This window comes from Somniosus microcephalus, chromosome 21 (assembly GCF_052327205.1).
Source record: "Somniosus microcephalus isolate GS21.2 chromosome 21, FLI_Smic_1.0, whole genome shotgun sequence".
Lineage (NCBI taxonomy): Eukaryota > Metazoa > Chordata > Chondrichthyes > Squaliformes > Somniosidae > Somniosus > Somniosus microcephalus.
In genome coordinates this window covers 56,341,837-56,486,015 of record NC_141007.1, presented here as the reverse complement: position 1 = coordinate 56,486,015, position 144,179 = coordinate 56,341,837, and the positions used below count along the sequence as shown (strand labels likewise).

Sequence of the window (144,179 nt, the reverse complement as noted above, 5' to 3'; positions counted from 1 at the left end):
AAATCGCCCCCTTCGCCTCTATTTTTGAAGCTCAGGATCCCGTATGCTTTTTTAACCGCTTTCTCAACCTGCCCTGCCACCTTCAACGATTTGTGCACATATATCTCCAGGTCTCTCTGTTCATGCACCCGCTTTAGAATTGTACCCTTTAGTTTATATTGCCGCTCCTCATTCTTCCTACCAAAATGTATCACTTCGCACTTTCCTGCGTTAAATTTCATCTGCCACATGTCCACCCAATTTCATCTGCCATGTGTCAGCATAGCAAGCTCCCACAAACAGCAATGTGATAATGACCAGATAATCTGTTTTTGTTATGTTGATTGAGGGATCGTGCAGCACTCCCTCAGCACTACACTGGAGTGTCAGCCTAGACTTTTGTGCTCAAGTTTCTGGAGTGGGACTTGAACCCACAACCTACTGACTCAGGGGCGAGAGTGCTAGCTACTGAGCAACGGCTGACATGTAAACTTTGAAACAACTAGATTCAGTGCTCTCAATGAGTCATTGCCTGCTACTCTAATTAATCGTCTTATTGAGTTATTTATTATCGTGCGGTTCTTTTAATCAAATCAAATCAACTTTTATTGTCATTGTTAGTGCACAAGTGCAGTACAACGAAATGTAGGCTTGCGGCTCCCGAGAGTGTACATTTGGATTAAGACATTTAAACATTCAACATACATTTGGCTTGTAGTATATTAACATAAATATGACCATAATAAAGTGCATTGGCAGATGTGCAGGCTTTAGAGTTTATTTGTGGAGTTCAGTAGGATGACAGCCCTGGGAAAGAAGCTGTTCCTAAATCTGGTCGTACGGGTGCGAATGCATCTGTAGCGTCTCCCAGATGGAAGGAGGGCGAACAGACTGTGGCTGGGGTGGGTAGGGTCTTTGATGATGGACCGTAATAGTACTCTTACAAATTGGAAAGTATGAAATTAAAATATTTTCCTGCAGATCTGTCTGCCATGGCTCAACGGGCAGCACTCTCGCCTCTGAGTCAGAAGGTTGTGGGTTCAAGCCCCACTCTAGAGACTTGAGCCCCAAAATCTAGGCTGACACTCCAGTGCAGTGCTGAGGGAGTGCAGCACTGACAGAGGTGCCGTCTTTTGGATGAGATGTGAAGCCGAGGCCCCGCCTGCTCTCTCAGGTGGACGTAAAAGATCCCAGGGCTCTATTTCGAAGAAGAGCAGGGGAGTTCTCCCCGGTGTCCTGGCCAATATTTATCCCTCAATCAACATCATTAAGACAGATTATCTGGTCATTATCACAGTGCTGTTTGTGGGAGCTTGCTGTTCCCAAATTGGCTGCCACATTTCCAACATTACAACAGTGAATCCCTTCAAAAGTACTTCATTGGCTGTAAAGCGCTTTGGGATGTCCTGAGGTTGTGAAAGGCGCTATGTAAATGCAAGTCTTCCTTTCTTCCTATTTTTTTCCAAACGAGCGGACTCCAGGAGTGACAATCACTCATATAATACAACCTGGTTCGATCTCTATCATTATTAAAAATAAATACTGCTCTATATATTTAAATAGGTTTGTAATGTGTATAATTCCTGCTGATCATAACTGTCAATTGTAACATTTTCCAAATTTTGCAAGCTCTGAGTAAGGATGATGAAACTACCTTTCGATTGCACGTGTAATATTTATAGATACTAGTGGTTTCTCTTAGCATTGCTAATGGTGAGTCAGAAGATGCAATATTTCATAATGTTAGTATATGAACTAAGCCTCAACAGCAATTATCTATCCTACTCCCAGCAGAGCTAGCGATGCACCCAACAAAACGGTTTATTTCCCTCTCCATACATCCCATCTGTCCCTCTCTTCAATAGGATTTACCTTGTCTGCAATTGTGTCTATCTCTTTCTCACTTATTCCCTGGACTACAGCTTTGTTGAAATAATTAAATAAATTCAGGACTTCATCCTTTGGAGATAGATCTCTGCACTTGTTTATATTGTTTTCCTCATCCTCTCCTTCATTTCCCTTTTATTGCCTCTGCTCTTTTACTTCTTTCCTCTCATTTAATTTCCATTTGTTTTCTTAGTTATTGCTTTTCTGTTTTTTCCTCCCAATCATTTCTGTGACGCACTGTCCCACAGGGGACTGGATGAGGGGACAGACTATGGAAAAGCATTGTGAGATCAGGAGAGTATGGGCCATGGAAGATGTGCTGAGAAATCAGGACGGAATGAGTACAGTAGTTTCAATCGGAGATGTTCTTGGAAATTGTAAGGTTGGACATTGGGGTCAGAGGCAGACAAACAAATACCCTGTGCATGTTTGGGGTTTGGGCTAGCCGCTTGATGGGACCTAGAAATTCTTTTGCTGAAGAAAGTTAGTGGTGGCCCTGATAATTATAGTCCTAAGTATGCAGATGGATAAATTTAATATAAATTTTGCATGGTTGTTCACTGGGGAATGTCTATAACTATTGTCCATGATGTACTGAGGCTTGGCAGAATGTATCGTGATGTTTGTGGAATGGGGAAAATAAACTGTTGGTGCCAAGTTTATGGGTGAATTTGTGATTTTTTTAAATATGTGATATGATACATTTTATTTTTAGTGCTTTATAGTGGAGCAGGCAGGGAACTGTCACAGCAACTGTATCATGTAAAATTTTTGTTCTTTTTTGTAATGTGATTGGACCAAAAATTTAGAGGGGAAAGGTTTTATGCAATGTAATCGGTTATTTCCAATTAGAAAAGAAAAAAACACAAAGGCTTAACCAATGAGGAAGCAGAAAATTGACAGATATTCACAAAACGCAACAGTCATGATGTTCACTACAGACATAAAACTACTATTATAATAAACTAAAGGGTCTGACATGAATCTTGTCATTCATGTGGAAATGACTTATGAAGTAATACTGGGCGGCCTGCTGGTGGCGCTGTCCAGGGAGAGTATAAATACTCGGGCATGGGCCCAGCTTGCTCAGGACATTCTTTAACAGGAACTAGTGAAGGACACAACTAGATCTCCATGTTGAAAACCAGTTGATTAAAGCCTTGTTTAATACTTTGACCAAGTGCCTAGTAGTTTTCTTACGTCAGGGTCTACTGTGATGTTGCTGTCAGAGAGCAAAGCCAGAGAGAGGTGGTATGGGGCAAGCAGATCCGAATGGATTGAGAGCAGAGCCAGAGAAATTCAAGTGGTTACAACTGGGATGGGAGTTGAGCCAGAGCAATCAGTGTGGGGCCTCTTTGATATATAAGTAAAGGGACTTGTAATGGGCCTATAGAATTGAGCTGGGCTGACATATTACTATAGGTTCTGACGAAGGTCATTGTTACATTGTTATAGTATCACATCGTTAACTGGAACTACTTTGGTATGGAACTACTTTGGTATGGTGTAGTTATATTGCTATGTGGCACACTGTGCACGGGCAGTGCACAGTGCAGCGTCGGACATCTTGTATTACTCCGCACCATGCGGCAGCACAGAAACAAAGCAGAAATACAGCTGGTAAAAGCAGTAACTAAAATGAACTAAAGTGTTTGTATTATTTATAATAAAAGAACACAAGGAGACACAACATGGTGGCAGCGGTATAAGTGAGTACAAAATTGTGCTATACGAACTACGAATAAGACGAAAAGTGATTTTATGAGGTGATTGAGAGTGAATCGTACGGGAAACTAAAATGACTGCACTGACTGTGCAAATGCAACCCCTCATGAACTGGGAAGCCGTTGATATAGTAGAAGCATTCCGCAAGTTCAAACAGAAATGTGAGCTTACATTCAAAAGCTTTCTGAAGGGCACTACCAACGAGGAAAAGGTTAGTTACATTCTGTTGTGGACAGGAGAAAAAGGTCTAGATTTGTATAATAGCTGGAGTTTGACTGAAGAGGAAAAGGAAAACCCTGTGACAATTTTTGATAAATTCAGCAACCATCTAGAGCCTAAATCCAATCACCGTATACACAGATACAAATTCCAGAGTCTAAGACAGGAACCCGGTGAAACAGCTGACAATTTCCTGACAAGGCTGAGAAATGAAGCCAGCAAGTGTAAATTTAAGGAAATGGAGGAAAGGCTTGTGGACCAGCTAATATGGGGGTCAGCGCATGTAGAGGTACAAAAAGCCCTGATAGGAAAAGAAAAGCTCGGAATAACAGAGGCTATAGATACTGCGAGAGCTCATGAAGCCATGAAGCAGCAAATGAAAACGCTGATTTCTCAAATGGCTGACATGCAGACGGCTTCTGAGATCCGCGGACAACAGAGTGGATACAGTGAAAGAAAAGTACAACACACAAAGACATGCACATGACAACGGGGGAAACATGTGCAGAAATTGTGGAAGACCGCACGATTACACAGACAAGAGGAAATGTCCAGCATATGGAACAAGCTGCAATGCATGTGGCAAACTAAACCACTGGGAAAAGAGGTGTAGAATGAAGAAAGAAGGAACATACATCAAAAACAAAGGCAGACAGCAGAACCAGAGAAAGAAACACAATATCCATGCCATGGATGAGCAGGATGATGATGATGATCACGACAATGCACTAAACATCGAAACCATAAAGATACAGCTTCACGAGATGTCCAGAGCAGAAAATACTCCGAGGAGAGAATTGCACACCATCATCCAAATCAAAAAAAAGGTCAAAGGTCGGCCCACAACCATCAACTTAAAGTTGAAGCTGGACACAGGGGCTCAGAGCAACATTCTCCCATTGAGACTGTACCAGCAGATTTTTCCCAAAAACCTGAGAGAAGATGGCTACCCGAAAATGGTTGTTTAAAGGCAAGTAATGTCACACTGACAGCATACAGGGGGAGTGAGATTAAACAACTCGGAATAACCTTTATCAAAGGGTCACATAAAAGAAAGAACGTCAACTGCATGTTCTATGTCACCGACACTGAGGGGCCAGTGATCCTGGGATTAAACAGCTGAGAGAAGTTGAGATTGATCTCAGTGCATCACGAGCTGACGGAAACGCCACTGAAGATAGACAGCAACACCCCACTGGAGAACCGCCCACAAATCAAGAGTAAAAAAGACTTGATAGACATGTATCTGGAATGTTTCGATGATACAGTGGGATGTTTCGGAGATTTCCAATACCACATCACCATCGATCCAGAGGTAAAGCCTGTTATCCATGCTCCACGAAAAGTACCCATCGAGCTGAAGACAAAGCTTGAAAGAGAGCTAAAGGAGATGGAAGAAAAGGGAGTGATCGTAAAGGTCACTGAACCCACAGACTGGGTAAACTCAATTGTGGTACGAGAAAAGCCAAACGGGCGTCTCAGAATATGTTTGGACCCCAAAGATCTAAACCAGGCGATAAAGAGGGACCACTATCCCACCCCAACGCTAGAGGAGATTATGCCATCACTGGCAGGAGCTAAGGTTTTCTCAAAACTAGATGCCAGAAATGAATATTGGAACGTGAAGTTGGATGAGGAATCAATAACACTGACAACATTCAACACACCATTTGGGTGTTACAAATTCCTGCGGCTACCATTCGGGCTAAAGGTCAGTCAAGATATCTTTCAACAGATAATAGACGAGACATACAGAGGCTGTGAAGGAGCTATAGGAATAGCTGATGATATTCAGATCTATGGAGCAGATGAAAGAGACCATGACATGCACCTACATGAGGCCATGGAGAGTACCAGGAAGGCTGGCATCAAGTTAAATGAGATAAGTGCATAGTTAAAGTCAAGGAATGCCAATTCTTCGGTATGATTTATACACCAGAGGGAGTCAAGCCAAATCCAGAGAAGATTGCGGCGATTGCTGAAATGAAACCACCCAAAGACAAGAAAGAGCTGAGGAGTTACCTCGGCTTGGTCCAATACATGAGTTCTTTCATCCCACACATGTCGGAACATACAACAAATCTCAGAGAGCTATTGAAAGAAGATGCCGAATACCAGTGGTCTGAATCACACGAAAGGAATTTCAAACAACTTAAAGAACTGTTGTGCAAAGAAACAAGTCTGTCATATTATGACAGAAGAAAACCAGTCACTCTGCAAGTAGACACTTCTACCAGAGGACTAGGGGCAGCTCTGATGCAGGAAGGAAAGCCGATAGCTTTCGCATCAAAGGCCTTGACGTCAGCCGAGACGAGATACGCCAACATAAAAAGAGAACTATTAGCAGTAGTGTACGGATGCGAGAAATTCCATACATACCTATATGGCAGGCGATTTACAATAGAGAGTGACCATCGTCCACTAGAACAGATCTATAAGAAGAATCTGTGCAAAGCGCCTGCAAGACTGCAAAGACTACTTCTAAGGATCCAAAGCTATGACTTCATGCTTAAATATAAGCCAGGAAAGGAAATGGTGCTAGCAGATGCGTTGTCTCGATTATCACCATATGAGAAACACGAGGTGGAGGGCCTAACAGTAAAAATCCACCACCTAGTGAATGTTACCCCTACAAAGCTCAGTCAAATCAGAGATGAGACTAGCAAAGATGAGGAGTTGCAACTACTCACACAACAAGTAATACAGGGGTGGCCGGAGAGAATCCAGCAGGTACAGGCGACAATTCGTCAATACTGGACGATTAAAGACGATATTGCAGTAGAAGACGGTATTCTCCTTGCTGGATCGAGGATCATCGTGCCAAAGACGATGCAGACACAACTTCTCCATCTCATACATGAAGGCCACATGGGAATGGTGAAATGCAAGCTGAGAGCCAGATCAGCTGTATACTGGATAGGTATGTACAAAAATATCGAACAGATGGTCTCTGCATGTGGTATATGCCAGAAATACAGAAATGCACAACAGAAAGAGGAGATGATACCTAGTGAAATACCGTCAAGACCATGGCACACTGTTGGGGCAGATCTCTTCATGTGCAATCAAGAATGGTATCTCATAATGGCAGATTACTATTCCAAGTTTCCTTTTGTGAGAAGAATGAAAGACTTGAGAGCCACAACTACCACCAGGATTGCAAAAAGCTTGTTTGCTGAACAAGGAATCCCGGAAAAGGTAATCTGTGACAATGGAACCCAGTTCACATCGAGTGAATTCAGAGCTCTGGCAGAAAAGTATGGGTTCAAAATAGTAACCTCATCCCCACATTTCCCAAGGGGACACGGGTTCATCGAAAGACAGATCTAGACTATCAAGAGAACTCTCATCAAAAGTAGTGAGATGGGGGAAGACCAAGACCTTGCCCTCCTATCACTCAGATCAACACCACTGAAAGCAGACATGAAATCACCTGCGGAATTGCTGAATGGGAGGAAGCTTAAGACTACACTACCAGCAAAAATACACCCTCCCCAGGACCAGGAGGACTTCAGACAAAAGCTGGCAGAAGCACAAATCGTAGGAAGCAAACATTACGATAAACATGCAAAGACGCTACCAGAATTGCTGAATGGACAATCAGTGCATGTGCAAGACCCAGTGTTGAAAACCTGGAATCCAGCCAAGGTCATAGGAAAAGCTGATACTCCAAGATCCTACTTCGTAGAGACTGAACCTGGTAACCAATACAGATGGAACAGACTCCACATCAGACCTTCACCTGAACTGGATAAGCAGCAGACAACACCAGCAACATTGACAACACCAGCTACCACAAGCAGTACAACACCAGAAACAAGCGCTACAAATCAAACAACCACGAGCATGCACACTCCAACTCCAAAGGCGACAGCAACAACAACAACGAGTGCGGAACACACCAAAACACCGCAGAGAGGAATGGTCACCACCAATTCCACAAGATGGAGGGACAACATCCAACCACCTGAGCGATATCGCGAATAAAAAAAAACTCACGATTCTTTGTAGTTGATAATAATAGTTTAGATATAATATTTGTTAATTTAAATTGTTAAATTTCATGTTTTAGTTTTTTGAGAAAGAGGGATGTTACATTGTTATAGTATCACATCGTTAAATGGAACTACTTTGGTATGGAACTACTTTGGTATGGTGTAGTTATATTGCTATGTGGCACACTGTGCACGGGCAGTGCACAGTGCAGCGTCGGACATCTTGTATCACTCCGCACCATGCGGCAGCACAGAAACAAAGCAGAAATACAGCTAGTAAAAGCAGTAACTAAAATGAACTAAAGTGTCTGTATTATTTATAGTAAAAGAACACAAGGAGACACAACAGTCATCAACCTGAAACGTTAACTCTGTTTCTCTCTCCACAGATGCTGCCTGACCTGCTGTGTATTTCCAGCATTTTCTGTTTTTATGATGTATTGAGGTGCCTTTATCAATACAGGGGGTATGTTGCTGCTGTGGAATTACAATATCGAGAGGTTTGCAAAAAGAAACGTGCAAGAAATGATAAGCAGGAAGTTGAATTTTTTCCTGCTTTTTATACAGGTTAAGCCATTCTGAATTAACAGTGACATTTGGGATTGAGATTTTGTGTTGCTGAAGGAGACATATCTCTTTATTTGTGCAATTTATGTTTATTCAAATAACCATGTGGTTATTTACTGTTAAAAATATAGAGCCCCTCTTTACTGCAACACTCCAGGGTCTCCCCAATGCTGTCAAGCCCCAGGACTGGGACTGCAAGTCCTCCCCTCCCCTCCCCGCCTCACCCCCTACACCTGCCCCATGCTTCTAAAACTTAGGGTTCCTCCAATACTTTAAAACCCCAAAACCTCCACCATACTGATAGGGTTATATGAAGCATGGTGGGAGGAGGCTCGTGTGGAGCATAAACACAGGCATAGACCAATTGGGCCAAATGGCCTGTTTCTGTGCTGTAAATTCTACATATGTCTGCTAAATTCCAGAGCTCCACTCAGCACTGCTAAAACCAGGACCTCTCCCCCACCACGTGCTGCCAAATGATAAGTACCTACCTCGAATCTGGTATATGCTGCTGTGTATCTTAGGTTTTAAAAAAGGGTACAAGACAACAATTGAGTGCATAGAAAATTCATGGTTCATGCAGAAAAATGGACAGAATCACACAATTCAATTCCAAAAATGCTGTTAAAATGCAGAATACCATGTAATAAAATTGACTTGGTTATTGTAAATCAATGGCCTTGATAATAACACATTGTGTTATATGGCAGAATCCTCTTATTAAAAAAACAACATATTATTCACATAATGCCACAGGAGCTCCACTAGTAATAATAAATTAAAAAATGGAACATCAGTGCAGACATCATACTCACATGAACATACAAACATGTGGAAGAAGACGACAGGAACAAACTAGCTGTTCTGTCAGGTCTGTCCCATCCCAACATACCATCAATCCCATCCACCCCTACCACTCTGCCGCCCCCCACCCCACACACCCGCACAGTAATGCGGTCTCCTGAGAGAGGGAAAAATAACAGCAACAACAACTTGTATTTATATAGCACCTTTAACATAGTAAAACGTCCCAAGGTGCTTCACAGGAGTATTATGAGACAAAAATTTTGACACTGAGCCACATAAGGAGAAATTAGAGCAGGTGACCAAAAGCTTGGTCAAAGAGGTAGGTTTTAAGGAGCGTCTTAAAGGAGGAAAGAGAGGTAGCGAGGCGGAGAGGTTTAGGCAGGGAATTCCAGAGGTCAGGCCTAGGCAACAGAAGGCACGGCCACCAATGGTTGAGCGATTATAATCAGGGACGCTCAAGAGGGCAGAATTAGCGGAGTGCAGATATCTCTGGGTGGGGGGGGGGGTGGGTGGGTGTTGTGGGGCTGAAGGAAATTACAGAGATAGGGAGGGGCAAGGCCATGGAGGGATTTGAAAACAAGGATGACAATTTTGAAATCGAGGCATTGCTTAATTGGGAGCTAATGTAGGTCAGTGAGCACAGGGGTGATGGGTGAGCGGGACTTGGTGCGAGTTAGGACACGGGCAGCCGAGTTTTGGATCACGTCAAGTTTACATAGGGTAGAACGTGGGAGGCCAGCCAGGAGTGTGTTGGATTAGTCAAGTCTAGAGGTAACAAAGGCATGGATGAGGGTTTCAGCAGCAGATGAGCTGAGGCAAGGGCGGAGCCAGGCGATGTTACATAGGTGGAAATAGGCAGTCTTTGTTATGCTACGGATATGTGGTCGAAAGCTCATTTCACGGTCAAGTATGACACCAAGGTTGCAAACAGTGTGGTTCAGCATCAGACAGATGTTAGGGAGAGGGATGGAATCAGCGGCTAGGGAACAGAGTTTGTGGCGGGGACCGAAAACAATGGCTTCGGTCTTCCCAATATTTAATTGGAGAAAATTTCTGTTCATCCAGAATTGGATGTCGAACAAGCAGTTTGACAATTTAGAGATCGTGGAGGGGTTGAGAGAAGAGGTAGTGAGGTAGAGCTGGGTGTCATCAGCGTACATGTGGAAACTGACGCTGTATTTTCGGATGATGTCGCCAAGGGGCAACATGGAGATGAGAAATAGGAGGGGGCCAAGGATAAATCCTTAGGGGACACCAGAGGTAACGATGCGGGAGTGGGAAGAGAAGCCATTACAGGTGATTCTCTGGCAACGATTAGAGAGATAAGAATGGAACCAGGCGAGTGCAGTCCCACCCAGCTGGATGACGATGGAGAGGCGTTGGAGAAGGATGGAGTGTTCAACCGTGTCAAAGGCTGCAGACAAGTCAAGAAGGACGAGGAGGGATAGTTTGCCTTTGTCACAGTCACAAAGGATGTAATTTGTGACTTCGATGAGAGCCGTTTCTGTATTGTGGCAGGGGTGGAAACCTGATTGGAGGGATTCAAACATGGAGTTGCGGGAAAGATGGGCACGGATTTGGGAGGCGACAACACATTCAAGGATTTTGGAGAGGAAAGGGAGGTTGGAGATGGGGTGGTAGTTTGCAAGGACGGAGGGGTCAAGGGTTGGTTTTTTGAGGAGAGGGGCGATGACGGCACATTTGAGGTAGAGGGGGACAGTACCCGAGGAGAGAGATCCGTTAACAATGTCAGCTAATATGGGAGCCAGGAAAGGAAGTTTGGTGGTCAGCAGTTTGGTTGAAATAGGGTCGAGGGAGCAGGAAGTGGGTCTCATGGACAAGATGAGCTTAGAGAGGTCATGAGGGGAGATCAGAGAGAAACTAGAGAAAGATGTGAGGTCAGGGCTAGGGCAGGGGGGATCCTTAGTGGTAGTTTGGCCCGGTGGGCATGGGGAAGGAAGGGAAGTGGCAGAGGCAGCTGAATGGATGGTCTCAATCTTAGATACAAAGAAATCCATGAGATCCTCACACTTATTGTCGGAGGTGAAGGTGGAGACAGGGGAGAGAGCTTTAAGAAGATGGTTAGCAATGGAGAATGGAAGCCAGAGTTTGTCTTTGCATTCCAGAATCGTTCTGGAATAGTGAGCAATTTTGGCAGACGAGAGCAAGACCCAATAATGCTTTATGTGGTCCAGCCAGATCTGGCAGTGAATGGCTAAACCAGTTGTCCGCCATATCCGTTCAAGTCTGCGTCCCTTGGACTTAAGGGAATGAAGATGAGGGCCATAACAGGGGGAACAGCCAGGGTGAGAGAGAGTAATTATTTTAATAGGGACTAGAGCATCAAAGGTGGTGGTGAGGGTGTGGTTGAGCAGATCGGTAGCTGCAGAAATGTCATGGTGAATGGAGGGCCAAAGACTGGACAGTTGGGATTTCATAAGTGCAGTTGTAAGAGAGCTGGGAGAGAACTTTTTCCAGGGGCGGATACAGAAGGAAGTAGGGTTGGGTGGGCTGGGGGGGGGGGGGGTATGGAAGGGGGATGTGGGTGGGGAGCGAAACGAGCAAGTAGTCAGAGATGGCCTTATCTGCGATTAACGCAATGGGAGTAGCGAGGCCATGAGAGACGGCAAAGTCGAGGTGGTGGCCATTACTATGGGTTGGGGAGTTTACATGGAGGGAGAGATTAAGGGAGGATAGGAAGCTAGTGAACTCAGAGCAGAGAGAGACATGATGAATTGAGATGGAGGTTGAAATCACCAACGATGAGAAGTTGTTCGGTGCAGAGGCTGAGGGAGGAAAGCAGTGAAGATATCTCGGTAATAACATTTTTATGGTACTTGGGTGGGCAGTAGAGAACAAGAATTTTAAATGAGAGGTGAGAGGGGTGGAATAAGGTGAGATGCTCAAAGGAGGAGAAAGTGCCGGAGGAGTAGAGGAATAGAAGAAAAAATCTTTAAGCAATTTAGGAAAACACTGGGAATTTCATCTCCAACCTCCGAAGACAATCACGCAAGCTCCAAGAGACCATGGTATCACTGAGATCACTAGATCCTCCCAACGCACATGTGTTCTATAATTCAAAATGCCTTCCACCCTCAGGAACTTGTACAGCTCCCTCTTGAATGTCTCCAGCAAGTCCATACTCACCACATGTACTAGTAACCTATTCCGGCAATCGACAACTCTTTGTGTAAGGCAGTACTTCCTAGAAGTAACCTAAATTTATGCTTTTGTAACTTGTATTAATGCCCCTAGTCCTCTCCTATCTAGCTCAAATAACCTGTCCAGTTGGACAGAATCTAATCCTTTAATCGTTTTAAAGACTTCAATCATATTCCCTGAAAGTTTCCAAAGTAAAAGGCCCCAGTTCTCTAAACCTAGCCCTTAAACTAAGTATCAATTGTGGCCCTACTCTTAACCTTTTCCATGGCCTTAATATTCCCCACCACATAAGGATACTAAAACTGGATGCAGTATTCTAGACATAGCCAGACAAAAGTCTTGTACAAAACAAGATAGTTCTAGTTTTATATTTAATTGTTCAATACATCATAACATCCTAGTAATTTTCCCAACAGCTTCACAACATTAGTCATAGAATTTCAATGATTCATGAAGTGCAACCCCCCAGGACCAATTGGTCCCAGCTTCAATCCCTGGCCTAAGCTGTGTTAGCTAAGCGAGGACCAGCGGTTGGAGTACTAAATCTGGTCCCACCACTCCTAGGCTAGTCTTCCTTCTCTTGATTGCTATGCAGTGACTGCTGCTGGAGAGTACCAGCATTTAGACATCAACTGTAAAGTCTCCTAAACTGAAATGTCTGCCTACATGAAGAATGACCACTTAGGCAACATTCTGAGGGTTGTTGGCGCCCATGGAACCATACCCCAGTATGAGTTATCATTTTCAGGCAAAGAGGGGAGAAAATGTGCAGAACATTAAAAGATTAAGTCAGATTGTCATTCAAGTTTTAAGTAAATCATTCCTTTCCTCCTTTCTTAAGGCACACTGAACCATGGGCAGGCTTGAGTTGATAGTTAGGTACCCTGGCTTGGAAATTGCACAGTGCCACATTGAATGAGGCCAGCCGCAGGACCACAGCAGTCGCAGATTAATTTCACAAAGGGGCCTGAAACAGAAGTTAGACACTCAATTTGCATAAACAATGGGCCTAACACCAGTTTCAGGTGGGTGCCCTGGACAACGTCAGCACCTTCTAACCAATATGGTGGGCAGCGCACTTTTGGCGCGGAACAAGCGTGTGCCTACCATGTCGGGTCCTGCAGCATCTGTTTTTCACCCAAAAAAACGTGCCACGCAATTGAATTTCTAGGTTCCTGTTTCCAGAAATTTGTATCTGGTCATTAGGAGGTGCCTGACATGGGGTTGGTTTTACTCATCTTATATCTTTCTTCACGGGCTATGGGAACTAATGAGATAAATCTATATCTGCTACTCAGTGTCATCTGATGCAAAGGTATAAAGTTATGAGAAGAAAGTGGCTCAAATGGAAGTTGAGAAGTTCTTTTGGAGCAACATAAAGCGCCAAGGGACATGTATACAGGTTAGGAAATTGTACAGTGGGGAATGAGTGGTGCAGTGGGTTAGCACATTTCCTATTCATCTCCAGACTTTTGAGTTTGAATCCTGCTCAGACTAATAGTTTAAAAGCTTGCTCTCTCTATCAGCTCTAAGTGTCCTATATTGAGTGAAATTCAGCAGAATGAATTCAATTCTTGCCGGAACAGGTCCACAGCACAAAACTGCTTACTGCCTGGCACAAGTGTTTTCTTTTATTTTTGCAGATGACACTAAGTTAGGAGGCACAGGATGTTGTCGAGTTGGGAGCAGGAAGCTACGAAAGGACATAGACAGATTAAGTGAGACTGTGGCAGATGAAGTTCAATGTGGGGAAACGTGAGGTAATCACTTTGGATCCAAGAAAGATAAATCGGAATATTTCCTTAATGGCGAGAGACTGGGAACTTTGGAGGAGCAAAGTAACTTAGGTGTCCAGATACACAGAACCCTAAAAGCGAATGCACAGGTACAAAAATGGAATGTTGCCTTTATCTCAAAGGGGTTAGAATACATAGAAACATAGAAGATAGGAGCAGGCCATTCGGCCCTTCGAGCCTGCTCCGCCATTCAACGAGATCATGGCTGATCATCCAAACCCTAGCACCCGGTCCCTACACCGACAGCCATCCCACCCAAGCCCTATCCCCGTAACACCGTAACCCCACGTATTTAATCCCCCCTAACACTAAGGGCCAATTTTTTATCATGCCAATCAACCTAACCCGCACATCTTTGGACTGTGGGAGGAAACCGGAGCACCCGGAGGAAACCCACGCAAACACGGGGAGAATGTGCAAACTCCACACAGTCACCCGAGGCCGGATTTGAACCCGGGTCCCTGGCGCTGTGAGGCAACAGTGCTAACCACTATGCCACCGTGCCTAGGGTGGACAGGGGTGGAAGTCATGCTTCAGTTGTACAGAGCCTTGGTCAGACCTCAACTGGAGTATTTTATTCAGTTTTGGGCACTGCACCTCAGGAAGGATATAATGGCCTTTGAGGGGGTACGAAGCAGATTCACCAAAATGATACCACGACTTAAAGGGTTAAATTATGAGGCCAGGTTGCATAAACTTGGCTCGTATTCCCTTCAGTTTAGAGGGTTGAGGGATGATCTAATTGAGGGGTCTAAAATGATAAAAAGGATTCGAAAGAGTAGATGCGGAGAAGCTATATCATCTGGTGGGGGGAATCTAGAACAAGGGGACACAATCTCAAAACTAGAGCTGGGCCATTCAGGAGTGAAATCAGGAAACAATTTTTCACTCAATTGGTAATCTAGTTCAAAGACCATAAGAATCGTTGATGTGAGAAATGCCATGGGGTTCTTTTTGTGGATTATAATTAAAGCATATGTGAAGGAGAGGAGGAATTTCCTCCATTTATGACTTGATTACATATAGCACACAGAGGAAACCTCCCCCCATTGTTAAACCACAGTAGAGAGAGCTTTACTCCATATACTTGGCTGTTTTAGGAGTGCTCGGCGCCGAAAATAGAAAAGTATCTCATTCTAACACTAACACCCTTTACCTTGATATGTGCAGAAAAAAATCAAAAAGTATATATAAATAAAGGGAATCACAAGCTAAGGTGCAAGATAATTTGCATGCCAAATTATGCATAATCTACCACAATCCATACTGACTACAAAATGCATTAGACGTATAACCCACAATTTATAAACAAGCTGGAATTGGCATCTTGATTTTTTTTTAACACTTCATTATTTTATGAAGATGATGATCCCTCCTTAGCCAAGCACTTGTACACTGGGCAGGAAAACTTTCATTACAATGAACCCCTGGTTTGTTATAAGAAGGATTGAAGTTCACACACTTCAAAAGGAATATCAGTTTGGACCATTTGGACAATAGATTCGTAATAATTATTATTTATAATACAATAATGATTAGTTATGGTAAATGGCTATTTTTCAGACTGGAGGATGGTAGACGGTGGTGTTCCCCAAGGGTCAGTGCTGGGGCCACTGCTTTTTTTGATATATATAAATGACCTGGATATTGAAATACCGAGTATAATTTCTAAATTTGCCGATGACACCAAACTTGGGGGGTATGGCAAACAGTGAGGATGATACCAATCGACTGCAACAGGACATAGAAAGGCTAGCAGAATGGGCAGACAAGTGGTAGATGGAATTTAATACAGAGAAGTGTGAGGTGATGCATTTTGGCAGAAGGAACAGGGAGAGGCAACATACACTTAATGGCACAGTTTTAAAGAGTGTGCAGGGACAGAGGGACCTGGGAGTTAATGTGCATAGGTCCCTGAAGGTGGCGGGGCATATTGAGAGAGTGGTTAGCAAATCATATGGGATCTTGGGCTTCATAAATAGAGGTATTGAGTACAAAAGTAGAGAAGTTATGCTGATCCTTTATAAAGCGTTGGTTAGGCCACAACTGGAGTATTGTGTCCAGTTCTGGTCACCACACTTTAGGAAGGATGTGAAGGCACTTGAGAGGGTGCAGAGAAGATTTACCAAAATGGTTCGGGGGATGGGGGATCTTAGCTACAAGTAAGGTTGGAGAAGCTGGATTTGTTTTCATTAGAGCAAAGGAGGTTGAGGGGTGATTTGATAGAGGTGTACAAGATTATGACAGGTTTGGATAGGCTAGGCGGGGAAAGGCTGTTCCCACTAGTTGATGGTACAAGGACTAGGGGACACAGATTTAAGGTTTTGGGCAAGAGATACAGGGGGATGTGAGGAAAAACTTGTTTACGCAGCGAGTGGTGAGGGCCTGGAACTTGTTGCTGACGGAATTGGAAGCGGAGACATTCAATGCTTTCAAGGGGAGACTGGATAGGCACTTGAGGGAAATAAACTTGCAGGGCTACGGGGATAGAGCGGGGGAATGGGACTGACTGGATTGCTCTACAGAGAGCCGGCACGGAATCGATGGGCTGAATGGCCTCCTTCTGTGCCGTTATGACTTTATGACTATATGACCAGAGTCAAAAGATTTACATATTTTGTTAAGCTGACCAGTTACAGAATTTAAAAAAAATACCATGTATTTTAAAAAGCCTCCTTGCTTTATTTTCCTATTAAGGCCTCTTTAGACTGAAGGGGGAGCTACAGAGTGTACCGAGTGTTCCAGAATTTTGCTGATGTCATGTGTTCAACTGAACTAAAAACTTAAAAGTATGCAAAGTTAGACAATAACAGTTTTTTTTCTTCCTCATACTCGATTCCCTTTCCCTGCCAAACAAAAAAAAGGTTGGTAGCCAAGACTGTTGAAACTCATCACTAAATAGCTGATGTTTACAAAGTCTTATTTCAACAGACTTGCAGATAGCACTATTTCTATAACAACTGTATCTTTAATAATAGATCCTAAACTATTTTTCTAAGAGATTGTAAATACATGGGAGGAGAAATTCAGTTGTCTGCGCCTCCCGTTAGCGCCTTAAGAGGGCGCTAATGGGGCGCAAAGCAACTAGTGTTCGGGCGCGGCGATGTTTGCGCTGCTCACGAAATTAACTAGACATTTTGCGGTGGCGCTAAACACTGCCACTACGATCTCCTGCAGATCGTGGCGTCAGTCGAGTGCGCAACGCCCCGGTAGCGCCCCGGACTGGGTATTGAGTGGCGCCCCCTGCCTTACCGCCTGCCGCTAGCAATGACAGGTTAAGGGGAGCGTTTTGCAGTCAGGAAGGGACTGGGGGAGTGCTATTTAAAGGCGACCACTTCCTGCCTTTTTTTGTTGGTGACATTTTTGCACCACGCAGTCTGAGAGAGAGAGAGAGACTTCTGGAGAGATTCAACGCTGTGTGAAGGAGTTTTGGGTACTGAGCAGCACTTTGCAGGTTGATTTTGATTTGCCCTTCCTTGTATCGATTTAAAAGAGACTGTGGGGACTGCACTCCGAGCTCTTTCCCTGGATCTCTCCATTGTTCTTTCCAGCAGATTTGATGTACAGGTCTCTCCAGGCTGAGATTCAGGCCGAGATTCAAGGCTGCAATGAGCAGGATGTGGATGGAGAGCAAGATCAACCCTCCCCTTTAAGATAAAAACAGAAAATGCAGGAGAAACTCAGCAGGTCAAGCAGCATCTGTGAAGAGAGAAACAGAGTTAACGTTTCAGGTTGATGACCATTCGTCAGAACTCCCCTTTAAGAATTGGCCGGTGCCAGTGTGTCTGTGTTCCATTGCTGACTGACATCACATGAGCTTCGCCAGCGCTGTGAGGTAGCGCCTCGCTCTTTGGCCTTTGTGCCTTAAGACAGGCGTGAAGCACCTGATTTAGCGCTCCAATCACCTCCAGGGTCGATAAAAGCCAAGTTTGCCGTCGGAGGCGATAATTAGCGCCAGGCGCTAAACTTTGCGCACGGCCGATAATGGCGCCTCAAACGGGGCGATACTGAATTTTTCCCCCATGGCTTACAATTTTCTTGTTTGTGTTGTTGTGAGGTTTTATTATCCCTCCACTCACCCCCATCTTACAGTTCTGTGGACTCCTCATCCCATTACCAAGAGAGGACTTATGGCTAGAAATTCGTTTGCCCCCAAAAATGGGCACAGGGGTTGCAGTGCGGGATCAACCCTCGCCCGTTCAAAGTAATGCAGGCAGCATGATAACTTTGCGCTGCTGAGTGGCTGAACACTCAGCAGGGGGCCCAAGTTCGTGTTAGGCTAACACCAATTAAAGATAGCCTGTATTTCTTAAAGGCCAGCTGCACCTGTTAAAGGGGAGGTGTATTCTGCCTGCAGCAAGTGACTCAACTGGCTGGGGAAGAGTCAGAACAGCAAAAGTACTACTGATGTCACAACAGGGGAGAGAGCGTGCTCCAAGGTTCTCCGATGCAGCACTGGAGGCCTTGGTGCAGGAGGTGAACACAGGGAGAGAGGTCCTGTTTCCACCGGGGGCCAGGAAGCCCTTCAGGCAAATGCGGAAAAGGCAATGGGAACAGATAGCCGTTGCGGTCAATGCCAGCAGTGTAGTCCCGAGGACCTGGACGCAGTGCAGAAAGAAGTTTAATGTCCTCACACGAGTGGTCAAGGCCACTGAAATCTTCTTCAAATGCCATACCCCACCATCTGCACCACTAGCCTCACACACTGCTCAACGCACCACTCCCCCATCACTCACCTGCATAACAATCTCTACCAATCATGACATACCTCACATCCAGAGCTTCACCTCACCCTCACACACTTACCCCTGCTGCAAGCCTCACACCCACATCTCACAGCTTGTACGCACTGTCAGCTATTCAATCATGACAGGCATATCACCCAAACACATTTCACCACACTCACTGCCACACTTCCCTCTCTCTTGCAGGACAAGGTGGCTCACAACCGGAGACAGCAGGACCTAACCGGCGGGGGGACAGGTGTACCTGCGTAATCTGACCCCGATAGAGGAGACGGGGCTGGCCATTATTGGGAGGGCCATCGCCGAGCCCGTGGCCAGCAGCAGGGCCGAAACAATACACCCCTCACCACAACCTCACCCTTGTGCCTTTCTCCTTTCAGATACCCAAGAACTGCCACCTGGCCAGGCACTGGTAGAGGAGCAGGAAATTGAACAGCACCAAGACACTGATGATGAAGACACAGCACTGTCATTCAATTTCACACTTAAAGCCACCAGCTCAGATACTGACACTCCGCGTACTTTAGAGGATAGGTTAGAGGTGGGAGCTGCATGTGGTGAGACACCGGGCATGAATGGCCTGCAGCCAGGGCAGGGGGAAAGGGTAGGACAGGTGTCAGCTCCCAGAGGGCAAGGTCACACACGAGTTCTGCTACAGAGGATTCAGATGAAGACTTCAATGGGTTGGCCTACAGAATGCTGATGGGTATCCACAATGAAATGCGTGGTGCATTGGTAGGCCTGTCAGAAAGCCTGAGTGCAATGTCAAGGAGCATAGAGGGGTCCGGCACCATCCTTGCACAGGGCTTTGCGCAGAGTTTGGAGCCCATGATTTCCAGTATGGTAGTGATGAGCAACTCCATTAGCGCACTTGTGGACCCAACCATCATGCAGCGTCTGATGTCCGATGTCTCAGCTTCCACTGCAGCACAAGCAGAAGCTGCCCAATGTCTGAGTGCTGCAGTGGAAGCTCAGACTTCTGTCATGCAAGCTCAGACTGCTACCATCGTGGCTGCATTTACCAGTGTGGAAAGGTGCTTGCAGGGTGTCACAGTAGTCCAGCAATCTGTCCTCACTTACCATGGGATGGTGCACGAACCTACTGTCATCTCTCAGGATGACAGCATTCGTCCTCTCACCATTGCCACTCCACCAGTGCCTTTGCTGTTGCCTCTCAGCCAGCCAGCCCAGACTGCTGCCGCCTATGCAGAGGCGGTGCAGTCTAAAGCCGAGCTTTCTAGGCCCAGAGCTGCTCGAGGTCAACCTACAAGGCCTTCTGCAGTGTCCCCCACTGAAAGTCAGCAGCCTTCCACCAGCCATGCTGCAGCCACTGGGGTAGCACTTCGTAGGAGCACAAGGACAGGCAAAGGCACATGGAGACAGGCACTAAGGGAATGCACAAGGGTGATTAGTTGACTTTGTTATGTAACATTGGATGGACTGACATATAAAGTTGGTTTGGAATGTTTCTTTTGTAGTGGCTTTTATTTCAGCATTATGGCCAAGAGGACGTCGTGATGGTAAGGTATTGTACAATGGGGATTTGGGGTTGCATTCAGCGAAACCGTAGTCGAATGAAGTGATCACGGACTGCCGGGCCGGAGACAGGATGATTTGGTTGCCTCCTCCCTTCCTCCTGCTCCTCCTCTTTCTCCTTCTCCACCTCCTCCCTCTGCGAGCAGCTTGTCCTCTTCTTTGCTGCCTCTGCTCCATCACCCTGTCATGCTGCAGGCCAAGGGGGATGACAACTACAGCACCCATGACTGGAAGCAAGTGGTCTGACCAGAACTCTTGAAGTCAGAACCAAGGCCTTCTCCACTTGCATCACCATTCCCTGTCACCTCAACAACTTTAAACAACTCTGAAAAGCACCAAACAGTTCTACAAACTTACACAGAGCCAGTAGAAATTAATCAGCAACTAACCTGAGAGTGGTTGCTGAACCCTTTAAATATTGCTGGTGGGTGGGCCTTGCTGCTTCTGAATGCTTGTTCACTGTGTGAGGTTAAGACAGGGCATTAGCTCAAGCGTTGAGGATGAAAATGGCAGCCCTGGCATCAACTCAGCTTTGCAAGTTGATTGACGTCATGATCTGCCCACGCCTAACGCCCGCCCCACCGCCCACACCAAAATGGCACCTGGCGCGGCCCATACCAGAAGTATGCGTGCGTGGTGCAGACGCTATTTTCGACACAAAACGGCACCCGTAGCACCAAAAATTCAGGTGCTATGGAGCCACATTTCTAGCCCGTAGTTTCCTGCATTCAGTCACTGTACAACTGGCCATCAGAAAGAGGATGACTCTCTAATGGTTTTCTCCCCTTCCATATTTATGGCTTTCAGACTTGGCAACTCCCCATCATGGTACAGCTGAAATCAATAACTAACTATATAGGGAATAAGAGCCATGAGCTCATCTTATCAGTCTCTAGTACAGAATATTGGCAGTCCAATCCAATACACTGAACCCTTTTATCATCCTTAAACATTTACAGAACTTTACATTTACTCTTACAGATGATGTCCTTACCAATGAGGTCAAAATATAGAACTATTACAATTAAACTATTTTAATGCCACTGTTACATACTTCATGGATCTGCACTAGATATTCTCACAAGTTCAACATCACCAGTTGAAGGGATAATTACTAGTCCTAGCCCTTTTCGGGCTACCCCAGATCAAGCGTATTCCCCAGACGTTCACCTTCAACTAAAGTTAAAGATAGCCGAATTCTATAAGACACTTAATTGGGTCTAAAGGTTCAGACTATCTTTCCCTAAAGGAAAGGAACGGCGTGAAGATGTTACTGTCCTCCGGATAGCACTTTTAATAAGTTTAATTAGACTGTAACCTTCTGGATATTATGAAGGTCCAGAAAACCCCCCCAGAATTCTGCAACTCCTTACAAAAGAGTACAGAAATTGAGTTCGCGAGTTTGATACAGAAATACTACTTGAGACAATTCTAAAAATATATAGATTTATTTAAGAGCCGACATACATTTAACAGCTTGTGAGTCAATCGCAACTTTAACAGTTCAAAAACAAATAGCTTACATTTCTCATCCTGAGATTCTTATTCTCAAATCTTAACTTCGTACATTTTTACATTTCTTATTCTTAATTCTAATCCAGAATATCCACCAAAATCTAATTAAAAGTACCTTGATCCCCGAGACTCAGAGTTAAAAACTTACAGAGCGTGCCTCTGAAGTTGAGAGAATCGCTTTGCCCCTTTCCAGCGACTTCTGACTGTCTATCTGAAAAGCTCTATCTTTATACCTTTTTTTAGTGGTTTATCCTTTGAAGTTTTCTGCTGATGTAAGCTAATTATCTCTAGTCATCTTCCTGTTGACTTTTCTCTATACTTACTGCCAATTCAACTGTTAGCTTGCAGACTTCTGTCTGTTGTTTAGGTGTTCCAAAAACTTATTATAAAATGGCTATAACAGATTTATCTCTTTGATGTCATTCTTATCGAAGGTCTTCTATTCAATTCTTAATATTGGCTTAACTGTTTGAAAGCAGACATCGTGTCTACTAACTATTCCATTTTCAATACAAAAACCATGTGATTGCTGGTGTCATCTATTGAAGTCATATCTTCAAAGTGTTCTGTTGGTATCATATTTACAACATGTAAATTAAAGACATTTCAACTAGGGTGTTTGTTTTCCTAGCCATCTTAGTTGGTTATATTATAATCATGTTTCCTGTTTCATTTGATGTTACTTTTACAAAGGCACATGGTTTTTTAAATATTCTGTGTTCCTGTTCGAAGTATTAGTTTTTAACACTTTACTTGGGTCATTCCATTGTGTTTCTCCCAAACTCCAGACTTTCTAGGACCATTGTTTTAGTATTTTTAACCAATTCCCATTTCAAAACCTTGTGGTGTTTACAACTTTTGTGTTATCAAACCATCCCATCTCAGAAGCCTGTTTGCACAGCTTGTGTCATTGAGGCTTTAGATTTTTAAACCCAGTATATCATGTATTAATAAAATCAGAATTCTGTTCATATGATGGTGTATTTTTCTGAAATATGGCTTGTTCCTTCACACAGTCACCCCAGTAAATAAACCTTGCATCCTCTACAATCTGGAGTGCACAATTACCGTTCAATATCAATGTTCTGAGCTAACTGGCATTGGCCGCCTTCTGTTATAGGCTGTATTTAATCATACCCAAGCCTGGAGTCTTTCCCTCTGATTGATCTGACTGCCTCCCTAGAGGGAGAGGAAGAAACAAAGATTGACTTCTCTTTTGGGTGTTGAAGATTGTGCCACCAAGCTGCCAATCAAAGTTCCCACCTAAAATGGCAGACCGCTACCTTGGTGTGGAGGCTTGTAGCACTAGTTCAGCTATGTCCCTGCTGAGTATATTGAATGAAAATCATTCTAGAGTGCAAACAAGTTGTTGGGGTGCCTTCAACAACTTCCCATTGTTTTTCCATTAGCATCCTAAATGACTCTAAATGATAAATTAATCATTTGTAAGCCAAACTTGACATTATATCAATGACAAAGATAAATTACAACAAAATCCCTTCCAGGCTAAATTGGTGAATGCCCAAAAAATTTAGTCACCTTTAACATTTGTTAAGTATCAAAAAGTTAATTTGAAATTTTACATCTTAAATCCTGTTCTATTGCAGTTTTGTTCACTTCATTAAGTTTTTTTTTTGGTTAAATATGCTGGTATGTAGTTTTTAAAATCTGATCTGAAGAATAATTCTAAATGGCTGACCAGTAGCTTAAAGTGTAGATGCATTTGACTCTCAAACTTAGAAGTCATTAGTTCAAATTCCCAGGCCACATATCACTTGACTCGGCTGGGTTCCGTTAGCTCTTAGCCAAGCTACTGGTGAAACACTGCATAGAAATGAGAAACACCCACAAAATATAATACGAGGAGACTGGAAGCCTGTGTCCAGTGGGGTACCGCAGGGATCAGTGCTAGGTCCCTTGCTGTTTGTGGTCTACATTAATGATTTGGATGTGAATGTAAAAGGTATGATCAGTAAGTTCGCAGATGACACGAAAATTGGTGGGGTGGTAAATAGCGAGGCGGGAAGCCTCAGGCTACAGGACGATATAGATGGGTTGGTCAGATGGGCGGAACAGTGGCAAATGGAATTTAACCCTGAAAAGTGTGAGGTGATGCATTTTGGATGGACTAACAAGGCAAGGGAATACACAATGAATGGTAAGACCCTAGGAAAGACAAAGGATCAGAGGGACCTTGGTGTGTATGTACATAGATCCCTGAAGGCAGCAGAACAGGTGGATAAGGTGGTTAAAAAGGCATATGGGATACTTGCCTTCATTAGCCGAGGCATAGAATATAAGAGCAGGGAGGTTATGATGGAGCTGTACAAAACGCTGGTAAGGCCACAGCTGGAATACTGTGTGCAGTTCTGGTCGCCACACTATAGGAAGGATGTGATTGCTTTGGAGAGGGTGCAGAGGAGATTTACCAGGATGTTACCTGGGCTGGAGCGCTTCAGCTATGAAGAAAGACTGGACAGGCTGGGGTTGTTTTCCTTGGAGCAGAGAAGGCTGAGGGGGGACCTGATTGAGGTATACAAAATTATGAGGGGCATAGATAGGGTGGATAGAAAGGAACTTTTCCCCTTACTAGAGGGGTCAATAACAAGGGGGCATAGATTCAAGGTAAGGGGCAGGAGGTTTAGAGGGGATTTGAGGAAAAAAATTTTCACCCAGAGGGTGGTTGGAATCTGGAACTCACTGCCTGAAAGGGTGGTAGAGGCAGGAACCCTCACAACATTCAAGAAGCATTTGGATGAGCACTTGAAATGCCATAGCATACAAGGCTACGGACCAAATGCTGGAAAATGGGATTAGATTAGACAGGGCTTGATGGCCGGCGCGGACGCGATGGGCCGAAGGGCCTCTTTCTGTGCTGTATAACTCTATGACTCTAAAAAACGAAAATAATTGACCTAAATCTCCGCTTGGCTTTCTGGTTATTGTCTCCCAACACCCGCCGCGCCCCCCACCCCACCAATTTCCTCCCCTCTTCATGTCTGAGTCTAGACAATGAACATTGCAGATTATTAAATTGTGTGGGCAAATCACAGCCAAGCCCAATATTCGCCCTCACCAACATCCGCACATGCACACTTTCTAGCAGGGGGATATGATAAGGAGAGGAAACCCTGGTTGATTTTCCCTCTCCTAGCCGAGGAGCATTAGGCCAATTGCAGTCCTCCTACTGCCATTTAGGTGAGATTACCTAATTTGGGACTGAACTGAGGATCTTCCTGGTCTGCATTGTTCAGCTCCATATCGGAATTCCATTTACCATCAGGGAACAACCACAATGCGTTTGATTTTAACTTGTCATTTATTAATTGGCATTGAAAGGATAAATGCTGCACGAGTGGTGTTTATAGCATAGTTTTTACCACTGCAATGCTGCATTACAATTGTGAATGAGTTTAAGTTCATAATGGGTGGTCCTCTGAAATATTAGTCATCCCTAGAATGTTTCAAACTTTTTTTTAATATGGAAATTTACATGTTCTTAGAACATGATTTCATACAGAGTACATGCAATACTACTTACTTCATATACTTGCAGGTAAATATAGTTCTCTACATTTGGGTGAGGGAGGCTAGCTGACAAGGGCAGCTTCATCCCCAGTCAGAGAGTGCTGGAAGCTTGTGAAAGAGAGGATGAAATGCTGGTAATTAGATAACATACATGCATCAGCTCTTCATTCTCAAGTGAAGTGGTCTCTCAACCCCTTCCAATTAACCTGTAATGCATTTTCTACCCTAAAAAGTACAAACTGAATTAGAAAATATATTTCCCACCAAGCTATATGTAAGGCAGGAATGTGTTATTGAACTTTTGGTTCAAAGCTTCCCAGAGGGCAAACATACTTTTTAACTTCTTTAATATTTAAAGGCTATTGTAAAGAATTAGATGCAAACAGTATAATAACAATGTCTCAATCACTAAAAATCTCAAGCACAACACAAAATTGAGCAAATGTATGTGTGTACAAGCAAGCACATTTAAAAGAAGTCAAACAATTGGCATGTCAGTGTATTGCAAAGAATTGCTCCTTTCATACAACTCCGATCTTTTTACCTTGATAAGAAGAAACTGCATTCTCGAGTGGCTCCATTGATATAGTCGGTGTGTGACTGAGCCAGAAAAATATATTTTGCTCCATGTGCAAAGGTAAAGTAAAATCCTTTCACCAAACTGGAGATTTTAATGGCTATTTAGCATTTTCAGCTTTTCACACTGAAGTCTCAGGTTCAATACCCGGTTTGTGTTGTGTTAGTTGACTTCAACTGAGGGACAGCTGGGGTGCTGCAATCGGCTTTGTTGTCCCTGGAATTGCACGTGGACATTGAGTGAGCTCAGTTATGATGACTCTCATGGCCAAGTAGCTAATCAATATATATTCTTCCTCCTCCTGAGGTCCCCACCAGCACAGAAGCCAGTCTTCAGCCAATTCGATTCACTCCACGTGATATCAAGAAATGGCTCAGCACATTGGATACAGCAAAGGCTATTGGCTCCGACAATATCCCAGCTGTCGCGCTGAAGACTTGTGTTCCAGAACTAGCCGTGCCTCTAGCCAAGCTGTTCCAGTACAGTTACAAGACTGGCATCTACCCAACAATGTGGAAAACTGCCCAGATATGTCCTGTCCACAAAAAGCAGGACAAATCCAATCCGGCCAATTACCACCTCATTAATCTACTGTCAATCATCAGCAAAGTTGTCGACAGTGCTATCAAGTGGCACTTATTCACCAATAACCTGCTCACCGATGCTCAGTTTGGGTTCCGCCAGGACCAGTCAGCTCTAGATCTCATTACAGCCTTGGTCCAAACATGGACAAAAGAGCTGAATTCCAGAGGTGAGGTGAGAGCGACTGCCCTTGATATCAAGGCAGCATTTGACCGAGTGTGGCATCAAGGAGCCCTAGTAAAATTGAAGTCAATGGGAAAACTCCACTGGCTGGAGTCATACCTAGCACAAAGGAAGATGGTTATGGTTGTTGGAGGTCAATCATCACAGCCCCAGGACATTGCTGCAAGTATTCCTCAGGGCAGTGTCCTCGGCCCAACCATCTTCAGCTGCTTCATCAATGACCTTCCCTCCATCATAAGGTCAGAAGTGGGGATGTTTGCTGATGATTGCACAGTGTTCAGTGCCATTCGCAACTCCTCAGATAATGAAGCAGTCCGTGCCCGCATGCAGCAAGACCTGGACGACATTCAGGCTTGGGCTGATAATTGGCAAGTAACATTCACGCCACGCAAGTGCCAGGCAATGACTATCTCCAACGAGAGTCTAACCACTGCCCCTTGACATTCAATGGCATTACCATCACCGAATCCCCCACCATCAACATCCTGGGTGTCACCATTGGCCAGAAACTTAACTGGACCAGCCACATAAATACTGTGGCCACAAGAGCAGGTCAGAGGTTAGGTATTCTGTGGCGAGTGTCTCACCTCCTGACTCCCAAAGCCTTTCCACCATCTACAAGGCACAAGTCAGGAGTGTGATGGAATACTCTCCACCTGCCTGGATGAGTGCAACTCCAACAACACTCAAGAAGCTCAACACCATCCAAGACAAAGCAGCCTGTTTGATCGGCACCCCATCCACCACCTTAAATATTCACTCCCTCTGCCACTGGCGCACCGTCTACAAGATGCACTGCAGCAACTCACCAAGGCTGCTTCGATAGCACCTCCCAAACCCACGACCTCTACCACCTAGAAGGACAAGGGCAACAGGCTCATGGGAACACCATCAGCTGCAAGTTCCCCTCCAAGTTACATGCCATCCTGACTTGGAAGTATATCGTCATTCCTTCATCATCGCTGGGTCAAAATCCTGGAACTCCCTCCCTAACAGCACTGTGGGAGTACCTTCACCACGTGGACTGTGGCAGTTCAAGAAGGTGGCTCATCACCACCTTCTCAAGGGCAATTAGGGATGGGCAATAAATGGTGGCCTTGCCAGCAACACTCACCTCCCAGGAACGAATAATTTAAAAAAAATGCCCTGTCTAGGCGAACACTTGAAGGATAGCCATTTGGACGCAGTACCAGAGACATCCAATGCCCATGTAACTGTACTCCAGCCAGGTTCTATGTCATCAAGAGAAAAGCAAGAGAAAATTTGTAGCTGGTTTCTTTATACTGTAGTTTATATGTGTTACGAATTTCAGATCTGCACCAGATATTCTCTAGGGTTCAACATCAGTGGTCTCTGCTGTAAACAGGCTGCACGTCTCCTACAATCTGGAATTTACATTACCATTGAAACCCCTCATTCTATGTATTTGATACTATAATCTCACAACTGCCGCCATTTACATTTCTCCTATCTTCAGAGAGCGCATTGATAAACACTCTAGTGAATTGAGGCCAAATATAAACCAACAAGCTGGTTTATCTTGCATGTAATATAAGACTGAACAGAATACAGTTATCAGTAAAATTCAATCTATTCCCTCGTAACATCAAAAATAATACATTACACAAACTTCACTCCAATACAAGCCTAACTTCACTCTTACAAGTCAGTTTTCTCTAAACTGAGTGTGTCTAACCTTTAGGGAGAATTCTCACTGTGTCTGTTTCCAAATCAACTTTCCTTCATATTCTGCTTGTTTCAACTCAACTGGAAGCCAAAGACCCTGACTCAGCTCTCTTTGTAAGGGACTGGCCAACTGAGCTGTCAATCAAACCTGCTATTGCCCTCCTAGATTGGGTTCTTTGTCAGATACCTCCAGATGGGCTCACAGAATGAGACATGTGATTGTCACTAAAATGTATTAAGGACCCCATTGTCTCAAACTGATAATGGCATGTGAGAAACACAATTCTGTCAGACATTTTGGGGGATAAATTGGTCCTCGTTGCGCTCGTTTTCTGTGCAGAAAACAGTGACAAAAAGGACCAATTTTGGGGCGCAATGTCCCACACCGGATCTGCGCCTTCGTTCAGGGTATGCCATTTTGGTAAAGGTGGCGTTCCAGGCCTGCCTGCCGCTCATCCTTGCATATGCAAATTAGGAGCTTATCGCCTGTTTAAGGACCCCTACCGGAAATTAATCTGCGCAGAGCGGAGCAAGCACTGGGTCTACTCCACTCAGGATTACCGGTCCACGTGTGGTCTAATGAGCGGTCCTTAAAGGGACCACTGGAGGCCCCAACAAATATGTTTAAGTATTCATTTAAAAAAAAAATACTTACCTTCATTTGAAGCCGGGAGGAGCACAGCACTATGGCGGGCCACTACCAGCCCGTGCTAGCTCCCATCCCATTTACCCAAGGGCTACTGCCAGCAAGGCAGGTAGCCCAAATTGTTACCATGGCAACTGGCGAGCTGCAACTGGAGGTGTGACAGGCGCTGGCATCTCACCACAATTATTAAAATGAGGCCCTCCAGCTTTTGATGCGTGCTCGGTGAGACCGATTCTTACCCCTTTTTGGTCGCACCCATTGGCTAGAAAATGCTTGCATGTGGATTTGACTCTTTGTATTCTGAATTTAACTTAATTGTAACATCAGGATATAAATGAACCTGAAATTTGACCTAGTCTAAATAGTCAAAAATCTTGAAAGGTTAACAACTTACATTTATAGAGCACATTTAACATAGAAAAATGTTCCAAAGTGCATCACAGAGACATAATCAAAATAAAATGTCACAGCATTTAATGGTAAAAATGTAAAAGTGGGAATATCCTGATCCCAAACACTATGGCTAGAACTTTGCCGGTGCTCAGGGGGCAGGTTTGGAGGTGGGATATCTGGCAAAATTGCTAAGATTGACAGCGGGTCGGAAACCCGCTGTCAACCCGCCTCCAATCAATCTTCCCAAGTGTCGGGTCCCCAATTTGCACATGGACCCGACACCTAGCGGCGGGAAGATGATTATAGCCACTTAACTGCTTGTTAACAGGTTGCTAACAGGCAGTTAACAGGCTTTTTCCAATTTTGAAACTTCTACTGTGGGCTTCCCAATGTCTGGACACCACGCCAGGTAAGCGTGGCGTATTGTGAGTCTGCTGTAATGTTCATGCATTGGTGACAGCTGCAGAAGTGGTGTGAAGGATCCAATGGTGCACTGGTGAGTTTCAGAGGTAAGGAAATGTTGGGAAATTCATTTTTAATGAATTTAGACTTTTCCGTAGGTAACAGGTTTTGAATTGTATGTGTAGTCCCACCTCATTGGGAGAACCTCTCTCACCAGTGACAGATCGCTTCTGTAACCTCACCTGCAGTTGCCATCTGTTCTAGCCTAAGGAGGGAGTCACTGGAGAGCCTGGGTGCAAGAGCTCACCTTTGTACAGTGATTGACAGTGTTTGCAGCACCTCAATGCTGTCAAACACTGAAAAATCAACTGTTAAAAAAAATTGTGCGTAGTCCCTTTAAGAAAAATGGCAGATGACGCGTCATCAAATGACGTCATCTGACACCGGCTTCCTCTTAATTAGCCGGCAAGCCCGCAGGGCAGGCTTAACAAGGCCAATTGACGTAAAATTACATCTGTGGTCCGGATGTCATTGGGGGTGGGACTGGATCCCGGAAGGCAGCTGGCCCGTTCCCAAGCTGCCTCGAAGCATAAAATCGCAGACTTAGTATTTTCGTTTCACTTAGTCTTTTAAAATTATGTTTGCACTTACTGTAGGTTTAAAAAAACTAAAGCTTAAAAAGAGAGAAAAAAGGAAGCTCAATTGGAGCTCTTGCAAACATTTCTGATTTTTATCCCTGATATTTTTCTGTGTGTTAATTTAAACAAATTTGTAAAAAAAAGTTTACAAACAACATATTTCAATGGATAGCTCAACCAACGCCACCACAAACTGTTTAACTGGCCATTTATCTCATTGCTGTTTATGAGACCTCGCTGTGTGCAAATTCTGTACTTTGTTTGCTATAAAACACCAGCGACTACACTTCAAAAGTAATTCATTGGCTAGGAAGTGCTTTGGAATGTCTTGAGAATGAACAAAACACTAAATAAATGCAAGTTATTTCTATTCTTCTCAAGTTACAAACTCACCATTAAAGCCAATAAATCTCCATCATTTGCTTGAGTTGCTATGTAGGCACAAAATAATGGTACACATTTTTATTTGGGTCATAACCACATTAGCTTACCACCCACCTGCAGAAATAAACCAAAGGAACTTTACCTATACAAGCTAAACAGTGAACAGACTGAGATCCATAACAAGTTGAATGCTTTATTATTGGAGGTTGCAAACTAAATACACACTTACTGAGTACATTTCCCTGTGATATGCCAGAAATACATGTTGACTTTTATGATTTTTGCTTTTATTACTTCTAAAATACTCTTAGTCAAAATGAAATTCACATTCATGTGTATATTTATTAAATGGGATTTGGTGGTTGGCCTCCTTGTCCTATTTCCCTCTATTTTATACTCTGGGACTGCCCAAAAGTGGGCAGAACCCCAGAGGAAAATCTCGCCCCATATGCTAGCAGACTATTCCATTATGGCAGACATCGCAGCCAAGCACAATCTTGTGTGCGCACACTCACACACACACAAACATATTAGATATATTTCTTAAGGCTAAAGGGGTCAAGGGATATGGGGAGAAAGCAGGGACAGGGTACTGAATTTGGATGATGAGCCATGATCTCATTAAATGGCGGAACAGGCTCGAGGGGCCGAATGGCCTACTCCTGCTCCTATCTTCTGTGTTTCTATATTTCCAGCAGGGGACTCAAGATAACAAACAGGAGTAGCAACCATGGCCGATTTTCCCCTCCCTTAACCAAGGGAAACGGAAGCCAACTGCAGCATGCCGACTGCTGCTCTGCCTGGATTCAGCCAACTCAGCACAGACTGAGGATCAAACCTCGGGCTTTCCTGGTCTGTATGGTTCACAAATTAACAGATAAACTCGCTGAGCCATGTTGCTGTAAAATGCTAAGTAACTTTTGTTTTAAACTGTTTTGAAATTCAGACTCTGCAAATTGTTAGAAACTGAACTGGGAAACTACAGGAAAGGCAGGCTGGTTTGAGGTTTCGAAGATGTGTGCTCATTATCAATCCATGTTCACAACGTTTGCTGGTCCAATGTCCTTCCATTTATTCCCATCATTGTGAAGTTGTTTCATTTTGCGTCTGTTAATTGATTGAGTCCTGTAATGCTTTATTGAATTACAGTTGATTCATTAACACATTCTGTAAAATCACAACAAGAAAGTCAACAAAAAAGGATAACAAGTCAATGCATCCCAACTTAAAAAAAAAGTTAATCTTAAATAGAGTGCTGAATTTCATAACAGATCAATGTCCGAGTTTGGATTTCAGCCTCTATTGTTATATGAATTTGGCTGGTCTCCAAAAGGAACTTTCACTTTCTCTTCCATTAGCACTTTATGTCACAAGGACGAATAATTTGGAAGGAGATTTAATCACCCTATAAAAAGGTATCTCATATTGGCTAATACAGAGAGGCTTTGAAGATGATTGTAATGAGTTCTACAATTCAGACTGTCCAATTCTCAACCCTGAAGGAAAACAGAATTAAGGTAGGAAGGCAGTGAAAGGGGGAAATTACAATGATAAAGGAATCATCATTACAACAGCACAATGGCTGGAATATACAGCTGCTTTAACACAATGGTGTGGCACAGATTACAGTTGCTATTTTCAAATGACGTTGAATTACAACTAATTGGTCACATTTCCCCCCTCATCCTTTTTCTCCCTATCTTTTCTGAAGGTAATGACTCATGCTGAGGTAAAATTCCATAGGCACCTGCAATCTTTGGTAACTCATTCCAAACATGGATCAAAGTCAGGTCCTCCTTCGCCTCAAGAATTATGATGTTTACATTTATTTTTCAAATTGTTTTATTTTGCATCTTTCAACAATAGAGTTGTATGCAAGTAGGTGCATATGCAAATGCAATGTTTGGAAAAGAACAGAAGAATTTTTCTGTATCATAGTTATTATATATTATATAGATATAAAAAGAGAGATGTTTCAATAATCATCAACAGTTCTGACATAATTCTTTTTGTACGAGAGAAGCAGCAGGCAGCAGGCTTGTGAAAGGCAGTAAGATACAGACAGAAACAGTGGTGAGAGCTGGAAGCGCAGAGACAGCATTAAACAAAATGGTAGCTTGCCAAAAGTAGTGACATTTTTGGGGGATGTAGAGGTGGGGATAGAACTGAATGCGCCAGAAGATACCACTGATTATTCCAATATAGAGCAACATTTCCTAGTTTACTTTCACAAAACAGTATCTTCTCAAAAGTAAAGTATGAAGGATAATTACTTTAAGAACATAAGAAGTAAGAGCAGGGGTAGGCCATACGGCCCCTCGAGTCTGCTCCGCCATTCAATAAGATCGTGGCTGATCATCGACCTCAACTCCACTTTCCCGCCCGATCTCCATATCCCTTGATTCCCCTAGAGTCCAAAGATCTATCTATCTCAGCCTTGAATATACTCAAAGACTCGCATTGACAGCCCTCTGGGGCAGAGAATTCCAAAGATTCACAACCCTCTGAGTGAAGAAATTCCTCATCTCGGTCTTAAATGGCCTACCCCTTATCCTGAGACTATGCCCCCTAGTTCTAGACACGCCAGCCAGGGGAAACAACCTCTCAGCATCTACCCTGTCAATCCCCTTCAGAATCTTGTGTTTAATAAGATCACCTCTCATTCTTCTAAACTCCAGAGAGTATAGGCCCATTCTACACAATCTCTCATCATAGGACAGCCCTCTCATCCCAGGAATCCATCTAGTGAACCTTCGTTGCACTGCTTCCAAGGCAAGTATATCCTTCCCTAGATAAGGAGATCAAAACTGTGCACAGTACTCCAGGTGTGGTCTCACCAAGGCCCTATAAAATAGTAGCAAGACTTCCTTACTTTTATACTCCAACCCCCTTGCAATAAAGGCCAACATGCCATTTGCCTTCCTTATTGCTTGCTGTACCTGCTTGCTAGCTTTGTGTTTCTTGCACGAGGACACCCAAATCTCTCTGGGCACCAACATTTGAAAGTTTCTCACCATTTAAAAAATATTGTTTTTCTATTCTTCCTACCAAAGTGAATAACCTCACATTTTCCTACATTATACTCCATGTCACCTTACTGCCCACTCACTTAGTCTATCTATATCCCTTTGCAGTCTTTGTGTTCTCACAGCTTACTGTCCCACCTAGCTTTGTATCATCAGCAAACTTGGATACATTACACTCGGTTCCTTCATCTAGGTCATTAATATAGATTGTAAATAGCTGAGGCCCCAACACTGATCCTTGCGGCACCCCACTAGTTACAGCCTGCCAACTTGAAAAAGATCCGTTTATCCCTACTCTCTTTTCTGTCCATTAACCAATCCTCTATCCATGCTACTATATTACCCCCACCCCATGAGCTCTAATCTTGTGTAATAACCTTTTATGGGCACCTTATCGAATGCCTTTTGGAAATCCAAATATACTATATCCACTGGTTCCCCTTTATCTACCCTGCTAGTTACATCCTCAAAAAACTCTAATAAATTTGTCAAACCCGATTTCCCTTTCATAAAACCATGTTGACTCTGCCTAATCATGTTATGACTTTCGAAGTGCCCTGATACCACTTCCTGAACAATGGATTACAGCATTTTCCCAGCAACTGATGTCAGACTAATTGGCCTGTAGTTCCCTGTGTTTTCTCTCCCTCCCTTAATGTTCTGTTTACAAAAAAAGCTGGGATCTGTGACAGCCTGTAGCTACTGCTGAGGAAATTAAAGGAGATGCTCAGTAGCTATCAGGCCCTAAATGTAAATGAGAATCCCTCATTCAACTGTCTTCCATACTTCAGTCCATTCCCTCTGCCCGTGTCAGTTGCTCAGACTCAGCACGTGCTTCCTTGCTTCTATCAAGAGAAAGTAAAGGATCATTTTCTGGAGGTAAGGCTATCCCAACAACTTATATCAAACTTTATCCTATCTCTCAAAAACATCCCAAAGTATATCATATAGTGAATAATATATTAGAAATCTTATGTCTGCACACACTTCCTGTCAACCTTTCCCATTACAAGTTCCTAGGTCCACACTTATAATGGAAACTGTCTATGCAAACTTGTCACACTGTAATTACATCCTCGTGCCACCACTGGCACCATCTTCTGAGAACTGAAACTGATACAATTATTTGGAAACAAGTAGATTAAATGTTTATAATAAAAGTCTTTCAATTGAAAAACGTATATTAGGACTTATTACATTGTCTGGATAACAATATAAGGGATGGGAACAAGCTATTTGATCCAGCAATGCTTATTTTTCCACACCCGTCACAGTATCCAGCTGGCTTTTGAACAACTCAAATGAATGAGCAATCAATTACTTGTAAAGTGTAGTCAATATTGTAGAGCAGGCAAAAGTGCCAGCCAATTTGCACATCGCAAGATTCCACAAGCAATGAGATAAATTGCAATATATTGGCCCAGAAATTCGGGTCAGGGCTTCCCGCGGGTACAAGCCCCCGACCTACACTTACCGCGCCGGCAGTTGAGCTCTGGGCCTGCGTAGAATTCCTCTCCGGGGCCTGGCCCAGAGGCCGGCGCGCTGTGCTGCCGTGTTCCAGGGGCATAGTTAGTGCGATGCGTCCCCTGGGATCACGTGAGCCATGGGCAGCCAATCGGAGGAGGGAAAAGCCCATTCATAAGATTGACAGAAAGACCTGTCAAAACGTATGAATGCTGAGGGCCCAAAACAGTAGTTAACCTTCAAATAATTTTTTTTTTTTTAAATCACACTTTTTAAATAAACTATAAATTACATTAAATAACTATTTTAAACAATAATTAAAATTTTTGAAAAAAATAATTTTATAAAAAAACGGGGCTAAAAATAAACTTAGCTTGCTTTAAAGTATTTAAAAATAATAAACCTGTGGAAAAAATGTTTTAATTTTAATTAGTTGACCACTTACCTTTTAAAATGCAGTCCTTACACCTGGTTTTTACATTTCTAAAATCTAAAGACTTACCCTCACGGAAAAATCTGTAAAAAAAACGTAAGTTCAAAGCGCACGCGCAGACTCCCGCGCGCACGCGTTAGACCTCTGAACCCCTTCGTTCGGAGGATCGGAAGTGCCGGTTTCCCGCGCATGCAAGAAACCGGCACTTCCATCGGGTCCACGCGTGAGTACCCCGTGCATTGGGACCCGAATTTCTGGGCCAATCTGTTTTAGTGGTGTTGGTTGAGGGTCAAATATTGGTTAGAACATGAGAGAACTCCCCAACTCATTTGAACAGTACCATACAATCTTTTACATCCACCTGAGTGGGGAGATAGGGCCTTGGTTAACGTCTCATCCAAAAGATGACAACTCCAACAATGTAGCACTCCCTCAGTACTGCACTGAATTATCAGCTTAGATTGTGTTCAAGTCTCTGGGCTGGAGCTTGACCTCACAACTTTCTGAAGTGAGAGTAATACTACTGAGACAAGGCTGATAACATCACCCTTTGAGTAAAGTTTTTTTTTCTTATTTTTCAAAATGTTTTCACCAATTTCTATTTTTATCCTCTGGTCTTATTTTCCTACGTTACTTTGAAATAATAATGTAGTTGTACTATATTATTTAAAACTTTATATGCTTCTAAACTGTAGACACAAATTCAACTTGTCTTAAATTATAACAGTCTTGTCTTGGGGCCAGAAGGTTATGAATTCAAGCACATAATCTAAACTGACAGAACAGTGCAGTACTGAGGGAGTTCTGCATTGTCAGAGATGTTGTCCTTCAGACAAAATGTTACGCTGAGGTCCCATTTTCTGGTTCACATAGATGCCATCAACAAAAAGCAAGAAGGTCTCTTGGTGGCTTGTCGAACATTGCTCTCTCAACCAACGTCATTAAAAACAGATTCACTGGTCATTGATCTCACTGTTGTTTGTGGAGTCTTGCAGTGTGCAAAATGGCTGCTGCATTCATCTGCATAGCAACAGTGACTGCACTTCAGACTAATTAATTGTATGTGATACTTTGGAATTTGATGATATTGGGATTGATTTATAGTACTGGTTAATAAGCAAGTACTTAACTAACTGGCGCTGTTTTTAAATACAAGTATAGTCTGAAAATATGCCAATATTCTACATATTTCCACCCTTTTCAGATCATGATTATTGTGATGTGGGGATTGGGATTTTTTTAGTCCCTCAGGCTCCACGACTAAAATCCAGCTTTGTCCAAAGTCTCCTGGCAGCAAAATAGTTAAAGCCACCTCAGCCTTAAATGTAAATTGTTTCATTAAAATACAAAAACAAAAATTAAAATGTATATCTTCAACTTTACCAATTATATGGACATAAAACTTGTGCTTACCTTTCTGTCCATGCATTTGTCTGCCCTCTCCATTTTCCCTCCCTCTCCTTCCCCCCCGCTTGGTGTCCACTTTTGTCCTCCATTTTGTAAAGTACTCTGAGAAGTTTTTCTGTACGCAAGGAGCGCAATACAAATATAAATTGTTGCTGCACACAACAGACCATTCACTTGGTACTACTAACGTATAAGCCAAATAGGTCAGTAGTGGCTCACTTATGTCCCTCTGTAAAGCCAACAATGTCAGCGCAGGTCTTATTTGTATAAAGCGATTGACAGTAAATTGGAAAATATTCATGAATTTTCCACACTATTTACACGTCATTGAGTAAAATATTCAAGCTAGCTCCACGATGTATCATGTTGTCTACAGGGTTGAGGTGGCCACAAGAATTTAATGGCCCGGATTTTGTGGTGGTAATGATGGCAAACTGTCAGCATTCGCAGTCAGTACCCCTCTGAAACCAACCGTAACTTCAGGATTTAGCACATGCACAGCTAAAAGCGGAAATCCTGGAGTTGCTGGCAGTCATTTCTTGCTCCACCACAGGCTACGCTGTGGAACTCCCCAGAGTTGGCAATCAGTGAAATCAATTGAACTGATGAAAACTTAAGCTTTTCTGCTGTAATATCGCTGTTAAACACCCCATAAAAAGTTAAGCCTTGTTGGAATAGGCATAACTGGAGTTTTAACAGCGTATTGACTGTTGATCAACCGTTCTGGCCCTGAAAAATTAATTTTATATTTGTGGAATGTCAAATTTCTCTGTTATGATAGAAAATGACTAGATTTTTAAAATATTTAAAAATATTTTTAAAAATTTGTTTATATTTCAGCTTCTACTTTAACCCAGTGCGTATGTCCCAATCTTTATTTTGCTCCCTGTAAAATTTTTAAAAAGTGAACTAAATCAGTGCTTTTTATTTCCTGGTTTGCTGTGTGTGCGAATTCTTCAATGTGATTGGCTGCTTAGACAGCCTGGTGACATCACTGTTGCTCTCCCCTGGGGATCCCCTTTTGACAGTGCTAATTAACATTGAGAAAGCTCAAATTTTCGCCAGAGAGATCGCGACATCTTTTTGGGCAGCTTTCTTCAAGTTCCGCTGACTGCAAATTCCGGCCCAATATGTCACGTTTAGGGGTTTCCAAGAACATGGGTGGTCACCTGCAAAAGAAGTACATAAAGCATATACAAGAATATTAAAACGTTGCTGTTTTGTACTTGGACTCACCATTAAAAGGGATTGCACGTGTATTTAAAATTCAAATGAGAGAGCGGATTAGGCAGTGGTCTGTCCAGTAGTCGTCAGCTCCTGTCATGGCGCAGGTGATGTGGACGTCCTTGTCGTCCCTCACTCGGATGATGACGTAGTCCAGCAGATGCCAGTGCTTGGAGCGAGGGTGTTGCCATGAAGCCTTGTACTTGTCTCTCTGATGGAACAAGGTGTTGGTTATGACAAGGCTATGTTCTAAGCATTTAGTCAGGAGGAGGGTACCGTTGGAGTTGGCTTTCCCCACCCCATCTCCGCCGATCACACCTCCCCAGAGGTCTGTGTCCTTTCCAACTCTGGAGGATCAGCTTGTCGCCCGTTGGGACTCGGGACTGGGATTGTTCGAGGCTGGAGTAGAATTCCTCTTTGGTCTCGTCTGTGGCTTCCAGTGTTGGGGCATACGCACTGATGACCGTAGCGCACTGGTTCTGGGCTAGGGTGAGCTGTAGAGTCATGAGGCGTTTGTTTATTCCACAAGGGGAGTCTCTGAGACGTTCAACTAGCTAATTTTTTATGGCAAAGCCTACCCCATTGAGGCGGCATTCTTCTTCAGGTTTGCCTTTCCATAAGGTGTAACCACCGCCTTGCTCCTTGAGCTGGCCTTCCCCTGCCTGCCGGGTCTCACTTAGGGCAGCGATGTCTATGTTGAAACATCTGAGCTCCCAGGCAACGATATCAGTATGGCGTTCCGGTCTGTTGCTGTTGGGGTTGTCCATGAGAGTCCTGACGTTCCAGGTCCCAAACTTCATTTAAAAAGGGTGGAAGATGCCTGTGCATGAATTCTTTTAACGTGGGGTGGCCGTTGCACACCAGCTACCACATGGGCTTGACAAAGCAATGGTAAGGGGATCCAAGACGATTGGAGACCAGGCTCTACTACATCGGCTTAGCACACACACACACGAACATACTCCTACTGTCCTCCTCCCTCCTTCCCGCAGGTCCTCTCTGCCTGGGTTTCATAGGCGGCAGTGTGGTCCTCCTCTCCATCAACATAGCCCCAAAACAACGGCAGCAACAGAAGCAATGCCACAGGAAAATCAACGTTAGAGCAGTCAAAGACCCCGCTAAGAAAGCCCTATTCAGCCTGTGTCTCATAACCAACCTGACAACTCCCAGTGATTCAGAGACACAGAGTGTCCACAGCACCTGGTCTGTACTCAAGGCCCCCATAATCAGCACCTGTGAAGAGACGCTCGGTCACTCGATCAGGAAACACCAAGACTGGTTCGACGAGAACGACCAGGAGATCCAGGAGCTAATAAGCCGCAAGCGCAAGGCATTCCTGATCTGGAAACAGCAACAGAACTCAAGAGCAAGAAAGCAGCTCTACAGATGCCTGAAGGCCGAGGTCCAACAAAAAACTCATGACCTAAAGAACAGATGGTGGGTGGAGAAAGCGCAGGCGATCCAGCAGCGAGCCGACAACCATGACGTGCGTGGATTCGTTAGCGCAGTCAAGACCATCTACGGCCTAAGCACCCAAGGTCCTACCCCACTGCGGGCCAAGAACGGAGAGGTATTCATCAAGGACAGAGAGGCAGTCAGTACCCGCTGGAAGGAGCACTTTGAAGATCTCCTTAACCGAGATTCTGTCTTCGACGTGAGTGTCCTCAACTCCATCCCGCAGCATGCTACCTGCCACCACCTCAGCACAACCCCAGCCCGGCATGAGGTTGAAAAGGCCATCCGACAACTGAAGAACAACAAGGCCTCAAGAGCAGATGGAATCCCTGCTGAGGCACGAAAGCATGGCGGAGAAGCACTACTGGTGCGAATACATGAACTCATTTCTCTTATTTGGAAGGAGGAGAGCATGCCAGGGGATCTCAGAGACACAGTAATTGTGACCATCTTCAAGAAAGGTGACAAGTCCGATTGTGGTAATTACAAAGGAGTCTCCCTGCTGTCTGCCACAGGGAAAGTCATCGCAAGAATCCACCTCAATCGCCTTCTCCCAGTGGCTGAAGAGCTCCTCCCAGAGTCGCAATGCGGATTCCGTCCACTAAGGGGCACAATGGACATGATCACCATGCGTCAACTACAAGAGAAATGCAGGGAACAACACCAAATGCCGTACATGGCCTTCTTTGACCTCACAAAGGCCTTCAACACCGTCAACCGTGAGGGATAATGGAGTGTCCTCCTCAAATTCGGCTGCCCTCAAAAGTTTGTCACCATCCTCTGCCTGCTTCATGACGACATGCAAGCCATGATCCTGACCAACGGATCCACCACGGACCCAATTCATATACGGACCAGGGTCAGGCAAAGCAATGTCATCGCACCAACGCTCTTCTCGATCTTCCTGGCTGCAATGCTCCATCTCACCCTCAGTAAGCTCCCCGCTGGAGTGGAGCTAATCTACAGAACAAACGGGAAACTGTTCAACCTCTGTCGCCTCCAGTCCAGATCCAAGGTCGTCCCATCCTCTGTCATCGAATTACAGTATGCAGACGAAGCTTGCATCTGCGCACACTCTGAGATTGAACTCCAAACCATCGTCAACACCTTCACCGAAGCGTACGAGAGCATGGGTCTTACACTAAACATCCGTAAGACAAAGGTCCTCTACCAACCTGCCACCGCCACACAGTACTGCTCCCCGATGATCAAAATCCATGACGAGGCCTTGAACAATGTGGACTACTTTCCATACCTCGGGAGCCTACTGTCAACAAGGGCAGACATCGATGCCGAAGTCCAACACCACCTTCAGTGTGCCAGTGCAGCATTCGGTTGCCTGAGGAAGAGAGCGTTTGAAGACCAGGACCTCAAACCCGACACCAAGCTCATGGTCAACAGAGCAGCAGTGATAACCGCCCTCCTGTATGCTTCAGAGACATGGACCATGTACAGCAGGCACCTCAAAGCACTGGAGAGATATCACCAACGCTGCCTCCGCAAGATCCTGCAAACCCATTGGCAGGATAGGCGCATCAACGTCAGTGTTCTTGCTCAGGCCAACTTCCCAAGTGTCAAAGCTTTGACCACGCTCGATCAGCTCCGATGGACGGGCCACATCGTCCACATGCCCGATACGAGACTCCCAAAACAAGTGCTCTACTCGGGCCTCCGACACGGCAAGAGAGCCCTAGGTGGGCAGAGGAAACGCTTCAAGGACACCCTCAAAGCCTCCTTGAAAAAGTGCAACATCCCCACCGACACCTGGGAATCCCTGGCCCAAGACCGCACAAAGTGCAGGAGAAGCATCCGGGAAGGCGCCAAACACCTTGAGTCTCTTCGGTTCCGAGGGACTGCCGAAAAGAAGGATATTCAAATTTAACAAAGTAAGTGCTGCAAGAACAAACAGACCAATACATCAATGGTTTGCAGTGATGCTGGTCCAGCACTGTAATTTCAGGATGCAGTAATTGTCAACCCACTCACTGCTCCTCCAGCGCATGACTGAGCCACAGGCGGCCCGGCCGAGGGAGCAAACCAATCAGAAAGAGGCGCTGACCGAGCCAATCAGAGCGCTCGGAAGGGATGCGCAGACACTGCGAATCGAGCGGCGAAAAAAAAACCAGGTGATCGAAAAATCTCGCCAACTACGAAATTAATTTTTTTTTTATTTTTTCATCGCATATTATTTTTAAAAAACGTTTTTAAAAAATGGCTTTATAAGGATTAATAAAGTCACCATTCGGTGCAGCGCTTGTGCTGCCGGCGAGCCCGGTGCAGACCTCAATAATGGATTGGTGAGCGGCGGTCGGTGCCGGTTTGAGGCCCGCGGTCTCCGCCCGCCTGCTGTGATGCGCGTCAAGGTGAAGCGCTGGAACGCCATCGCTACGTGGTTTTGGGTGGCGAACGACGAGAATTGTGGCATCTGCCGGACGGCGTTTAATGGCTGCTGCCCGGACTGTGAGTGTGGGGCGTGGTCTGGGGTTGGGTAGGAGGAGAGGAGAGGAGAGGTGCGATGAGATGAGATATGATATGGGAGAGATGAGGGGGGAAGGGGAAGCAGAGCCTCAACTCCGCACTGCAAATTTGGGGGGGTTCTGCGGACACCAGCATTGGCACCAGGCCGCGGCCCACACTGTGAGGGCACGGGTGGCTCAACACTAACCTCCCCACTGACCTTGGAGTCACGCAGGCAGCAGCCCAGTTAAGCAACACCTCAATTTTAAAATTCTCTTTTGTTTTCAAATCTCTCCATGGCCTCGCTCCTCCCTACCTCTGTAATCTCCTCCAGCCCCAGAGCCCCCTGAGATATCTGTGCTGCTCCAATTCTGCCCTCTTGAGCATCCCTGATTTTAATCGCTCAACCATTGGTGGCCTTTAGTTGCCTAGGCCCTAAGCTCTGGAATTCCCTCCCTAAACCTCTCCACCTCTCCTCCTTTTAAGACATTCCTTAAAACCTACCTCATTGACCAAGCTTTTGGTCATCTGCCCTAATATCCCCTTATGTGGCTCGGTGTCAACTTTTGTTTGATGATCACTCTTATGAAGCGCCTTGGCACATTTTACTATGTTAAAGGTACTCTATAAGTACAAGTTGATGTTGCTGACTGCAGCCGGATCCAGTTTTGGAAGCTCCTCTGAGACTGAGACCTCGCTGAGTGGGGCAGTTATGGTGAACAAACAATGCTGAGTTTAGCGGTTGTTGCCAGCCTTCCTCTTGCCAGTTTCTCTTCTTGTGAAAGTGTCGATTCCCTCATTGGAGGGTTCGCTTCCACCCTCTAAATATGAGCCTGGTTGGAGGGAGGAAGTCCTGTGATTAAATCTCCAGGAGTTGGCATCACTACTGTATTGGTCCCATTGCCTGGTGTGGTGAAAAATTCTGTTGTAGATCTTGCTGAAGGTTACATAGGATATAAACAACAACAAGGGCAGACGTCGATGACGAAGTCCAACACCGCCTTCAGTGTGCCAGTGCAGCCTTCGGTCGCCTGAGGAAGAGAGTGTTTGAAGACCTAGGACCTCAGACCCAGCACCAAGCTCATGGTCTACAGAGCAGTAGTGATACCCGCCCTCCTGTATGCTTCAGAGACATGGACCGTGTACAGCAGGCACCTCAAAGCACTGGCGAGGTACCACCAACGCTGCCTCCGCAAGATCCTGTAAAATCCATTGGCAGGATAGGCGCACCAACGCCAGTGTTTTCGCTCAGGCCAGCATCGAAGCTCTGACCACGCTCGATTAGCTCCGATGGATGGGCCACGTCGTCCGCATGCCTGATACAAGACTCCCAAAACAAGCGCTCTACTCCGAGCTCCAACACGGCAAGAGAGCCCCAGGTGGGCAGAGGAAATGCTTCAAGGACACCCGCAAAGCCTCCTTGAAAAATTGCAACATCCCCACCATCACCTGGAAATCCCTGGCCCAAGACCACACAAAGTGGAGGAGAAGCATCCAGGAAGGCGCCGACCACCTCGAGTCTCTTTGCCAGGAGCAAGCGGAAGCCAAGCGCAAACAGCGGAAGGCGCGCGTGTCAACCCAAGCACACCACCCACCTGCCCCTTCAACCACCGTCTGCCCCACCTGTGAGAGAGACTGTAGGTCCCACATTGAACTCATCAGTCACCTGAGAACTCGTTTTTAGTGTGGAAGCAAGTCATCCTCGGTTCCGAAGGGACTGCCTAAGAAGAAAAGACAAAAAATTTGACACCGAACCACATAAGGAGGAATTGGGGCAGGTGACCAAAAGCTTGGTCAAAGAGGTATGTTTTAAGGAGCATCTTAAAGGAGGAAAGAGAGGTAGTGAGGTGGAGAGGTTTAGGCAGGGAATTCCAGAGCTTAGGGCCTAGGCAACAGAAAGCACGGCCAACAATGGTTGAGTGATTATAATCAGGGATGCTCAATTGGGCAGAACTAGAGTGCAGATATCTCGGTGGGGTGGAGGGGGCGGCGGTTGTTGGGCTGGAGGAGATTACAGAATATGGGAGGGGCAAGGCCATGGAGGGATTTGAAAACAAGGATGAGAATTTTGAAATCAAGGCATTGCTTAACTGAAAGCCAATGTAGGTCAGCGAGCACAGGGGTGACGGGTGAACAGGACTTGGTGCGAGCACAGAAACAGGCCATTCGGCCTAACCAGTCCATGCCGGCGTTTATGCTCCACACAAGCCTCCTCCCATCCTTCCTCATCTAACTCTATCAGCATAACCCTCTATTCCCTTCTCCTTCATATGCTTGTCTAGCCTCCCCTTAAATGCATCTATACTATTTGCCTCAACCACTCCCTGTGGTAGCAAGTTTCACATTCTCACCACTGTCTAGGTAAAGAGGTTTCTTCTGAATTCCCTATTTGACTTCTTGGTGGCCTCTAGCTTTGCTCTTCCCCACAAGTGGAGTTGGATATATTTCTTAAGGCTAAAGGGATCAAGGGATATGGGGAGAAGGCAGGAACGGGGTACTGAATTTGGATGATCAACCATGATCTCATTGAATGGCGGAGCAGGCTCGAGGGGCCGAATGGCCTACTCCTGCTCCTATCTTCTGTGTTTACCCTTTTTTCCCGCCAATCTCCTTTCTTCAATTGCTTAAGATACCCTGCCTCTGAGACTGAAGGCATTTCAGCCCAAAATACAAGTTTAAAGCTACCCCTGCAGAGTCTACTGCCCATCCCCTGGCATCTTTGTTCTCACTGAGCTCCTTCAACTGCTGGAACTCTGCTGAAACCTGACCGCTTATCACTGGATTCCTCACGGACAGGACTTCGTTGACTACACGGTTTGACTTAGTGGCTGTGGCACTGTTCTGCTTTTCAGTCACTTAAGCTGCGGAACCACAAGTTTCAGCTTGGCAGATCGTATGAATGTGCAGGAAATGGCATTCGCTGACACAGAGTTGGGCTATTTGCAAAACTACTGGCCAACGAATGCCCACAAAACTCTTAATGCCCGGTACAAGCAGGTGTAAGGCTGCCTTTTACCAGCATAAGGGTTTAAATAAATATTAAAATAAAATTAAAAAAATCATTTAAACATTCAAAAACCTTTAAAATTAGTTTAGGTTATTTTTGGCCCCTTTAAAAATGTTTTAAATTTATTTTTCAAAAAAATTACATTTGTTTTAAATGTTTAATTAAATTGTATTTTAATTCATTTTTAACGTCATGATTTATTTTTTATCGTGTTGTGAAAGTGTGTTTTTTAGTCGATTCCTATTATGCTTATGGGGATTCCGTACGTAAATGGAATCCCCATAAGCATAATGGAATCCCCTTTGTGATTGGTTGGGCCTGCCCACGTGATTCCAGGGACGCTTGCAAACCGCCTGCACGCCAGGATACGTGGGCCTTTACACAGGCGTATGTCTACAGGCCCAGGACTGCAAGAATCCGAAGGTACTTTTCTTGCGGATCGGAGGCATTCGCCCACGGGACGCCTCCGACCACAAGTTCCAGCCCAAAGTTTATTTAATGTGCATGTACGTGAACACTGGCTGATTAAGTTTTATTTCTGAACAATCTTTCAACATTTAACGTTTTCTTGGATTTAAATAAGAGGAGTGACGAAGTCCTTTCTGTTGCGTTATGAAGTAGGAGGACCCACACTAGAGGTACTTCTTGGTCGGCACTTTCTCCTTGGTGTAACGGCCCATAGTATAAATATGGTAATTTTATAAACGGAATTAAACTGCAACTGTGTAGTTTTGCTTTAAGTGACTTATTTTTTAAGAAGTGTAGTAAGGAAAGTTTAATTGGACTGACTTTCTTGCCCTGTAATCATTTTTTCTGTTAGTACATATTGAACCTTTTGTGTTGGATCTGCTACTGTACCCCAATTAGGGTTGCAAAATTCTGGGAAATTTTAAAAGAGGGAACTTTCCATGGGAATTTTTGGGAATTTATGGGAATTTAGAGTTTTTTTGCACACTGATGGTTTTTGTCTCTGACCCTTATATTATCTTTGTCGTCAAAATAGACATACTGTTCCATACAAATAAAAACAGGCTTTCAAAACTTTATTTAGGTTATAATTTTGAACTTTATTGAACCCCCACAAAAAAGACCCATCTAAAATAAAATAAAAAGAGCGTCAGCTTATTTAGCCTGTAATTTGTCCTTATTTTGTCCCTTTGAGTCTTCTACTCGTGAGTCTTCTGAGTCTTCTACTCCTCATTGCTCCTCCTGATTCTCTGACTCTGACGTGTCCATTTCCTCCTCTGTGTCAGTGTCTAGCTGTGTGGTGGACACTTCTGTATCTGGCTCAATAAGTTGTAGGTTCGCCCGGATAGCCACCAGTTTCTCCACTCTCTTGTTAGTCAGCCTGTTGCGCACCTTTGTATGCGTATTCCCAAAAAGTGACCAGTTTCGTTCAGAGGCCGCTGATGAAGGTGGGATTTGGAGTATCACCGATGCAATAGGTGACAGGGCCTCAGATGCACAAAGTCCCTTCCACCAGGTATGTGCACTGATATGCTTGCATAATTCCCATATCCCATCCCCATTCCAAAGACCTTGCTTGGTAGAGAACTTTGCCAGACTTCCCAGAACTTTGCCCACATCCAGATTGAGATGGTGTGAGAGGGTAGAAATCACACTGTAAGCGCTGTTGATCTGTTCTCCAGAAAGTATTCGTCTCCCAACATGCTTTGGGTCCAGCATGTATGCTGCAGCATGAATCGGCTTGACACAAAATTCTTGACGCGTCTGTATGAATTGAACAATTGCCTTCTCCTCTGCTTTGAGCAGCAGGGATGTGGGTAGGGCAATGCTGATTTGTTCTTTTAAATCAGTAAAAAGCCTGAGAACATCTGACAAGACAGCGTCATCTCCTTCAATCTGAGCAATTGCAGATGCTACTGGTGAGAGTAGTTTAAGGCTGCTAACCACTCTCTCCCAAAACACATCATCCAGCAGTATTTTCTTGATGGTGGTTTCCATATCCCCAGACTGGGATATTGCCATTTCTTGCAGCGACTCCTTACCCTCCAGAAGGCTGTTGTACATTATGACAACACCACCCCATCTAGTGTTGTTGGGCAGCTTCAGTGTGGTGTTCTTGTTCTTTGTCATTTGCTTGGAGTTGTAGGTTGCTGCAACTACCTGTTTTCCCCTGACATACTTAACAACTTGCTTGGCTCTCTTGTACAGTGCTTCCATGGTTCTCAAACCCATGATGTCCTTGAGGAGCAGGTTAAGCCCATGAGCTGTGCACCCAATAGATGTAATATGAGGGTAGGCCTCCTCCATTTGAGCCCAAGCAGCCTTCATATTTGCAGCATTGTCAGTAACTACTGCAAAGACCTTTTGTGATCCAAGATCGTTGGATAAATGCTGCTGCATCTTTGTGGCATTCTTTACATATGGCTTTCTACAGTGTTTGCACATGTACACAGTCTTTCCATCTTTAATGCCTGGGGTAAAATGCTTCCACACATCCGACGGTAAACGTGGCATTGTTCTATGCAGAGAAATAAAGGGCATTCATCTCTGTGTCGAACTGCGGTCGATCAGCACGATTGCAACAGGGCGAGTACATTTTTGCTGATGCTCCATGTGATGGAAGCATGACCTGTACACACACGACGCTACATCACCAATAGTGTATTATTTTGTATATTTTAAATTGAAGGACAACAGAGTTCAACAAGTAACTGGTTTATTTGGTATAAAGTCTGATTTACTTACTGCATCATCACAACATCAGCAGAAAACAAAATGACTTCCCTCAGGACCCCTAACCTGGATCTTAAAAAAAACTATAGCAGTCTTACAGATGCCTGCAGGCCAATCTCAATTCGGTATGCAAATATTACAAATAGAGGGAGCTAATCGCTCATCCACTCATCCAACCAATCCGGACACACTTGTTCACAGTCACACACAAAACTTGTAATTATTAAAACAAGCCAAGTAAGAAGATAAACATATATTGATTAAGAAATTCCTTAATAATTAAGATTCCATCTCTGTTAGTAATTTTAAGAGAGGACATGTGGAAAAAATAAGAAAGAAATACAAAAAAAAAATATTAAGCTAGCATGTGCTTTTTTGGGCAAAATTCCCAAGCTAAACTTCCCATGGAAAATTTCCGGAAATTTACCGGAAACTTTCCACCCCTTTGCAACCCTAACCCCAATCAATATCTCTCTCATGGAATATGTTAAATGATGCATCATACAGATATCACACTCTTAAAATGCTATATCCTGCAGCCTGAAAATTGAATCTGATAAAGTTTCCTAATTAATGGCATTTACACTTTTACCCAAGTCTGTGTTGACTTAACAGAAATTAGACTGTGGGTTTAAATACATAGCTCCACTAGAGCAGAATAATACATTGTGCATTATGTGGTACTGTATGACATTTCTGACCAATAAACAGTACATTATCCAACTTGTCATGAGCAGTGCTATGTTGGACAAGTCTAAAGTACTGCACAAAGGAAGGAAGGATGGGTGACGTGTACTCCATGAATGTTAATCAAATAGTTAAACAAGAAGGGTTAAAACTAGTAAAGGTAAATGTAGCCCTGATATCAGGATGTTCTTCAGAGTTAACTGCATGGAATTGACTTTGGATAGAGTAGTGGAAGCAAAAACCTGGAATTATTGAAGAAACGGCGAGAGTTATACGGTCTTTCTGGATGCCTGAAGTAATGGCCAAAGAGCCTTTGTGTTGTACACCAATCCCGAGCTACCAGAGCTCTGCTAATCTAGCTCTCCATTTGCCTGGAAATGCATGTGTGGTTAATAGTGAGTGATTTGGGAAAATGCATAATTAGTAAGTGAATCAAGTCCAATTGCTTACATCTTTGTACAAATGTTAGCTTGTAAAACACTGTCTGAATAGGCTTGCTACAGAATTTGGTTGGGCTTGATGTAGAAATTGGGCTTGAGGTGCCACAGAATTCTAGCGGCCCTATTTTTACCTGCGAGACTCGAGTGTTTGCAAAAAAAAAAGAAAAAAGATTCTCATTTATATATGGTAACTGATTTTTGTGCTCAGAGTGTACCACCTTTCCTAAAACTTGCAAGTTTGTAATTGAACAGTGCACAATTTAAACTTAAAAGCAAAAACGCTATGAATGCTGGTACTAGGAATGAACTACATATGCACAGTCAAGGAGAACATAAAATAGCTGGGATTTTTTTCCTACACATTTCATGAGAGTCTTCTGGTGGGTGATCAAGAGGAGATATTTAAATTCACTAAAATCCAATAATAACCTCCAATTCAGTCATATGAAAGCAGATTTCAGTTTATTTCTTGAAAAGCTGAAGTTAGACTCGGACTAGAAACAAGTCTGCGTGGCACCAATTTTAACTTTTGAGTATAAAACTTTTTTTTAATAGACTTTTTGGGCTGAAGAAGCCAAACTGAAAAGCCTATTAACCCCCCCCCCCACCCCCCCGTTTGATCTAAATGTTGCTTTTCTGATGTGTTCAGCTCATTTAAATTTTGTGCAAAAAAAAAAGTAGCATGAGGCAAACAGCAGCTGGGAAAAGTTCCACAGAATCCCTTACAGAGATGTTTGTGTTTCAGGTAAAGTGCCAGGAGATGACTGTCCATTGGTGTGGGGTCAGTGCTCTCATTGTTTCCACATGCACTGTATCCTGAAATGGCTGAACTCCCAGCAGGTACAGCAGCATTGTCCCATGTGTCGACAGGAGTGGAAGTTCAAGGAGTGATGAGCAACTGGAGAAATTGAGCGAGGAATCCTGCAGGCTCAGAATCAGACTTTGTACAGACTTTTTCTTTGGTTTCTCAACAATAATGCAACAAAAAAAACAAAATCTTAAGCATGTTATCAAGGAGATTAAGGCCAGTCTAACATATTGCTTTTGTAAATATTACATAAAAAGTGATGTAAAGCTATCTCCATAAAATAGTTGCAATGTCAAGTGAGCAGCCAGATGCTGTACATGAAACAAGGTCAATGTGACATCTTTAGCTCCATGGGCAATTGGTAAATTAAAACTCTTTTTCATAAACATTGCTATGTATTCTTTGTTATTCTCAAACCATTAAAGAGACTGATGCAGTTCAACCAAAGGTGGTCTGTGGCTGTAATTTTGAATGTATTCAATTCCTAGGTGTTCTGCTAGAAAGGAAGAAAACTGTTACAGTACAGCTTTGGCTAAATATTGTGTTGTGGGGAGGGAGAATTTTTTTTGGGATATGTTAAATGCTAAAATAAAGGACTGACTTTTAAAAGCTGTAAAGTTACTGAATTGCCACTGAACTTTATATTTGAATTTATGAGAGATTAATTTTCCTAGTCAGAAAGTAGCCCCATGCATGCCTGCTATGCCAATTCTTGGGATAGGAACAAGACCCATTTCAATGTCATTCAATGGAATTGTCTTTAGTTAACGGGCATTAAGTTGAATACCAAAAAGCACAGTACTGGCCATGGCTTGAGTTGCTGGTCAGTCAACTTTATTGGGCTCAATTGGCTGTGCTTTCTTACTTCCTCTATTAGATGGAACACTTCAGAAACAAGGTCTTTGGTGATTTGAGGAAATTCTGGTCTTTATTTCCTTACTTTGAATGGTACCCTCTGCCAGCAAGCTGATCAAGGAGAATAATTTTCTGTGGCCTTCAGACTCAAACAGAATGAGTATGTAATTTTGAAAGATCTACAAAGCAATGAAAACTGAAAAGTTCACAAAATTCTTATGCTATCAGTGATCTTCCGGGCTTTACAGCAACATCTTTGACGCTAATTTGTGCCAAGCCAAGTCTGTGATTATGATGTGGGAAGAACTGAAGAGTTTTCAGTAAGTGTGATGAGAATGTGGTTATAGCAAACACTTCAACTGATTGGGTGGGGTGATGTTCAGAAGGATTTGAACACAAAACGTATTTATCTCGTAGCATGATAGTAAATCTCTCACTTTTTCGAATGCATTATTTGCCACTAGGTTTGACCTCAGTATGTGTTTTTATATTTCCCCATAAGGCGTTGATCATACTTGATTTTTATCTCATTTCATTTGAACTTCCTTTGGTGAGTTTTGTTTTTGATCCAAAGGAAAATAGGTAAACATTTTTACTAGCTTCAAAGTGACAACCTGGACCTTTTAATTACTACTTGTGGGTATAGTTTATAGCTGTAATCAGTTCCTTTTCGGTGAGTGGAGGCTGGAGCTCCGGATCTAAATTCTAGGTTGACATTCAGCAGGGTATTTGCATCTTTTAACCTGCACCTAAATATCCGGAAATCTCTCTTAACCGGCAAAATTCAGGAGTAGGTTCAGGTAAGTTTTACTGTATATTAGTGGACGTGCAACAGGGACTCCTGCACCTGTGGCCGTGTATGGGGCTCTTGTACCTTGGTGAGTATACCTCTCTGTAATCCGGACTTTTTGATCAACCGGCACCACGTCGGAGCCGGATAAAAGAGTTTCCTGTATAGCAGACCACTCAATTGGCTGGTAAAAACTGGTAGCATCTGTTGTGTATGTACCTTTAAGGGAAGAACTGGTTTTAGACTGCAGTACCGGCAGTGACCACCCCTGTATAAAAGGCCCTAGCAGGCTTCTGTATTTCAGTCTGACGTTACCCTCCTGTTCAGTAAAGTACCTGTTAAACTGTTCTCCCGAAGTCCGTGTATTATTGAGGCGCGGACTTTACAGTGGCGACGAGTAAGTTCGAACTCTCCTGCAGTGTTGCATCAGCTCATGGGGATCTCACCCTGAGAGGAGGTTTCTTGGAGGTCGTAGTCTGAGCAACGGGCGTCGACCGCGGGCAACCGCCCAAAGGATTCATCGGTGTTCGGAGAATTGCGGGAGAGGCTGTGGAGAGCTGTGCTTGGCTCCCCAGTTAAGGTGTTCCAGCAAATCGTGCTGGTAGCAGGTAGTGCGCTGACCCTTCCGGACTGCGGCGGGCTCAAGCTCGATCGAGCGGCTCTACAAAATGGGCCGCGCAGTGTCGCCAGGAAAAGAAAACGAGAGAGGGTGGAGCGCACAGGGCGCGGTCGGTGCTCAAGAACCGGGCAGCGGAGAGAAAATAAATGGGAAGGAAAGCGAGACGCACCGTCGCCGCAATTACCCTGTAGAACGCTAGGAGCAGCGTGGCAGCAAGGGGAAGAAGGAAAAGCACGGGAGGCGCCATTTTATTCCATTGGGGAAGAAGAAAAAGCGCGGGAGGCGCCATTTTAAATCACCCAAGATGCCGAAAAGTGGCAGTATCACTGCTTTCGACAACGAGGTAGAAGACTGGACCACGTATGTGGAAAGAATTGAAGTGTACTGCAAGGCAAATGAGGTGGCTGATGGAAAGAGGGCGTCGGTATTATTGAATTTGATGGGCGCGAGTACGTACGGCCTATTGCGGAATTTAATTACCCCAGCTAAACCAATGGAGAAAAGTTTTGAGGAGATTGTTAATATCTTACAGGAACACTTAAACCCTACACCGCTGCTGATAGCAGAAAGATTCAAGTTCCATAAAAGAAACCAGCACAAAGATGAGAGCAATGCTGACTATCTTACGGAACTACACAAGTTATCGAAGCACTGCAAGTTCGGAGCCGGACTGGCAGACACCTTACGGGATAAGTTTGTTTGCGGGCTCCAGAGTGAAGGAACCCAGAAACGACTACTTTCGAAAAAGGACCTGACTCTAGAACAGGCTTTCAGCGTGGCAGTATCCTACGAAGCAGCAGCACGGGGAGCTGCAGAAATACAACAGAAACCACAAGAATACAGCGCTAACGAAATGGCGTATGGAGCAGAAAAGTGCTATTGCTGCGGCAGAACAACCCATGAGCAGAAGGACTGCTGGTTTAAGGACAAAGTATGCAGGCAATGCGGAAAAATGGGACATCTAGCAAGAGTCTGCAGGTCTGGAAAGAAAACCAACATGACAAGAACTACTAAGGAACAGTACAAGAAAGTAAAGAAACTGACAGACAGTAGTTCAGAAGATCAGGAGAGTGATAAGGACTCCGGGAGCAGGAGACTAAGTTGTCTAAAGTTACACAACGTGATCGCAAAGGAGGATCACCGAACCATTTGGGTCACCCTCATGATAGCAGGGTCCCCAGTAAAGGTGGAATTGGACACAGGATCAGCCCTAACTGTCATGAATCGACGAGACTATAAGCGGCTATTCTCACACATACCCTTAAAGGACACGTCCATTGTATTGAAGACATACACGGGGCAAAAGGTCTACCCCAGAGGAAAAATAAGGGTGCCAGTTAAATATAACAGCAAGGAAACACAAACTATATATGTATACACTACGAGATGGAGGACCACCATTATTTGGACGTGAATGGATCCGAAAAATACAATTGGATTGGCATTCCATTCAGGTGCTAACTATGACTGACAAAAAGGATGATGACGTCGCACCTGGACGTCTGTCACAAATTCTATCTGACGCGGAAGAGGTGTTCCAACAAGGACTTGGGACTCTAAAAGGAGTAAAGGCAACCATAAAGATTGAAGATAACGCAAACCCAAAATTTTTTACGGCCATACGCGATCCGCCCAGCTGTTGAAGCTGAACTGGAGAGTCTGGAGCGTTCGGGTGTGCTGTCCAAGGTGGACTGGAGCAAGTGGGCCACACCCATCGTTCCTGTAATGAAGAAAGCATTGAGCAGCACGCCTGGGAAGCCGAAGAAGGTTCGCATCTGTGGGGACTTCAAGGTGACTGTGAACCCAGTCCTGCACACAGTACAATATCCACTTCCGCGGATAGAAGATATTTTCGCCTCACTATCTGGAGGGAAACATTTGACCAAGATTGATCTGGCCCAAGCATATCTACAAATGGAGGTGGAAGAAGCATCTAGGAAATACCTCACGATAAACACTCACAAAGGCCTTTACCAGTACAATCGACTGGTATTCGGGGTAGCATCAGCCCCGGCTATTTGGCAGAGGGCGATGGAACAAGTCCTGCAAGGGATCCCGGGGACCCAGTGTTATTTGGACGACATCCTGGTTACGGGCGAAAATGACAGTGAACACCTTGCCAACCTGGAGCAGGTGCTCACGAGATTACAGGAATATGGGCTACGAGCCAACCGCCCCAAATGCGAGTTCTTCAGGAGACAAATCTCGTATTGTGGCCACATGATTGATGAGGAAGGGTTGCATAAGTCGCCGGACAAGATTGAGGCTGTAGTCAAGGCTCCAGCACCGGAAAATGTGTCGCAACTGAGGTCGTTTCTCAGGTTGGTGAACTACTACCATAAGTTTTTGCCGAATTTATCTATAATTCTGCACCCACTGAACGCCCTGCTGCAAACTAGAGTAACATGGAAATGGAGTGATGAGTGTAAGCGTGCCTTTCAGGAATGTAAATGCCTAATCACTTCAAAAGAAGTATTGGCCCACTACAACCCAACACTACCGATTCGGTTGGCATGTGATGTGTCACCTTGCGGCATTGGAGCGGTGCTGTCACACAAATTCCTTGACGGTTCAGAGAGGCCAATAGCCCTTGCGTCACGCTTGCTAACCTCAGCCGAGCGTAACTACGCCCAGATTGACAGGGAGGCCCTCAGCCTGGTGTGGGGGGTGAAGAAGTTCAATCACTATCTGCACGGGCAGAAATTCACCCTACTGACTGATCATCAGCCCCTGGTCTCCATTTTTAACCCAAAGAAGGGCGTTCCGGTGATGACGGCGCAACGGCTGCAAAGATGGTCACTTTTTCTAGGGGCACATCAGTACGACATAGAGTACAAGGGTATGAAACAGCATGGAAACGCTGATGGGCTGTCGCGCCTACCGTTGCCTACGGTAGAAGAAGCACCTGCAGTGGACCCTGTTGAGATATTCCATGCGACCATAGTCGAATGTTTGCCTGTTACAAACTCAAGTATAGAGAAGGAAACCCGAAATGACCCGACACACTCTCGGGTCTATGATTTAACGGTGAAGGGATGGCCAGCATATGGCGACTCACTGTTGCCAGCATTCTCGCCAAGGAGAGAACAGCTGTCAGTGTGCCGGGGAACCTTGATGTATGGATCCCGAGTGGTAATTCCACCCAAGTTGAGAGATAGAGTGCTCAATGAGCTTCATGAGGGTCATCTGGGAGGGGTAAAAATGAAGAGCCTAGCCAGGGCATTTGTGTGGTGGCCGGGAATCGATAAAGAAATCGAGGATATGACCGAGATGCACAGGATGCCAGAAGGTCCAAAACGCTCCACCACAGGCCCCGCTACGTCCATGGGAGTGGCCCTCATCTCCATGGCAACGGCCCTCATCTCCATGGCAACGGGTACATATTGATTTTGCTGGTCCATTTATGGACTCAATGTTTCTAATCGCTGTGGACGCCCATTCGAAATGGCCAGAGGTCATTAAAATGTCGTCCACCACCATGGAGAAAACTATTGCAGTCCTAAGGACCATCTTCGCCAGGAATGGGTTGCCAGAACAGATTTGCTCCGACAATGGGCCACAATTTGTGTTTGAGGATTTCTGGAGGTTCCTGAGCAATAATGGGGTGAAACATTACACATCTGCCCCATATCATCCAGCCACAAATGGATTGGCTGAGAGGTTTGTTCAGACCTTTAAAAAGGCCATAAAGGCAATGTATAATGACGACATACCACTACAACACAAGGTGGATAATTTCTTGTTTGCTTACCGGAATGCGACACATGCAGTCACCAACCAAGCTCCAGCCGTACTGTTCTTCAACCGAAGGCTAAGATGTCGCCTGGATTTGCTCAAACCAAACATAAGACGAGATGTTGAGGATAAGCAATTCCAGCACATAAGTGAGAAGCCAACCAGGAGCTTCAAGATAGGGCAACCAGTCTTGGCCCGCGACTACCGAACAGAAAAATGGCAGCCAGGAACGATATGCACACAGCAGGGACCACTAATGTACACAGTGGACGTTGGAGAGAGCATCGTGAGGCGCCATGCTGACCAGATTCTAGAGTCACAGGAACAAGCCAAACCCATACCACGAGAAGGTGCACCTGGTAATCAACCTGAAGTACAGATTGCGTCTACCTCAGAAGCAGTGGTATTGGAAGCTGACGAACCAACCAATGACAATGAACCAGAATCAACTCCGCCGCAAGAACAGGATACTCGAGAAAGGCGCTATCCAGTCAGGATCAGGAAGCATCCTCAAAGACTTAACTTATAAATGATTATTTCAGTTGATGTATATAGTATCCAGAAAATTGTAATTAGTTATTATTTAGTTGTTAAATGAATGTTATGTACTGTTTATCTAAAAAGGGAGGAATTGTTGTGTATGTACCTTTTAAGGGAAGAGCTGGTTTTAGACTGCAGTACCGGCAGTGACCACCCTTGTATAAAAGGCCCTAGCAGGCTTCTGTATTTCAGTCTGACGTTACCCTCCTGTTCCGTAACGTACCTGTACAAAAAGAGTACCCTCCTGTTCAGTAGCGTACCTGTTAAACTGTGCTCCCGAAGTCCTTGTATTATTGAGGCGTGGACTTTACAGCATCAATACATTCTCTAAACAGGATATGCCTCTCCCCTCCCCTCCCTCCCTCCCCCCCTCCTCCCCCTCCCTCCCTCCCCCTCCCCCCCCCCCGAAAGAGTTTTGTTTATCCTTGGGGGGAAACAAAGTTAGCAGCATTTACTGCCAAAATTTTGAAACTTGCACAGTTTAACTCAAGTTTAGTGTTACTTAACAAATCCTTACTCTAATTCAGCAGCAGTATTAGGACACCTGAGATTTGAGATATTAAATGGTGTCTGTACACGGTTGAGGCATTTATTGTTGCACAAGACCTGATCCGTCCACAGTTTGTTAATTAATGTATATGTTTTAGATTATGAAATTTCTGCCTGTAGGTTAAGGCCTTTGCATTCTGTACATATGGGTATTATACTTTCAAGGGTGAAAATTATGACGAGGAATATTTCCTGTTTAAATTAAGATAACATTTTAAGATGCTACAAGATGTTAACTAAACACTAACTGCTGGGAGTGTTCAATGATGTATTTTCACAAGCTTTACCTTGTTATTTTGGATTTTAAGGAATAGGAGTAAGTGAAACATCTATCAAGTGCAGCACGTAGCAAACTCCATAACACTCGTTATTTTTTTTAATACTATATAGAGATATATATCTCTATATATATATATATATAATAATTGCTCTTCTGTCTCTGTCTGTCTGTCCTCTATACACTCAAAAAAGTTATAGAGCGTACCTTCTCTCTCTCTCTCTCTTTCTCCTCTCTTCCCCCCCCCCAGTCTCCCTCTCCCCCCCCCCCCCCAGTCTCCCTCTCCCCCCCCCCCCCCCAGGTCTCCCTCTCCCCCCAAGTCTCTCTCTCTCTCTCTCTCCCCCGCCACCCCCCCCCCCTGCCCCCGGTCTCTCTATCTCCCCAGTCTCTCTCTCCCTTCCCCTGTCTCTCTCTCTCTCTCTCCCCCCCCAGTCTCTCTCTCTCTCCCCCAGTCTCCTCTCTCTTTCTTTTCTCCCTCTTCCCCCCCCCCCCCCCCGGTGTCTCTCTCTCTTTCTCCCCCCCCCCCCCCCCCGGTGTGTCTCTCTCTCTCTCTCTTTCTCCTCCCCCCCCCCCCCCCCCCGGTCGGTCTCTCTCTCTCTCTCCTCCCCGGTCGGTCTCTCTTTCTCCCCCCCCCCCCCGGTCTCTCTCTCTCCCCCCCCCCCCCCCGGTCTCTCTCTCTCTTTCTCCCCCCCCCCCCCCCCGGTCTCTCTCTCTCTTTCTCCCCCCCCCCCCGGTCTCTCTCTCTCTTTTCCCCCCCCCCCCCAGTGTCTCTACTCTTTCTCTCTCCCCCCAGTCTCTCTTTCCTTCCCCCTCTCTCCTTCCCTCTCCAAACGGGGCGATACCGAATTTCTAGCCCTCTCCCACTCCCCCCAATCTCTCTCTCTCTCCCCCCAATCTCTCTCTCTCTCCCCGTCTCTTTATCTTTCTCTCTCCCAGTCTCTCTCTCTATCTCCCAGACTCTCCCTCCTCCAGTCTCTCTCTCTCTCGCTCCCAGTCTCTCTCTCTCCCTTCCCCGTCTCTCTCTCTCCCTCACTCGCTCGCTCTCTCTCTCTCCCCCCAGTTTCTCTCCCTCTCCCCCCAAGTCTCTCTCTCCCCCCCAGTCTCTCTACTCTCTCTCCCTCCACTCTCTCCCCCCAAGTCTCTCTCTCTTCCCCCCCACCACCCTCCCGTCTCTCTCCCTCTCCCCCCTCTCTCTCCCTCTCCCCCGTCTCTCTACTCTTTCTCTCTCCCCCTCTCTCTCTCTCTCTCTCCCCCCAGTCTCTCTCTCACCCCCATCTCCCTCCCTCCCCAAGTCTCTCTCTCTCTCCCCCCAGTCTCTCTACTCTTTGTCTCTCTCTCTCTTGCATTACGGGGGGCGTTTCATTCCACGTGTGGGTGGGCCTAATCCTGCAGCCTCCCGAAGCGTCGCTGCCATTTTTAAAATACAGACAGCACCAGCACAACAAACCCCCACAGTGCGGCTCCGGCACAATATCGCGCTCCCGGCCCGCCGGAGCGGGAGGTGAGTTGGGGTCACTCGGGCCGGGCCTCACAACCGCTCGGCCTGAGACACAGAGTGGGGGAGCGGCAGCGGCCGGCTGTAAACCGCGCGGCCCTGTAAACTGCCGTTTTACAAAAAAGCCTTGGCAACGCCGGGCCCCCCCCTGCTAGTACATATGTATATGGAAAATTTGACCTTTGACAGATTTATGTAGGTTTCCATTATCCAGTCTAATAACCACATTGATATAGCACCTTTTAATGTGGTGAATGGTGCAGGGGCATCAGAGAACAAATAAGCAGCGAGTACTAGAAGGGTTAGAGTCGGTGATCAAACACCTGATCAGAGAGATATCTTTTATGGGTAGGGAGCAAGGTAGCATAGCCGAGGAGGTTAGAGAGAACTGCAGAGTCAGGCCTAGACAGCTGAAAGCTCAGTCACTGGTGGGGCAGAGGGATATGCAGGGGATCAGCATCAAAAGGTTGGAGGGCATAGGCTCATATTTAGCATGGAGCAGGCAGGGTGGGACAAGTCAAAGCATTTGGAAACAAGGATGGGTTTAGTGCATTGGGGAATGAGAGGTAGTTGTTGAGGACAGAGGGGATGGGTAAGTGAGATAGGATGCAGGTGGTAAAGTTTTGGACAGACTTAAATTTATGTAGGGTGGAAGAATGTACATGAGATTACCACTTTGTTTTCTTCCCCCACCCTTCCTTCCTTGTGGAGTACTTGGCCTCCTTTTAGGATCAAGATAAAGCCTGGAAAAAAAATTGCAGTATGTGAAATAGCATCCAATTTGTTCTACCGCCCTGACTCACCATACTGAAGTGTACTCAATCTTATTTTTCTCACCAGTTTTAGTACCACCTCACTTAGAAGCTATAAAATATATTTTCTTATTTTAGTGTCTTTTAATATAGTTTTAATTTGGTTGCATTTTAGGCCTTACAGCCACTTCATCAGCTTCTGTTCCAGTAGAGAATTAGTGCATGGATTGTAACTTGTCCCTATGAATGCATTTGAACCCTTTTGCCATTACAACAATACTCCAGATAGCACCAAACATAAATTTTGAAATATTAACACACTAAACATGGTGCAACCTAAGGCTGCCAGTACCACTTTTGCAAAATTAATTTGGATAGGACACACTTGTGGTAAACAAGTTAAATTTTCAGTAAAATATATGTGCTCAATTATAGCAAAATGTTCTCAGTTTACAATATTTCTGCTTATAACATTTGCTTCATTTTTAGAAAGTGTGTCCTTTTCCCATTAGATTGTCCTTTAAAGTCATTTCACATTAAGTTTTAGAATTTACTACATTAAGGAATCCAATTGGATTGGGAATAATTCATATATTTTGTTAATGCTGAGTTTGATAGCATTAATACTTGGGCAGTGCTTGTATACATTCTACTCAATGTGTTGGTGCAAATATATATTCAGCCATTTTGAATTTGGGGTGTAGAAATATTGTTAGTATCCTCAATATAATTATACAAATTAATTGTGTGTGGCCTGGAGTTATTCAAAACCTTTATTTCAGAAAACACACAAAGAAACTAACATCAAGATTGCTTGCTAGATGAGCTAATAAAAACTAGACCAAGCTTCATGTTGCAGTCACTCAATCTACAGTATGGTATGTAGGTAGGCCTGCATTCTGCCAAATGTGTGTTAAAAAGATAATTTGACAATTTAAAAAAAAAAAAAAAAAATCGAGGTTTCTAATGGAATAATGAACCTATTGTGCTACAAATTCATTTTGGACAGATAGTCACTTTATGCCTTAGAGTGCACTTTATAGACAGAATTTCCAATCCAAGTATTGGACTCAGTTATTAATAAAACAATCAATATGTGAATAGCATTTAACTGCACCCTCCACTCTGCAATACTTTGCTTCAGGAAGATTGTAGCACTAAAATAAAAGGTGAAGCAAGAATATCATTTGTCATTTTATTCCCATAGTTAATGAGCTATCGAACCTTTTTTCAGTTTCATAAGAGCAACTAATTTCTTCAAATATACACCAACAGAAATTATACTCAAAGTTTTCATATTGAACATTATAGAATACAGTGAAAGCAAATTAGATACTATGTTAATAGTACATTCAGAAACAACGTTACAGCCCTGTTTCTTCTAGGCTGTAGTAAGAATGTGGTCGGATATGTTGCTGTTGTAGTACTCTGTAACCTTTTTGAGCTCAACCCCACCAAAAAAATTCTCATAGCCTCTATGCTACACTACTGCAAGTGCCCCTGTATAAAATGGGAAATAATGTCCTGGAATTTGCGGTCAATGGCAAAGGAATGGCGCTCGCCGTTCAGCGCGCTGACAGCTACCCACAAAGTTTTCTCAGGCTTTAGAGCAGAGACTTGCTCTCATCAGGCATCTGATCGAGCGTGGCACCCGCTACAGGAGGTCTGTGAGCGGGGCAAGAAACAGCGAGGCGCTTCAACCACAGATTGAAGAATCCTCACAGACACGCAGAGTCTAAACTAGGAATTAAAAAGCAGGAACTATAAATTAGATTTAAATCATGTACAGAAAGCGAAATAAAGATTGGGAAAGACAGATGGGATTAACAAACAGACAAGACAGAATTTTTTTTTTCAAATTTCCAACACTAATTAACTTCTGTAGGAACGAGACTCCACACTTGTAAAATTCAATTTTCAGTGCCAGAGGTTGTTTGACAGTAATTATCACTTCTTATCACTAGTGGGCGAGTACCCCAAGTTCATGCCATTGCATTAATTTCAGTGCAGAGCCTATAGGCAAGGACTGTTACAGCACACCCTGTGGAGGAGCAGGGTATCTCTGACATAACAACAGAAAATGCTGGAAAAACTCAGCAGGTCAGGCAACAGCCGTGGAGAGAAATTTGAGTTGACGTTTCGGGTCGAACCCTTCTTCAAAACTGGAAAGAAAAGAAGATAGATCGGAGGCAGGGCTGTGATCGGACAAAAGAATAAAAGAAACAAAAGAAGTAAAAGAGATTAGAAGCTAGACGAGATGGTAATAGGCTGAGATTAGGTGTAAAGTGTACTGGCAGGGCAAGAGATAGCCCTGACAACGATTTCCGTGTTTAACTGCGCATGTGCGGACGACAGAAGTTGCTGTCCGATTTACTCTGCTATAACTGTGAGCGCTGTTAGCCTCGCCGTTATTAACTATACAAAATCCGGGCCTATGTCTCGGGGGAGGGGAGGTAAAGTCACCTTGATCATCTTGTACACAAAGCATTTCAGAGAAGGGAGCACTCTATACAGAAAGTACACCCTCAGCGCTTCCTTTCCTTTTCGATTATGCTTGCTTTAAATTGAAAAGAAACTTATAAGGATGATTAGAAATAATCTGTTTAGCACTGTGCTTGTGATACTTTGGCTTGGAGTCACTGGCGTAAAAATTCATCTGGGCCTGTTTTGGTTCCCAGACGCGGTGCTCCTGCTCCTCCTGGTTACACAAGATGGGTTTTTAAAAAATCTATATTTTTAGTTGGCACCACGGGGGCTGCTGAAGAATCCTGAATGGGGCTTACTGAAAGGGCCTAACGCCCGTTTTACCAACTGAATATCATTGGAAAGGCAATGAAAGAAAACCTGCAAATCAAACAAAACCAGAAAATGTTGGAAACAGCTGTGGGTCAGACAAATCATGTTTTTCAGAACTGAAAGTTGAAAAATGGAAATCACAGAAAACCTACAGATCAGGTATAAATGAATACAGAAAATGCTGGCACCATAGAGTGGGTCCACCACTTCAAAAAAGGCCAACACATGCATTCCCTCCCCAGTGACACAAGTACACTGGGTTTTGACAAAGCGTCTTAACCCCCAATTTCAATTCATATCCCCTCTTACAGCCACTGACAGATTAATCCAACAGTACCAGTATCCCCTGTTGTAAAGAAAATGGCAGATGTAGCTAAGGTCCAAAGGTACTAAAGTCAGTGTTCAGTCCAGTGGGTTGCAGAGTACCCAAGAGAAAGATAAGATCCTATTCCTGGAACTTGTGTTGAGAGCTTTGTTAGAACATTGTAACAGAGTAAAGGCGATGGCAAGAGTGGGAATGGAAAGGGGAGTTAAAGTAGTGAGCCAAAGGGAGCTCAGGGTCACATTTCCAATTAAAATGGAGGTGTTCAGCAAAGCATTTGTTCTCCCAAATGTAGAGAAGATTGCACTGTGAGCAGCAAATACAGCAGGTACATGTAAATTGGTGTTTCACAAAGGAGAGATCTGGCAGAGAAGGTGGAGTCATCAGAGCAAATGCAACTGAGGAACTGGGAGATAGGAATAGGAATCTTTATGGGAAACAGGGTACGCAGAATCATACCCCAGGAAGTGGTGGGAGTTGGTGGGCTTGTAATAGATGTTAGTGGAAAGCCTGATGCTAGACAGAGAGAGAGAGGTGTCCAGGAAAGGAAGAGCCAGAGGTGGACATTGAAAGCAATGATCAGAGCAAAAGCAGGAAGCAGCACCAACAGAGTCATCATACTTATAAAAGAAGAGGAGCATGAGTCAGACTGTTCAACATATCCTTACAAAAAGACAGGCAGAACTGGGCCCTTTATGGGTTCCTATAGGGGCGCCTAGAGGAAGTGAGTGGAGTTAAAGAGAAGTTGCTCAAAATGAGAACTAGTTCAGCTGGAGGAGGACGATGGTGGATGGGCACTGGTTAGACTGCTGTTTAAAGAAGAAGGGGAGGGCCTGGAAAATGTGCTGGTGAAGGATGGAGGTACACCAGGGGTGATTTTTAGCCCTGCTCACTTGGCAGAAACTGGGCAGGTGGGCAGTTAAAATTGCCTGTAAGACTTACCCACCAGGGCCCCGCTCACTTCCCACAGGTTCCAATTTTAACCTGCTCTTTCGGGCACCGGGTTCCTTTTTTAAAATATGCAGATCAGGCTGCGATTATGTCATCGCGGCCTGACTGCTAGTTAAACAAAGGGCCTGATCAGGGAAGTCATTATGACTTTCCAGCCAGGCCAACCTAGTGGGAAGAGGAGTCGGAGCCGGAAGAGGCAAGTAATTTTACTTTTTTTTTACTTCCTTGTGGGCCCTGTGGGAGCAGGAGTGCTTCTCTAGGCCCCACAAGGAAAGTTTAAGGCTCCCCTGGCCCTTCCGAAGCCCCTCCCCACAACCCAAGTGCCAGGGACCATTCCCTTGATCTGTGGCCTTCTGCTGCTTGTAATTCTGGGCTCACTCTTTCCATCTGTTTGCAAACAATTTTTACACAATTTTATCAAGTACACGCTTCCATATATAGAAAGTCGTAAGTAAAAACTGCTAGTTGATTACCACCACTATTTGTACCTATTTGGTTTTCAATTATACCCTTACTGAACTAAAACAATGCTTTGTTTGTACTTAAAGGGGACAAATCATTTTTTTATTGATTGAAATTGGATAATACATCTCTGAGACACACAAATATTTAGTACTGTTTTTAGAGAAGTACCCTATTTAATTTTTACATTTGAAACAATTTCAAGCCATTAAATATTTGTTCTCCTGGAGGCAACAAGGCAGTGTTTATAATGGTGTAGCTTAGATTACAGTTCACTCAGTCCTAACACTTCAATAAGTACTTACAGTATCGATCACAAAGCACTGGTGGTTCATGCAAATCTGACAAGTCAGGCACCACTTAAAACATCACAAGCATTTACAGCCTTTAATGTTTGTTTCATACAAAAGCAAATGGACTTGCAGTGTTTTTAGTTCATGCAAGCATGCAGTGGTTGCAAAAAAAGGCAAACACTTTAAATATATCTTATACATATATAAATACAAAAAGTTCCAGATAATAATTAAACAACGGATAGCATCATAGGTATCTGGCAATAAGACAAATGCTACGGTGCCGCTCAGTTGTTTTGCTACTATAAAAGACAAGATACATAACCTCACTGGTACCTGGTAAGTATGCATGCATTGACAGGTGTCAACTTGTTTATCATTGTGACTATATCACATTTACAACTTACATTTCTGTAGTCTTTCTCACATACAGAAAGATATCACCAAGTGCTTTACAAAGTAGGAAAAAAATAGTGGAGCTATTAATGATCCTACGCAACTTTTTGCAAAAAATATCTTTCTATAACTTTAACCATTGTCATAAAAATTCATTGGAAATATCTCCCCCACCATAATTTGCCTGTTTTTATATAAATATTTAATTATATTGAGAAGACTACTTACAAGCAAAGGGCTATGGGGAAATAGTTTCCCATTTAGCACTCATGACATCACTGTACGCCACAAGTACAGAAGTAGGAGGTTTTACTTTTGTTCTGTACCCAATAAGAGTATTCCCCTTCTCTCTATATTGCTCTCCTCACAAGCTAAAATTATGCCAACTGGAGGGGGGAGGGGGGAGGGGGTGGGATGCATCTGAAATTATACAATAAACCATTGGCTTTTGATGTATAATAAAAACATTAAACTGGATTTCCAGCGGTATGCATGAAAACATAACAGTTGGAATTTCCATTTCCACTTCCACCACCCCATGGATTAAGAGCGAGGGGAAAAATTCATCCACTGATTATTAAACTCTTCGGATTTCTTTGCCTATAATCCTTAGACAAGTACATTAGAGTGGTGCTTGTTCAATCCAGACAATTTTCTTTTGCTCATCCTTTATTGCTGCTTTTACTAAGGTGATGAGTGAATCAAGATCACTCCAGCTGTCGGGAATACTGTTGTACAGGCATGGCAGTGTGTCCAAGCAAGTCTCCTCCCTTCGCGAGCACTCCAAAAGCAAATCCTCTGTCACTCCGTATTTCTGCAAGATTTTTCTAAACAAATCAAGAATACATTAATGTGTCTTGAAAGAAAATAAAGCGTAGAAAAACCAAAAACTTTAGTTACACCAGCAAAATCATTTTCCTCCCCAGACAATAATTCTAGTTAAAGGTCTCCTCAGTGGAATCCTGGGTTCACACTTTTCAAATGATGGGATGACTTAGGTGAAGGTGGTTCCCTTGGAGGGCATCCACTGAATAATCCTGGAACAGACCAGGGGGCCAATTTGGAGGCTAATCATGCATTAATGTAATGCCTTTAATGTAAAAAGAATCCCAAGACACTTTGTGATGGAAATAGATGAGGAACAAATACCAAACCATATGGGGGGGGGGGCGGAGATTAGCATAGGTGTTGAGTAGATTTGTAATGGTGGAGAGAGAATTGGTACCAATGTAGGTTAGCAATGGCAGGTGTTATGGATGAGTGGGACTTAGTACAGGACAGGATTCGAGCAGCTGAATTTTGGACAAGTTGGAGTTTATGGAATGGATGAACCTACTCGGCCTCCTGCTAAGGTCCCCACCATCATAGATGTCAATGTCCAACCAATTCAGTTTGCTTCATGTAACATTAAGAAGTCGCTGAGTGCACTGGGCACAGTGAAGGCTACGGGCCCTCACAACGTCCCGGTTATAACATTAAATACTTGAACACCAACTGCTCCCCTAATCAAGCTACTCCAGTGCAGCTATGACACTTGACAGCTACCCGACAATGTGGACATTACTTAGGTCTGTCCTAGCCACAAAAAAATGTAAAAATTTAACTCAGCTAATTATCACCCAATCATCAGCAAACTTGTAGAAGGAGTCATTTATGATAACCTTATCATTCTTTATTTTACAAAAATGTGTAGGGCACTTTTAGTGGGCATGCCACTGAAACATAACCAATCAAAGTCATGCTCTGAACCAGTAACAGCATTGCAATACCCTCATACAAGGAGGGATGTAGACTGGCCACATGGGTGCCATCTATAATGCCCTGGAATTTTGGAAAACCGACACATTGAAAAGTTTCTGTGCCCTCCCCAGCTGCCACGTGGAAAGTTATAAAGATGTTTTCCCAGGCAAAAGTGGCATCTGTTACTTGCTTTATGCATATACGGACAGCGTACTAGTTGATTTGGCAGATGTCCATTGTGGTGGGCTGGAAGTATCCTGTAGCATCGAAGCTTAATACAGTGGTGACCTCTGCAGCTACAGACAAATCATCCAGATTTTGAAGTCACCTGCAGGCCAGCTTGGAGAAATTGGCATAGCTCTGTTACAGCCTCTCCAATTTAGGCAATGTGCTACTAGCTGATTCCCATCCTCCACCCTCCATAAAGTGCAACTTGTCCAAAACTCAGCTGTCTATATCCTATCCCTCACTAAGACCCATTTGCCCATTATCTCCATCCTCACTCACCTACATTGGCTCCCCATCCTCCCAATTCATTGAATTTAAAATACTAGACCTCCTCTTCAAATCTTTCCATGGTCTTATTTTGCCCTCTCTATGCAACCTTCTCCAGTCTAATATTCCCTCCTGCATCTTTCAATCCTCCAATGCTAGCCATTTGTGCATCCCCCTCTCCCCTCATCCCAACACTGTAGCATAGCCTTCAGCCACCTCAGCTCTACTCTCTGGAACCCTCCCTATTCCCCACTGCCTCTCTATTCCTCCATCTTTAAAATCCATACCAAAACCTAGCTTTCTGGTCTAGCTTTCAGACACCTCTCCCTTCATCATTGATGAACTTGACCAACTAACATTGTAACTAATGACCAGGAGTGATTTCAATAAGTTAGAGTAAATTAATTAAATGTCACCAACGTTAATTTTAGCACCATGGATTTACAATGCTATTCAGAAAATTCTGACAGGTGTATCCCCCCCTCAACTGGAGGTGATTCTGAGCTGTGAAACCATGCACAGTCAAAACATTTTTGATGCAACATCAAGTTGTCAAAAAACAAATGATTTGCACACAAACTGCACATATGCAAATAAGCTTGCCTACACAAATTCTGCTCTTGTTATTTACAGCACCCCAGTTACATTATTTAAAGCAGATGACGAATAGGAAGCCTTTAGGAATTTAGTAACAGGCATGCAAGAGAGGTTGCAAGTTAGCAAGAAGAAATAAAGAATAAAAGCTCATATCTATTCCGTCCATACATCTGCTCTCTGTGCCATTTCAAACAAAATTCTGCATGCAGAAAGGTGCAGTATCTGCTGTGCACACAGACAGAGGAAATGACACTTGTGCGTACACTATGGCACTTGCATACTTTGTGCAGTTGTGGAGCCGATGCTGATGATGAAAGGAAGACATTCAGCCTTACAAGTGTGCAGCTCCCAGCGCCTTTTAATCTGGTACATCATGATGTTGCTACAATTGCCTTAAGCATTGACTTCCGACAAGCTAACAGCAAAGGCCAATGGTTCACAAAACAAACTGGGGAGACTGGCTGAAGGAGGCACTCTGTTTTAATGCTGCTTTTTTTGTGATCTAAACACTAATTGCAAAAGTGCTTCTCGGCTAAGTTCTGATACGGTCAAGGGTGCTCTGATCCACCTGGGTACTGACTGACTTGCCGACTGATATAACAAAAAAAATGTTTTAGGTTTAAGGATTCCCTTTTGAAAAAAATCATATGTCCCTTTTGGGGATATAGTCGCTCGGTTATTATATGGGCATGATAATATATAAAAAGTTAACCATTGACCCTGACCATATATTATTTAATAGATTTATAAATTATTAGCATTTTTAAAGGTGACTGTGCAAGATATGCCACATTGCTGATGAATGAGGTGTTAAAGGACATATTTAATTACATGTGAAAATGCTCAGTAAGTGTGAATATAGGCATTTTTACATTAGCTTTTGCCTGGTTCCGATTGCAGGAGAGTAGTGCTCTCCCAGTTACACTGCTAAAACTGACTTCCGCAACCTGGCAGCAAAACAGTAGACCCAATATAGTAATCTGGGATGTTATGATTAAGGTTATCCACCAGGTGGTGCTGTAGCCAATGCTGCTGCTAAGGTCAGGGGTTGCTTCCTGCTAAGGTCAGCAAAGGTGCAATGCCTGGAAGCAGGCCTGCCTGGTTGTCTCGCAGTCGTTCAATAAAGCACTCATATTAATCCTCATACCTCGCCTCTTCGAGTTCCTTGTCTCCCTACATGGATTTATCACATTTGGCGACAAGGTAAAACAGGACCCTGAATAAGAGAAGTCTGCCAGGACGTTTAAACAACAAAATCACGAGCTGCAGTTAGCTACCAGTTGGAAGAAAGCATGGCTGCCACGGTAGGAACGGTCTCCGCTTTTGATATTCAAGCACAAACTTGGGAGGAATACTGTGAAGTGTTGGGTTATTTTTTCGAAGCAAATGAAATAAATGATGCCGGAAAAAGGAAAGCCATTCTGCTTAGTTCAGTGGGAAGCCAAACCTACAGTTTGATGAGGAATCTGCTCAGTCCTGAAAAGCCTGGAGACAAATCATTTGTTGAATTAGTGGCCGTGCTAAAAGAACATTTCAACCCTAAGCCTAGTGAGATTGTACAGCGGTTCAAGTTTAATTCAAGGAACAGGAAAGAGGAAGCGAGTGTAATGGACTATGTAGCGGTGTTGCGTAAATTGGCACAAGATTGCAATTATGGGAACAACCTGAAGGAAATGCTGAGAGATAGGCTAGTTTGCGGAATAATGGACGACCGAATGCAGCGCAGATTGTTATCAGAGACTGGGCTTACTTATGAAAAAGCATTGGAACTTGCTCAAGCCATAGAGACAGTGAACCGAGATGTAAAAGAAATACAGGGTTCAGACAGGGCTAATGTTACGCAAGTTGCAGGTCAGGTTGTTGTGCACAAGTTAAACGTGTCAGAAACCACAACGTGAGCATGTGAAGGCATGTTATAGATACAAGGGCGATCACCTGGCGAGTGAATGCCGGTTTCTGGAGGAAAAGTGCTACAAGTGTGGGAAACAAGGACACATAAAACGAGCTTGCAGGGCAAAATCACCTGTGGAGGAATCCAAAGCAAAAGGGGGAGGACAGCAAAACCAAGGGAGAGAAGTGAAAAAACATGGAGCACACCACATCAGCGGGGAAGCTGAGGAAGAAGAGGACATGTTCATAATGTACGGCATGTTAGAGAACATTCCAAAAGTGGCTACTATCACATTGCAACTGACAGTAAATGACTCTAAGGTGAACTTTGAAGTGGATACAGGGTGCGACGTAACCATAATGAACAAGGCAGAGTACTCAAAATTGTGGAACCGTGCAAAAGTTCCAGAGTTAAAGCCTTGCTCCCTGCATCTTAAAACATATACAGGTGAACGAGTAGCGACATTAGGTACAGCTAAGGTAACTGTGCAACACAGGGACACAGTGGAACAGCTACCTGTAGCTATAGTATCGGGTACCGGACCAAACCTGTTAGGTCGGGGCTGGATAAAAGAACTTAAATTAGACGGGGGAGCAGTACATCAAATAGATGCGGACAAACAGTTGACTTTGCAAGAAGTGTTGAGTGAACATGAGAATGTGTTCAAGGAGGAACTTGGCACATTTAATGGCCCCCCAGCTAAGATTTATGTAGACAAGGAGGCACCGCCAAGGTTTTTTAAACAACGACCTGTGCCTTATGCCATGAAGCCAAAGGTAGAGGCTGAGCTTGACCGTCTATTGAGAGAGAACATACTGGAGCCAGTGAAATGTTCGGAATGGGCAGCTCCCATAGTACCTGTTTTAAAACCAGACAATTCGGTAAGACTCTGTGGAGACTATAAATTGACAGTCAATCGGGTGTCCAAACTAGAGCAGTATCCTATTCCCAAAACAGAGGATCTCTTTGCAAACCTGGCTGGAGGAAAGAAATTCACAAAGTTGGATATGAGTCATGCCTACTTGCAGATTACACTGGATGACGAATCAAAGAAGTATGTCACCATAAATACACACAAGGGCTTGTTTACATATAACCGCTTACCGTTTGGTGTCTCATCTAGTCCAGCTATCTTCCAGAGGACAATCGAAGGTGTACTGCAAGGGATTCCACATGTTTCCATCTATCTGGATGACATTCTGGTGACGGGAAGAACCGACCAGGAGCATCTGAGCACACTGAGAGAGGTACTACAGAGATTGGAGAGGGCAGGGTTCCGGCTCAAGAGGAGTAAGTGCACTTTCCTGGGGAATGAGGCAGTGTTCCTGGGACACAGAGTGGACGCCACCGGGCTCCATCCACTCAAGGAGAAGGTACAAGCACTGCAGGACGCCCCTGCTCCTACAAATGTGACTGAGTTAAAAGCTTACCTGGGACTGCTGAACTATTATAACAGGTTTTTACCAAACTTGTCAACTGTTTTAGCACCTCCTCACAAACTACTGTGCAAGGAGACACAGTGGCAGTGGGAAGAGGAGCAGGGGGTTTCATTTGAACAGTCCAAGAAACTGATGCTGTCGTCGGATGTGCTGGTTCACTACAATGCAGAGAAAGACATCATTCTCTCTTGTGACGCTTCACCTTAGTTCTTTCACACTGCATGGAAGATGGAACTGAAAGACCAATAGGGTTTATGTCCCGAACTCTAACACCAGTGGAAAAAAACTATTCCCAGTTAGACAAAGAGGGGTTAGCAGTAATGTTTGGGTTACAGAGGTTACACAAGTATATATATGGCAGGAAGTTCACCATATGCACCAATCATAAACCTCATCTCTCTTTTCAATGAAATGAAAGCAGTTCCACAGATGGTGTCACCCCAGATCCAGAGGTGGGCCGTGACGTTGAGGGCATACGAGTATGTCATCGTCTACAAGGCGGGCAAGTACCATGGGAACGCAGATGCCTTGAGCCGTCTTCCACTGCCAGGCACACCTATCCGTGCAGCTCCAGAGGACAGAGTGTTGATGTTGGAGGACACTAACACAGCACTTGTGACTGCAGAGCAAGTAAGAACATGGACAGGTAAAGATCCAGTACTGTCTAGAGTTCGAGAATATGTGGTGAGGGGATGGCCACAGCATCCGGAAGGGGCTGACTTCACACCCTACAGTGTCAGGAAAACAGAGCTGAGTGTGTAGGATGGTTGCGTGTTGTGGGGCGCACGAGTGATTATTCCACAGCCAGCATGACAGTCTATCCTAGAGCAACTACATCAGTGTCATCCTGGGGTCTCGTGTATGAAAGCCTTGGCTAGGAGTTACTTGTGGTGGCCAAAGCTAGATGAGGAGATAGAAAATCTAGTCAAGACATGCAGCACTTGTCAGGAACACCGGAAGGCACCAGCAGCGGCTCCTCTCCACCCCTGGGAGTGGCCGGATAAACCATGAGAAGATTGCACTTAGATTATGCGGGTCCGTTCATGGGGAAGATGTTCCTCATAATCATTGATGCACATTCCAAATGGATGGATGTTTATCCTGTAAATTCTGCTTCCGCCACTACTACTATAGACTGCCTGCGTCGGAGCTTCAGTAATCAAGGGGTACCAGAGATCGTGGTAAGTGACAATGCCACTTGTTTTGTGAGTACAGAGACAAAAGAGTTCTTGAGAAAAAATGGCATAGTGCAGGTGACCTCGGCCCCATATCATCCATCCTCAAATGGACTTGCGGAGAGAGCCGTACAAACATTTAAAGAGATGATGAAAAAAAGTGCAGAAGGGAGTTTAGCAGCCAAAGTGTCACGGGTTCTGTTCAGCTACAGAATAACACCTCAATCCACCACAGGACTCTCTCCTGCTGAGATGTTATTAGGTCGTAGACTACGCTCCACTCTTGGCCTTGTCCACCCAGACCTAAAAAAGAAAATGAAAAACAGACAAAACAAACAAAAAGAGAACCATGACAAAAGAACAAAGAGCCGAAGTTTTGGAGAAGGAGATGCGGTCCTTACCAGGAATTTCAGTTATGGACCCAAGTGGATTCCTGGCTTCATAGACTCAATGACCGGTCCCGTATCATACAAGGTCATGTTGGGTGATGGTAGGGTAGTACGCAGACATGTAGATCAGATACTTACCAGACAAAGGGAAATTGAAATGAAGGTTCCAGATGCAATGGCTGAGGACAGGTTTGCCCCCAGTTGTCCAAGTGCATCTGTGGTGCCACCACCAGGGACAGAGACCATTCCACAGGAACCCATTCGTCAAGAGGAAACCATCGTTGCAGAGTCAGATACTCCGAGCACTGCTCAGGAGCAGCTGGTGGCTTCACCACAAACAAGCAGAGACTTTACTGTCAGACGTTCACAAAGGTCTCGCAAGCCACCAGAGATTGATACTGACCTGTTCGATTTGTCAAGTATGGAACATGGTGAATGGAGACTTCTTATGTGACCCTTAGGAATGGTTGTTTGTTAAGAAATTCATACTGAAATCTTAAGGGTGGAGGGATATAGTAATCTGGGATGTTATGATTAAGGTTATCCACCAGGTGGTGCTGTAGCCAATGCTGCTGCTAAGGTCAGGGGTTGCTTCCTGTTAAGGTCAGGGGTTAGCTTCCTGCTAAGGTCAGCAAAGGTGCAATGCCTGGAAGCAGGCCTGCCTGGTTGTCTCGCAGTCGTTCAATAAAGCACTCGTATTAATCCTCATACCTCGCCTCTTCGAGTTCCTTGTCTCCCTACATGGATTTATCACACCCAAGATTCCCCCGTGACAGTAAGGGAGCCAGCGTCAGCAGTGCAGAAACAGGGAACCTGTGCACTGATGCTGCTCTCTTGTGATCTGAATTGAACAAATGCTAATGTGAAAGTGCCTTACAGCTTCCGTATATACAGGTGCACACAAATGCTCTATTTTGCATTGAGCCAAATGTAAATGAATAGGATATGATGAAAACTTTCCTACAATATAAATTTGCATACATGTAAGTTACATAGAGTTTGTTTGACCATATATGGAATTTCGTAATGCTGCGTTTATATTAAAGAACTGCTTACCGAAGCAGGTGTTACTATAGAAATCATTTCATTTAAAATGAGGTGGGGAGGGGGGTCCTTAATCAGTTAGATTCTCTTTAATGTAACAGTATATGAACAAACCTGTGTGTGCACTGTTGATGTAAAGTCAGAGTCCGTGACTACTGAAGCTGCTGCTTTCCCCAGTGAATATGACTACTTCCACCTCTGAGTGCAACCCACTTTGCATTTCTAAGGCCAGGCTGGAATCCCCTGTTCTGGCCATGTTACCTGTCCCCAACAGCATGAAGGCCACTTTGTTTATATTCAGTTTGTTGACAACTTTGAAAAAGTCATTGAAAGAAAACTGTACATAAATGTACAATCAATGTTGCAATTCAGGCACTTATAACAGCTCAGTTTCTGCACTCAATAAGCTAATATTTGGAAGACAAATACATTTGCAAATTGCGATCAATGCAAAACAGTGAATAAAATTCGTACTAGGATTCAAGAATGATCTCAGTTTTCCCATTAGTCCATGCAATAGAGTTTGGCTTACTTAATTTTCTTAATGTTCTTTTCACAGAGACGGATGATAATGACAATGGGATAGATCTCCACCTCATGTAACCGCCTCACACAGTCCAGACCAAGTTCCAGTAGGCAGTGGACATTCTGTAATTAAACATCATGGAAACGAAAGCAATTATTTTCAGGATTTTCATTCAATCAACTTTTCAATCAACTTTTCAATCAATCAACTTAATCCAAATTTATATTAAAACCGTTGTTTCAGATTGAAAACAAATAAATACAAATTACAGCCAGCCCAACAGCAAATGTCGATTAGAATTTAGGAGGGCGCTCCCAATAGCTCAGCTAGTTAAGGCAGTGAGTAGCAGAGCCATACTGACTTGGAAGATCCCAGTTAAAATCTCTGGGCTGAGCTGAGTTAACTGATGTCATTGGAGGCAGTTGTAGGAACTTTGCAATTGGCTCAGGGTAAGGAACTCAGCCAGTGTTTCCATTCCTGAACACTATCCAGTGACTCCAGCTGGAAATATGCGTTTGTTGATGTCAGTTGAAAACAGAATTAAGCTTGGCCGTGATGCACCCCCAGGTCAAATGGCCTGCCGACATTCACTGCCTAGGCTCACAAATGAAAAAAACGGCCACTTGGATGAGGTATTGGAGGGTGTCCAATACCTGTGAAACTGTATCCCAAGAAGGAAGAGAAATTACCTTCAGGAGAGAAAGGGTTAAGGGAGATGGAAAAAGAACAAAAAAAATTCACAAATGAAAAAGAAAGATTATGTGAATGAAAATTAACTTAGAAACGCATCACAAAGCTTTCCCCATTAACTCAGTGGTATACACACTGCCTACTGCTTTACTGAGCCATATGAACCAGAAAGGTTCGAAGGGCCTACTCCTGCTCTTATTTTTCTATATTTCTATGTTTCTATGAAAGGTCTCAGTTTTTATCCTTGGCTATTCCAGAGTTCGTTAATCTCAGCAGCGGAGTGCTTCAATTGGTATCAGTGTCACTAGGCTAGGAAGGGAAACATCAGATAAGTTTTCCACTCCTGTTAATTATCCAGTAAACCTTCCTTTGCCTTTTCACCTTCTGGGGTGCTGGCTTGAAGTTAAATAAAATTAACCTGATTAACTTGCGTTTTTCCTCCTCGGAAGATTAAATGGAGTTCATGTTGGGTGGCGTACATATTATCTATAGGAGTTGAGGGCTTGATGGGACAAATGGACGTTACTTATCCTGTGGTTTCTTTTGTTCTTAAAACAACCGTGGATAGATAAAACACACCAATATACCAACAAACTTTGGTAGTTTCTGTGGTAGAGCATTGACCTGATTTAGAAGCTCACAAGTTTAATCTCATCTTCTTGTGATACTCATATTTGTCTTCCACAATTCAGTAAGCTTTGCCAATTATTTGACTAACTCACTAGATAATAAACACAAGGGCAATGGGAAACACAAGGGTAATGGGAAGAGTAAAAAGTGGCAGTGCTGAATTGTTAATCCTATTTAGCAGAAGCACTCCCCCTCATCTACTGGTCATGAAGTAGATGGAGAGAAACCACAGATAAAGAAGGGATATAATGGGAAGGGCAACAATGGGAGAGCAAAAATGGTAAACAAAAAGCCAGTGAAAGAAAGAACACCAAAACCCAAATTAGTTACAACAATATGCATGAAAGCACCAATATTACCTTAGCAACTACAGTCTCTACTGCCTTCCGTGTGTAACAGGAGCGAAGTGAGGTCTGTACTTCTGTCACACCCAAAATATCGCCTTTTTTGTTTTTCTCGGAATACTCAGTATTGTTCAAGCACTCTAAAATAAATAAAGATTACAAGTTCTTATTGAGTATATATAGACTATTATGAGCGAGTACGTGAAATTTACAAATTAAAGGAACCTCTACCATATATATCTAGATTTTAGACAAATATTCAAATATCTTTGAATCTGCAGCTGCAATATGCAGTTTCTTTCAGATTGGGTACTCCATGCATATATGTTGGGGTTTACTGTAAAATTCGTGTGCTTATCAAGATGCGGAATGTCAGTGAAATGAAACACTTTTCGACCTACTGTCTACGCCATGCACTCTCAGATTAGGTCTCGTCCAGGTCAGGTCGAGAGTAAAATCTCCTCCATTGATTTCCAGCATTGATGGAAATTAAAACAAAGCCTAAAAGCATAAATGTCTCTTGTCTCAAAGAACTCTTCACTGGAAATATAAAACAAATCATCATTTCTGTTTCTTTTCTTCAGCAAATTGTAATATATTTGTGACTCTTACCAGATTTACACTTTTCATACTCTGTTAGGTCTTTCAGCTTCTCGAGCACAATTTTTCCAATTCGCGTGGGCGCTATGATCACTGGCCGCAGAGATGGTGGGTGGCAGGGCCTGACTAGTGAGTACGGCATTAAAGTAAAGCAATTGCCAGCAGGCTGGTCATCTAGAATAAATTATGTTAAAATGTTAGAAATAGAAGCAATAATTGTGATGTGTACTTTCCGGATTCAAATGCAAAATATAAATAATAAACTTAATGAGTGGCACTGTGTGCTAGTTCTGGTACCCAGCTCGTGCTCATGATATGAGGGAGCATCAACTAATATCCGATGAACCCAAAAATGCCATGTTCATGCCATCTGGAACGTCAGATTCTTCACAGAATGAATTGCAGCCAATAGAGGAAAAACTGTACATTTGCAGTTGCTCTCTACTGCAAAAGGCTAGGGATTTTAATAGAAGTGGCAATCTTGTGCTCAAATTTGATCTTAGCCAGCTTATATTAGAAGAGTTTTACTGCATGGTCAAATCACCATTTGAATGATGATCACTTAAAGACTTGCGGTCCTGATGACGGCGAACTGGCAGCGTTTGTTGTCATTTCGCCTTTGAAACTGACCACAACTTTAGGATTTAGCGTATGCACAGCCTAACGTGGAAATCCTGAAGTTGCGGTCTGTCATTCACTGCTCCTCCACAGGCTGTGCTGTGGGTCCCCCACCCCCACCCCCACAACCACCACCAACCCCCACAACCACCACCGCCCCCCCACCCCACCCCCGCCCCCAACCACAGAGCCGGCAATCAATGTAATCTGTCAAATCATGGAAACTGGCAAATACTTTGGCTCTTTCGCGGTAATACCGCTGTTATAAACCCAATTAAATTTTGACCCTTTTGGATTAGGTGTAACTGAGGGTTCAACAGCGTATTGACTGCTAAACAAAGGTTATGGCCCTGAAAAACTAATTTTAATTTTGTGGGGTGTCAAATTTATCCATTTTAATAAAAATTTAAAATTTAAGAAACTTAAAAAAAAATGTTTTTTATACGTTTGTTCATCTTTATTTCAGCTTGGCCTTTTCCCCATGTGAGAGCCCCAATCTTTGTTTTGCTCTCTAACATTTTTAAAAAGTTAGAATCAAAGGGCGCAAAATTCGGTTATTCCTCGTTTGGGGGCAGTAACCGAGTTAAGGCTGGACATTTAGCGCCCGGCGCGGAATTACTGCCCCAGCCACTAAATTCGGCTTACTGCCCTGCACAGTAAGTGGAGCGCAATGTCAGGCGCTCCACTTCCTGGTGAGGTGGTAACCGAGGTGATGTCGGGGCGTGATCGGCTGTGCTCCGCGAACGCCCCACCCCTTCAGTTAAAGGGGAGGGCTGTTGCGCACTCTGCAGGGCCTCCGATGGTCCACACTAGGCCACCAGGGCGATGTGGTGCCATGGCAGCAGCCCGGTGCCGAGACACAGTGTCGGGTGGTGTGCTGGCAGTCAGGAACACACCACAGAGGGCCGACCTGGAGGTCGGCCAAATAAATAAAATGGCGCCACGGGTCACAGCCGCACCTCCCCTTTAAATACCACCCAGTGAGCGGAGGTCGGCCCGGTTCGCGAGGCTGGTGCTGACATCGCCCGCGACAGCCTCGCGGGACGCAGCTGAATTTCTACCGCGGGGCGGTAAGGGGCCGCAGCGGGGCGCTAAGGGGTTGCAGTGCACGGCAATGACGTCATTGCCAGTAGCGCAGTGGCCTGGGGCGCTTCTGGTGGAAGCACACTGCTATCGGGTAGTGCCTCAGCAATGCCCCGCCAAATTTCTCAGGAGGCACTTTTTTCGCCCCCCCCCCCCCCCCCCCCAGGCGATAGGCTCTTTGTGCCCCATTAGCACCACTAATGGCAGGCGCAAAGGAGCCAAATTTCTAGCCATTTAAAGGAGCTTACCCACTACCTGGTTCGCTGTCTGTGAAAATTCTGCATTGTGATTGGCTGCTTAGACAGCTTGATGACGTCACAGCAGCTCGTGTTAGGGATTCCCCATTAACTTGCGTCGATTTCAATTACGCTTCGGAAAAGCTGAACTTCTCACTACAGAGATCGCGAGATCTTTGTGGGACGCTTACTTCGGGGCCAGCGGCAAACGCCTTTGCTTCGCCGCTGACCGCAAATTATGGGCCATTATAAATGAAATGGTCACAACCTGTTATGATAAGAGATCTACTTTAGTCTGTGACAGCCGATTCTTACCTTGTTCTTTGTCGGGATTGATGGTGCCACAGTCGAATGATAACCAGAGTGGATTTCTCTGACTTTTATCAGTGCTGACTATGCGCACAAGTTTATTTTGACTTGAAGAAGTTGATTTCCGATCTCGCTGGAAAAACAAGCACGGCACAGAGTATTAGGAAAGAGTAGGCATGACACCTGACCTGAAACACAGCAAGTAATGTATCTATATTTTTAATGAGTTAAATGATTCATGTGATGAATTATTGTATATATTAAATGGGTGAAATGACTTAAGTAAACAGTTAAGCCAGTAAGGCATCTGCCTCACTTACACTGCACAATGTTATGTACATATGTATATGTATGGAACATGTATGCCACCAAGAGACGTGAGACAAACACTGCTCCTCAGTCACCAGCACAGCTTCTCTCAGTCCTCAGCTTCTAGTATTCCAGCCCCAGTGGTGCAGCGTGGCATAATTTTCCTAGTTCATATAATTAATATGCTTTTTACACCGAGACCTATGGCTTGTAATGCAGCCGTTTGGAGGTTGAATTAAATATGATTGTACATGCATCATAGGTGTTATTTATTTATTTATTTATTTTAAAAGGCCAAGCTCAGGAGAAGGTTGATTCAATCACATATACTCTATATCACATCTTCCCTGTACCAATGCCCATCTGTTTTACCCACCATATATGCAAAAAAAAACATGCATTGTGTGAAGTAGCACTTCTAAGTACAGCTGTGGAACTGCCCTGCTGAAATCCAGCACTGTAACGCAGGCAGCTCCATCCAATCCATACACTGGGCCCAGATTATGGAGCTGAGTCTCAGTATAAAGAACATAACATACAAACCGAACTGCATCAGAAGAACAGGAACTGTTTTATTATTGTGTGAATTATTAATGGGTTTCCAATCTATCTTGGAAACACTCAGCAGGTCAGGCAGCATCGAGGAGAGAGAAACAGTCAACGTTTCGGTTCAACCTGAAACGTTAACTCTGTTTCTCTCTCCTCGATGCTGCCTGACCTGCTGAGTGTTTCCAGCACTTGCTGTTGTTATTTCAGATTTCCAGCATCCGCAGTATTTTGCTATTGTTCCAATCTATCTTACACTCTTTGCTGATAAAATCTCACCATTGTACTGGTGAAGGCCCTTTTAAAATTATCTTTGATTAGTATATTACATTTCACCTTTTTAATTGATGGAATCTGTCGAGCCATGTTCTGAATCATCCCAATCAACAGCTGCTGAGCCCTAAACAGAAACAAGACACTCACACTTACATCTTTAGCTGACAGAATATTGATAAATAAGTTTCTTCAGAAGCAGGAATCCTGCATGATTTCCCCCTCCTTAGCTGAGGCCAATTGCAGCACGCCTGACTGAAATGAACTAACTCAGCATAGGTCAGGAATTGAACCTGGGACTTTTCAATCTGTGTGGTTCCCAACAGCATTGGGGTAACTAATACTACAAAGATGGTTTAGAGAGGGTGCATCATTTTTTAAACTTATGTAGTCCATTCAAAGTCATTCTAGTTTTTCCACAACGTATTGACTTCAGTATTTAAATTAATAAGCCCAAGATTACTGAGGCTAACTGTAATGCTGCAAGTGCCACCTGGAAGAAATTAGTTAACTCAGTACAGAGTAATAATTAAACAAAGAACCTTCTGGTCTGTATGGTTCAGTTATATGTTGGTTTTACCAACTGAACCATTGGGCAAGCTTTATTTAACACTTTTATAGCTTTGGCACCTGACCAATGCAGTTGGGTGCTGGGGTGCAGAAACAGGTTGGTTGGCTTGTAGACTAGGTCAGGTTTAAGCTTTCGATGTCCCCAGGCCATGCAGTATATGATATAATCTCATCAGTAAATTCGGAAACCCTAAGTCAAGGAAGACAGGCCTAGAAATTCAGTTAGGGGCGCCCAGCTCGCCTGGGCGCCGGAATTACCGCTGCGCGCGGAGCCACTTGCGCCAGCGGGATATTCAGTTTCAGCGCCCCAAGTGGAAGCCGGCCGCTAAACAAGGGTTTCGGCGCCCCACTTGGGGCGCTGAAACTGAATATCGGCGTGCAAAGTGCCGCAGCGCCACCCGCTGCGGCACGGCAGCCTGCGGTACTGCAGGCCTTCCTCTCACTCTTAAGGGGGAGGTGCCTGCAACAGCGCGATCCCCGCTCGCGAGTGCCGGCAAATGAACCCGGCACCAAGGAGAAGTGCCGGGCTCTCTGGAAACAGCCGGCAATGCCGCGGGGGGGGGGGGGGCGGGTGTAGGAGGCCGGGGACGGAGGTACGGGCAGGCGGCCGCCGAAAAAGCGGCCGGCCGCACCTCCACCTTAACTCGCCCCACTACCGGCACAGGTAGGCCCCGTGTACCGGTCGCTGTTTGCAGCCGGCGCGGGGGAGGCGGCAGCGACTAAATATGGCCAGCGGGGTGATAGCGGGGCGCTGCGCACACCGATGACGTCATCGGTGGCGGCGCAGCGCTACTGGCTAACGCCGCCATTAGCGCCCCACTAAATATCGCGGTAGGTTTGCACAGTGGCGCAAAAGCCCTCTTTGGGCGCAAACTGGTGGCGCAGGCCACTGAATTTCTAGGCCACAGTCTTAAAGCACTATTTCAGAGTAATGGGAGCCAGATTCACAGCATCATTCCTCACAGGCTAAGTCCCCGATCTTATACAGAGAATAAGAAGAATTAGTGTGTGAGTCAACCTGAGTAATTCACCTCCTAGCAGCCGATTACAAAATGAGCATAACTGTTCTCTTATGGGATGCTAATGTATGAGACAAAGGGAAAATAATTACTAGAAAAAAATGGAATAAAAATAAATATAAGGGGAAATGTTGCGCTTTGGCCCTCCCTGTGCAGAACCAGACCCACCAGGGACACAAGTCAGAGATATTCAAAGGGCAAACACAAACGTTTCTTGCAGCAAAACATGTTAAATCGTCCAATACTTTAGAGCATTAATGCACAGTGTCACTGAGTGCAGGAGCACAGACTTGATTTTCCTAGAAGGGAGGCAGCAGGGGATGTCTGACATTGGCTCAACATCACTTCATCAGAGGAGGCAAAAACCAGGAGCATAGTTATCGCAGGCCATATTTGCACAACTCCCAGCGACCAGCTAGTAAGACACCAAAATTTGCAAACGTGATGTGTATAAAAATGATTTTCAGCATTTTAAAAATTTGCCACAAATGCTGCAATGCTCTAAATAAAACACATTTACTGTGGTTCAGATCACAAAGACTGGTTTGCCAGTACCGAGAGTATCATCAATGTTACATGCTTACCGGTAGTAATTTGGAATAGTACCACCGTCCTTGTCAACCATTGTGTTGGGATTCACTCTGAATGTTCTCCACTCACTACTGCCTCTGTGCACGGTGTCAGTGACATGCAGGATTTCATTGCATTGGACAGTAAATCCACCCAGGGCTCCACTTTCCTTATCAAATGTTACATTGACTCGGATGTAGAATGAATCACCAGAGGTAACAATCTTCTTCTCAATATTTTCCACCAATGTTTGGTAAACTGATTAAATAAAGCACAACACAACATATATTCTGGGTTGGCTTGCTTTCTTAGACCACAGCTTAACTTCAACATAGACGTTTAACCGAAGATACAAAATCACAAGAGGTTTAACATTTTTAACTAAATTTAACTGTGATACTTCAAGCAATATTGTATTAGAAGAAAAATAAATACTTCAGATCAAATAAAGTATGAAATTTAAGCAACACCGTCTTCAACATGTACCAGAACATGCAGGACTAATATTTAGATATTCCTGATTCACTGTCATATATTTCTAATTTTTTCTGTCTGGAGAAAAAAACATAATTAGAACAAATAATTTGGTGTGGCATAAGATCCTGTGAGAAATGGCAAAAAGATAAAAGTTAAACGCTCTATATCTGAATGCACGCAGCATTCCTAACAAGATCGATGAGTTGACGGCACAAATAGATATGATCTGATCGCCATTACAGAGACATGGTTGCAAGGTGATCAGGGCTGGGAACTGAATATTCCAGGGTATTTGACAATTCAGAAGGATAGACAGAAAGGAAAGGGAGGGGGGTGGCTTTGTTGGTAAAGGATGGGATCAGTGCAGTGGTGGGAAGTGATATTGGCTCAGAAGATCAAGATGTAGAATTGATTTGGGTGGAGATAAAAAATAATAAAGGGAAAAAGTCTCTGGTGGGCATAGTCTACAGACCCCCGAACAGTAACAATACTGTTGGACAGAGTATAAATCAACAAATAATGGAGGCCTGTAAAAAAGGTACGGTAATAATCATGGGTGATTTTAATCTCCATATTGATTGGACAAATCAAATTGGCCATGGTAGCCTTGGGGAGCACATAGAGTGTATCCGGGATGGTTTCCTAGAACAGTATGTAATGGAACCAACCAGGGAGCAGGCTATCTTGAATCTGGTACTGTGTAATGAGATAGAATTAATAAATGATCTCATAAGTAAAGGATTCTCTAGGAAAGAGTGATCATAGCATGGTTGAATTTCAAATTCAGTTGGAGGGTGAGAAAGTTGTATTTCAAACCAGTGTCCTGATCTTAAACAAAGGCAATTACAATGGCATGAGGGCAGAACTGGCTAAAGTGGACTGGAAAAATAAATTAAAGGGTAAGACAGTTGAAATGCAGTGGTGGACATTTAAGGAGATATTTCATAAGTCTCAACAAAAATATATTCCAGTGAGAAAGAAAGATTTTAAGAGAAGGGAGCACCATCCATGGTTAACTAAGGAAGTAAAGGATGGTATCAAATTGAAAATGAAGGCATACAATAACCACTATGCCATACGTGGGCAGCATGGTGGCATAGTGGTTAGCACTGTTGCCTCACAGCACCAGGGACCCGGGTTCAAATCCGGCCTCGGGTGACTGTCTGTGTGGAGTTTGCACATTCTCCCCGTGTTTGCGTGGGTTTTCTCCGGGTGCTCCGGTTTCCTCCCACAGTCCAAAGATATGCGGGTTAGGTTGATTGGCCATGATAAAAATTGGCCCTTAGTGTTAGGGGTGATTAAAATACGTGGGGTTACAGAGTTACGGGGATAGGGCTTGGGTGGGATGGCTGTCAGTGTAGGGACTGGGTGCTAGGGTTTGGATGATCAGCCATGATCTCGTTGAATGGCGGAGCAGGCTCGAAGGGCTGAATGGCCTACTCCTGCTCCTATCTTCTATGTTTCTAATGTTGCCAAGATTGGTGGGAGACCAGAGGATTGGGAAATTTTTAAAAACCAGCAAAGGATGACTAAAAACATAATAGAGAGATGAATTATGAGAGTAAACTGGCAAGAAACATTAAAACAGATAGTAAGAGCTTCTACAGGTATATAAAAAGGAAGAGGGTAGCTAAAGTAAACATTGGTCCCTTGGAGGATGAGACTGGGGAATTAATAATGGGGAATGGGGAAATGGCAGAGACTCTGATCAAATATTTTGTATCTGTCTCCACAGTAGAAGACACTAACAACATTCCAATAATGGATAATGAAGGGGCCACAGGGAGGGGGGAACTAAAGACAATCACTATCACTAAGAAAATAGTACTTGGTAAAATAATGGGACTAAAAGATGACGAGTCCCCTGGACCAGATGGCCTCCATCCCAGGGTCTTAAAAGAAGTGGCTGCAGAGATAGTGGATGCATTGGTTGCAATATACCAAAATTCCCTGGACTCTGGAGAGGTCCCAGCGGATTGGAAAACCGCAAATGTAACACCCCTATTTAAGAAAGGAGGGAGACAGAAAGCAGGAAACTATAGACCAGTTAGCCCAACATCTGTCATTGGGAAAATGCTGGAGTCCTTCATTAAGGAAGCAGTAGCAGGGCATTTGGAAAATCATAATGCAGTCAAGCAGAGTCAGCATGGTTTTATGAAAGGGAAATCATGGTTAACAAATTTGCTGGAGTTCTTTGAGGATGTAACGAGCAGGGTGGATAAGGGTGAGCCAGTGGATGTGGTGCATTTGGATTTCCAGAAGGCATTCGATAAGGTGCTACATAAAAGGTTACTGCATAAGATAAGAGCTCACGGAATTGGGGGTAATATTTTAGCATGGATAGAGAATTGGCTAACTAACAGAAAACAGAGAGTCGGGATAAATGGGTCATTTTCCGATTGGCAAACGGTAACTAGTGGGGTGCCACAGGGATCGGTGTTGGGGCCTCAACTATTTACAAGCTACATTAATGACTTGGATGAAGGAACCGAGTGTAATGTAGCCAAGTTTGCAGATGATACAAAGATGGGTGGGAAAACAAGTTGTGCAGAGGACTCAAAGAATCTGCAAAGGGACATAGACAGGCTAAGTGAGTGGGCAAACATTTGGCAGATGGAGTATAATGTGGGAAAGTGCGAGGTTATACACTTTGGCAGGAAAAATAAAAAAGCAAATTATTATTTAAATGGAGAGAGGTTACAAAATGCTACAGTTCAGAGGGACCTGGGGGTCCTTGTGCATGAAACACAAAAAGTTAGCATGCAGGTACAGCAAGTAATCAAAAAGGCAAATGGTATGTTGGCCTTTATTTCAAGGGGGTTGGAGTATAAAAGCAGGGAAGTTCTGCTACAACTGTACAGGGTATTGGTGAGACCACACCTTGAGTACTGCGTACAGTTCTGGTCTCCTTATTTAAGGAAGGATATACTTGCATTGGAGGCAGTACAGAGACGATTCACTAGGTTAATTCCAGAGCTGAGGGGGTTGACTTATAAGGAAAGGTTGAGCAGGCTGGGCCTATACTCATTGGAATTTAGAAGAATGAGAGGTGATCTTATTGAAACATGTAAAATACTCAGGGGGCTCAACAAGGTAGATGCAGAGAGGATGTTCCCCCTCATGGGGAAATCTAGAACTCGGGGGCACAGTTTTAGAATAAAGGGTCGCCATTTTAGAACTGAGATGAGGAGGAATTTCCTCTCTCAGAGGGTTGTAAATCTGTGGAATTCTCTGCCCCAGAGACATTTAAGGTGGAGATAGACAGATTTTTGCAAGATAAGGGAGCGAAGGGTTATGGGGAGCGGGTGGGGAAGTGGCTTTGAGCCCAAGGTCAGCCATGGTCTTATTGAATGGCGGAGCAGGCTCGAGGGGCCTAGTGGCCTATTCCTGCTCCTATTTCTTATGTTCTTATGTGAATTTGCGTACTTACCACATGTAGTGTAATTTGTTGCCCAAGTGCCGGAATTTTGCTTAAAAGGTCAAGACAGCCATGAATAGGATGGTTTCCGAGTGGAAACAATTCACTTGCCCCAACAAATCACTTATTTGAACTATATGGTCCCATAAATATGGTGAAAACATCCCATTTGTCCCCATTTTAATTCCCCATAGCCTGTAAATTCATAGAGCAAAATCGAGTTTGATGTGGCTGGTGTTGGAAGAAATAGTTTAATGGCTGGGGTTAAATAAAAACTATGAAAATGATTCAGGGAGGGTGGTGGTCATTTTGAAATGCATGGGACCAACATACAATGCCAGTCAAATCCTAGACTTAAACTTGTGATTTTCTTTCTTCCCAATCCATCTCTGCTCCGGAGTCTTTTACATTGCTGTAGTACAGATTTAAATTTCAGCAATCTGGATGAGTAACGTTTGTTAAAAAATACACAAACACTGCACTGAAGGTCTTATTTTTCCAATATCGTCATTATGTTTCTATTTCCAGCTTTTATACTGCCATTCCCCTCCACATGGCCTCTTTTAGCTGACAAACTACTCCCGGCTGTAAATGCTATCTCCAAGACTGGCACCAACCTTGTTCCACAGTCAGCGAAAAGGTATTCCAGATAGAAAATATTGATTATTATTAGTTCCTTTCCCCCAACCAAATATCACCTTCACTGTCACATCAAAATTCAAAAATGTTATTTTTAAACACCAAATTAAATATATGGGCGGTTTAGTTTATGAATTTATTCTGTTATAATTCCACAGCACAGCAATGTGATAATTTACTGGAGACAAAAAAGTAACTGGAATTCATACTTTTGAAGTGTTTTACCATCTGGATTCTCTTATACAAGCAATGTTATGGAGAATTGCGATTAATTCAAACACTCTTTTGTTTCATTCTAATAATTTTGTGAATGTTTTCATTTAACCAGCTGATAACGTCACTAGAAACCGTGGTTTGGAAAAGTTACTGAGCAGAGTGGATTAACTGACAATAATTCCACTTTCCTACACTGCTCGCTGCAATAACTCAATTAACGAGCAACCCTAATAATCTTCTCACTATTCAAATTGAAATAACAAAATCACAACAACAGTACAAAATATCCAACATTAATTAGTAATCTTTATAACTGATTTTTTAAAAGGGCCCAGCGACTCCCTCTTATACTTTGTTCTTAATGGTTGTAAAATGTTATTAATTTAATCTTTTTTGTAATCATGGATGGCGCATTTGAATATGTTTGGAACACATGCCGCATAGTTTGCTTCATATCCTAGTGACTGTTGGATTAATAGCACAGTATTTATTCCATTTGTTGTGGCACTCACCCTCTCCCTTGCGCCTTATGGTCAAACAGCACATCCCTTTAATTTGCTTCAAGGTCCAAACAGCCTCCTCTAAACTGGCATCCTCTAGTATGGTCTTCTTTTGCTCTCTGCCATTATATTCCACCTGTAGATTCATCAATATAAGTAGTCTTCAAGAAAGATTTCAGTTCTTTACAGCCAAACAATTACCTTGTTCAACATAACATATGAACATTTATACCACTGTTTTTGAATAAAAAGACTTCTAATGGAAGTCAAGGGATGGATCTGAAAATGGTACAAGTAGGGAATACCAGTGTATTATAGTATAATCGAGTATAATAGAGTCTCATTATAATGTGGTGTTTGGAACCCAACCAGAATCTGAGGGACATATTGTAACCAAGGTTGGATATTGGGACACAGCCAGAATCAGTGGGACATGTTCTCACCAAGGTCGGATATTTGCTGAATGTGCATTTTGTTATAAAACGTGAATGATGGTATGGAAATGTTTGACATCACCTGAGAAAGTGGTGCAACAAAAGTGAGAATAATTACACAAGTGTGTACAACATCCCGATGACTGTCACTTTATTTCATTGACTTATTGTCACTTTATTTCATTGACTTATTGTCACAAATGAATTACAACATGAAGATGTGGTCAATCTCAGCATTTCAGAAACAAGTGAGAACTTGTATGAGCATTCAGGCATGTGTTAAAATGCGAGGTGGGGAAAAGGATTGAATTTCTACTCCTGCTGCCATTAGAATGTAGTTATAGTTGAATTTTTTTCATCCTCCTCCGCTCCTGAAGGCACTGACTCACTCCATGGAGCTTCAGGGTGATGGTTGCACTCTGGTACCTCGCCCATGTAGCCATTATTCATATGTCATCTTGAATAATGAGTGTTGGCAGACTTCTAGCATCCAGCATCCACCCACACGTGCATTCAATTGCAATTGCATTGTATAGCATGGAGCTGGACTCCTGGCTTTTTCCCTTGTCTAACTCTCGAGGCGCTGCCATTAACTGTTGTGACCCTACTGCCAACCCAGCTAACTCAGCACAGCCTGAAGACTGAACCCAGGACCTTACTTATCTCTGTGGCTCAGAGACAGAGGGGTAGAAACTAGTTATTACCGCACCCGTTTTCCAGACGGCTATGCTCTGCACCCCAAGGACACCTAAAAAACGTCTGCGGCGTATTGGCTTTGGATGATTTTAAGATGGCAGCTGAAAATAGGCATCAGATCCTTTGCCTAGAAACATGGAAGATAGGAGCAGGAGTAGGCCATTCGGCCTCTCGAGCCTGTTCCGCCATTTAATGAGATCATGGCTGATCATCCAAATTCAGTACCCTGTCCCTGCCTTCTCCCCATATCCCTTGATCCCTTTAGCCTTAAGAAATATATCTAACTCCTTCTTGAATATATTTAATGAATTGGCATATGCTAATGATGGGCCTATCACCTGCGTTAGATCTCCTCTGAGAAATTGGGCTGGCCAGAGCGGAGCAGGCACCAGGTCAGGTTTCCCAGGCATGGATAGGGCCGAGGAACTGGCCATCATCGAAGAGGTAAGTTTTAATATTTGATTTTTAAATTCATGCGGAGCCAGGAGGGGTGGGTGTGCTCCTGCCAGATGCACAGCACTCCTGCTGACTTCTGCCACTGTTCTCCTAACCACCCACCACCCCCGAAGCCCAATTGCTGGCCACCCAGTTTGGGGGCACATTGAGGCCACATCGCTACCTTCACACCCAAAACCAGGCGCCGATGAATTTCTACCCCCCAAAATTTTACTTATGAGCTATCAGAGTGCCTGAAACCAGTAAAATGAAATAAGTATTCAAAATAAAAATGTTTGACTTCATATATCATTAACAAAAATGATATTATTACAGAACTACTTTTACCCCTATTTGTAGATCCCTTCCCACTACACAGCATTTCACAGCCAGGAGGGTGGGCTAATGACTCATTCCAACATCTCTTGAAGGAGTACGAGCAAGAGAAACCTTCCCATAACCTCTCCCCAGTGGTAGGACCAAGGCAGGGAGCTCACCGTCTGGAGAACTGAAAGTGCAAATGTGCACTTTACAGTTAAATGTCATCAATGTGCTGTGTCACACACAGTCCAGGAATGTAATTTTACACAAATGGAAATCAAAAAACATCCTTTACACATACAGAATACATTTTAATGGTCAGCAGTAGCATATAGAATTCAACTAAAGTTCAACTACCATGAACCACACATTCATAAGATCGAAAAAAATATCTCAGCAGCGACAGTAAATTCTAAGTCTTTCTTTAACTTTTGTGAAAGACCATCATAAGGATGACACTTGAGTTGTGAGTTATTTGGTTTCTCACAGGGGTTAAAGAAGCACTGCATAGCTCCCTCACTTTTGATCTGTCGTCTGTGTAAACCTGCCACTCCAAGCTTTCATCTTGTTTCAATAACAAAGTACGCAGACCAAACATTTTTTGCAGCATGTCTGAAAGCCTACCATCATGATCTGAGATCCTGGCTCAAGGCCACTGTTACTCGCTGGAGAGGCAGATTTGATTTTGTGAATGAAAACCCCAGTTGCATTCCCGCCAATGATTTCAATCTGATCCAGGATGCTGTCTCCATTGAATTCAAGTAAAGATATTCTGCTCATTAACTTCATTTGCGGAGGTCCTGGTGGGAAGGGCCTGTGGCAAAAAAAAATCACAAGAAATTCAGGAATTAGATTTGATTCTAGTGGAAAGTTTCTGAATTTGTTACTTTAATTTCCCCTTCACTTATATTGCACGATTAAATAAACCCCCCAAAATATAAACAAGTATATAAACCGTACTGTTGTCAGATATTTTCACTTTCTCAGAATGAGGGTAATGCCTCTACTAAGGAAACCAAAATGACTTACATCATGTGAGATGCTATGGTACCAGATAAAGTCAACTATGTAACTAGGCAACACTTGGGATTATTTTTGTAAAAACTGGACAATATGGTTGGGGTAACGGTTGACCCAGATATATTTGGAGATGTTCCTGTTGATCTCCTTTCCCTTTGGCAGTCTCTCTCCTCCAACTCCCCACCCAATTGGCAGGAAGCTGGTTAAAAATGATTATTTTGTTTGGAGAGGCTGAATATAATGTTTACTGAAGATATGATCTATAAATCATGGTGGAATTTGCAAAGTCAAATTATGTGACCAAACAAGACTTTAAATAAATAGAGAATCTGGGAGATGTTCATTACTGGCACGTCCTGTTTCCCCCCATATTGAAGGCTAGATTGTGTGCTCAAATCCTGGTGGACCTTCTAACTCAAAGATGAGAATGCTACCAACTCAACCAAGCTGACACATTACCAGTAACAATGTTATCCCACAGTTATATCAGCACTGTGGGATAACATTTATTGCTATAGAAGTTACCACAGATTTGACATAGACACCATTGCAACCTTGATCGAGAGGACAGAGAGATGGATCACACTAGAGCACAGGCCTTGTGTTGATGGACATAAAATAAATACGTTTGGGCAGTCTCTAGACAAGTCTATGGTACAAAACCATGTATGATACAACTATATCACTTTGGTTAAATAGCTGTAAGGATGAAGAGAGGGTGCAGAATATTCCTCTGAGATTGAGGATTAAAGCGTCTTATCCAAGCAGTGATAGGGGGAGATTGGGGTTGGGGCAGGGAGTGGGGGGTTATGAGACCTATACTTATTGAGTGCTTGCTCCTATAACTCTGTTGAAAGCAGAATTGTTCTTTGCCTCTCCTCAGCGATACACAAGAAGAAATTTGAAAAATACATCGAGTCTACTTAAGTAAATGAAAATGTATTGTTTACCAGTCTTGTTCAGATGGTGGAGTGGCTCCAGTCATAGATAATAACGTTTGAGTGGATGACTCAGGCTTTTTGAATGGTACTGAAATGAATTTGACACAATTTAGATATGATTTACGCTAATGGCTGAAATGTTACATTGTATTTACAAGCCTCAGTGCAGTTTCTCTAATGTAGAAGTTGAATTGCAAACTTGAAAAGTATCGTTAAATGTTGATAATTTAATTAGCTTTAAGTTGAATTGTAACTAAGTTTGTGCACCCACAATACGGTGAATGCTTTCTTTGCAACCTTTGGCCAGACAACTGGCTCTAATATTACTGACTTTGAAGATGCATTCCCACACTACTCTGATATAATCACTATTAGTTGTTATTCATTGAAATTGTCAGTTTAAATGTTGCAAAGCATGGCCCAAAAATATCTCTGAAACTGGTGCTTCATCTCACACCCACAGATTACACAAGTTATCTGGAACTGTTAAACATACATCAATATATGGGCAGTGCGGTGTTAGTGCAGAGGTGCATTGCGCCATGAAAGGATGTGGGTTTGAGCTCAAGGTTCCTTACATGATCTTTATAAGTTTCCACTCGAAAAGCTGCTAAAGAAGCTTAACTCAGTAGGCATCCATGGTAAAACCCGAATATGGATTAGGAACTGGCTGAAAGAAAGGAAGCCAGGGAGAGGAACTAATTAAGGTGGTATCAGGGTGGTGAGATGTACTGAGTGGAATACCCAAGTGATTGACGCTAGGGCCCATGCTATACCTAATCTACATAAAATCGATTCAGAAACAAAATGCAATTTGGTAAAATTGACAGATAAGAAGGAAAGGAAGAGTTTATATTTATATAGCACCTTAACATATCTCTCAAACAGTGCTTCCCCAAAGTGCTTCATATTACAATGAATTACTTTGAAGGGCAGTCACTCTTGTTACGTGGGGAGCAGGAGGGGTGGGGGAGGCAGACGAGTCTGGTGAGGGAGCCAAGGAACTACAAAAGTTGCTGGTGAAAATTTGCAAGTGGACAGAACAATGGCAGATGAAATTCAATGTGGATAAGTGCATGGTGAAAGAAAGAATGTGCAGCCCACTTAATGGATATTGCTGAACTAGCTGAAAGAGATTTGGGAGTAATGGTGGACTCAAGAATGAGCATGCCCAATTATTGTGGAGCAGAAATGAATAAAGCTAACAGAAAGGTGCTGAATCAGATGGGACCTTAAAAGAGGTAGATAATATATTAAACAAAATAGAAACGTTAAATTTGGAATTAAAAAGAAAGATAAATCTTGACTGCAAAACAAGGGAGCATAGTTTTAAACTAGTAAAAGTCAAATTCAGGACAGATGTCAGGAAGCACCATCATGCAACAAGTAACAGTACCCAAAATAGGCTTCCAGATAGGATCGTGGAAGTAAAAATTCTGGAATCACTCAAGATGAGGGCCTAGAAATTCAGTCGTGCCCGAAAACAGGCGTAAGGTGGGTGGGGGGGGGGGGTGGCGGGGGGTAGTTGGTGGTGTGCACTACACTTGCCTGTTCATGTGGTCCCAGTGGGAAGAGGTTACAGAGGAGCTTATTGACAGGAGCTTAGCTCCAAGGACATGACTGCAATGCAGCAAAAAGTTCATGACCCCACCAGAGCTATCAAGGTCAGAATCTTAACACTTACCTCTCTTACTGCCTGCTCACACATCCACCATCTCCAGCCTCACTACTCACAAGACTCTCCTCCCCCACTACCCTTCACTCTCCTACAATCACTGCACAACATTTCACTCCACCTCTTTCTCCCTTGACCCACACACGCTGCGCTTCCTACTCTCACCACTATTGCAACCCGTACTTCCTCTTACATAAAACATACAAACTATTAGAGCATGACAGACACATTCTCTAAACACCTCAGAAGGATGTCACTAAAACACTCCCTTCTTTCTTGCAGGAGGAGGTCTTTTGCACAACATATGACAGGGGGCCATGACTGGAGGAGGTCAAGCATGCCTGCACATCCTTTCCCTGTGGAAGAAAACATACTGGCCATCGCGGGCAGGAGGAGAGTCGTGGCCGTGGCGTGTGGCAATGCTGAAGGAGATGTCATGCAGGGTTTCTTCAGACCTTATCCTCTTTTTCTATTCCTACTTCTATGTCACCCTACACACTCCTTGACAAACTACAGCTGCTTTCAGCATCTATTCATCTCTCCCTGCTTTCCCTTCAACTAAAACCTAATTTTCGTCCCTCTCTTTCATTTCAGGTGCTGAAAATGTTGTGCCCCCTGTGACACTACAGGAAATGGAGGCCAGGCTTCCTGAAGATGTAGTGTCGCTTCAGCTGACCCGAGCATGTACCAGTTGAGAGATTGGCACCAGGCATACCTTAGAAGCTAGGCTAGAGGATGGTGAATCACTGGCCACAAGTGTGCAGGACCTAGGGCAGGGAATAGAACACCACAGGTGCCAGCTCGCCAGAGGGCGAGATCACACGCTAGCTCTGCTGCCGAGAACAGATGCAGACTTCAAGGGCCCAGGCTAATAAAGAAGACTGATGGGCATGCACCGGGAAATGCTAGATGCACTGGGTAGCTGCCAATGAGCTTGCACGCAATGGCTCAGGGTATGGAGGAGTCCGGCTCCACCTTGTGCCAGGTCTTCGCACAGAGCATGGAGATTATTCTGTCCAACATGGAGTGAGTGATCAGCTCCATAAACATGACAGTGGGGCCTCTGCTGACAGCTTCCATAGCAGCTTACACTACTGCCATGGAGGATCAGACAGCCGCCATCTTAGCTCTGGGGGCTGTTAGATCTGTGTATCTTGATGTTGTGTCCTTCAATAATTAGACAACAAGACTGCAGGGAATGATTCAACAGGTGTTTACTGAATGAGGGTTACTCTAGAACTAACTATACAGATCACTACTCAGGGTTTATATACAGGTGTGGTCACTGCCGGTACTACAGTATACAGGAGCTGTAAAAAGTAGTTCTCCCCTTAAAGGTACATACATTACAATTCCTCCCCTTTTAGATTAACAGTACCATAACACTCTTAACAATTAAATATCAAACTAATTACAATTAACACTTTTAACATGCAACATTAACTGAAAATAGTCTATTTATAAATTCAGTCTTTGGGGAGGCTTCCTGATTCTTTCTGGATAACGCCTTTCCCGAGTGTCTCGCTCTTGGTGCGGAGGCGATTCTAACACCCTGTCGTCAGTTGATTCATCAGCTTCCAATGCTATTGTTTCTGAGGTAGATGCGACCTGTATGTCGGGTTCCTCACCAGGTACGTATGGCCGAGACATGGGGTTGACTCGTTCCTGTGACTCTAGGATCTGGTCAGCATGGCGTCTCACAATGTTCTCCCCAACATCCACTGTGTAAATTAGTGGCCCCTGCCGTGTGCATATCGTTCCTGGTTGCCATTTCTCTGTTCGGTAGTCGCGGGCCAAGACTGGTTGCCCTACATTGAAGCTCCTTGTCGGCTTCTCATTGATGTGCTGGAATTGCTTATTCTCAACATCTCTTCGTACATTTGGTCTGAGCAAATCCAGACGAGATCTCAACCTTCGGTTAAAGAACATCATGGCCGGGGCCTGGTTGGTGACTGCATGTGTCGCATTCCGGTAGGTGAACAGGAAATTGTCCACCTTGTGCTGCAGTGGAATGTTGTCATTGTACATAGCCTTTATTGCCTTCTTAAAGGTTTGTACGAACCTCTCAGCCAATCCATTTGTGGCTGGATGATACGGGGTGGATGTGTAATGCCTTACCCCATTCCTTTTCATAAATCTTCGAAACTCTTCGGACACAAACTGTGGTCCATTATCAGAGCAAATCTGCTCTGGCAAGCCGTTCCTGGCAAAAATGGTCCGTAGGACTGCAATAGTTTTCTCCGTGGTGGTGGAGGACATTTTGATCACCTCAGGCCATTTCGAGTGCGCATCCACGGCTATTAAAAACATTGAGTCCATGAATGGACCAGCAAAATCAATATGCACCCGTTGCCATGGAGATGAGGGCCACTCCCATGGGTGTAGAGGGGCATGTGGTGGTGCATTTTGGATCTTCTGGCATCCTGAGCAGCTCTTTGTCAGGTCCTCGATTTGCTGATCGATCCCCGGCCACCACACATAAGCCCTAGCAAGGCTTTTCATTTTCACCCCTCCCAGATGACCTTCATGAAGCTCATTGAGCACTCTCTCCCTTAACTTGGGTGGAATTACCACTCGGGATCCACACATCAAGGTCCCCTGGCATACTGACAGCTGTTCTCTTCTGGGTGAGAATGCTGGCAACAGTGAGTCGCCATGTGCTGGCCATCCCTTCACCGTCAAATCATATACCCGAGACAGTGTCGGGTCATTTCGGGTCTCCTTCTCTATACCAGCGTTAGTTACTGGCAAGCATTCAATTATAGTCGAATGAAATATTTCGACAGGATCCACTGCTGGTGCTTCCTCCGCAGTAGGCAGTGGCAGGCGTGATAGCCCATCAGCGTTTCCATGCTGTTTCGTGCCCTTATACTCGATTTCATATTGGTGCGCCCCTAGAAAAAGGGACCATCTTTGTGGCCATTGCGCAGTCATCACCGGAACGCCCTTCTTTGGATTAAAGATGGAGACAAATGGTTGGTGGTCAGTCAGCAAGGTGAACTTCTGCCCGTGCAGATAGTGATTGAACTTTTTCACTCCCCACACTAGGCTGAGGGCCTCCCTGTCAATCTGGGCGTAGTTACACTCGGCTGAGGTTAGTGACTGAGATGCAAAGGCTACTGGCCTCTCCGAGCCGTCCGGGAATTTGTGCGACAGCACCGCTCCAATGCCATAGGGTGATGCATCACACGCCAACCGAATTGGTAGTGCTGGGTTGAAATGAGCCAACACCTCTTTTGATGTGATCAATTCTTTGCTCTTCTGGAAAGCTCGTTTACATTCGTCACTCCACTTCCATGGTACCCCCGTTTGCAGTAGGGTGTTCAGTGGGTGTAGTACGGTAGACAAATTCGGCAAGAACTTATGGTAGTAGTTCACCAGCCCGAGGAACGACCTCAGTTGTGACACATTTTCCGGTGCTGGAGCCTTGACTACTGCCTCAATCTTTTCAGGGGACTTATGTAACCCCTCTTTATCAATAACGTGGCCACAATACAAGATCTGCTTCTGGAAAAACTCGCATTTGTGGCAATTAGCTCAGAGCCCATATTCCTTCAATCTAGTGAGCACCTGCTCCAGGTTGGCGAGGTGATCACTGTCATTTTCGCCCGTGACCAGGATGTCGTCCAAATAACACTGGGTCCCTGGAATCCCTTGCAGGACTTGTTCCATTGCCCTTTGCCAAATAGCCGGAGCTGATGCTACCCCGAACACCAGCCGGTTGTATTGGTAGAGACCTTTATGAGTGTTGATCGTGAGGTACTGTTTTGAGGCTTCTTCTACCTCCATTTGCAGGTACGCCTGGGCCAGATCAATCTTAGTGAAGCGTTTCCCTCCAGATAGCGAGGCGAAAATATCTTCAATCCGCGGAAGCGGATATTGTACCGCGTGAAGGACTGGGTTCACTGTCACCTTAAAGTCCCCACAGATGCGAACCTTCTTTGGTTCCCCAGGCGTATTACTCAACGACCTCTTCATTACAGGAACGATGGGTATAGCCCACTCGCTCCAGTCCACTTTGGACAGTACTCCTGAGCGTTCCAAACCTTCCAGCTCTGCTTCGACGGCTGGGCGGATCGCATCAGGTACCGGTCTGGCCTTAAAAAACTTTGGGCTTGCATTTTCCTCTATTTTGATCATTGCTGTTATGCCTTTTAGTGTTCCGAGTCCCTGCTGGAACACTTCTTGTGCGTCAGTTAGCATTTTTGACAGTCGTCCAGGTGTGACGTCGTCATCCTTTTTGGCATCTACAGTCAGTGCTTGTATGGAATGCCAATCTAGCTGTATCTTCCGGATCCATTCACGTCCTAGTAGTGGTGGTCCTCCATCTGGCAATACATATAGGTCCATTTTTGGTGTTTCCTTGCCGTTATATATAACGTTCACCCTTATTTTTCCTTTGGGGTAGACTTTTTGCCCCGTGTACGTCTTCAAGACAATCTTTGTATCTCTCAAGGGTATATGTGAGAATAGCTGCTTGTAGTCCCTTCGGTTTATGACTGTTAGGGCTGATCCTGTGTCCAATTCCATTTTCACTTGGACTCCTGCTATCTTGAGCGTGACCCAGATAGTTTGGTGATCCTCCGTTTTGATCACATTATGTAGTTTCAGACAACCCAGCTCCTTGCTTCCGGAGTCTGTATCAATTTTCTGTTCATCTGAACTGCTCTCCGTCACCTTATGTACCTTCTGGTACTTCTCCTGTAGAGATTTCTTGCTGCTGGTTTTCTTTCCCGACCTGCAGACTCTTGCTATGTGTCCTACTTTTCCACACTGTCTGCACACTTTGTCCTTGAACCAGCAATCATTATGGTCGTGTGTTGTTCTGCCGCAGCGAAAGCACTTCACTGTTCCGTATGACATTTCATTTGTGCCATATTCTTGCGGTCTCCGTTGTATCTCTGCTGCGCCCCGTGCTGCTGCTTCGTGTGATACTGCAATGCTGAAAGCCTTGTCCAGCGTAAGATCCTTTTCGGATAGAAGCCGTTTCTGGTTCCTTCACTTTGAAGCCCACACGCAAACTTGTCCCTTAAAGTATCTGCTAGTCCCGTTCCAAACTGGCAGTGTTTCGATAGCTTGCGCAGTTCCATTAAACACTCAGCATTACTTTCATCTTTATGCTGGTTCCTTTTGTGAAACTTAAATCTTTCTGCTATCAGCAGCGGTGTGGGGTTTAAGTGGTCCTGTAGGATTGACACTATGTTTTCAAAATCCTTTTCTACTGGCTTCTCTGGGGTTACTAGGTTTCGTAGTAAGCCATACGTTTTTGCACCCATTGAATTCAACAATACCTGCGCTTTCTTGTCATCTGGCACTTCATTCACCTTGCAGTATACTTCTATGCGTTCGACATATGTCGTCCAATCTTCGACTTCATTGTCGAACGCTGTGATACTGCCACTCTTCGGCATTTTTGGGTGTGGTTAGACTGGCTTAAAATGGTGTCTTCTGCGCTTTCCTTTCTTCCCCGCTGCGGCTTAAAATGGCGTCTCCCGCGCTTTCCTTTCTTCCCCGCTGACGCTGCTCGGCCCTTGAACACCGGCTGCGCTCTGCTCTCTCTCACCTCTCTCCCCCGTTGACGCCGCTGGGTCCTGAACACCGGCTGCGCCCTGTGCGCTCTACCCTCTCTCTCTCCCCCGTCGATGCTGCTCCGCCTTTTTCTATGCCGCTCGGTCGGCTCTAGCTGCCGCTGTCCGGGAAGGGTCTGCGCAGTACCTGTTGCCAGCCCGTTTCGCTGGACCACCGTGACTGGAAAGCCAAGCCTGGCTCTCGACAGCCTCCCCTGCGATGCTCAAATCTCCGCTGGATGACTGGGCGGTTGCCCGTGGTCGACGCCCGTGCTTCTGGACTCGACCTCCTTCCACTGTTCTCCAGGAGCGAATCCCTGGGAGGTGATGCAGAGTTACAGGTAGGTTCGAATCTGCTCATCGCCAATGTTAGATCCGTGTATCTTGATGTTGTGTCCTTCAATAATTAGACAACAAGACTGCAGGGAACGATTCAACAGGTGTTTACTGAATGAGGGTTACTCTAGAACTAATTGTACAGATCACTACTCAGGGTTTATATACAGGTGTGGTCACTGCCGGTACTACAGTATACAGGAGCTGTAAAAAGTAGTTCTCCCCTTAAAGGTACATACATTACAGGGGCCAGTGTTGACGGGGGCTTCCAAAGCTTCACATTACATTAGTCCTGCTGTTCTCGCGCAGAGCTGTAGGAGTGCTGAGGCGTAGTCCCAGGAGAGTGGCCTTAGCTCTATGGGGGAGGCAGCTGCTGTCCTCTCCCGCCACCCACTCCACCAGTGCCATGTTAGTGTCATACAGTCAGCTGGGCCAGACTGCCCCAGCCCATGGAGAGATGCTGCAGTCTGCAGCCAGGATATTAGGGCCCAGAGAGGTTTGAAGTCGTCCACCACAGCCATCTGAAGTGTCCTCAATGGAAGCACAGCGACCTTCCATCTCCCAAGCTTTAACCACTGGGGATGCACCTCATTAAAGCACTAGGATAGGTAAACGAGCATAGAAGACAGGCACTAAGGAGTTGCACAAGGGCGATTCTTAATTATTTCTATTAAATATTAGACGCAGATGGAATTGAGTTGTTGGATTTTTTTCACTCTGGATTTGGTGTTGCTGTTTATATTGATAGTGAAATGAGGGCAAGACCCATAAGGCTGGACTGAAGGTAGGCAATCCAATGGTAGTAGTTTAGATGGTGCTGACAAGGATCTTGGAACAGTTTCTGTATTAGAGATGGGAGGGATTGTTCAAATGAAGCACTCTTAGATGAGCTGCTCTATGAGAGCTTTGGCAGCTACAGGCACTGCTGGTCATTGCTGCTCCTGGTCTTCCTCCTCTTCATGCTGCTCCTTCTCCTCCTGCTCCACTTCTTGCTGCCCAGGTGGCAGTAAGGGCTGGTCCCTCACGATAGTTATGGAGCAGACAACCACAAATCTGGATACCTGCTTAGGGCTGAACTGCAAAATTCCTCCAGAACAGTCCAGGCAGCGGAAGCGTTACTTGAGCACGCTGAGGGTCTGCTTGACGATATTTCTGGTGAGCGACATGGCTCTCATTGTATGCCAGATCTTCGGCTGTGCCTGGGTCCCTGACAGGAGTCATGAGCCATATCTGAAAGGGATTCCCCTTGTTGACATGTAGTCAGCCTCTGACCTGACAACCTGGTTGGAATAAAGGTGGCACAGAGGACTGGCGCAGGAATTATGAATCATGATTGCTGCCAGGAAACCGGGCACAGACCTGGGGTTCCACCCAGTTTGGGTTCTGCCAGGACCACTCGGCTCCAGACCTCATTACAGCCTTGGTCCAAACACGGACAAAAGAGCTGAATTCCAGAGGTGAGGTGACAGTGACTGCCCTTGACATCAAGGCAGCATTTGACCCAGTGTGGCATGAAGGAGCCCTAGTAAAACTGAAGTCAATGGGAATTGGGGGGTAAACTCTTCACTGGCTAGAGTCATACCCAACACAAAGAAAGATCGTTGTGGTGGTTGGAGGTCAATCATCATAGTCCCAGGACATAGCTGCAGGAGTTCCTCAGGCAGTGTCCTAGGCCCAACCATCTTCAGCTGCTTCATCAATGACCTTCCCTCCATCATAAGGTCAGAAGTGGGGATGTTCGCTGATAACTGCACAGTGTTCACTGCCATTCACAACTCCTCAGATAATGAAGCAGTCCATGCCCGCATGCAGCAAGACCTGGACAACATTCAAGCTTGCACTGATAAGTAGCAGGTAACATTCAAGCCACACAAGTGACAGGCAATGAATATCTCCAAAAAGCGAGCGTCTTGACATTCAACGGCATTACCATTGCCGAATCCCCCACCATCAACATCCTGGGGGTCACCATTGACCAGAAACTTAACTGGACCAGCCACATAAATACTGTGGCAACAAGAGCAGGTCAGATAGCAAAATACTGCAGATGCTGGAAATCCGAAATAACAACAGAAAATGCTGGAAAAACTCAGCAGGCCAGGCAACATCCGTGGAGAGAAATTAGAGTCGACGTTTCGGGTTGAAACCCTTTTTCAAAACTGGAAAGGAAATGAAATAGATCGAAAGGAGGGTTGGGGAAGGAACAAAAGAAGTGAATAGACATTAAGAGGTATTCAAAACGAGACGAGATGGTGATAGGATTAGTAAAGAGACAAAAGACGGCTCAGATTAGGTGTGAAATGTACTGGCAGAATGAGAGACAGCTGCCATGTAAAAAAAAAGGAAAGGGGGGGGGGAAGGGAAAACCCAAAACAAAGGGGTGGGGGAAAAAAAAATATAAGTAAAAATGTAATAGGGGCCGAGGTTATGACCTGAAATTGTTGAACTCGATATTGAGTCCGGAAGGCTGCAAAGTGCCTAATCGGAAGATGAGGCGCTGTTCCTCGAGTTTACGTTGAGCTTCCGTGGAACAATGCAAGAGGCCAAGGACGGTGAGGTCCGAGTGGGAATGGAGCGGTGAATTAAAATGACAGGCGACCGGAAGCTCGGGGTCACCCTTACGGACTGAACGGAGGTGTTCTGCAAAGCGGTCACCCAATCTGCGTTTGGTCTCCCCAATGTAGAGGAGACCGCATCGTGAGCAGCGAATACAGTATACTAAATTGCAAGTACAACAAGTAAATCGCTGTTTCACCTGGAAGGGGGTGTTTGGGGCCCTGGACAGTGGGAAGGGGGGAGGTATAGGGGCAGGTGTTACATCTCCTGTGCTTGCACGGGAAGGTGCCAGACGAAAGGGAAGGGGTGCTAGGGGTGATAGAGGAGTGGACTAGGGTGTCTCGGAGGGAGCGGTCCCTATGGAATGCTGAAAGGGGAGGGGAAGATGCGTTTGGTGGTGGGATCACTTTGGAGGTAGCGGAAATGGCGGAGGATGATCCGTTGAATGTGGAGGCTGGTGGGGTGAAAAGTGAGGACAAGGGGAACCCTATCGTGGTTCCGGGAGGGAGGGGCAGAGGTGAGGTCAGAAGTGCTGGGTATTCTGCGGTGAGTGTCTCACCTCCTGACTCCCCAAAGCCTTTCCATCATCTACAAGGCATAAGTCAGGAGTGTGATGGAATACTCTCCACTTGCCTGGATGAGCGCAGCTCCAACAACACTCAAGAAGCTCGACACCATCCAAGACAAAGCAGCCCACTTGATTGGCACCCCATCCACCACCTTAAACATTCACTCCCTCCACCACCGGCGTACCGTGGCTGCAGTGTGTACCATCTACAAGATGCACTGCAGCAACTTGCCAAGACTTCTTCAGCAGCACCTCCCAAACCCGCAACCTCTACCACCTAGAAGGACAAGGGCAGCAGGCGCATGGGAATACCACCACCTCCAAGTTCCCCTCCAAGTCACACACCATCCTGACTTAGAAGTATATCGCCGATCCTTCATCGTTGCTGGGTCAAAATCCTGGAACTCCCTCCCTAACAGCACTGTGGGAGTACCTTCACCACATGGACTGCAGTGGTTCAAGAAGGCAACTCACCACCACCTTCTCAAGGACAACTAGGGACGGACAATAAATGCTGGCTTTGCCAGCGACGCCCACATCCCATGAATGAATTAAAAAAAAGATACGTGGCCTGTGGCTGCAAACACGCTATTCAGAAAGATGCCAGGATGGTGAAGGGGTGCACACAAGACAATGTGGCTGCAGACTATGGCACTTTAGACCCTGGGGAAGCCTACAATGCAGGCAAAGCCTAGTGCTCTCCCATCTTGCTTCACTCTATCCATTGAGAAAGTAATGTAGCTCTTCCTCCTAGCATAGACAGTCGGTGACCTCCCTGATAGAACGAGGAACAGCAAACTGGTAGATGTCTCTAATGTCACCTGCTGCAACATGGAATGACCTCGTGGTATAAAAGTTAAGGGCCACAGCGACCTTGACAGCCAAAGTCAGAGCTGTCCTTGCCCTGGTATGGGGCTCCAGTTGTAGCTGCAGCAGGTGACAGCCTCCTTGGTGGCAGCATCCTTGGTGAAGCGAAGGCACATTGCTCCTCAGTGACGTTAACATAGGAGAAATGCTCTCTGAAGATCCACTGTGGTCTCCTGCATAGTGCCCTCCTCCTCACTCTTCTCCCAGATACCCTGCTCTCTCCTGTTTTCTTTGCTGCCCCCCTCCTCATCTTTCAGCCCCAAAGTTAGACATTCCAGACCACCCACAGCAATAAAACCATTTTGAAGGCAGACAAAAACAGTCCAGCATCAGCACAAAGTTGTTAGCAGAAATCACAAATCTGTTGCAAAAGAGAGAATAACCGCAAAAAACACACAGAAGTTAACCAGCAGACTAAAAGGACAAACCAGTAAATAACTTGTATGGATTGGACGAGCCCTTTAAGTTGAGCTACTGAAAGGTTCTTGCTGCCTCTTAGTGTCACAAGTTGCTGATCGAGTTTATTACATGGCGAGTCAGGTTGCCGAGATTTCTATCCTACTTTTGTGCTATACCCAGATCATGAATGAGAAAATGAAAACTCACTGACATCAGGAATATTTTCATTGCAACTGTCAGTATCAGTGCAATCATCTACTGACGTGAAAGTATCGTCATCAATATAATGTCTGTTGCTGTAAAAACACAAACAGAAGAGAAATGTTACCCAACTATAGAAGGCTTCTCCCCCCCAGTTTTCTGCTGAAGACGTTGACTCTTTTTAGGAGTAGTGTTCCACGGCGGCTGTTACCCTCTGGTACTTTACCCAAGTGGTCAAACTTCATGTTTGAGCCGAGACAATGAGTGTTGGTCGGCTATTGACAAAGCATCACAGCTGACGTGGGTAGTAATGAGAAATAGAATCCCTGGCTGACTGTCTCCTCCCTAACGGAGGAGTATTGAGGTTAATTATAGTGCCCCCGGTTCGGAGATCAGCTTACTCAACACCATTTTAGTCTTCACTAAAAATGACCACAAAGTTGTTAGATTGTCATAAAAACCCAACTGGTCCATTAATGTCCTTTAGGGAAGGAAACTTGTGTTATTACCCAGTCTGGTGGAGTGGGCCTTTGGCGTAGCAGTAGCATCCCCGCCGCTGGGCCAGAAGGCGTAGGGTTTCAAACCCCGCTCCAGACAGTCCTGGCAAGTGGAGTCGGAGCTCCGGCTCTAAATTCTGGGTTGATATCCAGCGGGATACTTGCGTCCGTGGGTGTGGGTGGCACCCCCCCCCCCTCGTATGGGTTGTGGGAGCCCGTAAAACCCTCCCGCCATAGGACTAACCACCCTAATGGCCGGTACGAAGATGGTTACGGTCACGGAAGGAGCATTAATCGCGGCCAGAAATCCTTCCACCACTTCATACCGTTCCCCAAAGGGAACAGTATGAAGACACGTACGACGACGACGACCCAGTCTGGTCTCTTTGTGACTCCAGTTGACCCTTAACTGCCCTCTGAAGGGGCCCACCAAGTCACTCCGGTGTATCAAACTGCAGCTCAGAAAGAAGGCCTACAACCACCTTCTCAGGGCAACCAGGAATGGGCAATAAATGCCAGCCTGGCCAGCGACGCCCACATCCCGAGAATGAATAAATACAAATCATCCACCCATCCTCTTGACTGGATGGTGGAACATAGACTTACAGAAAGAAAGTTGTTTAAAGCACAGTAGTACTGATTTTTGACACAAGCTGCCACCACCGAAAAGGTGTGTGTGCGCTGTCTCTCTCACCTGAATGATTCTTCCATGGCATCTTCAGTTTTGCGTCTGTAGATAGATTCCTTGCTGGGTGGCTCAACGAAGGAAGAACTGACACTACACAGTGACTCACAGCTTCCGGTTTTCTTTAGATTTGTATAAAACTATCAATGAAACAAACTGGTGCATCAGAAAAAGTAATGAAATACACAGCTGTGGGATACATATATTAAAATAATTGGGAATCCAGAACAAGGGGACATAATCTTAAAATTAGAGCTCGGCCATTTAGCAGTGAAATCAGGAGTCACTTTTTCCACACAAAGGGAAGTGGAAATCTGGAACTTTCTCCCCAAAAAAGGCCTGTGGATGCTGGGTCAATTGAAATTTTCAAGACTGAAATCAATAGATTTTTGTTAGGTAAATGTGTCTCTCTCGCTCTCATATATATATAAATATGTGTCTCTCTCTCTCATATATATGTATATATCTGTCTATCTATATCTATATCAAATTTTGTACAAGAATCAAATATAATGAAACTAACTTGTTACGTGCAACAATATTTTGAAAAGCTTCCTTTTAAGAAACAAAAACTAGAAGAAATGTTTTTTTTGTAATGGATGACCCACCAAAATAGCATTCTCAGAATTCCCACAATTTCATTAGTGGGTTGTTCATTATGGGGAAAAACATAGGCACTAGGTAAGTACATGAGGGAGAAAGGAATAGAAGGATATGCTGATAGGGTTAGATGAAGTAGAGTGGGAGGAGGGATGATGCATAAGCACTGGCACTGACTAGTTGAGCTGCATGGCCTGTTTCTGTGCTGTAAATTCTATATAATTCTATGCATTTATCCCATTTTGTTTGTTAAAAGGAAATTTGGATCCAAAGTCTTTTTAAATTCAATCTCAGTCTGACTTATTTTCACTGTAGAAGCGAGTAATTTTCAGGCTAGTGCACAGCAGTTCTGGGAGTGGTAATGTCGCACATCACTGTTTCTCTCTTTCTCCTGCTGTTTTTAAGTGTACACTATTTGAAAAGCTTACATCACTTTGGCTGCTGCTGCTATCATCACTCTCGCAGCTGATGGTCCTGGGGTTCACTGCTTGCAGACGCTTCAGTTTGGGTTTCTCACGTACTGGGGTTTTATTATCCGTTATCATTTTCTGTCAGGGAATAAAGAAAGGAAAATTGAAGCAAATTTAACCCATATGTTCTTCTTTTCCATAATATTATCTGGATTTTTCCAAGTCTACAATGAAGTAAATAGCAAACTTGACTGAAACCACGAGTTTCATCATGTGTGTCCTTTGTTTATAATGAGGTGTATTCATCCACCACAATAATAATTGAGCAGACTGTTGGTATGTTGAAGGTATGCTTCAGGTGCCTGGATCGACCTGGGGGCACCCTGCAATATTGTCCTGTTGGGTCTCTCGGATCATTGTTGTTTGTTGCAAGCTGCAAAACTCTGCCTTACAAAGTGACCTCATTTTCAAGGCCTCAGAGAAGAAAGGCCTACATGGATAGCAAAGGTCATCATCAGCAGCATGAAGATAATATGGAGGACAACATGATGCCAGCTGCAAAGAGACATTTGTGCATTTTCATGTAGGAGACATTCTATTTCAGGGGTCAGCCTTGGCTCAGTGATAACACTCTCACTTGAGTCAGGAGGTTGCGGGCTCAAGCCCCGCTCCGGAGACCTGAGCACATAATCTAGGATCACAATTCAGTGCGGTACTGGGGGAGTACTGCACTGCTGGAGGTGCCGTCGTTTGGATGAGATGTTAAACTGAAACCCCATCTGCTCGCTCAGGTGGCGGTAGAAGATCCGACGGCACTATTCCAAGAAGAACAGGGGAGTTCTCTCAGTGTGCTGGCCAACATTTATCCCTCAACCAGCATCTAAAAACAAATGATCTGGACATTTACTTCATGGCTGTTTGCGGGAGCTTTCTGTGCACAAATTGGCTGCCCCGTTTCCTACATTACAACAGTGACTACTCTTCAAAAGTACGCCATTGACTGTAAAGCGTTTTGGGACGTCCTGAGGTTGTGAAAGGTATTGGCCCAGAAATTCGGGTCGGGGGCTTCCCACGGGTGCAAGCCCCCGAACTGCACTTACCTTGCGCGCCGGCAGTTGAGCTGTAGGGCCCCGTGGAATTCCGCTCCAGGGCCTGGCCCAGCTGCCGGTGCGCTGTGCTTGTGTGTCCCAGGGGCGTAGTAAGTGCGATGCATCCCCTGGGATCACGTGGGCCATGGGCAGCCAATCGGAGGAGGGAAAAGCCCATTCATAAGATTGACAGGAAGACCTGTCAAAACTTATAAATACTACGGGCCCCAAAATAGCAGTAAACCTTCAATTAATTTTTTTTTTTTTAAATCACACTTTTTAAATAAACTATAAATTATATTAAATAACTATTTTAAACAATAATTTAAATTTTTGAAAAAAATAATTTTATATTCTAACAGGGCTAAAAATAAACTTGCCTTGCTTTAAAGTATTTAAAAATAATAAACCTGTGGAAAAAATGTTTTAATTTTAATTAATTGACCACTTACCTTGTAAAAGGCAGGCCTTACACCTGCTTTTTAAATGTGTAAATCCTGCAGGCTTAACCTCGTGTGAAAACCTGCAAAAAAAAACTAAGTTCAAAGCGCACACGCAGTCTCTCCTGTGCGCGCGTTCGACCTCTGAACCCCTTCGTTCAGAGGATCGGAAGTGCCGGTTTCCCGCGCATGCGCAGTGCATGCAGGAAACCGGCACTTCCATTCGGCCCACAGGTGAGTATTCCGTGCATACTCACCCGTGGAGAGCCGAATTTCTGGGCCAACATATAAATAAAAGTTCATCTTTCTTTTTTTCACATCTGTAAACAGGGCAGGCTCAGGGAATTAGGACTAACGCTCATGGAGAGAATGAACACCAACACAGACTGGTTCTGCCAAACGGCCTGTTTCTGTGTTGTCATTTCTACGTAACATCTGGCCTCTGCATTAACTGTTGTCTCGATGCCTTCCCTCTTCCCTCGATAAATATGAAATCAGCTACACCTCCTTCTCTGTGCGCAACAACTCACATAGCTCCCATTCATCCCACATGATGAAAGTCAAATGCTGGACAAACTCAGGAGGTCAGACAGCAGCTGTGGAGAAAACAGACAAATTAATGTTTATGGGGTAGAGCTTCCGTGAACCTAGTTCTGATGAAGGGTCCACACTTGAAACTTTAACTTGTCTATTCACTCTACAGAAACTGACTGACTTGCTGAGCATTTTCTGTTTTTTGCCCTTAAGATTCAGATTCCCAGGCTCTTCAGCCAAGAAGCGGTGCAGCCCCCGCCCTCTGGCTCGCAATGTCTTCCGTCTAATATGCCACCAGCAGTCTGCAAAAAGGATGGGAAAGTGAGGCGCATCTGCAGATGGAACCTTATGGCTGCTGATCAAGTTAAGCTTTTAAAACCAAAGAAAAGGCCTTCTTTCATGTTGTGGCCTGCTCTGGTACCTCTGTGGTGCCTTCGGTTGGCAAGGGCTTGAGGGTAGGCCATGGCACCACTGTACTGAAGTGCCAAGGCAGCCATTTCAACAGAAATTGCAGCCTTATTTGGCTCAGACGGGCCTGCACCTACTGGAGCTGCAGGCCAGGCTCTGTACCCCCTGCAAAACCCTGGAAATCCCCGGGCAACGCGAAAAGGGTGGTTGCCCAGCTCTCCATCCCTTTTTCCTGACCTTTGCGCCTGAGAAACTGCGTAATACCTGGGGACACGAGTCAGGAAAAATCAGTCCTTATATTTTTAGACAGTCGTGTTGTTTTAGACATCAGACATGATCTCTGTCCACCTCATCGGGTGACAATGAAAATCCCAGCCTGTTGTTTTTGAACAAGGACTGAAAAATTGCCCTACCTCCTGCCTGTCCCTGTTTAATCTTAACTGCAGCATTTCCTTATTCAGCTCACGGCACATGTCCTGTAGTTCAATAACTTGCCGACGACATGAATCCTTGTCTATGATCATTTTGCTAATTTGCAATTGGGCCTCATCCCTGGCCCCATATGCCTGTAGAAAAATAAGAAACAAGTATTTACTACACACTGCAACATTGCTCTCATCATTAGCCTGCCACGATCAGAGGTGTTCATGGTTGTTCCAAAATTGGTGTTAGTCAAGGAGCTGTATAATTACATCATAGAAACATAGAAGATAGGAACAGGAGTAGGCCATTCGGCCCCTCGAGCCTGTTCCGCCATTTAATGAGATCATGGCTGATCATCCAAATTCAGTACTCTGTCCCTGCATTCTCCCCATATCCCTTGATCCCTTTCGCCGTAAGAAATATATCTAACTCCTTCTTGAATATATTTAATAAGTTGGCCTCAATTGCCTTCTGTGGTAGAGAATTCCACAGGTTCACCACTCTCTTGTTGAAGAAATTCCTCCTCATCTCAGTCCTAAATGGCTTACCCCTTATCCTTAGGCTGTGACCCCTGGTTCTGGACTCTCCCGCCATCGGGAACATCCTTCCTGCATCTAGTCTGTCTAGTCCTGTTAGAATTTTATAAGTTTCAATGAGATCCCTTCTCATTCTTCTAAACTCTAGCGAATATAAGCCTAATCAACCCAATCTCTCTTCATACGCCATTCTTGCCATCCCAGGTATCAGTCTGGTGAATCTTCGCTGCACTCCCTCCATGGCAAGAACATCCTTCCTCAGATAAGGCGACCAAAACTGCACACAATACTCAAGGTGTGGTCTCACCAAGGCCCTGTACAACTGCAGCAAGACATCCTTGCTCCTGTACTCGAATCCTCTCGCTATGAAGGCCAACATACCATTTGCCTTCTTAACCGCCTGCTGCACCTGCATGCTTACCTTCAGCGACTGTTGCACAAGGACACCCAGGTCTTGTTGTACTTCCCCTTTTCCCAATCTATTGCCGTACAGATAATAATCTGTCTTCCTGTTTTTGCCACCAAAGTGGATAACCTTGCATTTATCCACATTATACTGCATCTGCCATGCATCTGCCCAATCATCCAACCTGTCCAAATCATACTGGAGTTTCTCTGCATCCTCCTCACAGCATAGACGCCCACCCAGTTTTGCGTCATCTGCAAACTTGGAGATATTACATCTAGTTTCCTCGTCTAGATCATTAATATATATTGTGACTAGCTGGGGTCCTAGCACCGATCCCTGCGGTACCCCACTAGTCACTGCCTGCCACTCGGAAAAAGACCCGTTTATTCCAACTCTCTGCTTCCTGTCTGCCAACCAGTTCTCTATCCAAGTCAGTACCTGACCCCCAATCACGTGCTTTAACTTTGCACGCCAATCTCTTATGCGGGACCTTATCGAAAGCCTTCTGAAAGTCCAAATACACCACATCCACTGCTTCTCCCTTATCTAGTCTATCAGTTACATCCTCAAAAAATTCCAGTAGATTAGTCAAGCATGATTTACCTTTTGTAAATCCATGTTGACTTTGTCCGATCCTGTCACTGTTTTCCAAATGCTCTGCTATTACATCTTTTATAATGGACTCTAGCATTTTCCCCACTACCGATGTCAGGCTTACCGGTCTATAATTCCCCATTTTCTCTCTGCCACCTTTTTTAAATAGTGATGTTATATTAGCTACCTCCAATCCATGGGAACTATTCCAGAGTCTATAGAATTTTGGATGATGACCAGCAATGCATCTACTATTTCTAGCGTCACTTCCTTAAGTACCCTAGGATGTAGATTATCAGGCCTTGGGGATTTATTGGCCTTCAATGCTGTCAATTTCCCTAACACCATTTCCCTACAAATACTGATTTCATTCAATTCCTCCCTCTCATTAGACCCTATGTTCCCCGACATCTCTGGAGGGTTATTTGTGTCCTCCTTTGTGAAGACAGAACTAAAGTATGTATTTAATTGGTCTGCCATTTCTTTGTTCCCCATTATAAATTCCCCTGATTCTGACTGCAAGGGACCTACGCTTGACTTCACCAATCTTTTTCTCTTCACATATCTATAGAAGCTTTTACAGTCAGTTTTTATGTTCCCTGCAAGCTTACTCTCATAATCTATTTCCCCCCCTCTTAATTAATCCCTTTGTCCTCCTTTGCTGAATCCTAAACTGCTCCCAATCCTCAGGTTTGCTGCTTTTTCTGGCCAATTTATATGTCCTCTCCTTGGGTCTTATGCTGTCCCTAATTTCCCTTGTTAGCCACAGTTGAGTCACCTTTTTTGTTTTATTTTTATGCCAAACAAGGATGAACAAATTCTGTAGTTCATCCATGCGATCTTTAAATGTTTGCCATTGCATATCCACCGTCAACCCTTTAAGTAACGTTCCCCAATCCATCCTACCCAACTCGCGCCTCAGACCATCGTAGTTTCCTTTATTTAAATTCAGGACCCTAGTCTCTGAGTCAACTACTTCACTCACCATCTTAATGAGGAATTCTATCATATTATGATCGCTCCTCCCCAAGGGGCCTCGCACAACAAGATTGCTAATTAATCCTTTCTCATTACATAATACCCAGTCTAAGATGGCCTGATCTCTAGTTGGTTCCTCAACATATTGGTCCAGGAAACCATACACTCTAGGAATTCCTCCTCCACAGTATTGTTACTAATTTGGTTAGCCCAATCTATATGTAGATTAAAGTCACCCATGATAACTGCTGTGCCCTTATTGCACCCGTCTCTAATTTCCCGTTTAATGCCATCCCCAACCGCAGCATGTTTGGGGGTCTGTATACAACTCCCACTAACATTTTCTGCCCCTTGGTATTTCTCAGCTCTACCCATACAGATTCCACGTCATCAGAGCTAATATCCTTCCTTACTATTTTTCACTACACTGTGAGATCGCCATTATGATATCACTCACATATGTACCACATTGCTGCAATAATAAATCTTCCTGTTGTCCAAGGTTCTGGGATTTCAATAACAAAAGGCCAAATGGTACTTTTAGTAATGCACCAAACATATAACTGTAAGGGCATTATTTTATACATACAATCTAAAATGAAAAATTAGATGGAAAGATACCCTCAAAAAAGAATAGAGGCAATCGTTTTCTGCAAAACAATGATGGTTGAAGGAGAAGGAGATGAAGGGATATGGGAACCAGGTGGGTAACTGTGATTAGGACCATTTGCTTGTGTGGAGTGTAGATGCTGACAAGGACTCATTGGGCCAAATGGCCCATTTCCATGTTGTAACTTCTATGTATTTCTATGTTCAATAATATATGGAAAATGTCCATGTTTAAATAATTTTAGTACGATCAACTGGAATTCTTTCCTGACCGGCTAGCCGTTTCCATACCATCATTGAATCTTGGTTCCCAGTTTCTAGATTCTTCTCAGGTAGAGACCGAGATGCCTTTAGGCAAAACTGTCTTTATAAATGTTACCTGTTTTCCACGGCAGCTCAAGCAGTACTACTGCACCAATTACAACATTAAAAATGTTTTAAAGCAGTAACATCTTGAATATATAAACTAACTACATCGTCTGTGCCATTCCTTTTTGTTACCTACTCCAGCAGTGACTACGTAATGTGTACCCTAACTACATTTACCACATTCACAAGTGTTGCCTGCTCCAACATTAACTGCCCGAATATATACACTACCCACACCATTTTTGACCTTTCCGACTGTTAATTGTTCCAGCAGTAATCATACAATGCTCTGTGCCTGATTAATCAAATGGTTCCCTCTCTAAATGGTACAATTATCTTCCATCGGTTAGTAGTAGGTATTCAAGAAGGTTGAAGCATATTGAAAAAAAAATTTGTACATTTTTAAAAATTACATATAGACAGCCCAGTACAATGAAATAAAAATCCCCTTCTAGATCATTAATTCAGGGATCTTTATAGCTCATTGTGTAAGTGCACCACTTAATGTGGCACTGTGCCATTTGGATCAGGAAAGTCCCATGATTATGTCTAGCCACTGCTGAATTAGATGATCTCAGCCAGCCCTGGGAATGTTCAAAATAGTTTCAATATCCTAGGGAATGGGAGAAAAAAAGAAATAGGAACCAGTGTTCTTGCTCCCAATCACCTTCCACTGATTCTTGCTGGAAGTACATGAGTGAAGACAGGATTACGTTTGGCCATGATTGCCCAAACAGTGAATAACCTGCTGGTACTCCCTGATGAGCCTTATATATGAAGTATGGCCAGTTGGGCGAGGTACTGCAGGGCTGCTGACACCAGTACTGCTGCAGGAGTTACCATCTTCAGTAATGGGAAGGTAAAGTTATATTTTATTTACCTCATCACGTTCCTTTTGTAGTTCTAAGACTTGTGTTTGGAGTGAGGTAATTTTATCTTTGTACATATCACAGTCAATCTTCAGAGTGGCACATTCCATCAGCATATTCTCCTTTTCATCCAGGTACTGGCAGGGCAGAAGAAAGTAAAACACTTTAAATGCTTTTGAACTCATGGGAACCTCAGTTCAGAGAGAAGAGAAAGACAAAGGCTGGGTCTGGAGGAATCAAGATCAGATGAAATTTAAGAATATTAGGTTGATAAAACAAAGGTGGATTAGTTCTGTATTACGGTCTATAGAAAAAGGTCATGTTGTGGGCATAGTGAAAGCTTACACCTTTGTGAAGCAGCTTGGGACATTTTTCCATGTTAAAGGTATTATATAAATGCAAGTTGTTGTGGTAAATTTACTGTTTGTATGGACTAACCAGTTCCCTTACTGCATTTTGGTTTTTGCCACTGTTCAGTATCTTTGGGGGCGATTTTGCCAATGGGGGCGCGTTGGAGGTGGGACTGCTGATTGTTGGGTCGTCCTGTCTCCATCGACTTGTGGCCAACCAACGCTATTTTCCCTTGACTGACCTTGTTAAGCCTGCCCAGCGGGCTTAGCAGGCCAATTAAGGGAAGCCAGTTACAGAGAACGAAAGCGTATGACGTTTCATCTGTCAAACATTTTTGACAGATGAATTGTCATCGTTTGACAGCTCTGTGAAGCTGTCAAACACTGACATTCTATGTTGTTTGATGAGTCCTTGTATTCAAGATTCATCAAACCTCTTTCTTTAGCAGTAATTAGATGGTTGTTGCATCGGAGAATGCAGCAGCCATCTGTCATCCCTGCTGGTGAGATGCGAGACTCTCCGCATCCCCAACTGTTGAAGCCTGCAGGAAGAAACAAAGGTAAGTAAACATTTTCTATCACTTTCCACTCACCTCACATACTTACCCCTCCACACTTGCAGCCATCACTTACCTTCACAGCGCACTTTTGGACCCCTCCAACCCCTGCAGACCCACTGCTTGCCTCGGTGACCCTGGCAGGGTTTCCTGACGTTGGGAAGCCCGCGCCTCTCCTGGAAAAATGGGGATAATCCTCTTAACTGCCCGTTAACAGGCAGTTAAGTGGCTGTAATCCCCTTCCCGCCTCCAGGAGACGGGACCCGGCGCGGGTCGGCTACCCGCCTCCTGGGAAGATGGCACGGAGGCAGGTTGGGGGCAGGATGGGTACCTGCCCCCAGATTCTGCCATTTTCCCGGCAGTCCCGCCTCCATACCCGCCTCCCCAGGGCTGGCAAGATTTCCGCCCCTACCCGCCAGCCCTGATGTCAGTCCTGTCGGTTTCGGGAGGGTAATCAGATTTGTTTCTAATCTGAAATTGGATTTCTAATCCCGGTCCCATTTTCCAACCCAGCCTGCGGTTAAAAACTGGCTCAATTTTCAAATCTGGTCCCCATATGTAGCAAAATTATAAATGTGTTTATGAAGATTTCTTCCTGCTTCATAAAGCATTTGTTTGCAATGTTATCAGAAATATTGACCAGAGGAAATCTTCATGAACTAATTTACAGTCTTACTATACATAGCAACCAGAGCAATTCATCATCCTGAAATAAAAATGGAAAATGGTGCAAGTGCACAGCAGGGGGTAGAAACTTGTCTCGGGCGGTGGGGTAAACTGGGCGGTATAGGGTCGGCCGCCCGTTATACACAGCGTCTGCTCTTCAGGAATATCAGGCACTGCGTATAACGGGCGGCCGATCTGATCCGATACTGCCCGCTTCGCGCCACCACCGAGACAAATTTCTACCCCCTTGGTCTGTTAGCAACTGAAAAGAGAGAAGGCACCTCAAAGGTTAACTTGTCTGTCCTGTTTTCAGACGCTGATTTTCCCACATTTCTGATTCTATTTGATGTTCATCATTTGCAGTGTTTTTCTTTTATCAGCCACCATCCCCCCCCTCCTCGTTTAGTTAGAAACATTGGCTCCTTCTGAACTTTTGCCCTTTAAGTTTTTTTTTAAACCGATCAATTTTTTTTTCATCTCCGCTCTGACATTTACTCTCACACTTTGATGTATTCAGCCTTTGTAGCTGGTGACAGATACAAACTTTCCATTTGTTTTTAAATGTTAAGTTTTCATTCTGCTGACTGTTACATAATTTTTGAAATTGTTCCAGAAGGTGTGGGCCAAATATGGCCACAGGCAAGCAAAGCTCCCAATCAAGTCATAAGGTATGATTGTGCAGGGTCTACACGACCAAAGCTGTAAGTTTCATTCTCTACAAAGTTCTAATAGCAGACTGCAACTTATGCAGTCAAATTCTATGGTCTCGATTTTAATGGTGGGGGTGGGGGGGTGGAAGGGGGCATGTTGGGAAGGGCGAGGGGGGGACGACGAAACCCCCATGGGGATCTCAGCGTGAGGCCCAGCCATTTTAACCCCCATGCTTCATTTAAATAATCCAGGACAGTCTCCCTCCCGAAACCAACAGGACTGACGACAGGGCTGGCGGGTAGGGGCGGAAATCGGTTTGGGAACCTTAGGACATTGGGGACCCAAGGGGATAGTCCTCAGCATAAAGCTAATGCTGGGCAAGAGCTTTGGTACCCATGCCTGCGCCGAGAGGGAGAGGCAAGGCCAAAGCTGGGGAGGCCCAAGGACTCCTGGTGGGGCCTGTAAGGAGCGCTTCTCCTCCTCCTCCTCCTGGCCCATGTGGATTTTATAGAAAGGTAATTTTTAAATACTTACTATGGCTTCTTCTAGCCAGTCGGTGCCTCCCGCCATGGTTCGGCTGTAGGAGTGGGCCTCGTGCGGGCCTCCCGAGTCCAGAAGGTAAAATCACACTGCAGCGCCGATGACCTCATCGGGTCTCAATCTTTAATTTTAAATTAAGCTCTCGCTTGGTGCAGCGGGAGCCTCGGCCGACTTCAAAGTCGGTGAAGTTGAGATGTCGCCGGGCAGGAATGGTGAGGCCACACGCCAGTAACTGGACTCGGCCTGATCTTAACCCCTTCCATGCACCATTCTCGCTGGGCGAGGGAATTAAAATCAAGGCCTGTGTGTTTCATTTATGATCTCAAAATAGGGATTTAGATCGGCCTGCAATGGGAAAGGACTAGTTAAGGTGATGAAATATTGGAGGTGTTCATTTCTCCATACTGTTTTCCAGTTTTGTAATGTCTCCTTCAAACCCACTTGCAAAGCCTAATGTTAGGTTGCTCACCTCATTCCTCAGACGTTCAGCCTGATCTAGCCCCAACCGCAGTGAGTTCATTTCTTTCATCAGATCCTGCCTGTCCTCCAGAGCTTCTACACGGTCCTGTTCCAAGATATCTATTGTCACCTGTTTAAAAAAATTCTTGAACATCTTCACAATCTTTATGTAAAATGCATTAATTAAAAGTTTTTTTATGACAAACATTTCTTACATAGTGATGTTCCTTCTGAAAGCCAAGCTTCTTTAGTAATATCAAAGATGGCAGTGGACATTACAACAGTGACTACACTTCAAAAAGGCCCGTATTTTCCGATCCCTACGGGTGTGTACGAGCTGTGTACACACCCGTTGGGACCTCGCAAGTGCCGGTTTCAGGCATGCGAAGCGCACGCGCAGAAAACCGGCATCCTCCGCCTGCCCTGGAGAAGGGCCTCTGCGGGTAGAGAGTTCTGCTTTCTGCACAACCTCCGCCCGCTGAAAACCTTTCAAAATCTTACACCTGGTAAAAGCATATGTTAGGCCTGCTTTTACCAGCATAAGAGTTTAAAAAAGTAAAAAATATTTTTTTCCCCACTCATTTATAATTTTAAAATACTTTAAAAAAAGGTAAGTTTATTTTTAGCCCTGTAAACATATGATTATTTTTTCAAAAAATTAAATTGTTTAAAATATTTAATTTAACATAATTTTAAAAACATGATTTAAAAAAAAATTATTTAATGTTTTGATGTGTTTTTTGAGTGATCCCCATTCATACCTTTAACAGGTCTATGCGGAGCCACCTGTCAAAAGTATGAAGGGGGATTCCCTTCTTTCATTGGTTCCACATGGCCCACGTGATCCCAGGGACGCTTGCGAACTGCATGCGCCCCTGGGATACGTGGGCCCTGCGCATTTCGTAGAGCAGAGGCCCAGGAGCGGAAATGTCCGGACCTCCGGAGCCCTCAGGTAAGGGCGTAGATTTTTTCCAGATCGGAGGCATCCGCACGCAGGAAGCCTCCGATCGGAAAATACGGGCCAAATATTCTGATTGGCAGGAAAATCAGAAATTAACTGTACTCTATAAAAGGTGATGATAACAGTGTGGTAACTTGAAAGTTAGAAAAGTTCAAATTGAGAGGGAGAGCTTGAGAGAAAGGTAATGTAGATAGATACATATACACAATGCACTATACTTACTGGGTTCATTTGCAATTCTTGAATCCTGAATCTCAGTTTATCAATTTCTTCTTTTAAATAAAAAAGTTCATCTTGTTTAGGCTTGAATTCATCTCGCAGCTTAGAGGACATTCTTCGCTCAACATCAAATTCCACTTTTAGCTTCTTATTCTCCATTGTAAGATTGTCCATCTTTAAAGTAAGTCAGACAGGATCACCATTTTTAGTCCATCAACAAGATCACCAAGACTTAAAAATATAGAATTTTTAGGACTCAAGGGTAGCTCACCTTTCATTTTTGATTAGGTTTTAGTTCTTCCTTTCCACCTAAATACTGCATGAGAGACGTCTAATGATATGGTATGAACACTTAAAGAGTCTCTTTAATTCAGTAAGACTCAGTTTCTTATCAGTTTGAGTATGTCATTTAGACACATTGCCTTAACAATGAGCATCTGGCAATATATCAATTAGACAGGTGGTTCAAAGCAGACTGTTTCAGCAGAGCACTGAAGATAGAGTTCCATTAGTAGAGTCTGATCTACCAAATGTTTCTGTATGTTAATCTTAAAACCTTTTTCATTTAATCTCAGATTATAAAGAATTTTACAACAAATTCTAAACAAGAACATAACTGAGATTGTAGCGTATATAAAAGGGGGATTTTCATATCTAGAAGTATGTTTCAATATGCAATTTCTTTTAAAGTGCAAGAAAGATGAGTGATAAATCATCAATTTCTAAAACGTGCACCACCAATCGAGCTTTCGGTATCATTTGCCATTAAGAGTGAATTGTTGTCAAACGCAAATTAAGTTTATGATTAAATCCTGAAAATAAGAATAAGGTGAAATGCTTGTCTCAGTGATAGACAGTTGGTATAACTATAGTATACTGTTTACTGTGAGAGAACCTGCAATTTTAATTAACCACTAGATGGTGATTAATAGAAATTCTCTTCAGTTTGCATTTAGATTCTTGTTCACTGGTGACCCACAGTCTATTTTCTGTTACAGATTGGCTCTGTACTGTGAATGTGGGAACTGTTTTGGGCTCAGGTTACTGCAGGCAGGACTTAAGGCCTACTGTCCAATAAGTCAGTGGGTTAGAGATGCAGCCAACCTGGCCCTGACAATGTACATTTATTAAAATCACTTTTACATAGAGAACAGCCTCCAAATTTAATTGTTAAAATTAAAGCTTAATATTTCTCAATTAAATATTAGAAAATGACAGTAAGGGCAGACAACAAGGACAAAGCATTGACCATTTGTGATGACAGAGTGTAGACAAATGCTGCTAGCTTCTAAACTGCATGCAAGGAAATATCAATATTACAAATGATCAAGAATACTAACATCTGGCCTTAGAGCTTTGTCATTGAGAAATATGCAAGCATAAATTAAGGAGTTTTTACTGCCCATTTGTCCACAATTGTAATATTTCACCTTATTTGAATCAATTGATTTTAGTGCCATCAACCCTGCTCATACGACAGAAATGTGACATTGAGGGATGAGGCTAATTCGTGACCTACAGCCTTTAGTAAAGTTTATTAAATCTGGGGGAAGGGGAGGGCAATATGTCCACACTGCCTTTATGCTGCATGTCTCCTTGTTCATATCTAATTATTTCTACAATTGCATAATTGCACAAAGCTTTTCAGCGTGACACACACAATCTAGACAGATAGCAGTTATATGTAGTTTAATGACAGCTGTACAATCTTTCAAGTCAAATGAAATTTCTTCAAAAGCAATTGCTTCAACAACATCCTATAATAATATATTCCACCTAGAGATTAGAGAGAAAAATTGCTTTACTTGAGCGCATCTATTCTAACACAGACTTCACGCCTCTATGTCTATGCCTTTGATTGACTCTGGTTGCTCATTTTAAACATTAGTGAAACACAATAGCTATTTATTTCTGATATGAATTATGAAAAGACTAAAGACGACTTCTTATTTAAATTATTTTCTGTAGTGGATCAGGATCGAACGAAGCTTCTACTGAATTTTAGTCCATTGCTGTGTCTGCTATAATTGCTTGTAGTGAATTGTGCTGCCCAGTTTTGTACCTTGGCTATTTATTTGTACTGGCCTATAATTATAAACAGTACAGACTGCACTCACATACTCCTAATGATGTCCAATGCTAATAAATAGATATAACAGAGGTTAGATTATTTTCTGGTTGCATGTTGGCAAAAAGATTCCCACATCACTGAGCTTTCCTGTTGCTTAATGTGATGACTGGTAGTGCCCTGATCCTTTGATGTAAGAAAACACTGTCACAGAGTTTCCAAAAAATGAAAAAAGCAAAGTGCATGGCATTGATTTCCCTCACTCCCTGCAAGAAAGCAGCGAGTCTCTGCTTGGCAGCTCCTTGTGACAGTGCAGCCAATAGCGAAAACTTCCAACATGTGGAATCATGGGTGTAAATCTATTTCCTATCGTAGTAGAATACCAACAAATTGCAACTCTTTTCTTCCATTATTTAAATTATTGCTCTTGCCTTAACTCTCTACCTCTCCTTTCTCTCCATGTTTTCTGCATTCACATGCTGACTTGCGATTATTCCTGAAATCATCGCCCTAAAGTGGAATTCTTTGCCCACACACTGCAGTATGCAACTGAAACTGCTCCGCTCAAGGCTAGTAATGTGGTTCATTACTGAAACAAACCAGGCCAGGCTAGTGTTTCAAAATGTCTGGCAGGATAGCTTTAATCTCTGGCTTCCTATGCTATGCATGACTGGCCTACTGTATTAAGAAAACAAACTGGCAACTATTTCCCTCCCCACCCCCACCCACCACTCACTGTCAGAGGTCAAAGCTTTGGAATCACAGTCTGAACATTGCCCTTTAGACCAGAGCTGAAGATGGATTATATGTTATAGAAATGGATGACTGAACCATAAAGCAATACCTGTTGTTGTAACTCTCTGCTCCGTGTCACAGACATTTCTTTCTCCTGCAGAGTGTTTGTATACCGCATTAAGATCTGATAATTTTCCTCCTTCAGACGAATCATTTCATCATGGTGACGGTTCCAGTCCACTTTAATCCTGCTTAAGTTAACCTCAGCTGCCTTCAAACTCTTGAGCTCAGTCTTGAATTGTTGGTTTTGCTCTTCCAAGCTTCGAACTTTCTCATGCAGCCGATGTTTGTGACATTTCTCTTCTCCTAACCATTTCTGAGACTTCATCACTTCATTCATTAGAAACTGAATCAAACCCAAATTTCCTTTTTCAACTACAACAAAAGAAAGTAAACTGAGTCACTTTGATTGCTGTTTCTTTAATGTCTACTGTCAGAACTCCTTACACTAGTGTATGACTGTGCTGTGTACCTCTCACCAATATACTGTAAAACTACTGGCAGCCCTATGACCAGAATGTCTATATGACCAATAGTCTATATGGATGGGTTAAAAGAACTGGTTCTCAGGCCCTACTGAAGACAAAGAAATAAGATCTTTGCAGACCTCAAATCAAATGATGACGACACTTATAGATTTCTCAAATGCAGTTGGAAATATGAAGATTATCATCTAAGAATCAGGCTCTCTTAATCAGCTTACATTTTCTCTTCACCGTTAGCTGTGATGTCTACAACTTGCTATGACAACTGCAGTATTGCCTCATTTTGTGTTGCTTACAGCACTTGTTAATGTTGTACTTATAAAAAATGTACACATGATGGCTGAGGACTGACTGTAAAAATTAAAGCCTTCTTGTAATACCTACAAAACTGTATTTAATCCCCAGCCTATATATATCCAAGGAAAACAGCTGTATTGATAGGAAATAATCACTATTACACAGGTGAGCCAACATAATATAATTTTAATCTTGCCCTGCAGGGACAAGTTGCCTTTAGGTGCTTATAGGTAACCTAGATAAAGCTTTGCAACTGCGTCAAGATGGGTTGTAAATATAAGCACACTTGTGAAAAGCTGATTATAAATCAGCTTTTGTGACAGAACAATTAGTTACAAGGAACCAAGCAGTACTGAGGGGAGTTTGTTCATGCAGTGTGTAGAAAGGAGAGGAAGGATATACTGGTGTTTGTTTTAAACTTGTAAATACAAGTGACAGAGATTACCTAGAGATTACCAAAATTAGAGTTATTCTTGTTAAAGTATGATCGCTAGAACAGATGCTTAAAGATCCCATGTGTACGAAAATTAGGGTTTTTTTCCTTCCATTTTCCTGGCAATTTTCTTCCATCCCCAAGCAATTAAGCTTAAGAAGCTGGTATTATCGTACTCCCCCTAGTCTATATGTGATTCCCAGTTAGCGGAGTTTAGCCAGGGCAGCAGTAAGAATGCTATAATTGGTCTCATTGGAGGGAGAATCTGCTGGGAGTTCCCACTCCTGATTGCTATTCAGTGGCTTCTGCTAAGAAGTGGATGTGTGTGTATGCTGGCTGAGAGCAGAATTTGGCCCAGTAATATGGCCCTACCCAGTCAAATAGCCTGCCGCCTCTCACTGTCCAGGCTGACACATGAAGAATGGCCACTTGGAACTGTACCTCAGCAAGAGTTAATGCCTTCAGGAGAGGAAGCAGGGCAAAGGGGAGAAAATGTTCAAAACAAATGTGACCATTAAATATTCCAAACTGAGTCTTTTCATTTTCTAAAAAGGGACAACTGTTATAAAGAAGTACAAGGCAGAAGGCTGCAGAGAGGTTGTTGGTGCAGTTTTAGAAACAGCTTACAATAGCAAAATACTGCAGATGCTGGAAATCTGAAATAACAACAGAAAATGCTGGAAACACTCAGCAGGCCAGGCAGCACTGAGGAGAGAGAAACAGAGTTAACGTTCAAGTTCTGACGAAGGGTCCCCAACTCAAAATGTTGACTCTGTTTCTCTCTGCTCGATGCTGCCTGACCTGCTGAGTGTTTCCAGCATTTTCTGTTGTTATTTATAAACTGCTTACTAATCTGGCCCATCAGTAATGTACCCTCATCTTCAGGCTGCAAGAGTTTTGCCAACCAGCAGGGAAGACATTTGTAAATAGTGCATAACGGACCGGCATTTATTGTGAGAACAGATTCAAATCTAGTGAAAGATTTCCACGAGCAGGCATGTTTTCTAAAATGCTGGAGTAACACAAGGCATCTGCAGGTGGCAGTATGAGCTTGTGTACGAAGCCCTGCCAGTACCTTGGAAGAGGAGTAATTTTGGCTTTCTTAATCTTTGGACCCTTTTTAGACCATGTTCATTCCTTAGCCAAGGCAGTGAGCAGGCAATTTGATCCTAGGTTTGTTACTACAGGGTTATAGCCTATGAAACCCAGGCAGAGAGGACCTGCGGGAAGGAAGGAGGAGGACAGTAGGAGTATGTGTGTGCGTGTGCTAGGCCAATGTAGCAGAGCCTGGTCTCCAATCGTCTTGGATCCCCTTGCCATTGGACCAAGACCTTGCTCTGTCAAGCCCATGTGGTAGCTGGTGTGCAACGGCCACCCCACGTTAAAAGAATTCACGCACAGGCATCTTCCACCCTTTAAAGTGAAGTTCGGGACCTGGAACGTCAGGACCCTCACGGACAACCCCAACAGTGACAGAGACTGTAGGTCCCGCATTGGACTCATCAGTCACCTGAGAACTCATTTTTAGTGTGGAAGCAAGTCATCCTCGGTTCCGAGGGACTGCCTAAGAGAGAGAGAGAGAAAGAGAGAGTACCATCAGAGCAGGTACTGTAATGGCATTACCTACAGGGCAGAACATAACCAGTTGTTTATTAGTCAGCAAAAGGAGTTCAGCTCAATTGCTGGCAAGTAAAACCTGACACTGCCCCTAAAATTTCACAGCTGAAGCATGTTTTGAAAGTTTTTCATTAAAAATGGATAAGGTGAGCGTGATGGATTGTATCCAGCTACACTGAATGTTACAACTTTCCCCCCAAATCACTTGCTTACTTGAATAGAATTTAGTAATGCCATATTTTCATATGACAACAGGAAATAACTCCCAACTCAGGCCTATTTCATTACTGTTGTTAAAGCATTTGTTTTTTCATAACATTGTGTGATTATGTGTTTGTATTTTATAAATAAAGCAAATAATGAAGCTTTTAGATTGAAAACTAACAGTAATCTAGAAAATTTAGGACCTTACTGAGTGAAGGATGTTGGAGCACCAGATGATGGTACGTGGGTGGAGGTACTGGCCATAATATTCCAATCCTCCATAGATACGGGGGTGGTGCCAGAGGACTGGAGAATTGCAAAAGTTAAACCATTGTTCAAAAAAGGGTGTAAAGATAAACCCAGCAACTACAGGCCAGTCAGTTTAACCTCAGTAGTGGGGAAGTTTTTAGAAACAGTAATCGACAAAATTAACAGTCACTTGGATAGGTGTGGATTAACTAAGGAAAGTCAGCACGGATTTGTTAAAAGCAAATCATGTTTAATCAACTTGATCCAAGTTTTTTGATGAAGTAACAGAGAGGGTTGATGAGGGTAATGCGGTTGACGTAATGTACATGGATTTCCAAAAGGCATTTGACAAAGTGCCACATAATAGGCTTGCCAGCAAAGTTGAAGCCCATGGAATAAAAGGGACAGTGGCAGCATGGATACGGAATTGGCTAAGTGACAGGAGAGTAGTGGTGAATGGTTGTTTTTCGGACTGGTGGAAGGTATACAGTGGTGTTCCCCAGGGGTCGGTTCTAGGACCATTGCTTTTCTTGATATATATTAATGACTTGGATGTGGGTGTACAGGGCACAATTTCAAAATTTGCAGATGACACAAAACTTGGAAGTATACTGAACAATGAGGAGGAGAGTGATAGACTTTAGGAAGACATAGACAGGCTGGTGAAATGGGCGGACACGTGGCAGATGAAATTTAATGCAGAAAAGTGTGAAGTGATACATTTTGGCAGAAAGAATAAGGAGAGGACATATAAACTAAAGGGGGTGCACGAATGGAGAGACCTGTGGGTATGTGTGCACAAATCGTTGAAGGTGGCAGGGCAGGTTGAGAAAGCAGTTAAAAAGGCTTATGGGATCCTGGGCTTCATAAATAGAGGCATAGAGTACAAAAGTGTGGAAATTATGATGAACCTGTATAAAACATTAGTTCGGCCCCAAATGGAGTACTGTGTCCAATTCTGGGCACTACCCTTAGGAAGGATGTGAAGGTCTTAGAGAAGGTGCAGAAAAGATTTACGAGAATGATTCCAGGAATGAGGGACTTCAGTTATGTTGATAGACTGCAGAAGCTGGGGTTGTTCTCCTTGGAGCAGAGAAGATTGAGAGGAGGTTTGATGGAGGTGTTCAAAATCATGAGGGGTCTGGACAGAGTAGATAGCGAGAAACTGTTCCCATTGGCAGAAGGGTCGAGAACCAGAGGACACAGATTTAAGGTGATTGGCAAAAGAACCAAAGGCGACATAAGAAAAACCTTTTTTACGCAGCGAGTGGTTATGATCTGGAATGCACTGCCTGAAAGGGTGGGGGAGGCAGACTCAATCTTGTCTTTCAAAAGGGAGTTGGATAAGTATCTGAAGGAAAAAAAATGCAGGGCTACGGGAAAAGGGTGGGGGTGTGGGACTAGCTAAGAGTCAGCACGGGCTCGATGGGCCAAATGGCCTTCTTCCGTGCTGTAACCATTCTATGATTCATGTAGTCAGCAGAGTTCCAATCTCAGCCAATTCACTGTGCGGAAACACCATACAGAAACATGGTGCTTCCACAAGTCAGATAAGAGAATGAGAGAAATAAAGAGAGAGAGAGAGAGAGAGAGCAAGAGACAGAGATATTCTTATGTACCACATAGAGGTTGGTTCAGAAAAATGTCAGTGGAAATCTGAGGGAAGGTCCTCACTCCCTCTCACAGGTAGTGCATGGCCTGGTTTGGTGGTGGGGGCAGGCAATAAATAACTTGAAAAAGAGGAATTTGCTTACAAAAATAAATCTTACCGAGTATGCTGCTACAATCCCTGGTAGGTTCCTTCCCAGTTATTAATGTATAAATTTCAGGATTATAAAACCCTAAAGACTCTAGAAAGGCGACACCTCCTTTCTTTCCACGAGTTCTTAAGAGATCGAGCATATACCCTGGAGATAAAAATAACATATTAATGATCTTGACCGTCTGTGCCAATTAATTAATTTTCTAACTAGTGACTATTTTAAGGACCAATATTCACTAATAATAAAAATAATAAAGCGAAAAATCAAATCATTTGCATAATATAATTACAAATGGGTTGGCCGCTTCCCCCATAGTTCAATGAGTTTTTATCCTGTCAGTTAGCTGTGTTAGCTGATCTCACACAGGCCAATGGTACGGCCACTATAATTGTTCTCAACGCTCCCGGTTTAGGGAGGGGAAAATGGCTGTTCCATTCCTGACTGCTATCCAGTGAAGCCTGCTGGAGCATTGTGTGAAGTTAGAACATAGAACCTGGAATGAGAAAAGGCCATTGACAACCAAAATTCTGCAGAACATGCAGTGAAGCCACAGAGTACAAGCAGGCCTCAGTTATCTCATCAGAATCAGAACGAACTGCTGGAACAGGAGAAGGCAACAAAAAAAAATGTCTTCTACAACCTAACAACAAAGGAACCAGATGGTGCAATGGGTTAGACACTGGCCTTCCACGTCTAGGATTTACGTTCAAATCCAGCCCAGACTGTGTATTAGCTGCAAGACTCCTATGTGGAATGAGCTTTTGGCGGTCTCAAAACAGCACATAACTGGTTGTAATTTGGCACCAAATTGCCAGTTTTACTCAGAGAAGCTGAAGGATGGCTGACGTGAAAAGTGTCTCACTAATGTATCTAACTCTGCTGCAATCTGACCTAGAAGTGCTTGGCGAAATGGAAAGTGTTCCGTTTCCAAGCAACACAACTAACATATCTTTAAAAAAAGAACAGCAGCACAAAGTTCGTAAAGGCACACTTACCAGTTCTCATACATCGGTGTTTGAGGTGAGGGGCAAAAAGAATTTCTTCCTCGTCTGTCTCCCCAATCACATGGCACTGACGCAGAAAGGGTGTGATGTGGCAGGGCCGGACCTTGTTGGTGATTATGTGGCGCTGGCTTTCGATCAGGTCCCATATTGATTCCTCATCCAGATCCTTTATTTCCTTGTCACTTGAGGCAACTGCATCCATGATGGATCAAGGCTAGAAAAGGAATAGTTAAAGATTATATAGATACATACAAACAAACACTTATGCATCAATTATATATTAAATTAGGTATGTGGAGCACGTGTTTCATTGAAAACTCATTATAGTAATCTGTTACTCCTGTGGTGTGATAGGTATTTTCAATATTAATGGTGTGTGACACACAACAGTTGCTATTTTATAGAGTACATTGTACAATCTGGCCACTGGGTTCCCACAAATTTCTCAAAATGCTTTCTGAATTTTTGTTCAGCTGCAATTTTTTCTCAGTAATTGAAATTTCTAATACCTAAAATAAGGAGTTAAACAAAAAAAGATTTAAAAATTACATATGTTACATTAACATGATTGCATTTGTCCATTGTCTTTTGTGTCTTTTAATGCTTTTGTTAAAGTTTTTACTTGAAGATATCATCCTCCCAAAAGTCTGGCCTAGAAATTCAGGCACACCCCTCCATGGGCATGCCGATCAATCCCTGTGCCTGAATGCTGAGGCCCAAGGGGGCCTGATATTGGGCCTCGGGCCTCATTTCCATTGAGCCGGTGAGCTGCAGAGATCAATAGACGCCAGCGAAGCACGATCGAAGATTGGGCCGTGGCTGGTGTCGTTGCGACCCCAGGTAAATAAGGAGGGGCGACTGGGAAAAGGGGCAATTAGGTGGGAAGGTAGCAGTGGCTGGGGGGAGGAGCGGTGGCGATTGAGAAAAAGTGGCTGTAATTGGGAGGGACTGATGGCGATTGGTATCCAGCAGAGCCTGCGCTCTTTAAATGTGGGGTTGTGAGGAGCACACGTTCAGGTAAGTATATTTAAAAAACTTACTTTATCTGTTGCAGCCTAACAGGCGGTCCCTTTAAGAACCTGGCCTTTTTTGGGGCATTTGATGAGCTGCTGAACTGGATACATAATCTCCTCAGAGATTGCAAACATTGGGTCACAATAAATGGAATTTTATCTTTTATGCAGGAATCCCTAGGGAACCATGCTGGTCCCATTCTCTCTCTCATCTTCTATGTCGGCTCGAAATGATTGAGATATCAGTTGCCTGTATGTTAGTACGGCCAGACCCAACTCAATCTCTGTACACTCTTTGGTGAGGGGTTACAGAATTCTGGGGGCGTTTTCCGGACCCTCATAATACCCGGAAGGTTACAGTCTAGTTAAACTTATTAAAAGTGCTATCTGGAGTACGGTAACATCTTCAGGTCATTCTTTTCCTTTAGGAAGAGATAGTCTGGACCTTTAGACCCAATTAAGCGTCTTTAGGATTTGGCTACCTCTAACTTTAGTTGAATGTGAACATCTGGGGAATACGCCTGATCTGGGGTAGCCCGAAAGGGGCTAGGACTAGTAATTATCCCTTCAGTTGGCGCCCAACGTGTGTGTTAATGAGTTGATACAGAACCTATACTTACATTTATATCTATATCCATCTTGTAGATTAAGTATAGAAAGAGTGTTTTACTGACAGTGGTACTAAGACCCAGATTTAAGTCTCTAGAGACGACATGTCCCTGATCAGGCCTTGTAGAACTTAAATCAGAACTCCCTCAATATACCATTGAAGTCTAGCAATTTCTTATAAAGTTCATATTAAACCCTAACTGAGGTTAGGTCCTGACGAAATGGCAAACCCTGTCGGAATTGGCCAAGTCTTTTTATTAGGAAATTCAAACAATTGCTTTATTAGGGGAAATAATCCTATCCCTGTATCTCCACAAAACCAAGTGATAATTTTTGAAATAGAAGACTTTGATGCCAACGGAACCGTTAGAACTCATGGCACGATTAATGTTGATCCCCAGAACCAGGGGATACAGAATATCCAGTGGGATAATGAAACAAATACTCCAAATCCACTAAATTATTAATGATAAGGTGCACATCCGCACAACTGGGCGGCCTAATGAACGGTGCCCAACAAGGTGGTGGCAACCATGGCCGAATAGTAGGACCCAGAGCAGCCTATGCTCCTGGGGGCCATGGATTCCGGTTAAGATGGCAAGCTCATGATAAAATAAATGACCCCAATCTTCGAGAAAACTATAGACAGCTTAGAATCCATTATAATCAATGCCAACAGGCACTAGCTCAATCTTACCTAAATGCTGGAGGTGCAATGATTACTGGTCCAGTAAGCCAACCCCAGCAACCACAAATTGCACCCCTAGGTCAAGTAAACCTGAGCTCTATCTACACAATGTGTGGTAGACTGGGAAACACCAGCCAGGAAAAAACCTGCTGGATTCTAACTAACCTTGATAAATTGGAAACCTGTTGCCAAGATTGGAATGCCCAACACCTGAGGCAACTACTACAAATGATATTAAGTTCAGACTTAATTCCCCCATTAAACCAGTGTAACAACTGGTTTCAAATATACGCCTATGTTCTCACGGCAACTCAGGGAGGGCATGTAATGGGTTCCATCAAGGAAATACTCACTAATACAGCCACAACTAAGGGGCTGGTAGCTACCTACAGATTAGGCAAAGTACTTACACAGGATAACTGGGACATTGTCCATGGTTGCCTGGCCAATCAATACCAAAGTACAGCCCTCAAACTTGCCTGTGAGGGTGCTCTAAATGATTATCGAGATAACCAACAAAGATAGGATAATGTCAATCGCATTACCCAATTAAATCATGACCTCTTAGGCTACCCGAAACTAAACCTATAATGAGATCAGAAACTAGGGATAAAAAACCAGAGAAGGTACCTTTGGTACTCAGAAAGAAGGACTGTATAGACACAAGTCTCAAGTCCACCCTGCCCAGACACAAACTCGTGGCTCGGAACCCCCAAGAGGGTATTCCAGAAGGTTTACACCCCCAACTCACCCACAATATGAGAAAGATTTCTCCCCAGAATGATGGGATAGACGAGGGGCTAGACCTCGAAAGGAAAGCGAAGGACAGTGGACTCCCTATGGGGACAGCTTTTACACTGGCCAAAACTATCAGAGAGCCATGGGAGGATACCGAGAAAACCGAAATGTGAATCAAAAAGATTCCCGGCAGAACCAACATCCACCCCAACAGGAGGATCGTCAAGATAATAAACGATCCGACAAACCCCCTCAGGGATCTGGAAAACATGATACCCCCAAGAGGGAGGAACAAAAATCAGTTAAAATAATTAAAGACAAAGCAGCAAATGAAGCTCAGGATCCTGAGGATGAACAATCCCAGGATTGAAGGGCTGGCACCCAGCCAGGGCCTCTTGAATTCCCCCATGCCCTGGCAACCTTGCCCACAAACACAAAGTGAAGGCCCTGTTTGATACGAGAGCTGATTACACTGTAATAGATCCTGCAATTATAAAAACTAACTGGACAGATTTGGGGAGCCCAATTTGTAAAAAAAAACATTAGGGGGATTCACACAAGACAAAACCAAAATAGTTGATTTTTACAAAATACCTATTACTATATATGGAATCACGGTGACCCTAGATGTAGGACTGGTACTACAATTGGCCTGTTCCCTCATTATAGGACAACCAGACATGAAACATTACCTTAAAATTTCAACCAGACCTGTAGAAGCATCCACAGACCAGGATGACAGGGAAAAACATGTTCGGACACAGCTTGATCGAACTTGCCTAGAGGGGGGAAGCAAAGACCTCCTCGAGCAACTCATTAATAGATACTACCCTTATCTACAACGCCATCCAAATCAATGTGGAAAGATAGACATCAAACCCCACCCACTTGATGCTGGCTGGCACAAACCTAAAAAAGTGGCCTATTCAAGACCACAAAGGAAAAGTAGATCTCCTAACAACGCTCAAAGAACTAACAGAACAAGGTGTCTTAATCAAAATGGCATCTAGAACTAATTCACCATTGTTCGGTGTTGCTAAACCAGACGGGAGGTGGAGATTAGTGATCGATTATACAGCCTTAAATAAGGTAATGGCCCCACATACTGCACAACAGCAAAATTCCACAGCCCTCCTCTCTGGAATCACGAGGGAAAAATATAAATATTGTATTGATCTAGCAAACGGCTTCTGGTCACATCCAATCGAAAAGGCTGATTGGCCAAAAACAGCAATGACTGGACCCGATGGTCATCAGTATTGCTAGACCAGATTGCCCCAGGGATTTCAAAACAGTCCTGTTCTTTTTTCAGCCCACATCATTGACCTTTTAAAAGACCTACCTAATGTCAATTCTTATGTGGACGATATATATCTGTCACATGACAATCTCCAAGAGCACTTGAAAGCCATTGATAGTGTTTTATCCAGACTTACAACTGCTGGGTACTTAATCAACATAAAAAAGAGTCAACTAGTCAGGGAAGAGGTAGATTTTCTGGGCCTGTGAATAACTGGAAACGGTAGAGGATTAACTCAACCCTAAAAAGAAAAATTTGCCACCATTCAATATCCTAAAACTCTGAAAAATCTGCAACCAAGTTTAGGACTCCTGAATTTTGCTCGATCCTTTCCGCCAACCTTTGCCAAGCTCTCAGCACCCCTGTATGCTAGAGAGGGCGAAGCAGCAAAAGGACCATTCATATTTTCACCAGACGATAACTCAAAATTGCAACAATTATGCCGAGAGGTACAAAAAGCCATAGACCTGGAACAGAGGGACCTACAAGTTCCCCTCAATATTCATCTCAGGTCATCACCTAAAGTGGCAGTTGCAGTTTTCTATGATGAAAAGACCATAGTGCCCATTCAGTTCCATTCTTATAACTTTTCCAATGTCGAAAGGAGGTACATTAAAAAAAAAGGGTCATGACTATGGTTGTCCAATGCCTCATCAAGGCACGAACCCTTCAAGGGAAATACCCCATTACCATCTATACTGAGATTCCCGATTTAAGATCAGTATTGAGGATGGCCTCTGATGAGAAAAGAGCCACCCAGATCCGATATGATACATGGGCATCGTTCTTGAATGATCCTACACTCATTTTTAAATTCCTCTCCCCGGAAATGGACTTAGAGCATCTGCCCATCATGGAGGATGATGATATGGAGGAGGGAATCTGACAAATACCTATGAGACCGCTTACAGAATACCATCAAGTCATTTACTGTGATGGATCATCAATGACGATTAAAAAAGGGACATTCCAACAATCCGCAGCTGGAATGGGGATAGTAGTAGGGACTTTGAGATTCCTATTCTTTTTATCCAGAAGAATTACTGTCTATACCCCTTGGCCATAAGACAGTGCAATATGCTGAAGCCGCAGCATTACGGTATGCTTTAGAAAAGGCAGACCCTATTAAACCCACACTAATCTGTACAGATAGTGATTACTGTAAAAGAGGATATAACTAAGATCTAGTTTTCTGGGAACAAACAAATTTTACCAATCATAAGGGTAAACCCATAAAACATAAGTCATTGTGGGAAGACATTCTCCATTCGAGAATGGAGAAACAGAATTGTCAGATGATTCATGGAAATGGGCATACCACTGGGACAGTACACTCAAAAGGAAACAGTCTTGCAGATGAACAAGCAAAATGTTCTGTCTACATGACACCCCCTCGAGAGGGGCCTGCCAATATTAGTGTAATCACTAGGGCAGAACGGGCAGCTAATCAGGATGAGGAACTGATTCAGCTATTAGACCCAACAAAAGAGAATCCACCAGGATATCCACCAAAGTACTTTTACTCGGAAGCCCCTACGGGTATTGTGCTAGTTAAGTTGCCCAAGGGAAACCGAGAAGTACCCTCAAGACACAAACGAGAACAGCATGTAAAAGAAGCTCACGAGGGCATAGGTCAAGCACATTGTGGTGCCAGAACAACATTCTGCAAATTGACCCCCTTATATTGGTGGCCAGGCATGCTTAAGGCCTGTAAAACATACGTGGCAAATTGTGAGCCATGCTATTTAACTAATAAGTCATCACTAATTAAGGCACCTGTGAAAGCTGATGAGCCAATGGGAAAATTCTTTATTGACTTTATTGGACCACTTCCCTCGTCTTTGGGATACAGACATGTTCTCGTTTGTGTAGATGGATGCACTTCCTTCTGCTGGCTGGTCCCCACAAAAACTGTTTCGGAAAACGCACTTGCCAAGGCTATTTCTGACATAATTACTATAGCTGGTGCACCCAAAATCTTACACACTGATCAAGGCGGAGCCTTTGTCTCCAAGGTCTTCAAAGATTACTGCGAATAAAGGGGGACTGGGTTAGAGCACAGCACGCCACGTCATCCGCAATCAGCAGGGCTGGTCGAACGTAAAAACCAGGAAGTAAAAAAGCTATTGGTCAAACTGTTGAGAATCAGGGGAATAAGTGGACCACCATCATTTCGGAGGTACAGCTATCACTTGATAATGTGCCCGCATCTGCATCAGGGACAGTGTCCCCTAAAACTCCATATTATCTGATGTATGGGGTTGAGATGCATACACTGCTTACCCATAGTTCTTTTATTGTCTCTACACTCTCTGAGCCCTTGACCTGACAGTGACAGTTAGATTTTAAAAAAAGTAATAGAGGAGATTCATCGAATTGATCAGAGGATAAGGGAGGCAAATAGGCAGAAAAAATTGACAAACAAAACATGGCAACCCCTAGTAGGAGAATAGGTACAGGAAAAGAAGTTCGAGCAAAAACCTGGTTTAAGACCGAAGTGGAAAAAACCTGTTCAAATACATTCTGTTATCAACGAAAGAACAGTTAAAATGCATATTAACCAGCTGAATGGCAAGCATATTCTTAAAACTGTCTCCATAGACAATCTCAAAAGATGTCCTGCGGGATACCAAAATGCAGGAATACAAGGTGCAGTCGTACACTGTCTTTCAAGACCCAGCTTGGAGCACGACACAGGAAATGGATGCAATCGAATTACTGACAACGGTCAGTCAGAAGGTGTCGCCGACTCCTCCACACAATGCTTGGCAACGCATCAGGAATTGGATTCGTGAAAAGCAACAACCGAAACAAGGAAAGATCAACAAGTTACTTCAACGAAGGAGGAAGACACTGCGGTTGAAGAAGGAATTAACTGAGCGCCTGGTAAGGCCTTTACGAAAACAAGAATCTGTACACACGCTGGATCGAAGGAACAGCGTGTCAAGCTTCAACTAGTTTCAAATGACGTCTCCTTGACTCGTACGAATAACTCACCTCTACGGAACGTACATCTGCCGATTGGACATTCTAAGTGCATGTTGTTTCACTAATTGCATGACTATGTACCTATCATCCTTTTAAATTGTGTTCAATTTAAAATAAGGCAAAACATTGTCCTAGGATGACTTAAAAGGAATTTTCATGTAGCACATGATTGTGAATCTCATGAAATTAATGTGCTATTGTAACCTTATTAGTATCATTGACCAAACTCTGCCCTGATGTTTTGGGTTCAGTTTTTGGTCAAGAGGGGTGTGTGAAGGAATAGCCATATTCAGAAAAATACACCATCCTATGAACAGAATTTTGACTTTATGAAAACATGACATACTGGGTCTAGAAGTCTGGAAGCCTTAACAATCTAAAGCTGTAAATGGCATACAGGCTTTTGAGATAAGATAAGTTGTTGACACTGAAACAATAGTCCTATTGAAGCAGCAGGGTAGAGGTTCCCGAAAGTCTGAGCTTTGGAGGGAACACAATGGAATGCCCAGTTAAAAGTGTCATAAACCAACACTTTGGAAAGAAACACAGAAAGATTAAAGAAACATGTGCCTTTGTAAAAATGACATCAAATGAAACACAGGAGGCACCAGCCATCACATTGTTTTTGTGTTGAACTTGGAACACCTAGGAGACATGAAGTCTGTGTTGCAACCAGTTGAGGTGTTCTAAATGCAAAAGATACAAACAGGAGACTTTGATAAAAATGACATCAAATAGAACCACTGCTGTCACATTGTTTTTATGATAAGCTTCGAACACCTAAAGGAGGAGACATAATTCTTAATACAACAGCTGAACTGACTGTAAGAATAGCGGAGTCAACAGAAAAATGACTAGAGATAATTAGCTTACATCAGCAGAAAACTTCAAATGGTATACCACTGAGAAAGGGTATAAATATAGAACTTTCAAATGGGAAGACAGATTCGCTGAAAGGGGCAAAGCGATTCTCAGGCTTCAGAGGCAGATTCTGTAAGTCTTTAACTCTTCGGTCTCAGGTATCAAAAGGTATTTGATTTTGGTGGATATCCTGGAATAACTAAGAAATGTAAAAAAATGTAATGAAGTTAAGATTTGTGAATAAGGATCTCTGAGAATAAGAATGGTGAGCTTTGTATTTGGAACTGTTAATGTTGTGATGAAATCACCAACTGTAATTACATGTCAGTTCTTTAATAAATCTATATATTTTTAGAATTGTCTCACATAGTACTTCTGTATCAAACTCGTGAACTCAATCTCTGTGCACTCTTTGGTGAGGAGTTACAGAATTCTGGGGGAGTTTTCTGGACCCTCATAATATCCGGAAGGTTACAGTCTAGTTAAACTTATTAAAAGTGCTATCTGGAGGACGATAACATCTTCAGGTCATTCCTTTCCTTTAGGGAGAGATAGTCTGGACCTTTAGACCCAATCTTTATGATTTGGCTACCTCTAACTTTAGTTGAAGGTGAACGTCTGGGGAATACGCCTGATCTGGGGTAGCCCTACAGGGGCTAGGACTAGTAATTATCCCTTCAGGATGATGTGGCATAGTGCACTGCTGTCAAAGTCACAGAGGATGTAAGTTATAACTTTGATTAGGGCCATTTCAGTGCTGTGGCACGGGCAGAAACCTGATTGGAGGAGTTCAAACATGGAGTTACGGGAAAGATGGACATGGATTTTGGAGGTGACGACATGTTCACAGATTTTTGAGAGGAAAGTGAGCTTGGAGATGGGGCGCTGGTTTGCAAAGGCAGAAGGGTCGAGGGTGGCAGAAGGGTCAAGGGTGGGTTTTTTGTAGAGGGGGTGATGGCAGCAGATTTGAAAAAGAGAGGGGCAGTACCTGAGGAAAGGGAACCGTTTACGATATCAGCTAACTTGGGGGCCAGAAAGGGACATTGGGTTGTCAGCTGTTTAGTGGGAATAGGGTTGTGAGAGCAGGAGGAGGGTCTCATGGCCAAGATGAGCTTGGAAAGGACATGAAGAGAGATAGGAGAGAAACTAGAGAAGGTGCGAGTAGGGCTAGGGCAAGGGAGGAATGCAGCAGAGGCAGCTGAATGGATGGTCTCAATCTTAGTGACAGATAAGTCCATGAGCTCCTCACATTTATTTTTTGGAGGTGAGGGTGGAGGGAGCAGGGGAGATGGGTTTAAGGAGACATCTGGTAGTGGAGAAAAGAAGCCGGGGTTAGCTTTAAATTTTGGAATAATCCTGGAGTAGTGAGCAGTTTTGGCAGAGGAGAGTTGATGTGGAGGGAGAGATTAAGGGAGGACTGGAGGGTAGTGAACTCAGAGGAGAGAGGGCAAAGTGTGTTAAGATGGTGGTGGAAATCATTGAGGATGAGAAGTGCAGAGGCTGAGGAAGTAAAGGAGTGATGATATCTCAGTGAGAAACTCAGGGTGCTTGGGTGGTCAGTAGCGAACAAGGATTTTAAAGGAGAAGCGAGAAGGGTGAAGCAAGGGGAGATGCTCAAAGGAGGAGACGGTGCCAGAGAAGGAAAGGGACAGACTAAGGTAAGATTTGGTGATAAGGGTCACATAATGGTGGGAGGTATAACCATGCAGGGAGGCAAGGGCTTTGTTCGAAAGTGAATGGACATTCTGGAGGGAGATGTGGATAAGGAGGTTGATTGTTAATCCGCAAGCAGAGACCCCGGGGTCAGCGGTGATCAGGACGGAAAGGAGGTTAGCAAGACCAGCCTTCAGCGGTTATGCTGGGTGGGAAAGCCAGCGAGAGGGGATAGGACAGTTGGAGTTGCTGCTCGTAAGGAGGCAGCTACGAGTGCCTCGATGGGTCCTTCAGAGAATGCCGAGAGGGGCACAGAGGCAAGCTGTGGGTTTATCCAAGGGAGTCAAGCCTCGGACGACAGCAGGGGAATAGGAAGGTAGAGGAATAGTGACGTGTTGGGGTAGGGATTTGGGGGGCGGGGGAAAGTACCCGAGAAGGGAGAAATGAAAGGAGGCATGACTGGGTACAAGGAAAGGGAGGAGACAGGAGAGAAGGGCATAAGAGGATAAAAGAGAAGAGAAAGAAAAAAAGGAGGTAGAAATAATGGGCTCAGGTCCAGGCTGCCTCAGGAGCTAAGAACCATCTCAGGAGGTAGCTCCCCAAGACTCCTCCAATCAAAGCCGCAACTGTTAAATAGAAACAGCTGCCAAGCTAGTTGCTTTTTCATTAGTATCTCTATCTGCTAGCTTGTTTGATATTCATTAATGACACTGACCTTTGGTCCACTCCGTACAAGTTACTGGCTAAGGAGACATCAACGTTTTACAGTTAATGTATCAGGTGCATAGAATCACAGAATCACAGAAACCCCACAGTGCAGATAGAGGCCATTTCGGCCCATCGAGCCTGCACCGACACATATCCCACCCGATCCCCATAACCCCTACACCAACACATATCCCACGCTATCCCCGTAACCCCACGTATTTAATCCCCCTAACACTAAGGGTCAATTTTTATCATAGCCAATCAACCTAACCCGCACATCTTTGGACTGTGGGAGGAAACCAGAGCACCCGGAGGAAACCCACGCAAACACGGGGAGAATGTGCAAACTCCACACAGACAGTCGCCCGAGGCCGGATTCGAACCCGGGTCCCTGGCGCTGTGAGGCAACAGTGCTAACCACTATGCCACCGTGCTGCCATAGTAATGGTTACTTTTTATGCTCTGTAATGCAGACATAAATATATACTAGATAAAGGTTACTTTAAAGACTAGGGTCTTTATTCATAGGATAATGATATATGCAGCATTTATTTTGTAAATGTAACTGATAATTTTAAGTCACTTTTTGTCTCAAAAATTTGAACTATCCAATAACTTGAAGTAAGCAGCATAAAATACACGGCAAAGTGAGAACTTGGTATTTACCAAAATTGACTTATCAGCTAATTTGAATGAAGCAACTTCTAATTAATAGTAGATTGTTGATACTTCTACAATTAAGTTGGGGTCCTGGTAGAACAATACCTGTGCTCTCCATGTGCTGTTCCCCATCTAACTTAGTTATAAATGCAAGCTTTTTCTTTCTAAGCCAGTGCTGCCACTTCAAACCAACACCTAATGGAGGACATTTTTTCCACGTGGACCTCTGCTTTGCCAAGGGGGACTTGAGGTAAGTCTGATGTCATGAAAACATTTCAAATGTTCAAATTTGCCATTAAAATAATATTTTCTAAATAGTGTCTGATTTCTATGTTGAGACGATTCTTTGGGTGAATTCCTCAATAGTTAAATAATATATCATGTCCAATATTTTAATACCCGTATCAATACGTACATCTGTGTGCCAGTAGAGGAAGTGACCAATCTGATGGCAGCTTGCAAAATCCAGGACAATTTGGGTTTGCAATGATGTTGGCGTTCCAGAGGTTGTGTCATTCAAATGTGTCAGTACAAATGATGGAAGGACAACCAAGCATCTGGCATTTGCTCAAGGTAAAAATGACTTATTTGAAGGCAGGTATGCACAGAATGGTGGCAAAGCAAGCAGATTATAGATATGAACTGATAGCTGCACAATAAACTCAATACTTTTTAAGACCTACTACATAAATTTAGTTCTTCCTTCATCAGATTTTCAAAACTGAACTTGTGGGGTTTGCAGTATTGCGATAGAATGTATCCTGAGTCAGTCATTGTCTCCTGTGAGGGTAAGAGGGCAGCAGCAGACTGATCAATCTCACCAACTTACTCCGACAGCAGTGGCCAAGCTGTGAGTTATTTTGTAATGGCTGCTTTTTTTTTGCTGCTTTTCTTTTCAATAGCAGAACAATCATTTACCATTCATCACTGACACTGTACGCAGTTCTGTTTATTGTGATTCTTATTTTACTAAGCCTAAGGTGATCATTATTTTTAAAAGTTGTGTAACACTATCCCAATATAATCCTGCAGTCTTGCTCTAAGAGGCTACAAGGACACAGACCATGATAAACACAAACCACTCTGTAGGGGTTGAATAGTATAATATTACGTGTGGGATATTGTATTTTATCTGGCCTACCTAGCCTCAGCCCTAGGAATACTTTGTTTTCAGTAGATATCAATGCGTTATCCTGAGCAGTAATGAGTACTCATTACAAAGTGCAATTTAGCAATAGAATAGCAAAGCAAATCCCAGTGCATGACATGTTATTTGTCAGATATCTGTGTACTAAAGGTGAATAAATACAATATTAGCACATTAGAGTGGTTATTAGGTTTCTTGTCAAAAACTTACGCGGTCGGGGTGAACTAATGTTTCATTTCATTCAACTGCATCAACTACTAACAACTGGTTAGTACAATAATATTGCGTATATTTTGTCTGACACATAAAAATCTCCATTCTGAACTTCATATTCTAAATACAGCAACTATCTAAACCAGGTTTTAACCGTTTCCTGGCACCATCCACATTTCCTCAGTTGAGAGAGTGAGTAAGTGACCATCTCCTTGGCAGCCTGTCAATTCCTCACCATAACAGGCAGCATACACACAAATTCACCTGGGGCAAGGAACCTTCCCTTTGTTTTTTCCTCAGGAAGCAGCAAACTTCCACTCTGCACCAAACCCTGATGACCCAACTGAGGTTAGGAAATCGTCTTGCGACGAAGCACAGCACAGCACATTGGTATACCAATATTGTTTACCACTTAAGTTACAATTTTAATCATTGAGTAGCTCAATAGAGTAACGCATTCTCTTATCTAAATTTTTTTTTGGCAGGAGCAGGTGCTGATTGCAAACATAGGTGCTTAGTGGAGCATCAAATACAGTACAGGTAGACTACCCTTTATCTGAACTTCCGAAAACCGAAACCCTCTAAAAACCGAAGGTTTTTTCGGTCGGCGTAAGTCGTGCGCACGACATGACCAGAGTGGCGCACGACTTACAGGCCTAGCCGGATAAGGGATAGTGTAGCATTTTTCCGCACTTCTGAAAACCGAAATCGCTCAGCGTAAGTGTACCATCCTTTATCTGCACATCCGAAACCAGAAAACCTCTGAAAACCGAAAGTGACGCAAAGCATGACTTCTGAAAACCGAAATCGCTCAGTGTAAGTCGTGCGCACGACACCGACCCCCGCCCCCGACCCCCCGACGACCCCGACCCCCGCCGACCCCGACCCCCAACCCCTGACCCCCCCGCCGAACCCCACCCCCGCCCCATTTCGGATAAGAGATAGTGTACCAGCCTTTATCCGCACATCCGAAACCAGAAAACCTCTGACAGCCGAAAGTGGCGCAAAGCATGACCCGACGCTGCCGATGCTTGACCCACGCAGGTGTTATGCTGCTCTGTGTGATATTTGCTGCTCTCTTAGATATTTGCTGCTCTCTTAGATATTTGCTGGCTTTTAACAATTTGTATCCTTTATCCGCACTCCCGAAAACCGAATTAATCTGAAAACCGAAGTGTTTTCGCTCAGCGTAAGTCGTGCGCACGACCCCGACCCCCGCCGAGCCACCGCCGACCCCCACCCTTGCCGACCCCCACCCCCGACCCCCCCGACCCCCCGCCGACCCCCACCCTGACCCCCCCGCCGACCCCGACCCCCCGCCGACCCCCCCCCTTTTGGATAAGGGATAGTGTATCCTTTATCCGCACTCCCGCAAACCGAATTACTCTGAAAACCGAAGTGTTTTTGCTCACCTTCCGAAATCCGAAATTTCCCGAAAACCGAAACACGGCTGGTCCCGAGGTTTCCGGATAAAGGGTAGTCTACCTGTACTATAGTGTCTGGTACTGACTTTGAGTATCACCCAAGCTAAGAATAGCAAATCTGCTTTATAAAACCTTCATGTTTTGTAGAATCACTGATTACTTACTTAACTAGCTTGCTAATTTTTTTTAATTGCACAAAGCGTTCCACTTACGGTAAAAGGACCTTCACACTGTTTGAATATTCCTGGTAAGGTGCTCTACTGCAGGACAAACGTTTTCTCCTACTTTGCTAAGACAAGAGCCCCAGAACACAGAAGAGAGCTGCAGAGCCAGAGAGAGAAGGAAACAAGGAAGTAAATGTCTTCAGGAAATAAAAGAAAACAAGTGACCTGCTTTAGATTAACTCTTCAAGAACCTACACTATAGAGAGACTTTGGAAATACCTTTTTTCCCTTTGCTTTTCAAAGCAGGTAATTATTGAATGCTTTAGAAATTGATTTTTTTTTTGGTTTTTGTAATGTATTAGAAAAAATGTAAAATATTAAGACTGAGAAATGGTATATTACAAATGATGCAATATTAGTGTGGTCAAAATCCAGCAATTGCTTTAACCAGTTAAACCATTACATAGTTCATTAAGCAGGTGATTAGGATGAAGCAGACATTTTGCAGTTAGAATTATAAGTCCTGATTTTAACTGGCGGTAAGGGATAAGTGTGGGGATGGCGGGCCATGTATCAGGCTCGCCTCAACTCGCCAACATGAGGTCTGGGCCATCTTAACTCCTGGGACTCGTTTAAATACACCAAGTCCAATTCCTGCTCGTACCCGGTGTCAATAATATGATCCATAATAAAATACCTCCAAAGTTACCGGTGATAAAACAGGGTCAAAAAGAGAATTGTGAAACATGGGCATGGATTTGAGGAGTCAGATCCACAAACAGAGAGAATATACTCTGTGTTTCACAGTTCCTGTCAGAGCATGGTCAGTGCGGCAGGAAGTTGCTGCTAGAACTTGTGTGAACAGCCGGTACTAATGTATCGGGGGGAGGGGTGGAGGAAGGAGAAACAGAGGTGATTGTGGTTGGGGGAGGGGAAACTCAGGCATGGGTAGTCTACAGATTCCTTCTGGGGCCCAGAGGAGCATGCTTGCTCCTCCCAGGCCACAAGGAAGCCTGAAAATAAATAACCTCACTTTCTCACCCGTCTTCTGCTCCTTGGCGCTGGGTTTCCCTGGCGAGGTCGGCACCAGGCACCAACTGCACTGAAAACTAGTTAAAAATGGCATCAGAGACTGAAAGCTACCCACAGACCCATTCCCCAGCCCTTTCCCCATATCCTTTAAGTTTTTCATTTTCAAATATTTATACACTTCCCTTTTAAAAGCTAACCACTACTACTTAGAGTCATAGAGTCATAGAGTAATACAGCACGGATAGAGGCCCTTCGGCCCATCGTGTCCGCGCCGGCCATCAAGCCCTGTCTAATCTAATCCCATATTCCAGCATTTGGCCCGTAGCCTTGTATGCTATGGCATTTCAAGTGCACATCCAAATGCTTCTTAAATGTTGTGAGGGTTTCTGCCTCCACAACCCTTTCAGGCAGTGAGTTCCAGACTCCAACCACCCTCTGGGTGAAAAAGTTCTTTCTCAAATCCCCTCTAAACCTCCCGCCCTTTACCTTGAATCTATGCCCCCTAGTTATCGACCCCTCTACTAAGGGAAAAAGCTCCTCAGCATCCATCCTATCTATGCCCCTCATAATTTTGTACACCTCAATCATGTCCCCCCTCAGCCTCCTCAGCTCCAAGGAAAACAAACCCAACCTGCCCAGTCTCTCTTCATAGCTGAAGCGCTCCAGCCCTGGTAACATCCTGGTGAACCTCCTCTGCACCCTCTCTAACGCGATCACATCCTTCCTGTAGTGTGGCGACCAGAACTGCACACAATATTCCAGCTGTGGCCTAACCAGTGTTTTATACAGCTCCATCATAACCTCCTTGCTCTTATATTCAATGCCTCGGCTAATGAAGGCAAGTATCCCATATGCCTTTTTTACCACCTTATCCACCTGTTCCGCCGCCTTCAGGGATCTGTGTACTTGCACACCCAGATCCCTCTGACCCTCCGTCTTGCCTAGGGTCTTTCCATTCATTGTGTATTCCTTTGCCTTGTTAGTCCCCCCAAAGTGCATCACCTCGCACTTTTCCGGGTTAAATTCCATTTGCCACTGTTCCGCCCATCTGACCAACCCATCTATATCGTCCTGCAGACTGAGGCTACCCTCCTCGCTATTTACCACCCTACCAATTTTTGTATCATCCGCGAACTTACTGATCATACCCTTTACATTCATATCCAAGTCATTAATGTAGACCACAAACAGCAAGGGACCCAGCACCGATCCCTGTGGTACCCCACTGGCCACAGGCTTCCAGTCACAAAAACAACCTTCGACCATCACCCTCTGCCTTCTGCCACTAAGCCAGTTTTGTATCCAATGTGCCAAGGCACCCTGGATTCCATGGGCTCTTACCTTCTTGACCAGTCTCCTGTGCGGGACTTTATCGAAGGCCTTACTGAAATCCATGTATACCACATCCACTGCGTTACCCTCATCCACACACCTAGTCACCCCCTCAAAAAATTCAATCAAATTAGTCAGACATGATCTTCCCTTGACAAAGCCATGTTGACTATCCCTGATTAATCCTTGCCTCTCCAAGTGGAGACAAATTTTGTCCCTCAGGATTTTTTCCAATAATTTTCCTACCACTGATGTTAGGCTCACTGGCCTGTAGTTCCCCGGTTTTTCCCTACTACCCTTCTTGAATAATGGTACTACATTAGCGGTTCTCCAGTCCTCTGGCACATCCCCTGTGGCCAGAGAGGTCCTGAATATATGTGTTAGAGCCCCCGCAATCTCCTCCTTTGCCTCACACAGCAGCCTGGGATACATTTCATCCGGGCCTGGGGATTTATCCATTTTTAGGCCAGCTAAAACCGCCAATACCTCCCCCCGCTCGATGTTAATATGTTCGAGCATATCACAGTCCCCCCGCCCTATTTCTATGTCTACATCGTCCTTCTCCATAGTGAAAACAGACGCAAAAAATTCATTCAGAACCCCTCCTACATCTTCCGGCTCCACACACAGATTGCCACTTTTGTCCCTAATGGGCCCTATTTTTTCCCTAGTTATCCTCTTACCCTTAATATACTTATAAAACATCTTCGGATTTTCCTTTATTTTGCTTGCCGTTGTTTCGGGGAGGGCATTCCAAATCCTAACAACTGTCTTCATAAAAAAATTCTCCTAACCTCTCCCTTCATTCTTTATGGTGATGGTATTAAATTTATGCACTTTAGTTACTGACTTACTGACCAGTTATTGGGTGCGAGAATTAATTCCATGACTACTGATTCTAATCATGCAGTGTCCACTGACTTCGTTTAGTTTTCAATCTCTGTGGAAAAAAACACTGCACGAGCAGAATACATTCAATTCTGAAAACCGCTGAACACTCTGTACCTCCCTTCAGTCAAGTATTTCAATCAGTTATGCATACGGTTCCTATCAATCAATTTCACATTGCTACTACAGTTTGAAATAAGATGACACCAGTACGTATGTATTATATATGCATACACATGATTTTTTACCAGACTTGCACACAGGTACATGCACACATGTTCACACATTGATTCTACCACACACAAGGTACACATATACAGAGTAACTACCACATACAGGGAGGCACATACATACACCTGCTTTATTTTTATAGTGACAATTTTGTTTAAAATCCTACCGGAACAAAACAAGATCATGCACAAATGACTTTAACACCAGGAGCCAAAACCCTGCTAAATCCTCTTACAGGGATCCTGTGACAAATCGCAGAGGGAAAAACCCCCCACTGTGCAGCCAAAACAATACATTTCATTTTTAAGACCTTTTTCAAAACCCATGTATTTTCCTGTCTGTCTTAATTCATACCGTTTGCACATATGGATACACAAAAATACATCAGATTTTTACCTTTTAAATAAAAATCCTCCTTACCAAATCTAATCATGCAGAATAATACCTGAATTCAAAGCCTCCTGTAAACCCTGCTGAGAAACTACAGCACCCACACAGTGCTGTCAGTCTAT

General features: G+C 44.1%; 2 protein-coding genes and 1 long non-coding RNA gene across 3 annotated transcripts; 1 reads left to right on the top strand and 2 right to left on the bottom strand.

Annotated features, from left to right (window-relative positions):
• Positions 1-31,131: 31,131 nt before the first annotated feature.
• Positions 31,132-42,290, bottom strand: LOC147102831 (uncharacterized). Its single transcript, XR_015073126.1, has 3 exons — positions 42,201-42,290; positions 38,519-38,717; positions 31,132-32,119 (listed from the first exon to the last, which is right to left on the bottom strand). It is a non-coding gene; the product is annotated as an uncharacterized LOC147102831 (long non-coding RNA).
• On the top strand, positions 42,094-50,507 carry anapc11 (APC11 anaphase promoting complex subunit 11 homolog (yeast)). The gene is made up of 2 exons (XM_085963685.1): positions 42,094-42,421; positions 49,998-50,507. Exons 1-2 carry the CDS (start codon positions 42,313-42,315, stop codon positions 50,141-50,143), a joined length of 255 nt encoding a protein of 84 aa, XP_085819811.1. The 5' UTR covers positions 42,094-42,312; the 3' UTR covers positions 50,144-50,507.
• Positions 50,508-64,576: 14,069 nt separating this feature from the next.
• card14 (caspase recruitment domain family, member 14) lies at positions 64,577-140,338 on the bottom strand. The gene is made up of 21 exons (XM_085963684.1): positions 140,233-140,338; positions 126,010-126,232; positions 125,021-125,158; positions 120,016-120,341; positions 117,107-117,277; positions 115,934-116,053; positions 112,712-112,837; positions 108,327-108,479; positions 105,462-105,581; positions 104,443-104,573; positions 103,258-103,346; positions 91,092-91,170; positions 89,746-89,935; positions 87,248-87,371; positions 82,000-82,243; positions 79,890-79,953; positions 78,705-78,831; positions 76,465-76,626; positions 75,868-75,992; positions 74,195-74,310; positions 64,577-65,719 (listed from the first exon to the last, which is right to left on the bottom strand). Exons 2-21 carry the CDS (start codon positions 126,218-126,220, stop codon positions 65,515-65,517), a joined length of 3,021 nt encoding a protein of 1,006 aa, XP_085819810.1. The 5' UTR covers positions 126,221-126,232; positions 140,233-140,338; the 3' UTR covers positions 64,577-65,514.
• Positions 140,339-144,179: the final 3,841 nt, after the last annotated feature.

Bases quoted from the DNA above. Each gene is read 5' to 3' on its own strand.
- anapc11 (XM_085963685.1), top strand. From the start codon at position 42,313: ATGCGCGTCAAGGTGAAGCGCTGGAACGCCATCGCTACGTGGTTTTGG. The intron at 42,422-49,997 runs GTGAGTGTGGGG...TTTGTGTTTCAG, and splicing joins TAATGGCTGCTGCCCGGACT to GTAAAGTGCCAGGAGATGAC.
- card14 (XM_085963684.1), bottom strand. From the start codon at position 126,220: ATGGATGCAGTTGCCTCAAGTGACAAGGAAATAAAGGATCTGGATGAG. The intron at 103,347-104,442 runs GTGAGAGAGACA...GTGTTTTTACAG, and splicing joins GCCATGGAAGAATCATTCAG to CAACAGACATTATATTGATG. The intron at 75,993-76,464 runs GTAAGAGTCACA...TATTTATTTTAG, and splicing joins GTATGAAAAGTGTAAATCTG to AGTGCTTGAACAATACTGAG.